The 121,896-nt window shown below is 39.5% G+C and overlaps 2 protein-coding genes across 2 annotated transcripts; both read left to right on the top strand.

Annotated features, from left to right (window-relative positions):
- The first annotated feature begins 323 nt into the window (after window positions 1–323).
- Window positions 324–28,112, top strand: LOC149286054 (A-kinase anchor protein 10, mitochondrial-like). The gene is made up of 15 exons (XM_089494399.1): window positions 324–345; window positions 3,795–3,839; window positions 4,815–5,003; window positions 5,189–5,731; window positions 10,094–10,192; window positions 12,854–12,938; window positions 14,057–14,180; window positions 16,945–17,081; window positions 17,430–17,574; window positions 19,904–20,080; window positions 21,146–21,255; window positions 21,867–21,949; window positions 22,153–22,205; window positions 24,332–24,427; window positions 28,011–28,112. Exons 1-15 carry the CDS (start codon window positions 324–326, stop codon window positions 28,110–28,112), a joined length of 2,010 nt encoding a protein of 669 aa, XP_089350525.1.
- Window positions 28,113–34,462: 6,350 nt separating this feature from the next.
- Window positions 34,463–77,395, top strand: LOC149286053 (CTP synthase 2). The gene is made up of 17 exons (XM_089494387.1): window positions 34,463–34,628; window positions 36,180–36,350; window positions 36,562–36,662; window positions 38,477–38,593; window positions 42,928–43,011; window positions 43,778–43,858; window positions 44,819–44,970; window positions 50,988–51,120; window positions 52,183–52,271; window positions 54,818–54,912; window positions 59,800–59,862; window positions 60,870–60,913; window positions 67,208–67,304; window positions 67,980–68,035; window positions 71,963–72,059; window positions 73,302–73,446; window positions 77,350–77,395. The coding sequence occupies exons 1-17, from the start codon at window positions 34,463–34,465 to the stop codon at window positions 77,393–77,395; spliced, it is 1,737 nt and encodes a 578-aa protein (XP_089350513.1).
- Window positions 77,396–121,896: the final 44,501 nt, after the last annotated feature.

Here is a 121,896-nt window from a genome sequence, read left to right as displayed (position 1 = left end):
CGCTGACATAGGAAGTATAACTTAGGGCACTATATGCAGAAATGACTACATTGCCCTTAAGAAAGATGGCGGCCACAGCCTCCCTGGTGCTGACGTCATGTCCCTGCTTCCTTTGCGGTCCCCGGAAGGCTGCGCTGTTGACAATACGGCAGGGGCTGTACTTGCGGATGGAGGAAGTCTCATTCATGAGAGAGCTGCCGGGTTTCTCTTTACTTCCAGAGCCCAGGACCAGGTGTCCCCGGCGTCCCGCGCCTCGGAGGAAGGGAGCCGGGGCGCCGAGTATGCACTAAGAATACCGGCTAATCCCGGCAGCAGCTGGCACCATGTCCTTCTTCCGCAGGAAAGGTAAATCAGCCGTGAAGTCTCGGTGACACGGGATGGGGAGGCCTCACAGCGGTCACGATGTGGAGGGGAGTGTCTCGGCATGCTTGGAGCTGAATGCATGAAAGAGATTCATTTTGTAACAATAAGGAAACAATAGCCGGGTCGGTGTGACACGTAATGACGGGTGGCTGACAGGCCAGGAAGTTAATAGATTCTGAAAAGAGCATCTATTGGGGATGGTGACAGCTAAGAAAGGAGGGAGTCAATAATAAAGAATATTACAATTGTGTGAGACATGGATGTGGGGGGTTGATAAAAAAAAGAAGGGAATGTGTGACAGCCAAGGCAAGCGGGCAAGCCCTGGATGTGACAGCCAAGGCAAGCGGGCAAGTACTGGATGTGACAGCCAGGGAAAACAGGCAAGCCCTGGATGTGACAGCCGGGGAAAGCGGGCAAGCCCTGGATGTGACAGCCAAGGCAAGCGGGCAAGTACTGGATGTGACAGCTGGGGAAAACAGGCAAGCCCTGGATGTGACAGCCGGGGAAAACAGGCAAGCCCTGGATGTGACAGCCAAGGCAAGCGGGCAAGTACTGGATGTGACGGCCAGGGCAAGCCCTGGATGTGATGACCGGGGAAAGCAGGCAAGCTGTGGATGTGACAGCCAAGGCAAGCGGGCAAGCCCTGGATGTGACAGCCGGGGACAGAGAGGGTACTTAGTGGACATAACAGCTAATACTATACAGCATAGTTAATTATGACATGCGGGGAAAGTGTGAGCACAATTGCATGTGACCTTCAGCAGCCCTATAGCGGGTTTTACTATTTTAATAAAAGTCGTGCATCTATTGGGATTTTGTGGTTCTACTGAAGCTTCCTTTTGCTTTTATTATTTTATTATTTTAGCGATGCAGTTCTCTATACGCAGAATTAAATCTCTTTTGTGTCAAAAGTTGCCAGAAAAGACCCTTCTTGCAGAAGCAGCTCCATTGGTTGGGCTGTTGTTTTGCAAAATAAAGTCAGGTTAAAAGATCTTTGTTTAAAACACATTATTAATTTTAGACATTCTTTAAAACCAGTTGTCAATCTGTTTCCAGACTACTTTAAAAGTCTTGCCTAAGCAATGCCGCCCTATCCATGCCGCCATCTACACCTCAGAAACAAAAGTGCCACTTGAAAATGCAGGCACCTATGTTTTAGTAACTACAAATTACTAATAGTCCTATTATATGAGTACAATACAGGTGTCTGTGAAGCAAATAGCAATTTCACTTTTAAAAACCAAGAAACAGGAAAATAGGACATGTTTTGCAGGAATGTTCGCTCTCTGCCGCTCTCGTTTCCTCTCCTGCTCAGGATGTGCTTGAGTGTAAAAGAAGTCCTTTGCTGTGACCTCCTAAGAAGCTTAACATTTTTCTGGTGTGCTGTGATCTCTTCCTCTGTGGAAATGTACAGAGCCGTGCAGAAGAGTAACATTTTATTTTTTAACAAAACCCCCTAAAACAAAAAAAGAGCTTGTCTTAAAGAACTTATGTGATGACGTTGGGAGAAAGTTAGTGGGCCATGCAAAGGTTTCATGGGCTGTATAATTTCAGCATAAAGACATGGTATATTCAATCAGTCATTGTGAGTAAACAATGAAACCCTGACGCTGCATACTGCATAGCAAATAATCAGCCCATCTATCTTTCCACTAAAACAAAATAAAATGCACCAAATAATCATAAAAGACGCAGCAGAATGATGGCCGTTTTTTCTTAAATGAAATGGTTGGGTCATCGGTTGTTGGAAGCATGGCTAGAGAGGCAGGGTTCTATGTGGATTTGTGGCCTGTTGATTTTTGTAACGGGAAGTAATTTAGATGAATATTACTTTTTATCTTATTTACACAACTTGATTGATATAGAGATAACAGAGGAGAGAAGCAGGATAAACAGATGGGAGTCCAAAAAGGGAAGTGTTGCCACATGGGAGGTATGGGTGGTATTTGTAAGATGAATGTTCCAAAAAGAGGGCATCGGCTTTCGTGGTTATATAGAATATTTTATTAATACTATAAAAAAACAAACACTTGCTTAAAAGGAAACAGAATGTTGCCGCCAAATCAAACTACAAGTGAATAATCCCACATTCACCTGATTGGAAAATCTTGTGTCTCAACTTTTATCAAAGCCTGGAGCACACATGTGATTGCGCTCTCCCTACATCAGATCATCCGCTTGGTATGGTCCAAGTCTATATTATTGATGCCTTTTAGATGAACTTATTTATGTGAAATGAGATTGGAATCTAGTTAATAACGTGTTTTTGCTTTTTCCTTTTTGGATTTATTTAAGGCCAATTCTGGGGAGAAATTCCCCATTATCTAAACTGTCAAACAACCGTGTGAGCCGAGATAGGGGCTTATAGGCTTAGGTCCTGGCCTGGGTGATACGGCTCATGTGTTTGCAAAAAAAAACTGTGTAGTGTTCTCTGGACGCATTCCCTCAGGCTACGCTGAGAATTATTATTTCTTAAGCTTCCACGAGATCTGCAGCCCTTTACAAAGCAACGAGGGTATAAACGAGATGCCTTCTCAAGATTACATCAACATATATAATAGCTAGGACAGTATATGATTGTGTGCTCTCACCATGTTCTTTGGCCACAAGAATGGCGTTGAAATGCTAGCATTAAGTATTTCCAAACCCTTTAATTATGTTGCATGCATGTATGTTGTCCTGGTAGAGCATTATATTAATATTTAGCTGCCACATTATGCACATATGTATTTATTGCTCTGTTGTTAAATCATTTTATACGAACAAAACCAGAGTTTATTGTTTTCCAGACAACTGCGACAAGTCCAGATTTATGTTTAGCATATTATGATTAACGGACAAAACTAATTAATTGCGTAGTTATGATGGCGTATAGGAGATGGAGAAGGAAGGGTGTGAAGGAGGTAATGTTGTGGAGAGGTAGGAGCCACACATGGAGTAGACGTGCATTGCCAAGGTTGACCTTTAAAATGTAAAAAAAATCTTGATCATAAAATACCGTCCCGTCTACAGTAATGTGTGTCTGCATTGACAAAAACCTGTCTCTTTTTGTTCCAATAAAACTTTGTTGTTAGTAGACCTGGAGGCTGCCATTGTCAGTTATGTGATATTTTGGATGACTTTCCCTGCTCAAACCTCACACGGAGCTGATTCTTTATGGCAATGCTAACGAAGTCTGTTTCTAAATAGTTCTTTATTTATTATACTGTCCGACTGGGTGATTAAAACTAAGTCGTTCTATTGTTTATCACTGGCAGTATGATAAGAAGTCAGAGTGTTAGTCTAGAACATTGAGCCTCTGCTGAAAAGCTTATACTAGTGATGTCATACATTAAGATCTCCTGGCACCTCAGTTAGGATAGGACCCATAAGAGCAGCACCCAGCCTGTTTACCTCATATTTATTAATATATGTGTATCTGTATATTGCAGGTAAAGGAAAAGACCAAGATAAATCAGATGGGAAACCATTTAAAGGTAACCAAGTTTTCCTAATCTCACAATAAACAGGGTGTTCTTCCTTGTAATTCTCTAATGTGAAAACCGTTGCTGTGGTTGAAGATTGCAAGAAGTTTTAAGACTACCAACATCTACCAATATGTTTCCGTCTCTTCCCATAATGTCTAAATTTTCTTTCCGGAGCCCAACAGACAGTTTCTGTGAATTTAGAACTGCTTTGTGGTCTCTGAAGTGGCCTCTGATTGCTTTGGGACCTATTATGTTGGAAATGTTTAATATTCATTTTATCACAACCCCTCTCCACTCAGTAGTTAGAAATATTTAAAAGCCAAAAAGAAACCAAAATAAAGAAATCAGCTGTATGCTAGTGAATATTAAGGAAGGGAGGGCGAGATAGTAAAACCACAAAGCTTCTTCCTATTCAAGTAAACAGAAATGTATCTTTAAATTAAAAAAAAATAATAAAAAAATAAATATATATATATATATATATATATATATCTATCCTGACACCTATGTATCTTATTTCTACTTGTATTCCTCTTGGTCACAGCCATGTTACCTAATTTTACTTGCCCCTTTTGTTAAGGGGATTGTTGCTAGAAATGTCTTGTGTTTCTTGATGTCTTTTGAGACTGAGAATGAAGGGCGCTACATGTTTTAATTTGTGACTTTCTAAAAAGTCATTAATAAGCTTAAAGTAAGCGGAGTCTCCCATTGCGTTATACATTTATTTTGAAGTTTAATGATCTGTTATTGCACTTTATTTAGGAAACGTAAAGCACAATCTTAGAGTACTGTTGAACTAATATTATTTACATGCAAAACACATCATATTGGCTTATGATATATAGTAAGTATTACCCAAAAGAGACTTAAAAAAAAAAAGAGATGGTTGGACAGGTAAAGTTAGCCTGTGTACGGTACGCCAGTCTTTGTTCTTCAAGTTTGTACAATGTACTTCTGCTAATTATTCTGCATTTCTATCTCCAGAACAAGCCCCAGTACCAGTACCTTCCCCATCAAGGAGTCCTAAAAACAATGCATTACTGGAGGCTGCTGGTCCAAGCCATGTGGCCATCAATGCCATTTCGGCCAACATGGATTCCTACTCTAGCAGTAGGACCGCTGCACTCAAAAAGCAGCCAACCCACATGGAAGCTACGCATTTTGGTGACCTGGGTAAGGGGATGTTTTAGTCTGTTATGAATTTGAATCCTAATGACCTGCAGTATTATTATTGATTTTATAAAGCACCATCATATTCTGCAGCGCTGTACAATGCATAATGTGTAACTGATTTTTAGGATATTATATTCCTACAGTTCTGAGCCCCGGTAATTATGTCATTATTTTCTTGGTCGTAGGCCGGTCTTGTTTGAATTATGAAGCCCAGGACACAAAGTCAAGTCTTTCAAAGACGCTGGAGCAGGTGCTACAAGACCATTTGGCTCTCCCATATTTTATCCAATTTATGGAGCTCAGAAGGATGGAACATTTGGTGAAATTCTGGCTAGAGGCTAAAAGTTTTAACACGACTGCTTGGTCACGTATAAGAGCGTATAGTTTAAATACGGTAAAGCAAAGCTCTTTGGCAGAACCAGTATTGTCATCTCCAAAGCAATCAGACTTGTTGACTACAACACTCACTGATCAACAGGCCCAGAATTTGTCTAAAATGCCACATCATACATCCAGATTAAAAGGATTTAATCCGGGTCCAAAGCAAAGCAGTGCTTCAAACCATTTGCCGACTCAACACAAGATAAGCAGTTCTCCTGGCATTCAGCTGGAACTGTGCTCAGAACAAACTTTGTCCTCCTCAGAGCAGTCTTCCGTGTATAATGCCCCAGACAGGCGCAGCCCTACACACGAAGGAGGTGCGGATATGTCTAAGAAGTTAATGAAGGGTAAGTTACCTGTTTAGTTTTTAAAAAGTGTAACTTGACCTATGGAGAGATTATGTAAGGGCGGCATACTGCTTGCGCGATGTTTACGTGCCGGTCATGTGGGCAGTGTTGGGTAACGTGATGTTCATCAGCATAGCTAGATGTTTAAAATCAAAGATAACTTGTTGGGATATATGCGTTAACTATACATAGGGATAACTATGTATGTAAGCAGTGCCATTGGCTGTACCTCACTTATGGCTAAATCCCACCTTAGTAAGCAGTATTATTATGCTCATAGTAATGGGATTCTTTAACGTGGAGTTAAGGGATCTCTTCACTAAAGGAGAGTTGACAAGAGAGTTGTAGTTTCAACTCTACACATTATGAAGGGCCAACCCTGCTGAGCTTCTGGTGCAGGAAGCGCTTGCTTGGCTCTGGGCAATGTACAGTTAAATCAGCGAGCTTTCTTCATTCTCCTCACAAATTTATACATTTTGCAGGACCAGTTTATCCCTTGACACCGGAGAACCTTGCCAGGGTAGGCCTTTCATAATGAATAATGAAGTGAGGGAATCGAATACGCATCTCTCCATTTAGCAAATAAACCCCAAATGGTCTATTCACTGTAGAAATAACCTTGAGATGCTTACTTTCATTATGTTGTGGAGTATATTTTTAGGATTTTATGGGACCCTTCTTGTAAGTTAGGGGTCGACATTTTTTTTCCCTTTTATTTAAAGCTTAACCGTTAACTGATATAAGGGGAAAACGTTAAAACAAATATAATATCCATCAGGACTCCCAAATTAACGGCAGTGTGTCTTATATTAATATCCTTAACTGCTTGTTCTGGTAAATATTGCATGTGTGATTGCATTTATTATAAATTAATAATGACAGGTATTGTCTCCTGAGCCAAACAGAATAGTTGGGGACAGTATTCACAGGGTTAAATATATTGACACATTCTAAAAAGTACTTTGGGGGAATTAACCCCTCCGGTGCCTGGCATTTTATTGGTGAATGAGCAGACATCAAAAATCAGGATTTCACAGAAAAAAACCTCAGATCACACGGAAATGAATTTTCTGTACTGCCACGGTGCCAATAAAATTAGGTTTTAATCTGCTTAGCACATAGTGGGGTAACAAACTGGCAGAATTAACTCCTTCAATGTCCCATCTGATATGCCCTCATGTAATCAGTAGGGCAGGAGTCTGGGATGGACTTTGCCCAAACTTTGCAGCTAATTGCCCTTTCCAGCCCCTGACAGCTTTGTCATGCTCTGCTGTCCTGTCCTGGCCGCGGCTCGCTGGCTGTTCACAGTGCGGTTCTTCTGCCGATCCCAGTCCGACTGAGAGATACAATAAAGAGGGGTTCAAATGCAATGTTGTACTTTAAAATTGTATAACTTTATTAGACCGTGAAGTAGAACATATTGGGGCGGCAACTAACGATTATTTTTTCGATTAATCGGATACAAAAATATCCAGTACTATACCCCCCCAGCGCTGCGTGCGGTACTATACCCCCCCCAGCGCTGCGTGCGGTACTATACCCCCCCCAGCGCTGCGTGCGGTACTATATCCCCCCCAGCGCTGCGTGCGGTACTATACCCCCCCCAGCGCTGCGTGCGGTACTATACCCCCCCAGCGCTGCGTGCGGTACTATACCCCCCCCAGCGCTGCGTGCGGTACTATAGCCCCCCCAGCGCTGCGTGCGGTACTATAGCCCCCCCAGCGCTGCGTGCGGTACTATAGCCCCCCAGCGCTGTGTGCGGTACGGTACTATAGCCCCCCCCCAGCGCTGCGTGCGGTACTATAGCCCCCCCCAGCGCTGCGTGCGGTACTATAGCCCCCCCCAGCGCTGCGTGCGGTACTATAGCCCCCCCCAGCGCTGCGTGCGGTACTATAGCCCCCCCAGCGCTGCGTGCGGTACTATAGCCCCCCCCAGCGCTGCGTGCGGTACTATAGCCCCCCCAGCGCTGCGTGCGGTACTATAGCCCCCCCCCAGCGCTGCGTGCGGTACTATAGCCCCCCCCCAGCGCTGCGTGCGGTACTATAGCCCCCCCAGCGCTGCGTGCGGTACTATAGCCCCCCCCAGCGCTGCGTGCGGTACTATAGCCCCCCCAGCGCTGCGTGCGGTACTATAGCCCCCCCAGCGCTGCGTGCGGTACTATAGCCCCCCCCCAGCGCTGCGTGCGGTACTATAGCCCCCCCCCAGCGCTGCGTGCGGTACTATACCCCCCCCAGCGCTGCGTGCGGTACTATACCCCCCCCAGCGCTGCGTGCGGTACTATAGCCCCCCCCAGCGCTGCGTGCGGTACTATAGCCCCCCCCAGCGCTGCGTGCGGTACTATACCCCCCCCAGCGCTGTATGCGGTACTGTAATATAAAAAACAAAAAACTGTGTGCGCTTCTTACCCTAATAAAGTTGGAAACAAATATATAAACATAATATAAATGAGAGGTTTTGGTTATATGAATTGGCCAAAGCGTAATTAAGCTCACCCGCCACCTCAAGGCACACTCTCAATAGGGTGAGAACCTACGCTCACCTCCTACGTAGTGGGCACACAAAGCAGTTTATACGGCTACCAAAACCTTATTAATGTGTTGGGGGAGGTGCAATTAAACCTCCTCCCCATTAACCCCTGGACAGCAAGCTGCAACCAGACTAATGAGGAGCCAACAACCTCAAATATGTGCAAACAGGGAAAAGAAAAAATGTCGGTGCGCTAAGCTAGTCTCAGGCTCAAATAATACAAATGTATAATACGAGGCCTACCAAACAGGTGTAAGCATGCTGCAAAAACAGTGTATTGGCTGTACAACACCCCAACACATTAATAAGGTTTTGGTAGCCGTATAAACTGCTTTGTGTGCCCACTATGTAGGAGGTGAGAGTAGGTTCTCACCCTATTGAGAGTGTGCTTTGACGTGGCGGGTGAGCTTAATTATGCTTTGGCCAATTCATATAACCAAAACCTCTCATTTATATTATGTAGTACTGTAATATGCTTATGTTAAAAACAAACAGCAGAATAAAAAAAACTTTGAGAAAAATGCATTTCCATTTTTTATTTCCCGACCTTACCCCCCCAGTTATGCACCGGTACATTTGAGCCCAGGCTTCCCACACTGCCACCCGGATATGCCACATACCCCCCCCGGATATGCCACATACCCCCCCCGGATATGCCACATACCCCCCCCGGATATGCCACATACCCCCCCCGGATATGCCACATACCCCCCCCGGATATGCCACATACCCCCCCCCCCCCCGGATATGCCACATACCCCCCCCCCCGGATATGCCACATACCCCCCCCCGGATATGCCACATACCCCCCCCCCCCCGGATATGCCACATACCCCCCCCCCCCCCGGATATGCCACATACCCCCCCCCCCCGGATATGCCACATACCCCCCCCGGATATGCCACATACCCCCCCCGGATATGCCACACTGCCCTCCCCACATATGCCTTATATACCCTATATGCCCCATGATATGCCACTGTGCCCCCTGATATGCTTTATACCCCAGTATGCCTTATACCCCCAGATATGCCACTCCTTCCTTCCCAGATATGCCTTATACCCCCAGATATCCCATAGTGCTCTCATAGATTTGCAGACAGCACACTGACACAATACATTTCTAAATAAATACATTAATAATCTTCACTGCCCCCAGGATTTAGATTCCCCTTTACCTCTAACTGCACCTTAAGTGAACCTTATCAAATAATTAAATTAACCCTCAGTCCTCAGCATTAAATTAACCCTAAAGGCCCCATTAACCTCCCAAGCGCCAGGTAGTGATTTTGAGTTGCCATGGCGATCTGGCGCCCGGGGTTTGTCCTAAGTCTAAATGAACCGGTCCTGGACGCTGCTCATAACGAAAGAGACTTAAGAAGTTACTTGGAGAATACCTACGCCAGGTCGACAACAGAATCGCCAGCAAGCCAGCTATATCGCTAGCGTTATATAAAACACTTTAATGTTTACAGGCTTTTAACCTCTTAAGAGCCAGGCATGAAATGGAATGTATAAAACATCTGTTTTGTATGGCTTTACCCAAACTTTATGGACTTTTATTGATTATTAGTATATGGTGTTTCATGTTCATGCTGTGTGAGGTGCGGGATCTTTACCCTTCATGAACTTAAATTTGTTTCCTCAGGCATATATTAAAATATCAATATATGAGTTTTACTCGTGTGTTTAGAACATCACACTTTGAGTCCAAATGTTCCTTTTTCAATTAGGAAAGGGTTAATTGGGCATCTATCACTTTTACTTTGGGGAAACCAAATCCATCTAGAACTACTTCTGGATTTCTATTCACTTCTGTCATCGTCGTGTTCTTAGGTATAGAAAGAGATGCCGTTAACACGTTCACCAAATACATTTCTCCGGATGCTGCTAAACCCATACCAATCAGTGAAGAAATCAGAAGTGAGATTGTTGGTAAGTGTATTCGCATTCTTGTTTCTTACTTCATTGCTCCCTTTAAAATGTTGGCAAAATGAGAGTAAAATCAGGACTGGGAGGAAGGACTTTTGAGTCACGCATCTTAAAAATCCTTTTTTCAACTTCCTAGGTGGGATGTAAAAAATTTTGGTCACTAATTTGGCGCATCAATTTCCCATAAGAATAGGATTAAAATCTGCAAACGTGTTACATTGAGTTCACGGATAAGTTTCAGCGTTTTGCCTTTCTGTGTGCTATCCCATCCTTTAAACAGGGATGGGCAAAATAATATGTAAACATGGCATCCACCCAGCGGTCCCAGTTTTTCAGCTTTAATTGGTCAAAGGAGGACATGTCCAATTTATATGCAAACATGAGAGTTTCCACACACCCCTAGCAGTTAGAGGCCTGCCTGAATGTTATAGGGGTTTTAGTAAGTGCTGCAAGTACCCTTCAGTTAGTGTCACTAAAAGTGAGTATTCAGCATTTCAGTCCCGTGATGTCACTGCGCATCATCAAAGAAAACTCCAGCGATGTTTAAGTGGGAGATTTTTAAAATCTTCTCACTGATTGAACTGTGCATTATGCAGGGCTAGCTCATCCCTCTCCTGTCGCAGAAGCACATTGGGTCTGCCCTTCATAATGCATAGTAATATCTAGGAGAAATGTTCAACTCAATTACAACCCCCAACTTCAGTGAATAAACCCCCCATGCATGTGTTCCATGTTGGCATAAATGTGGCTTATTGTGTTTGCTGAATGTTTTTTTTGTCTCCATTGACCCACCATTTGGATTTTTGTTCCTTTCCTGGATAAATTTGGAAACTTGGGAAAAATATTTTAAAGATGTTCTGTCTGGAAAATGCGAGATGTGACTTTGTGAAAGGCAGGCTGCTGGAAATAATCTGACCTAGTTTAGTTGTGTGCGTTGTCTACAATCTTACTGTGCAGTTGAAGGTTATTGGTATGTTTTAATGTAATGTAACATAACTGTTTAACCCTTTCTCTTGTGTGTTTTTTTTGTGGTTAATGCCATTCTGTAAAATCCCATCTTTATCTGGGAATCAGTATTATAGCCCTGAAGTATCTATACATGACTCTTCTGCTTAGAAAATACAGCATCAAAAATGTATACCGTATTTGCTCGATTATAAGACAAGGTTTTTTTCAGAGCAAATGCTCTGAAAAATACCCCTCGTCTTATAATCGGGGTCGTCTTATAATCAGACCTCAAATAGGTCTGACTATGAGACGACTAAGATCCAGATCACCCGCAGCTGCAGGGGACCTGGATCCTCCTGTCTCCCCCCGCCCCACTTACCAGTGCTTCTGAGTCCCCGGTGTGCAGCCGGGGCAGCGTGTAGATGTCTACGCGATTCGTGTAGACAATTTACGCCGCAGCCAGAAGGAGGTGTGGCTAGCAGCGGGGGTTGTCTGCGTCCATCTCGCAGACCTTCCCCGGCTGTCAGAGATCAGAGTGCGGCACCGGTGCAGGAAATTCTCTCTGACAGTCGGGGAAGGTCTGCGCGATGGACGCAGACAACCCCCGCTGGTAGCCACACCTCCTTCTGGCTGCGGCGTAAGTTGTCTACACGAATCGCGTAGACATCTACACGCTGCCCCGGCTGCATGACAGGGGAGTCAGAAGCACCGGTAAGTTTGGGGGGGCAGGGGAGTGTTAAAGGGGGGGCATAAGGCATTTCTGGAGGCAGAGAGTGTTCTATGAAATGCCTTTTAAACCCCTTAATGCCACTCTGCCTCTAGAAATGCCTTTTTAACGCTCTATACGCCACTCTGCCTCCTGAAATGCCTTAAACCTCCCTATATGCCACTCTGCCCCATAATATGCCTTTTAACCCCCTTAATGCCAGAGTGGCATATAGGGGTATAAGGCATTTCTGGAGGCAGAGTGGCACATAGGGGGTCAAAAGGCATATCATGGGGCACAGTGGTATATAGGGTTATAAGGCATATCATGGGGCACAGTGGCATATAGGGGGTATAAGGCATTTCTGGGGCAGATGTGCATAACTGGGGGGGCAGGTTTGAAAATAGAAGGAAATAAAACCAAAATATTTTTCTCAATCATAGCTTTTATTAAAAAAAATAGTTTACATGAATTAACATTTACTGGTAAAACTTTTTTCCTATAGGGTCGTCTTATATTAAGGCTTTTTCTTTTTTTCCTAAATTAATATTCGGATTTGGTGGGTCGTCTTATAATCGAGCAAATACAGTATTTAGATTTAATTGATGCAATCAAAACCACGCAAGTGTCTGCGCACCCAAATAATAAGTGAGTGAATTATATGTGCAACACAAAAATAATATGTACAAAGAAACCCTTCCAGTGAGAGTTTGTTCCTGTGTTTTTGCAGCACCACTTCACCAGAAGGTGTAATACTTTTTTTTAATACTATTTAATTAGAATATTGCGCTTCACTTTTTTGTATTTTGAGATTTAATTGATGGCTGATGTACTGGAGTAAAACGGCGAGTGAAGATCATCATTACCCTCCGCCACTGCGTAATGTGCACCTATCCAGTTAATAGTTACAGTAACCATCTCTTGAAGACCTTGATAGTAATGTAATGTGAACTATATATAGAAAAAAATAATTAACTAGATGGAATAAAAATACATGTAATCTTTTCCAGCTAAGATCTGTGGTGAAGATGGTCAAGTGGACCCAAATTGCTTCCTTACAGCGCAGTCCATTGTATTCAATGCCATGGAGCAAGAGTATGTATTTCCTCATTTGCAACACGCATTTGAGATATTAAGACTATCATCTTTAATTTGCAGTGATAATTGGGTTAAGACAGGGGTTGACAAATTTGGTTTTTATTTCATATGTCCTGTTAATATAAAATAAAAACACATTAACCAACATATACAAACACACACTAACGCTATACATCTACACAAACCAACTCTATACACACACAAATACCCACACTCTAACAAATATACACACGCTGACTCTAGCACTATACATATACACACATACACACTGACTCTGACCCTACAGCATACACACACTATTCCTCCTCCCTCTTTTACCTTGTCTCCACTGGCTCTGCCTCTCTACCACTCTACCACTGCTGGGTCATGTAATGCACCTCGTGTGACACTGCTAGGCACCTCGCGGCACCCACTTTACTGCAACGCTTTAGCCAAACGTGGGGGCCCGGGATTCCCTGATGGCGGCCCTGGCTAGTTCTCTCCCTTGTCCTATAAAAAAAACAAAAAAAAAATACTCCGTAGGCACCAGAAAGCTATTCCTTGTCACCTTGGTGACCTAGTGCCTGGGGTATGTCGAGCTCTGGGTTAAAATACACTACTGATTTTAGGTTATCTGTCAGGTTCAAACTTATTTAGAATTCTTTCATACAATTAGCACCACAAACCTTTTTAATAAACCAGATAAGAGTCAACATTGTTTGTGTATGTTAAGCAAATGAGCCTTAGCAGGTCTGTCATTTCATTCTTTACCCTGGAGGTCTAATCATATAAAACCAATACAGACACTTGTAAGAAGCATTTTTTTTGGTTTGCGTCATGTCATACAAAAGCAGGCACTGATTGGTCACCGGCATTTAGGTTTTCCCAGCAAAAATTATGATTGAGGCAAAATTGTGTATGATTAGTTTTAGATCTGACGGATTATATGGAACAACACCTTTTAAGGTACGCTGTCATCATTTTAATAATAGCGTAATTCTCTAGCAATCTACTTGAGACTTCTCACAGTTTAATAGATAACAGCTTTTTTAAATATATTTTTTGTTTATTTGGGCACAGTGTCCCTTTTTAATTTAATCTGTTCCGTTCTTTTTGCTGCGGTTCTTTCTGTGCAGGCACTTTTCTGAATTTTTGCGAAGTCATCATTTCTGTAAATACCAGATTGAAGTGCTGACCAGTGGAATAGTTTACCTGTCCGATATCCTTTTCTGTGAATCTGCATTGTTCTACTTTTCCGAGGTAAGATAGTCCCTTCTGAAAATGATTTTAATTAAATTTGCAGGTTCGGGTATGTTGATAAATAAAACGTGAGGAGAAATGTTAGAACAAGAGGCCTTCGTGTAAAACCAGAGGGTCAGATGTTTAGATGTAATGTACTTTACCTAGATTATGGTAGATAAATGGAAAAGCTTGTTATCACAAGTGGTAGAGGATAATACAGTGATGGAATTTAAACCAGGACTAATCAAGTTTGGAGTCCTTACATCAGGGGAAATTAGCAGACTAGATGGCCGAATCGTTCTTCTTTGCGGTCAAATTCTGTGTTTCTTGGTTCTTTACATGTTAACTGAGCATTAGTGCTATAGAAGTGTCATGAAAAACTATAAGGGAAACTATCGGAGAAAGTATAATGCAATTTCATGTGTGGGTCTGTAGAACTTAAGGGTTTTTGAAAACTGTTAGCTAGAAAATGTAAAATGTTCATATGGTGGCTCTCCATCTGTATGCTTTTGATACCTTAAAGGGCAACTGGCAAATTCCAGATGATTGATTCTTACACCTACACAGAACACGTTACTGAGTTGACTGTCCCGTTTTTCGTGGTGCATATGTTGGCGGATGCCGAGAATTAAAGGATAACCTTAATAGGCTGCTTAGTTATTAACCCCTTCGCGACCTTTGCCGGTTCAGGACCGTCATAACAAGAAGGTCACTAAATGACCTTTGACGGTCCTGAACCGTCAAAAAATTAAATAAGCTTAGAAAGTGATCAAGGATCACTTTCTTCGCTTAAACGGCCTTGCTGCAATGCCTCGATGTCGAGGCATTCAGCAAGGCCGAGATCGGCATCGGGGGCCATGTCTGGCCCCTCCCCGGGGCGTCAACAGCCGCCATACATTGTATGGCGGCGGACGCCCGTTTTAAAAGCGTTTAGGAGGTGATCAACGATCGCCTCCTAAACTTAAATGGTGTCGCTGGAATGCCTCGATCAGGAGGCATCCAGCGACACCAAACACTTACCTCTGGGTGGGCTGTGGCCGCTCCGGAGAGCGGTCACAGCCGCCGCTGCCGGTGATCTTCGCCATCAAGCAAGATGGCGGCGGCCCGGGAAATAAAACAATAAAGACGAAAAAGTTCGCTAGATGGTCTCCAGACCCTCTAGAGAACTGGCTCCACTTGCTGGTTGAATACAGGTACTGCATTCAACCATGCAAGTCAATGGAGCCCAGCTTTCTAATCACTATGTGATTAGTAAAATATTCAAAAAAAATAAAAATAAATAAAAAATGGAAAAATTTTTTTTTTTTAAATGTGCTAACATTTAAAAATAATTATGCAGTGATGTCACTAGATGAACCATCCAGTACCAGCAAAATGTGTAAAAAAAAATATAAAAAAGTATTAAAAAAATAAAATAAAATTAAAAAATAAAGTTTATTATTTTGAGCAAGTGCTAAAATTTCTCAAAAATCTCAACAAAGAGTTAAAATAAAAGCACTTCAAATACCCAAGGGGTGTCTAATATATAAAAAAAATGGCTGATGGGGTAAATTGGAGTGGCCGAGCTCAAAGATAGGGCATAGGTACAGACTGACCAAAATGGAGAAAAAAAGCGCACTTCCCAAATGTGGCATTTTAAATCTGAAACAACCCGACAAACCCATGCATGTCGGGTATCACTGCACTCAGGAGATGTTCCTGAACACACATTGGGGTGTTGTTTGACAGTGGCATATACCAGGACCTGTATATCTATAACTAAAGTACAATTTGTGTGGAAAAAAAATTACTATTACAAAGTTTGACAAAGTGTAGTTGTATAATTGGTGCATGGAAAGGGTTAAAATATCAGCATTTGGAATACCCTGGGGTGTCTAGTTTTCAAAAATATATGGTTTGAATGGGTTAAATTGAGTTAACCGGCTTCAAAGATGTTCCAAAGAGGAGATGGAGGCAGACTGACCAGATTTGTTAAAAAAGATTTGGAAATCATAAAACGCTGCTTGTACTTATTGCCCTATAACTTACAAAAAACAGCAAAAAAACATAAAAACATTGGGTATTTCTAAACTCAGGACAAGTAGTAGAATCTATTTAGCTAGTTTTTTTACTTGCTTTTTTAGGTGAGTAAAAGATTTTTCAAATAAAAGTCATAAAATGTTTTTTTTTTTTCAATTTTTCACCATGTTTTTTTAATTTTTTTTATAGTAAATAAGAGGATACGATCAAAATAAATATCTGAAGAAAGCCCATCTTGTCCTGAAAAAAACAATATATAACTTATGTGGGTACACTAAATGGGTGAGGAGAAAATTACAGCTGAACACAAGCACCACAAAAGTATTAAAACAGCCTCGGTCCCACAGGGTACAAAACGAAAAATGAGCCCGGTCCTTAAGGGGTTAATGATGTAATAGCTTGAGCTTCCTAGGTGAAATACGCAAATCTTTTGAGAGCCACATTTGAGCACCGGACCATCAGCCTGATAAGTGTATTAGCGTATGTAGCCCACCCAATAATGCTGAAAAGACGCAGCAGTTATATATATCAGAAGTGTAGGAACGGTATGTTTAGGAATCATGTCCAGAATCTTTGGGACCCTACTCACAATTCACACTTTTGATTTTACCAAAATGAAGTACTTTAATATGCATTCTGTTATTGTTATTAGACTGTATTTTTCATAGGCTGAGTAGTTTTACACATAGATATGAAATAAGTGTGTATAATCCCTCATGTTTCCCGAAGCTCCTTTTAATGGTTGACTTTACTTCCCTTGCAGTATATGGAGAAGGAAGATGCAGTAAATATATTGCAGTTCTGGTTGGCGGCTGACAACTTCCAGGCTCAGCTCGCAGCCAAAAATGGACAGTATGATGGACAGGAGGCGCAGAATGATGCAATGATTCTATATGACAAGTGAGCTGTTATTACAATCTTAAATTACTTCAAATGTGCAAAAGTTATAATGACCTTTGAAAAAAGAAAAAAACAATGGTCATTTAGTTTGGTAGAAAGAATCTGTGTAGGTATCCAAATATTAGCAGTAAAGCCAGGATCATTGAGTTGAGTTTTTACCTTTATTCTGGAAAATGTCTTTTCACATGAAGACATTTGTGCTTTAAAAACAAACAAAACAAACCTTAAGTTCTAATATGCGTGTGTGAAATGAGTAATGGGTTTTCTGTTACTTTAAAGGGTTCTCTTTACTTGACTTGTTTAAAAACAATATCTGCTGTATTCTTTTGTTCATTTTTCCATATTTAGGTATTTTTCTCTACAAGCAACACACCCTCTGGGGTTTGATGACGCTGTGAGGCTGGAAATAGAGTCAAATATCTGCAGGGAAGGCGGCCCCCTTCCAAACTGCTTCACCACCCCTTTACGTCAAGCCTGGACTACAATGGAGAAGGTGTGATTGTGACACGTTGGCAGGGATGATTTTGTAGACTTTTTATGACCTTTAGCCTGGTTAACGAGATGTATATTCAGCATGTAAATCCTGGGCTTTATATTTTTTCTCATTCAGCAAATCATTCCTCTTTCTCCTATATTGTGACTCCTTTTGGTGCTTCATACATCTGATGCACTCTGATCAACTACAAATGTGCTGCCTTGTGCGGCCACAGTAGTTACTAAACACAATTCAAATATCTGGGGGTTAGTTTCCATTTTTGCATGTTGAATAATCAACATATTTTCATTTCAATAACCATTCTTAAAGATTCATTGCTAAAAAATACTGCAAAATAGAGAGGAGACTTTAACTGGTGGAAAATATTAGTTCTGCATGTTCACTTTATGACAAATGGTTAAATGGATCAGATATGATTAATTGTATGACTTATGAACAAAAGAAAAATTAGCAGTTCTGAGCTCCCTCTCCTTTCTCTTATAAACCTTTTAAAAACACCACAGCTAATTGGAAAAGTGTTCGTTACAGCTAACCTATTGTGATTTCACCTTCTGCAAGTGCCTAATATCCACTTACGCAGAAATATGAAAAGTAAATATTCCAAAATCAGCTTTGCAAGCGTAAACAGATTACATTTCAGAAGCAAATGTTAAACATGCATCTAATTGCAAACCAAGCAATAACACTGTACGTCTCTGTGTGTACACACATGCACCTTTGTATTATATAGCACCTGGACTATATATACATACATGTAGACATATAGAGTGGAAAGAATAAATAAGTAAACATTTGGAATTATCAGCATTTATGTATAAATGTGTCTTCAATATATGATCTTCATCTAAGTTACAATAATGAACAAACTCAATCAGTTTTCACTAATAACACTCACAATATCGTATAGTTTTCCATATCAAATACATCATTCAAACATTCACAGTGTGGGTTAGAAAAAGTTTGTGAACCCCTAGGCTAATCACTTCAAAAAAAGGTCATTGGAGTCAGGAGTTAGCAAACCTGGAGTCCAATCAATGAGGCGGGATTGGTGTGTGTTTTAGAGCTACCTTGACATGACAAAAACACTCAAACTTGTTAAGTTTGCTGTTGTCAAGAAGCACCTCACTAAAAAGAAATCTCACAAGACCTACAATCAAGAATTATTTGCATAAAGTTGGAAAGGGTTGCAAAGTAATCTCAAAGAGTTTACATATTCATCAGTCCACGGTAAGACAAATTGTTTCTAAATGGAGAAAATTTAGTACTTTGGCTACTCTCCCTAGAAGTGGGCACCCAACCAGTGGGAATCCTAGAGTAAGAGCTAAAGGCTTAAAGATAACATTGGAACTGGCTAACATCTCTGTTCATAAGCCTACCTACCATGTCCAAAACATTGAACAGTCATAGAGTCCATGGCAGGACACCACAGAGGAAGCAGCTTCTCTCAAATTTAACATCGCTGTTTGCCAAGGGGCCTTGATACTCCACGACGCTACTGGGAAAATGTTTAGTAGACTGATAAAACTAAGGTTGAATTGCTCTGGAAGAACAAGCGACACTATGTATGGTGTAAAAAGAGCACCACATACCCATGTGAAAACATTATGAAGTACGGTGGCTGCTTTGCTGGATCAGGGACAGATTGCCACCAATGAGGGGACAACGAATTCCCAAGTTTATCAAGGTGTCATACAGGATAATGTCAAGGTGGCTGCAGCTGAAGCTCAGTAGAAGTTTTCTTGCAGCAAGACAATGACCTTAAACATCAAAGTTAATCCCCATTTTGGAGTGGCCCCAGTCAGAGCCCAAACCTTAACCATTAGAGATGCTGTGGAATAACCTCAAGCGCGCCATTCACACCAGCAGTTCTGTAAGGAAGGACAGCCTAAAATGCCTCGTGAATGTTGCGTGGGTCTGATCTGCAGCTACCGGAAGCGTTTGTTTGAATTTACCACAGGCAAAGGAGGTTCGACCGGTTATTCCAAGGGTTCACTGACTTTTTCCACCAGCACTTTAATGTGTGCGTTCAATAAAGACATGAAATATTATCATTGTATGCTGTTATTAGCTTAAGTGCATTGTGTTTCTTTATACTTCTGATGTAGATCGTATTTTATGGATAATTAATGCTGGAAACGAGGTAATTCCAATGGGTTCACTTGTTTTTTCTTGCCGCTCTAAAATTTAATTTTATTAGGAGATGGATGACCATAATCAAAACTGGAAGATAAGCAGAATAATACCTTAATTGCAGGCAACTGAGCATGGACTTTCTGTGTTGTTTTTTCCTTGATTGTTGTTACACTTTTTTATTGGTGTTTTACAGGTATACTTACCTGGATTCCTCTCTAGCAATCTATACTACAAGTACTTGAATGATCTCATTCACTCGGTGCGAGGGGATGACTATAGCTGGAGTGGCGCAGGGAACCCTGGTACTGGAAACCACAGCACTCCCAACCATGAGCTCTACGCAGGTGCTGCTGATCACTCCAGCTCTCAGGTACTGACCCACCATCACGCGCCTCATTTTGTGTACCGGGTTACCTCCTTCATGACAGAATGCGTTTTTGAACCCTTACCACCAGAACTCTTTTGCAATTTTTTCCATACATTTGAGACATTACTCCTATTATGTCTCTTGTTTTTTTATTAATTTTTATTAATTTTGAAACCATAATCGTATATACAGTGTAACACAATGGGATTTGTTGTTCTTCGGTTCGCTATACATTACAAAGGGCCAACCCCAGGGAGTTACTGCAGCAGAAACAGCTTGTCTGACCCTGTATAATGTTTAGTTAAGTCAATAACAAATCTTTAATTTTACATAATACAGGGCCAGCTCAGCCCTTCCTGCTGGACAATCATGCAAGTGTTGGGCCTTCATAATTCAATTGTGAAGAGATGAAATTGAAACCACAAGCCTCCTGCCAGTTCTCGCTTTAGTGAATAAACCCCAGTGTGTAATCCCTATCAAACATACAGCCACATTACTTAAGCTCCCCTTGGGGAGTGTCCTGTCCCTACAAGGACCTTTATTTCTGTTTTTAATTTTTTTTTAGATTCTTTTTGGAGAGGAGGAGACTTTATTTTCACCTCTTTTCTCTCCGATCTCTGTGTCTGCTGATAACCATGACAGCCCCCCAGTAGGGACTGTACAGGTCCTATATTGGGGTCTCTGTCACTTTCAGAGACCTTAACCTACCCCTCTCCTATTCCAGCACTGTAAGAAGGGCGCCTTGGCATGTTTGCCGTCACACTGACTGTCTATATGATTTGAATGAAATGTTGCAAGTATATAGTAACTAGATTTTAGAAAAGCAAACCTGACAAATGAGCATTTTTTGTATCCCTTACCCTCTATAAGCCATAGAACTGCATACATTGCGAGGTGTTTGTTACTGAGATGAGATGTCTAATTTCCATAACCTCTAGTGGAACCAACCTGGATATCTGGGTAATAGCAGGGACTCTTAGTATGCTTATAGTAGAGAAAATCAACTTACAGTGGTAGCTTTACCATTGTTATTTCAATTGCCAACATATTTTATCTTTGTCCATTCAGCCTAGTATCAAAAAAAGCAATGTAAAAATTCTGAAAAACTTCGATGAAGCAATAATTGTGGATGCTGCAAGTCTGGACCCCGAATCTCTTTATCAGAGAACATATGCTGGGTAAGTAGAGGTAGCGTCTTATAACAAAGCATCAACCCTGACATTCTTAGAGGTGGGTGAGCTGGGGCGATCTTGAGCCCAAGAACTGGCCTAGCCCAGCTCACCAGGAGAGGACCACTAGTTAAATAAAAGCCTCCTTTCCGTCAGTTTGTGGGTTCTTGCAGGTATTCAGAAATGCCTGTGAAAATGGCTGATTTAATGTAGCCCTTGTGGTACTGATTGTAATTTATTACTTCTATTCATTTCATAATGGGTTAAATGGCAACGATGGAGTAAAAAAATAACTGCTTTGTTTCATCTTCATTGTGTATTGTGGATACATTTTACATATTCATTTTTGGTAGTGATAAAATATAAACACTGGTTTGGGTTAAGTACAGACTCATTTATATATATATGTTTAAATATACTTCATCATTGTTTTAAAGTAGTACCCTTCTATACTGGAACATTAACAGTTCTATGTTTTCTTTTTTTTTTTTTTCTTGTGCCTCAATGACCATGCATACCAAAATTGATTATTTTATTTGATGTGTCAGATGAAAAGGTGTATTGAATTGTGTGTTGGCTGTTTCAAGCATTTCTTGTTTCTTGTTTGGATTCATTAATAGGAAAATGACGTTTGGGACGGTCAGTGATCTGGGTCAGTTCATGCGAGAGGCCGAGCCAGAACCGGATGTAAAAAAATCCAAAGGTGAATGGTTGTTTTTTCAAATGTGAACAATTTCTCTGTTCTATAATTTATAATCTGAGCATTGCTTCTTCTGCGATAAAACACATGGGTTAAAAACATAGACATCTCATGCACACAAATAATCTCCTGTGATTACTTGCACTTCCATTGATTGCTGCGGTCGGTTTTAGTAACTTTAAAAGCTCATTGTCCTTATTTTATAGGCTCCATGTTCTCACAAGCTATGAAAAAATGGGTCCAGGGAAACTCAGATGAGGTGAGTTTATTGTACAACAAACGCTTAACTGGTTAAAATTCAAATCTGATTTTTAATACCGTATTTGCTCGATTATAAGACGAGGTTTTTTTCAGAGCAAATGCTCTGAAAAATACCCCTCGTCTTCTAATCGGGGTCGTCTTCTAATCAGACCTCAAATAGAGTCTGATTAGGAGACTAAGATCCAGATCCCCCGCAACGCTGCAGGGGACCTGGATCCTCCTGTCTCACCCCCCCCCATCATACACACTTACCGGTGCTTCCTGCTGTATTGCCGGGGCAGCGGGTTGACGTCTACGCGATCCGCGTAGACAACGTCCGCTGCAGCCGGAAGGAGGTGTGGCTAGCAGCGGGGGTTGTCTGCGTCCGTCGCGTAGACCTTCCCCGACTGTCAGAGATCTCTGATCTCTGACAGCCGGGGAAAGTATACGCGACGGACGCATACAAACCCCCGCTGCCAACTCCACCTCCTTCCGGCTGCAGCAGAAGGCGACGTCAACCCGCTGCCCCGGCTGGAAGCACCGGTAAGAGAGGGCTGAGAGGGGAGAGGGGAGAGGGGAGGGGAGGGGAGGGAGAGAGTGTGTGTGTGTGTGTTAGTTAAATGGGGGCATAGGGCATTTCTGGAGTGGCGTTAAGGGGGCATTTAATAGAGCACTCTGCCTCCTGAAATGCCTTATACCTCCCTATATGCCACCCTGCCCCATAATATGCCTTTTAACCCCCTAAATGCCAGAGTGGCATATAGGGGTATAAGGCATTTCTGGAGGCAGAGTGCTCTATACAATGCCTTTTAACTCCCTTAATGCCACTCTGCCTCCTGGAATGCCTTATACCTCCCTATATGCCACTCTGCCCCACAATATGCATTTTAACCCCCTAAATGCCAGAATGGGATATAGGGGTATAAGGCATTTCTGGAGGCAGAGTGGCACATAGGGGGTCAAAAGGCATACCATGGGGCACAGTGGCATATAGAGAGTTAAAAGGCATATCATGAGCCACAGTGCCATATTGGTGTGGCAAGCCTGGGGGCAGATGTGCGTAACTGGGGGACAGGTTGGAAAATACAAGGAAATAAAAACAAAAAAAATATTTTTCTCAATCATAGCTTTTATTTAAAAAAAATAGTTTACATGAATTAACATTTACTGGTAAAACTTTTTTCCTTTGGGGTCGTCTTATATTCAGGCTTTTTCTTTTTTTCCTAAGTTAATATTCAGATTTTGGGGGGTCGTCTTATAATCAGGGTCGTCTTATAATCGAGCAAATACGGTAATTGACAGAGGTTTTTTTTCTTCTGGCAACCACAGCCATGTTGGTATGGCTACACGCTGATGTAGACCAAAACACATATAGCACTCTCAGCCAACCTAATGCACACGGTAATTTAAACCAAACGACATACCCTGAAATACTATTACACATTTACTCCCTTAATCAGCTGTACCTCCTTGTGTCCCTCTCCTGGGATGCAGCCGGCAGTGGCATTGTGTGCGTAGAATGCTTAAAGTCCGCTGTAGCCATCCTATCCAGCTTATTTTCACCTTCTTGCCTTTTGTTGGTTGCAAATGCATAAACCAATTTCTTCGGAAAACCTATATATATCCATATCTATACACATGTTCTTTCTTGTCCCCTAGCTGCTTGCCTTGCAGGCGATGCTTTCCATCAAACTCATGCGCAGATACTCACTCTCCCACACATTCAAAACCCCCCCACGCCTGTTAATTTCAGTGGGATTGCTTTCTTGCCAGTGACTGGCTGCTTGAAGCAGACAAAACTGACGTGAATCACAGAAAGCAAAGGGAGATCCTACATCAGGTTCTTTTTCTTTCGTAGGGGAGGCTTTTTACTGGGGTAGATTGTCCCTTTATCTTTATTCTGTGGGTTGACTAGAGTGAACGTCTGTGAAGGTGGTCACGCGTGTTTGTGCTCGTGGCTGTGTTTGTGATGTAGAGCTCGGTAGAGTATGACTGCATTTAGCAGCTGTGCCCAGCAAAGACCCCCATTTTTAATGCGTCTTTGCGATATACTTTGCTATTCTCACTGAAACATTCCAAGATTTAACATTGTTTGGGAACTCTTAAAGAAAGATCTTTTTATTAAGAGTTTTTTGTTTTGTTTAGGCTCAAGAAGAAATGGCGTGGAAGATAGCAAAGATGATTGTCAACGATGTGATGCAACAGGCACAATGGCAAACACCTCCACAGCAATCTAATAAGGTAGGCTTTCTATTATAGAGGTAATACATTTACCAAAAACCATTGCTTGCAGATCAGAGGAACAATTTGGGCAACAATTTGACAAGCCTTCAAGAGCCTTCCGCTAGAGTAATATTGCTTTGCTCTGTCCTTTAAAGGGATACTTCAGCCATCAAACTTTAATGCTGTGTGGTCGCTCTAAATTTCATGGTGTCCATCTTGCAAGTACATTGGGGGGATGGGGTTCTGCAGAACCCCCCCATATGTTTTTGCCCCTTGGGTTTTTGAAAAGTGCATATTAAAGAACCTACAGAATACTTAAACCCCTTGACGAGAAGTGACATGCCTGCCACGTCACAGAAAAACATCCTGCTGATGATTGACGAGCATGGCACATCATGAGGTTAAACAGGTTTAGAAAGTGATGTAGGATTGCTTTCTTCTCCCAAAAAGTGTTGCTTTAATGCCTCAAGTCCACCTGAAAAACATTTCCCGAATTTTGTCCATTCCTCACACAAGAAATGACCAAAATACTAATGCACTCCCTTGTGATATCCCGCCTGAATTATTACAACCTCCTACTAAATGGTCTCTCCCTCTCCCGCCTTTCACCGCTCCTATCTGTCCTCAACCCCGCAGCGAGATTAATCTTTCTCTGCCTCCGTCCCATAACAACTCCACAACCCCTTATTACCGTATTGGCTCAGATATAGGCCGCACCCTAATAGGTGCTTTTTTAAAGAAAAAAGTTTCTGCCCCCCCCCGAGATATGCTGCCACTCTATCTCCCCAGAGATATGCTGCCACTCTGTCCCCAAGATGTCCCCCCACCCACCAGACATACCGGTGCAGACTCCACGGGGTCTTGCGGGGCCACCGTGGGAAGTACCGGCAAGGAAGATTGTTCGCGCAGACGTTCACCGGCAGCGGCGATGCGAGCATAAACAACCTCCGCTGCCGGCACGTCTCCAAGATGTGCTTTAAAAATCTCCCTTGCCGGGACTCCCCCCGTGGGAATTCCCGGCAAGGGAGATTGTTAAAGCACATCGAGCAGACGTGCCGGCAGCGGAGATCGTTCACGCTCGCATCGCCGCTGCCGGTGAACGTCTGCGCGATGCGCTTAGACAATCTGTCAGAGCGCATCGGAGAGTAGGATACAGGTCCCCTGCACCGCTGCGGGGGATCTGTATCCTAACCGCGTTGCCTGTCGGGCGCTAGACCCCGAATATAGGCCGCACCCCCCCCACTTTAAGTCTTTAAAGTGGGGGGGGGGAGTGCGGCCTATATTCGGGCTAATACGGTATATCTCCCCTCCCTATACAAGTACACCCCTAACTGCCCTCTTTGTTCTTCTCGTGACCATCTCTTTTCTACCACCATTACCTCTTCCTCTTCTCTGGAATTCCCTTCCCCGTTCTGTCAGACTTTGTCCCTCTTATGCAAATTTCAAAAGGTTGCTGAAAACCCACCTCTTTCAAGAAGGGAACAACCTTTCCTCCTAACACTCTCAGCCAGCATGCTGTCTAAGCCATCTGAACAACCTTGACAGCCCAAGCTGACTCGACCAACTCATCCTCATCCAAGCCGTCCTTCACTCCCCCTCAACCCACTAGATTTTAAGCTCACAAGAGCAGGGCCTTCTTTTCCTTTTGTGCCAGTTTGTTATTGTTTGTGATTTTAAATGGATCTTTCCCCCCTGATTTTAAAGCGGTACAGAATCTGCTGGCGCTATATAAATAAATGTAATGTAAAGTCGGCATTTGTTAGGAAAACCTTTGTAGTGTCTTCAAGGGTTTTTTGGCTCTGCCATCTCTACAGTCGCTCCGAAAAATGAATTTCTTTTCATATTTACTTTTCTCTTTTTCAGATATGATATCAGGGATGCCGGGCTGAACATTAAAGGTTTACCTGCTTTGACATTGAACATTTTAACTTGCTTGTGGATGTGGCCTTAATGCCGCCGTGCAGTAAGGAGTAAACAAAGAACAGGTTCAATATTGCAGCCGAGTTACCGCTTTCTGGAGACTGGGAAAGAGATCATAAACAGCAATGAACTTGTTGTCCATGTCTGGTATACATCTTATACTGGACGGACGTGCACAAAGCAGCTGTCTTTATGAAGGTCCTGAATACATGAAGTATTTAAAGCCGCGCCAGGTCAGCAAATTCCAAAAGAAGCAAAAAAAAAAAAAAAATTTAATTGCAGAGATGCAAGTCTGGAAGATCAGGAGCTCTAGATATTTAGTGTAATAGCGCTTCTGTTTTACAATGAGTGTGTGTGGAGTAATCCTTAACCATTCGAGTGCCAGAGGCGAGTGCCCTATTAGAATGTTGCACACTCCTCAGACACTCAGAACGGAAAACGATTTCTCATTCTTAAACAGAAATGTATATTATCGCCTGTAGTTTTTTCTTTTCATCGAAACATTTCCGTCGAGCAGGTAGAATTTTAGAAAGGATTGAGATCATTGATTAAAAAAAATGTAATATTTCAAATTTATTTTGTAATAACTACCTAGAACACTCTTAGCCTCTTCTCCCCAAAGAATTGTCTGTATTCTAGAACTATAGATCAGGGAATTTTGTACCCTTACCCCTTGTGTATCCTCTTAATGCATGCATTCTCAGACCCTTTAAACATAGTATTCCACCAAAAAATGCTTTTTTACAGTCAGGAATTATCTTGCTTACCCAGTGTTCTCTATTCATTGATTTTGTTTTCTCGGCTACCATTGTACACGAGACTTACTGGCCGCATTCGTTTAGTTGCTTTTGATTAAGATATGGTAGATTTTAGACGGATCTGATATAATGAGTGTAACTGATGGAGTTAATCAGAAAAGGGATCAATAGCTTGATCTTCTAATTTCTTATGTTTTTTATGACATGTTTGTTCCTAAAGGCCTGGTTCAGGCAGTGCAGATTGGTTTAAATGCCTGATGGCTTGTGCTCTAAGTCTGTCCCCAGGACACCATAAAAGCGCAGAACTGACACCAGAAACCACCTGTCGGACGTTCGCTGTAACTGAAAATAAGTGACAAATGGGAGTGATTTCCGGTGCAAAGACATCAGGGAGCATATGGTGCCCACCCTCCCCTTTTTTGAGTTAAAATAACTGGATTTAATCTCAGGTCGCACGGCCATTTCTGATATGCAGACAAATACTTACTAAAATACTAACATATTGGCTGCCTATAACAAGAAACATGCAAACAGAGGGTAATAAAGTAGATTGTCTCTGTTATAGGGGTCTTGGTGTAGAAGAAGCACACAGCTTTACTGCTTTTGAACAGGTTTACATGCCAGTTAAGCATTCCCATTGAAGGCATTCTGAACTTGTATGAGAAATACTGTAAATATTCTGCCGTAAACGTACCGGAAGAGGTCTGCGTCCCTGGAAGGCATTTAAAGCTGCAGTTCGTACCAGCGATGATGTCATTCTGAAACATATCCATCGATCTTGGTGAATTACTGCAACACCACAATTCAACGCGTCTTTAAACAGTTCTGTTTCACATAATGGCTTCATCTTTGTTTTGCCACCGTGTTTGGACCCTGAATGTTTGGACCTGTGAACCTTTTTATATGTGCTTGGCTCTCAATAGCGCCCGGGACTCCCATCAGCGCATGATTTCGGATGGAAGATGACCGATACGACACTCCTTTATGCTGTTATCACTGCAGCAATCGACGAACTTTCTCGTTGAGACCACTTGGAGTTTGGTTCTTGTTTCTATGTTTTTATATACCATTTATTTTTTTCTCGTTTTCTTTTCCAAAAATCACTTTATGTAATGTTCCAAAATGGTTTCCCGCGTTTGGAACAAAGACTGATTCCGTATATAATGTAACCCAGCTGCAATTGTTAAACTACCCTATGTATTTTGTGGTTATATACAAAAGGAGGCTGTGTATAGCTGTTTTGGTACTATGTACCTCTTCCATGAAATTCTTCTGCCCAAGTATTCCTGTACTTAATCACTCACCTATTTAAATGTGTTAAATTGAGAATATATAAGAAAAATATTAAAAGTGTTGTCTATCCTTTTCATTGTGTATGCGCTCCAGTATTTGAAACCTTACCGTCAGTCGTAATACTGGCATATTCTGTTAAGAAATGCTGTTTTACTTGCAATTTTTATTTATTAAACTAAGGGGGTTATTTACTAAAGAGGAGCCCCGGCGATGTGCATCGATGTTGATCATTGACTGAAGCGTTCCTATGAAATCGGTACGTACCGGGTGGCATCTCCTGCAATGCCAAGAGCTGTTGGTGTGTGGGACGCGCGGAGAGCAGGGACGGAGAACAAATGCATTGGTAGTGGGATATGTTATCAAACATTAAAGTGCATATGGCAAGACTGCCCCATTATTACGCTACATAATAATTCACGCCTGTTCTTATATTGCGTCCTACTGTGATTTTTACTGTGAAGTTTAAAGGGTGTTTTTTTTGCGATGTGATCTGGGGGTCTTGGTGATAAGAAATTCTATACTATATGTTTCTTACAGTCCATTTTAGTGATAAATGAAGGAAAAGTATACAATGATTATATCTGATCATCACCAGTTGCTTCCGTTCCAGATGCGTAAAGCCATCATTTCAGTTTCTGTAAGATGTCGGCATTGAGGCGAATTTTTCACGTAATGCCCCGTAGGCAACAATGGCCTCAACAATGGCCCATTTATTTTGTGCATTGTTTTATATAAAAGCTCAGACCTTAATCGGTTTTCGGTCTTACTTTCAGGGTAGCTATAAACCTTTCCGACTAGAAAGGTTTATGAGAGGCTGCTTCATGTATTTACCACCCTGTCTAGTGCTGGCGTGCTCCTGTTCCATAAGCTGTGAGCTCCAGGTGCTGTCCTGCGGGAATCGGTTATAAATATAATACATAATATGTAGCTCATGCAGTAATAAGAGCACAGCACAGCTCTCGCATGACAAAGCCAATGTTTTGCATATATTGGCATGTTCCTATCTCTATTTATTATTACATTATGTATTCTAAATGAACAACAGAGGTGGGTGCAGTATGGGTGCGCTAAATAATAGATTAATACATAGAATTTTTCAGAAAATGTATCTTGGACATGTATGATTTAAAATACCATTATAAAAAAAACATACAGTTGTGGCCTCTAGTGTTATCGGTGTGCATTTCTGTTCTCCTGTCAATAAAGCACGTACAAAAAAAAAAGTTACTGTAAGCTTTAGTACGGTCGTACGCCCTCTGCTGGCTGGAGGCGGCTGTCACTTGCAGTTGGTGCTGGCGTGGGTTACCCAAAGCTGCCCTTGGCCCCGTAAGTCTGCACCCGTGGAACAGTGGGGAGGAATAAACCCACTCACCTCGCAGGTAACAACCAGTCTGAGGCTTGGTTAGGTACTGGAGAAAATGCCAGTCATGCTGATAATGAAAGAATACACCCCGGTGCAAACTTCGCTTAATATAATCAACGTCAGCAGTGAGCATATAGTATCCGGTAATAGTTACATGCATCTTACTCACGGGGGTATTAAAGTGTGTGCATTGGGAATACTGCCGCCGGTCCGGCAGCGATGAGGTTAATAATGTTGTTGACCGAGAGCCGGGGGTGTGTGCGACTGTCTTCTGTCTGCACACATAATGTAAGGAGCCCGGGAACCATGATAATAAATATCACACTCCGGGCAGGCAGGCACTCCAGGCAGGGAAACATTCCAGGTAGACAGGCACTCCAGGCAGGCAGATGTGTGAGTCTTCCAGTCACTCTCTAAAAGGAACCTTTAGAGACCTAGTGTGGGGGGGCGGTGTGTGTGTGTGTGTGTGTGTGTGCGCGTGTGTGTGTGTGTGATGCATGGCACACGCCTCTGGTGCCTAAAGGGTTACAACACATACATGGAGATTGATACGTATAAACACTCCTGATGTTTTATATCAGGACGTGGGTCTGTGAATGTTATGAAACTGCCTGCCTGTGAAAGCGCGGTGAACTCGCCTCTTTATGTCTTCTTTAATTATTTTATGGCCTCATTCCGTATCGCTGGTACACAAATTATATTGCACAGCGCTGTGGAATATGATGGCGCTATATAAAACAATAAATAACAACATGAAAAGGAATAAAAGCATTAATGAATGTATAAAATGGACAATAACATGGAAGGGACGCTCCAGCCGTCACGTGCACTTTAATGCAAATAATAGCTGAATGCCCCATTTCCATTTTCCTTTTGCGCTTTCCTAACACCGACTGGCTCTTCAAGCACCCAAAATTGGCGCGAAAACATGGATCTGGGGGGTGTACTGCAGCCCTGGGGCTGCTGCTTTTTCTCAAGGTAGTCACAGGCACGATACTCGCCTCTGGTGCCCAAAGATTTACACTTATATTCTCTTATACGATTTATTTAGTTATACAAACAGTTAAATGATGAAACCCCATTCATTTGGAATGTAATATTTCTGCCGTCAGAATGGTCTGTTATAATTAATAATTATAATAAATTAATAAACGTTACATTTACATTTTCAAAACATTCTATTTTGTATTGGTATTTCTGTAATAAATGCTGACTTGCAATATATGTAATACCGATTAAGTCCACGCTGCAGAGTGTTGCCACAATGTAACTAAATAGCAACAACAAAAACGGAGGAAAATAAAAAATAAATATATAAAGTGTCGCGCAAAAAGAAAAAAAAAAAAAAAAAAAACACCACAATTTAAAGATATAAAATTCACCAAAGTTGTGACACACACAGTGTATAATCCACCAGAAATATAATTGAAAACAATACTTATATCCTCAATTAAGTGGAATTGGCATCCAACCGTTTTCAAATGGAGGCTTGTTGACATATGAAAATCAAAAACAAATAATAATCATAGTGCTTTCTATATTATATCAGTGAAAGACTTCCCCCCCCAGGATAATATTGCACTACTGAAGAAGCCTGCTGATAGGGCGAAACGCGTTTAGGTGTTTGACGTTATACCCGGGAGCTGTTTCTCGCCGGTTGGAGCTACAAAGAGGACTCCGATACTTTGAGACTTTAATTCAAGAGCACATTGCACTTTATTGCTGCAAATAAATCTTTTTGCAATACATATCCTGTCTCCCCATCTGCATTTCGCTATTTGTATGGATCAGAAAACGGTTCAAACGTAAACAACGGAGGAGATACAACTTGGGAGAGAAATCCCACAACGCTTGTCTAGTTTGAGCAAGCTGTTTTGCTCAACCTTACGTGAGTGCAATATTATCCTGGGGGGGGAAGTCTTTCACTGATATAATATAGAAAGCACTATGATTATTATTTGTTTTTGATTTTCATATGTCAACAAGCCTCCATTTGAAAACGGTTGGATGCCAATTCCACTTAATTGAGGATATAAGTATTGTTTTCAATTATATTTCTGGTGGATTATACACTGTGTGTGTCACAACTTTGGTGAATTTTATATCTTTAAATTGTGGTGTTTTTTTTTTTTTTTTTCTTTTTGCGCGACACTTTATATATTTATTTATTTTTTGGGTATAGGGGGTATACCTCTAGTGCTCGCAGCATCCACTTATTCTTTTGAGTAGTATTTACATTTTTTTGGAGCTATATATTCTTGTATACTTTAGCGCTTGATCACTATATAAATTATCTGAAAATAAAAAATACCTACATTTAGACAAAAGGGGTTTATTCACTAAACGGGAGCCTTGCGGTTTAAAGCCGTTGCTTCACTATTCATTATGAAGGGCCATCCCTAGCATGAAGGGCTGAGCTGGCCCTGTATAATGTATAATTCCATGTGTAAGGAAACTTTCAAGAAATGTCACTGATTTACCTATACATAACGCAGGGCCAAGCAATCCCTTCTTGCTGCACTAGCTCACTGGGCTTTGACCTTCATAATGTAAAGTGAAGTCAAGGCGCTTACACTACTCGCTAGCGTACTCTTTGTTTAGTGAATAACCCCCAGTGGCTCTGGAACAGTGCAGACCGTCTACATATATTATTATTATTTATTAATATTATATAGTGTATGGTATACATTGGAAGAGAGCTAATGGCTCTTCATTGCTTTTCAGTAACAAGTTCATGATTGGAAGAAGTACTCTGAAGTATATTTCCTGGAGTAAAAGGTAATTATATAGTGTTTTCTATCCAGGTTTTATCACCATATTGGATGTAACAAAAAATAAATGCAATGTGATAAGAATTATCTGGGGACGGATGTGTAACGTACCTGCTGTTTGGAATACCGTATTTGCTCGGACATAAGACGTCCACCGGCTGCCCCCACTACATACAGAGAGTCTGAAGCAAGGGGGACAAGTCTGGGGGTGCATTGGTAAGTCTGAGGGGGGCAGAGAGGCATATAGAGGGGTTATAAGGCATGTCTGGGGGGCAGAGTAGCAAGCAGTGGGGCAGATGTGCATAACTGGGGGGCAGGATGGCAAATAAAAGGGAATAAAAACAAGAAATGCATTTTTCTCAATCATAGTTTTTATTACATATGAAAAAATAGTTTACATGTAAATTAATATTTACTGGTAAAACTTTTTTCTTATAGGGTAGTCTTATATTCAGGCTTTTTCTTTTTTGCCTAAATTAATATTCAGATTTTGGGGGGTCATCTTATAATCGAGCAGATGCTGTATCTTTCATCAGCAATCATGTGTCGGTGGTCCGATCCGCCTCTGTGGATATTGCTTGGAGTGTTTGTGTATGTACTAATGTTTGTACCAGTCACAGTATGATCGGTTCTTTTCTGGTGGAGCTCTGTCCATGGTGCTGCCTGGGAATGCTAGAAATCCCAAATGTCCCATGAAACAATCTTCCCATCCATATAAAGCGCTTTGCTTTAACAAAAGGGTTTTCTTTTAAATATTAGAATTCTGCTTGGCAGTTCTCTGTACGGCAAAAAGTTGAATTAATATAAAATACTATTTTGGCGTATATCCCTTTTCTATTGGTTTACTGTGAACAGAGCATGATTTACTTGCCATCTGTATATGTGCTTATAGTAGTTTTTCTAGTTAGGCATTTATTATACCAACATATTGGACCATCATCAAGTTGAGCCATATATTATGAAGCTCATTTGTGGATAACTTAGCTGAGAGACTATGCTACTGTGACTCTTGTCGTGTGTAAGAAATGCAGGGATCTGCCTTTGTGTACTGTGTAGAGCAGTGATGGCCAACATTTTTGGGGCTGAATGCTCAATTTTCTGCATGAAACCAAGTTGCAGACCTCAAAGGACCCACACTGCATGTTGGTGCCTACCCTGGTATAGTGCAGTGTTGTTTTCACCTGCTAGAAAAAAGAAACATAACATACACGCAAGCTTATACCTACACTCACTTACATGCATACATACACGTACATGTACACATACATACACCGCACATCTTGGCAGATATAGTTTATTTTGGTAAGCCATAGATGTCTTTATATATAATGTTTAATCCTTCTTTTCTCATATTTTAAAGAATAGGGCATGGGTTCAATTTGAGAAGCCACCAAACAGCTTGCAACCATCCTCTTAAATCTAAATATATATATATATATATATATATATATATATATACATGCACACAGCTTGCAACCATCCGGTTAAATCTAAATGTCTATATAAATATAATTAAAATTGAACAGGATGGGTTTAATTACACAGAAACTAGTGACTGTATCGCTAGATGCTTCAAAGGACCAGTGAGAACAAAATTATGACTTTTTATAATTTAATGATGTCTGTCATACACTCCCATCAGTCTCTGGGAAGTAGCCATCAATAATAAAAATAAACTCATTGAATCACAATAACTAATTTAGACATTTTTCATAATGCTGCATTATTATTATGTAAAAGTTTTCTACTTAAGATCAATTTATGCAGAAATGGTACATTTTACTCAACTGTACATTCATAGTAAATGATGTATGCTGGGCCTGGAAACGTATAAAATATACCAGTAATATATTTGTGTAGAATCTTAGAAGCAACTGACACTTTTTTTTTCTAAATGTTATTTCCTAGAAGCCTGTTTAATAGTTTCTGCTCTGCACCCAAAGCTCCAATGAAGTACATATTGGTGACCGGGGGTGTGATCTCCGGCATTGGCAAGGGAATTATTGCTAGTAGTATTGGCACCATCCTGAAATCCTGTGGGCTACGTGTAACGGCAATTAAAATTGATCCTTATATCAATATTGACGCTGGAACCTTTTCACCTTATGAACATGGTAATGGTATACATTTTACATGTTTTAATAACTTTAATTGTGCTATATATGGAACTTACGACATTTTAGTTGAGTATTCTATGAGAACCCCAAATAATACTGGGACACCTGAGCATTACACCAACGAGGACTTTTATGGACATCACATTCTAAATACATGGACATTTAATATGTGGTTGGTCCTCCTTTCCACTCTTATAGAAAGGCCTTTGGAGAGTTTCTGTGGGAATGTTTCCCCATTCATCCAGTAGAGCATTTGTGTGGTCAGGCACTGATGTAGAACAAGAAGGCTAGGCTCGCAGTCTCCGTTCCAGTTCCTCCCAAAGCATTGTCCAAAATGTATTGGTATGTTGAAGGGGACATACCAAGACATTTTGGACAAGTCTATGCTTCCAACTTTGTGGGAACAGTTGGGGAAGGCCCTTTTCTATTCCAGCATGACTCTGCCCCGGTGCATAAAGCAAGGTCCATAAAGACACGGTTGGATGAGTTTGGTGTGGAAAAACTTGACTGGCCTCACAAAGCCCTGACCCCAACCCAATCAAACACCTCTGGGATGAACTGGAATGGAGATTACGACCAAGACCTTCTCATCCAACATCAGTGCCTGACCTCACAAATGCTCTACCAGATGAATGGGCAACAATTCCCACAAAAATTCTCCAGAGTCTTGAGGAAAGCCTTCCCAGAAGAGTAGAAGCTGTTATAGCGGCAAAGGGGGCCAACTAAATATTAATGTCTATGTATTTAGAATGCAGCGTCATTAAAGTCTCTGTTGGTGTAATGGTCAGGTGTCCCAATACTTTAGTCCATATAGTGTATATATAGTATATGAAGGGCAGAGATAAGTTAATGCCAAGAGTAATCATGCAGAAAGTTTAGAGACAGTTGTGGTATACACAATAGGTGGACTTTTCTTTTATAGGTTTATTAATTGTATGAAACTCATAATGTAGCATTTTAAAAAAAAAGACAATTCTACTTTAAACCTTCACATAAATTGTGTCCAAAAAAGTGTCTCTGTAGGCGACTGATATAAAGAAGGCTCAGTTTGAAGCCAAATTACTAGATGTGCCCTTAAGCTTGGTCGCTGTAGAGCACAATTATACCATGGAGAGCGCTTTTAGTGTTGATCCATCTTCTTTAGTCGCTGTTGTTCTTTTTTGAAAACCATGGAAACGCTTACATAGTAAGGCTGAAAAAAGTCCACCAAGTTCAACCTTGTATAGATATTCTCTTTTTATTGATCCATAAGAAAGCATCAAATCCCCAATGGATGCCAATTAACTGCTAACAAAAATGTAAAAGATGAAATGCAAGCTGAGGTCTGATGCCTGCTTTTGGCTCTAATCTAGTTTACTGACCCAGGGGAAGGGCCTGAAATTGGGACCCCTTGCAATATTGACCCTGGGCAAATGTCCTCATACCCGGTTACAACAGTGTTAGTAGCAGAACACAAACCTACATATCTATGGCTCAAACATGAAAATGCTCGCACAGGTTTCACAAAAATCATGTTTCTTTAAAAACTGCTTCTTGGCTGATTTGCAGGAGAGGTTTTTGTGCTCGATGACGGTGGTGAAGTTGACCTGGACTTGGGAAATTATGAAAGATTTTTAGATATCAGCCTTTTCAAAGACAACAACATCACTACTGGGAAAATTTACCAACATGTCATTAACAAAGAACGACGGGGGGATTATCTGGGTAAAACTGTACAAGGTAAAGCCCAAGAAAATTGTTCTATTATTGTTTTGCAAAAAACCCCCACAAAAAACTGTATTTCTCTTTTGCTAAAAAACTACATCCAGTTACCTCTATACTGGTTGTCTTTTTTGTATAATAAAACGTTTAAACTTTCTTTAAGCCTAGTGTGATTCTGTAGGATTATCATTACATCTTGGGTTTCTTTAAGATGCTTGTTGTGTTTCAGTGGTCCCACACATTACAGATGCCATTCAGGAATGGGTCATGAGTCAAGCAAAGGTTCCCGTGGACAGCGACCAAAAAGAGCCACAAATATGCGTTATTGAGGCAAGTGCCTGAAATTATGTTTTCATTAATATGCAGGACACATTTTAAACATTGGACAAAGACGTGATTAAAATGCTTATCTCAAAACTACATAGAAGCCATCATTAGTTGAATTCCATTTTTTCCATGTAATTCCTCGTAACATTGGTGGGTGTGTATATGAAATAGTATGTGCTTGGGACACTAAACTACACCTGCCGACATTGCAAGTGATAAGTTCAAAGGGAGTAATTAGTGGGGGAGCTTTACAGAAGCGTATGTGACTTTGTGACCTATTTATGGAACTAGGTAAAGCACACAATGTCATTTCCTTCTGTTTGTATTCCCACGGTTGTGACTTTTCGGGGTGAAAAACAGAGGCATTTGAGTCCCAAAGAGGGACTGCCCCTCATAAACAAGGACACTTATGAGATATGGCACCGTAGTGGATTTTACAATTAGGTTTCATTGATTGATTCATATTTTTGGAGCATAAACAAGAAACTGCAAAAGAGACGGTTATAGAAAAATATAAAAGGCTGATTCACATAAAACCTTTACATAATAGTACTTTCTATTATTCAGTATCTTGTGTTATTATCTGGAAGCAATTCAGTAGATGTACGAGTAACCTTGCTTGGCAACAAGTGCTAATATCCACAAGATGACACTTGCGTAGATACAGAATTGTCTTGCAGTGTTTGTAATTCTGGTATTATTGTATTTCTGGCTGATTAGTATCAAGGACACAAAAGACTATTGGCGTATTGTGGGCTAAAACTGTAAATAGAACTGTCAGCATTGCTTCATTGAGGTTTTACACAAAGTTAATGTTATGGAAAGAATGACTTTTCCTGTATTCCTCCTTTCCAGTTATTGTATATAATTACAGAGCTAACGAGGAATCAGCCGTAAGAAGCGTTTCTATTGCTATACCACTTTGAACCTGTAGAGGGCAGGATTGCTTCACGCAATGTGAATATCTTTAAAGTATCGTTCAATGTGTCCTGCTTTGTTGATCTCTTTGTGCTAAACACATATATATTTTAATACTTCTCCATTGACTAATTTCCCACTTTGTATTCTAATACAGAAGACTGGGATATCCATGGTGTATACTGTAGCCTCTTTCTAGTCCATTGCCTTAAATTATGCACATCCAAGAGACATTACAATATCAGCTCCCCACAGGAAAGAAACCTATTTAAATTGGCATTTTAAATGATGTGTTGGGGAGATGGCACTGAGACAATTTAGCCCGACTTGTTTACGTGATTTCTGCATATAATCTGATCTAATCCTTGCAAGTAATGCACTGTCTGTGAGTTTGGCAAATACTGCAAATACCCACCACTATTATATACAAATCTGATGCCTGTCTGTCTAACTATCCTGGCCCGGAATGGTCATCTGGTATACCCGACAAATTGGCTACATGCTGTGTGAGCATAAAAATGTATGCATGGCTGCGCATATCCAGCACCATCAGGTGGCCGCTGGCCTTAAAGTGCCAGAACCGCCCTATCATCGCCAGTCTGATGAAATGTGGTTACGAGGCAAACCCAATTACCCATCTGAGAAATATAGTCTTTGTATTTCAATTTGAACAATAAACAGGCTATTTCAGATATTTCTAAGTAGCATTACATAGGAACTTTTATGTGTCAATGCTTCTCATCACTTCTAATAGTACTGCCCTGGTTCCTAGATGGGAATACAAAACATTCTTCTGATTTGGGAAATATATACTGTGGGGCTGCAGTAAATCATCACAACCCTGCAAAAAAAAAGGCCCCTGAACGTTTTGTAATCTGCGTACTTTTGCTTGTTTTTAGCTCGGTGGAACTATCGGAGACATCGAAGGAATGGCTTTCATTGAAGCTTTCCGGCAGTTCCAGTTCAAGGCTAAGAGAGAGAATTTCTGCAACATACACGTCAGCCTTGTACCTCAGGTGGGAAAAACTCATAAGTCTTAACTCTTTCCTCACTAGATTTGCGTCTCTGTGTGCTGCCGAGTGCAGAGTATGTACCGTATTGGCTCGGATATAGGCCGCGCCCTAAAAGTTTGGTGCTTTTTTAAAGAAAAAGTTTTGTAATAGATATGCTGCCACTGTGTCCCCCCCACCCCCGAAATATGCTGCCACTCTGTCCCCCCCCCGATATGCTGCCACTCCCCCCCCCCCCGAGATATGCTGCCAATCTGTCCTCCCCCCTCGAGATATGATGTCCCCCGCCGGCCCCGCAAGACACCCGGGAGTCTGCTCTGGTAAGTCTTGTGGGCAGAGGTAAAACGCATCGTGCGGACGGTCACTGGCTGCGGCGATGCGGGTAAACAACCTCCGCTGCCGGCACATCTGCACGATGTGCTTTAACCATCTCCCTTACCGGGACTCCCCTCGTGGGAATTCCTGGCAAGGTAGATTGTTAAAGCACATCGTGCAGACGTGCCGGCAGCGGAGGTTGTTTACGCGCTCATCGCCGCTGCCGGTGAACGTCTGCACGATGCGCTTAGACAATCTCCCATGCCGGCACTCCCCCCGTGGAAAGTGCTGGCAGGGGAGGCTGTCTCAGCGTATCAGAGAGTAGGATACGGGTCCCCTGCACCGCTGCGGGGGATCTGCATCCTAACCCTGCTGCCTGCCCGGCGCCCGGAACTGCATGTCCCGGGCGTCGGGCGCTAGACTCAAAGTGGGGGGAAAAAGTGCGGCCTATATTCAGGCCAATACGGTATGTAATGCCAGCCATAACTGAAAAGCATTGTTCCTTCCTGGATTACGTTTAGGTTTTGGTACATAATACCTAACATGTTCAGTATCATAATGAGAAACACCGTTCAACAATTCAATGCAACCTCATCGGGCACTTATAGTTGGGCAAGACAAGTAACAATGATTGCAATAGTCATACCTTCTTGGGGTGAGCAGCCTTTGAGAACCAGCTGATTTAAGTAGAAATCATCAAGCAAGGCAGAAAGATGCTATATAAGCATTTTCTTCCAAAATGTCAGTTTCCTTTGATAATAAAAACCAAAACATGCTCTGCTACCAAGAAAAAGTGCCTTGATTTTGACAGCCCTGAGCTTCAGAGCAGAACATTATGTCACAACATATGTTGTTGTTTTCACTTGATAGATGCTGATATCAAGTATTCTTGACTAATGTGGTCTTTTTCATGAAATTAACTAAATGTAAGAATGGAACGAGTTGTACTAGAGAATAAATCATATAGCAATAACCTGAAAATGTTCCTCACGCTGTAACAAGTGTTCAGCTACCACGGTTATGGACTCCACAGTCAGACATTTTCAATTATTGGGACCTTTGCAGCCCTGTCAGCCTGCATGGCCCATGTCTTGATGTTAATTTCCCCAAAAAGGACTCTAATGTTGGTAAGGGAGAATGTTCACAGAACTAAGCTACTAGGCAACATTCCTCCTCAAATCAGCCATAGTCATATATCACATCGATGCAAATACAACCAACTCTACCAACAATTCACTCTAAAGCAGCGGTTCTCAACCTGTGGGTCGTGACCCCTTTGGGGGTCGAATGACCCTTTTACAGGGGTCGCCTAAGACCATCGGAAAACACATATTTCACATGTGGTTGTATGGTGTATTACAAATGTAACCAAATAATAAATAAAACAGACACAATTTCTTTGGATGAACCAAGGCCGTGGTCTTTTATTTAGCTAATAACAAATTTACCATATAAACACTCAACCAATAACTTAGTATCAACTTCATAAATAACCACAACTCTTGGCCCAAACCACAGAGTTAATAAATTAAAACAAGGCCGACTGCCCCAAAGCCGGTCGGCCTACCACTGAAACAACCCCTTTGTTCACTCTCTTTACAGAAAGCAACTTAACCCCAATAAAAGCCACGACATGAAAATATATAACTTTTTTTATTTTTTTTTTATAAATAGAAAAATACATATACATAAAATAATAAGGGAGGGAGGGCGGGCGACAGGGTTTTTTCAATATATAATTACTTAATTTTATGGTTGGGGGTCACCTCAACATGATGAACTGTATTAAAGGGTCGCGGCATTAGGAAGGTTGAGAACCACTGCTCTAAAGGAAAACCATCTGGAATGCCATTGTCATTGCACACAACATTTTCATAATTATACCTGGTGATGTATGTTCTATAGTGATCAGCTGTCAATAAGTCCCAAAAAGGGCTTAAATATGAAGACTCAAGCCACACAGAGTAACACTTGTCATTATGGAGTAAATTAATGGACATAAAACGCCCTAGGGCATTGCTTTTGATAATTTGGTAAGAATCCAAATATAGGCCGCACCCTAAAAGTTAGGTGCTTTTGTAAAGAAAAAATGTTTTAAGTAAAAAAAAACACTCAGTGGAACAGATATGCTGCCACTCTGCCCCCCCAGATATGCTGCCACTCTTCCCCCCCAGATATGCTGCAACTCTGCCCCCAAGATGCGCCCCCCCCTAGACTTACCGGTGCAGACTCCCCGGGGTCTTGCGGGGCCGGCGGGGGACATCTACGCATGACGCGTATTCAACTCCCGGTGCCAGCACGTCTGCACGAAGTGCTTTAACAATCTCCCTTGCCGGGACCCCCCCCGTGGGAATCGGAGAGTAGGATGCAGGTCCCCTGCAGTGCTGTGGGGGATCTGTATCCTAACCCTGCTGCCTGCTCGGCGCCCGGGCGATATGAATTGCGCATTCCTGCGCTAGACCCCGAATATAGGCCGCACCCCCACTTTAAAGACTTAAAGTGGGGGGAAAAGTGCGGCCTATATTCGGGCAAATACGGTATTTCCTGATTTGATTGCTTGCATCTAGATCGTCATTTTGAGTGCACTTTTATTGACATGGTAGTTTGTAGGAGCATTGATTTTAATCCGCACGTGTTGGTATCTTTTGTTCGGATGCAGGTGATACTAATTACTGAGCTTCAAGAAAGAGGAGGTAATTACGGACGTTGTTGTTTAATGTGAACGTAATAAGATCGCTGTGGACTTTAACATTAGATATTGATTGGGTTGGCGTTGGAAGATACCATGCAGTCGTTTCAACATGGAATCTGCTTTAAAAACGCGCCTCTCAGACTCTTGGGTCTAATGCAGAGAAGCCCACATTAAAGGGAAAATGTTCTAGGCTTTTTGTGTGACGATACAGCAGGTCTTAGCTAAGAATAGCTTCAGGATATAGCTCATTATTACTCATTATTACACTCTTTATTATTCTTTGGAATATATAAAAGAAAATATTATTTAAAAAAAATATTTTGGCTTAATGATATTTGAATATTTGTATTTTGGTTTGATACTTTTTGATTTTGTAGCTTGGTTTTACTTGAAAGAAGCTTTTTTCCTCTCAGTTAAAAGTCTGCATTTCTGTGATATCAAAAGATGCCATTTGCTAATTGCACCTGCATTTTGTAAATTCAGGGCCTCATATCCATTGGCGTATCTAGGCCGACTAGCCCTGGGGTGGCAGTTCTAGGTGGTCAACAGCCCATCTGCTGCACAACTGGGCCTGATCTACCTACTGAGCGATCAGGTTTCCCAGCTGGCTGACTTGTAGCCCATAGGCATTATGGAATTCTGTGCCCAGCTGGCACGTCCTTAAATGCAGCGCTCGAGGATACGGTATCCTATCGAGTCACTCAGCTAGAGAATGGCAGTTACGGAGTTGAGTGGTGGAGGATGGGGCAGTTTTTCACAGTAAAATACGCCACTGCCCCGTCTTCTCTTTGTGACCCGGAATGGTTTTGGTTTACACAGTATTATAATGTTTAGTGAATGTTATTATAAGGTCATGTTTGAGGAGCATTTGTGTCAATAAAATTCTACGTTGTTGAATTACACAAATGGATACCAGGAAGACCAACCTGATGGGCGTTTTATTTTCTTAATGGTTTGTTTATGGCTGGATGATTATTAGTAAAGAAGAACATGCAGGGGTATAATGGTTAATAAGGACAGGATTGGTTATAGCTTGTTGATCCTGTGAGAAATAAAATTGCCCTTTTGAAGTCAGGAAATAAACTTTTCCCCCTTCAAGACAATTCAGAATCCCTTCAATGTGTTTTTTGTCTTCCAGAGCAAGATTAAACTTGGACTTTTTTCAGCCCAAATCACTATGTAACTATATTAAATATACACCACCCCAACAGCAAGGTCCTCCTGGCATTCCTGATCGTACTCGCTATTTGTAGTTAATCACTTTTTTTTTTTCTAGTTACTGAAGAATAATCCCACTTGTATAAACTGATTGTATTGTTATTTCTGTATTTAGCCAACTGCAACAGGAGAACAAAAAACAAAACCAACTCAAAACAGCGTTCGTGCTCTGAGAGGACTGGGATTATCTCCGGACTTGGTAAGTACAGCCACTTGCAGAAATCACAATACCTACTTCCGTCAGAATATTTTTTCTGATTTACTTTGCGAGACCAGAAGTGAATTGTTAAAGGATATAGAATGGGATGTGTCGTGTATACATACAGTGTTATCTAAGGAATGAGTGTTTGTTCAAGATAAGCATTTAACAAACAGATCCTGGATATTTAAAGTTCTCTTCGGCTTTGGTGGGGCAGAACCTGGTTCAAGAAGAGTCAAGCAGAGTCCCAATAACTAAGGAAATGGGGCAGCAATTTATGTAGAACACTATGGTGTCCAGTGTCGAGCGGCATTTAATGTGAGGGATAGAAATGTGTGATTTGTTTAACATAATATTTATATCAGTATTTCTTGGTAAAGTAGAAGGCGCAGTGAAACAGACAAGCTATGCAGGGAATAAGAAGCTTGCGTTACTATGTTCTGCTTACCATAGACCCTAGAAAATGCCCAATGTCTCCACCCTTACACTTAGTTGGCAGCTTTGAGGAAATACAGTGAGTATTATGACCTCAAATTGCCTGATTCGTGGCTAGACCAGTTTGTCAGGAGTCCTAGGTATTAGCTGACGCTGTGTTTGGTTAATACCCCCGAGTTACGTGGACTGTAAATGCCATGCTTTTAAGGAAACACTTTCATGTGACTGTGGGATGCCGATAAAAAAATTGTGATTAAAGCATATGTCACGGTGTCAAGAAAACACAGTATTTGTCCAAACCGCATATTGCTAGTAATCCGCTTATCCGCAGATTGTGTGCAGGAGCACCAAGCCGATTGAGATGGCAGTAAAACAGAAGATTTCTATGTTTTGCCATGTGGAACCCGAGCAGGTGAGCTCTTTATTGCTTAATCAAATGGCTTTGTGTGTGACAGCTGCTTGGATAATTATACTCATTTGGTAAGATCATGAAAAACCTGGAAATGATAATGTGTTTTTTTTACATCCATCGATGAATGATTTTTCAAATATTATCGATATTTGTAGATATTTGGCCCATTGATTGTTTCAGACTTCATGGTAGATGTGAGGGGTGGTTGGAAGGGAAAGGGCTATGTGGTTGAGAGGTTTTCTGGAGTGGATATCATTTCAAACAAATAAGAAGGTCTGTCATCTCTTTTGATGTATGTTGGAGTGGAGTATCTGTGCTCAGGGACATAAATGGCAAGTGTATATTAGTTAGTATAGTAAGGTGCATGGTTATGATGTTGGCCTTTAAGGAACAATAGGTTGTGTTTATTTGTTATTTCTAGTTTTTTGATGAAATATGGAGCTCGATTCCATGCTCGACTAAATTTGGTCGTAGTGGGAAAATATGCCTATGTATTTCTATGTATATTTATGTACATCCAATTCAATGCTCCTGGCTGAAAGATAACGAACAAGTGTTTTCAACTTTATCCCTTAATTACACCAAACTATGTGCTGTAAAACTACCAAAAATACAAAGAAAGAGTCAGAGAACGATGCCGGAGGTAACTATAGTGTAAAATTACTGACATGTATTTCAGTTGGCAGAGATCTCAGAATACTGCTGAGAGACCAATTATTGAGTTGGCTGAGAGCCCAAAATCGTCGCAGGGTTATGAGAATGGTGATTGGGTTGGATGGCCGCAATTTCCTTTCTAAGGGAAAGCTTATGGGTTCCTGTCCAAAATAAAAACAAAACTCCTAAAGTAATTTTTATATAACAGGACTAAATAAAAAATACATTCTATTTACATATTTGATTTTGGAATACTTACCTTTGTAAATACTTAATTTTTCATTAAATTACTTCTCCGTGAAACAGGTCATCTTCATTCATGATGTTTCATCAACTTATCGAGTGCCAGTTTTACTAGAAGAACAAGCAATTATCAAGTATTTCAAGCACAGGCTGGACCTTCCCATTGATGACCACCCAAGTACACAGCTTGTGAAATGGAAACGAATGGCTGACAGGTATCAGATTAGAACAGTGAATGTCTTTTAATGAAAGCATTTCTATATATCGTTAAATACACCTATTTTGTGCGGTTTGGGAGACCCCATCGCCAGAAGGATATTGACATTCTGGACAGAGTTCAGAAGAGGGCTACAAAATGGTTTGCAGGATAAAAATAATCAGAAAAGACTAAAGGACCTAAATATGTATATCTTTGAGGAAAGAAGAGAGAGGGGGGAGATGCGATATAAACATTGAAATACTTTTAAACAACGTACAATAGGGAAGATTGTTACAAAGGAGGAGAAATGTTGGAAGTCAGACGCTTACAGGTAATTTAAGGAAATATTACTTTGCTAAGAGGGTGATAAATGGAAGAGTCTCACAGATTACGTTGCAGAACCTAATACAGTGAGGGACTTTAAACCTGCTTGGGATAGACATAGATCTACGCCGACTCTAAGACAAGATCTAGAACTGATTACGGATAATTTTTAAGGATAATCACTGGTTTTAACGTTTGGAGAAATAGTGTCTCAAACATAGCTGCTGCATAATTGATTATTTACTAAAATCTGTATTATTGCCTGTTATCTATGGAACCTTTGGAGACCTGAAGGGTTTTGCCCCTCTTCTGTTGTGAGAATTTCCCTTTAAGTGGGTTCCTAATATTTGCAGCTGGTATAAGGAGAGACATTGTGGCCCCAGTTTAATAGGGGGGGCACTAATGTTTGCCATTGACCGGATGGTATTTCAGTTACTTATCACCCACTTTAAATACTTTATACAGCAACCATCTGTCCCCCCACTACCTGAAACACATACTTTGAGGTTGGTGTCCTTCCCTTGCAAGCATAAATAATTCTGTACATTTCTGCTTGATGAATCAGAAAGGCAGCTTAAACATTTTGTAATGAATAGGTTGATGTAGATATGTGTCTATAGGTATATATAGGTGTTATATGTTAACATTTATTTACCTTTGTCGTTACCTTCAGTCAAAGTATCCTATTTTCTCTCACAAGCGCTCTTCTCGACAAAGCATTTTAATTTTTATTTCAGTTGAGTGAAGCTATATAAAATGTGTCAGGTTACTCTTGGGTCAGAGACATCGATTGAGTTGTTTTTCAACCTGTCACTTTAGCAAAAGCCATGCCCCCAAACCATTAGCCCGAGCGAGGGTGACAGCTCCACTAAACAGTTATAAAACCACATCTTTAATGTATTTCATGGCCGCTAGAATCACCGCTAGAAATACGCAGGATCTGATAGAAGCAGGGAAACTGGAGCCCCCTAATTTAGCGCGCTTGTACTCCTTTAAATGTTAGCCCCCTGGACAAGCTTTGTAACATGAGAAAACCATACGTTGGTAAATTGTAATGCAAACCGTTGTATTTATCATAATGAAAAAAGAAATATATCTTTACAGAGAAAAGTATAACTAGAAAGGACTAGTGTAACCTGAAGTCTTAAACATAGAATTATTCTCATGCTGGTAGAGAGCTTTATAATTGCATGGATTATGACTGATTAAAATCAAAAGTAACTTTAGGAATATATATATATACTGGAACATCTCATGGCCATATCAGGGTGAAATTGGGTCACATAAGCTCTCAAGACCTCTGGGGTCCCTTCTTTAGATGCCTTCCAAGGCATGCATATAGTTTTGCGTGGGCATTAAAGATGGGGATATACAGTGGGGCAAAAAAGTATTTAGTCAGCCACCAATTGTGCAAGTTCTCCCACTTACAAAGATGAGAGAGGCCTGTAATTTTCACCATAGGTACATGTTGTGGTCGTGGCCTGTTTTATGCAAAATTATGCTAATATTTAAATACACAATTTAGACAAAACACATCTAACAATACAACAATAAATTTGATTCAGGAATACAGTTAAATTATGTAAAGACGAATACCAACAGATGTTATGATGTATAATGATATACTTTATTAATACCTCTAGCGGTAAAAACAATATATCGAAAAAAGGTTACCATAACAAAGTTACAGACAGTCAACAATTATATTCTAATAACATTGTAATAACATATGTACTTAACTTCAGAGAGTATCAGCATATCAAATGACTCCTTTGGTGTTCAGTTTCCAAAATGGCTCTAGATACCAGGATCATATAGAAGACTTTAAAGGATTCTTTCAGTAGTTGTTTTCTAATTCTTAGTTACAATACTAGGCACGTAACTAGTCCTAGCTTCTTGGTACTTAACTAGCCCAAGATGGAAGAGCAGCTTTCTATTTCATACTTTTCTCTGGCAAACTTTCACAGCTCCCTTAGCTTCTGCCATGCTGCTTCCTTCTTGTCCTTCCAGTCTCCTCTGCTCCTCCCCCTTCTTCCTGGAGTTCCTGATATCCCATTGTTCCTGGCATAGCCCACATGGCTTTTCATGTAGGTAGCCATTATCTATGGTCTTAGATAAACAATAGATGTACACATCACTCACTCTCTAGTGCTACCTGGTGGTAGAGGTAAGGCACTTCTTAAACAATAGAACTAATTGGTATTGTAATGTATGCCACAGTTAGGGGAGTGGTTTATCCAAAGGGAGATAGATATTGCGTCTGTGACGTGAATCACTAATAATGGACGATGCAATCCATGTCCACAACAGTACACTTCAACTATGAGAGACAGAATGAGACAACAAAGTCCATAAATCACATTGTCTGATTTTTAAAGAATTTATTTGCAAATTATGGTGGAAAATATGTATTTGGTCAATAACAAAAGTTCAGATCAATACTTTGTTATATACCCTTTGTTGGCAATGACAGAAGTCAAACGTTTTCTGTAAGTCTTCACAAGGTTTTCACACACTGTTGCTGGTATTTTGGAACATTCCTCCATGCAGATCTCCTCTAGATCAGTGATGTTTTGGGGCTGTCGCTGGGCAACACGGACTTTCAACTCCCTCCAAAGGTTTTCTATGGGGTTGAGATCTGGAGACTGGCTAGGCCACTCCAGGACCTTGAAATGCTTCTTACGAAGCCACTCCTTCGTTGCCCGGGCGGTCTGTTTGGGATCATTGTCATGCTGAAAGACCCAGCCACGTTTCATCTTCAATGCCCTTGCTGATGGAAGGAGGTTTTCACTCAAAATCTCATGATACATGACTCCATTCATTCTTTCCTTTACACGGATCAGGCGTCTTGGTCACTTTGCAGAAAAACAGCCCCAAAGCATGATGTTTCCACCCCCATGCTTCACCGTAGGTATGGTGTTCTTTGGATGCAACTCAGAGTTCTTTCTCCTCCAAACACGATGAGTTGAGTTTCTACCAAAAAGTTCTACCTTGGTTTCATCTGACCATATGACATTCGCCCAATCCTCTTCTGGCACTGCATGATTTGAGTCCCTGGCGGCGTAGTGTGTTACTGATGGTAGCCTTTGTTACTTTGGTCCCATCTCTCTGCAGGTCATTCACTAGGTCCCCCCGTGTGGTTCTGGGATTTTTGCTCACCGTTCTTGTGATCATTTTTACACCACGGGGTGAGATCTTGCGTGGAGCTCCAGATCGAGGGAGATTATCAGTGGTCCTGTATGTCTTCCATTTTCGAATAATTGCTCCCACAGTTGATTTCTTCACACCAAGCTGCTTGCCTATTGCAGATTCAGTCTTCCCAGCCTGGTGCAGGTCTACAATTTTGTTTCTGGTGTCCTTCGACAAGCTCTATGGTCTTGGCCATAGTGGGGTTTGGAGTGTGACTGTTTGAGGTTGTGGACAGGTGTCTTTTATACTGATAACAAGTTCAAACAGGTGCCATAAATACAGGTAACGAGTGGAGGACAGAGGAGACTCTTAAAGAAGATGTTACAGGTCTGTGAGAGCCAGATATCTTGCTTGTTTGTAGGTGACCAAATACTTATTTTACCGAGGAATTTACCAATGAATTCATTAGAAACCCTACAATGTGATTTCCTGTATTCTTTACCCCCATTTTGTCTCTCATAGTTGAAGTGTACCTATGGTGAAAATTACAGGCCTCTCTCATCTTTTTAAGTGGGAGAACTTGCACAATTGGTGGCTGACTAAATTCTTTTTTGCCCCACTGTAACTGATAGAGAGCAACGGCAAGCACTTTACTAAAAGATGCAAAACAAATACTTCTGAAAATCACCACATTCCGGGGCCCCTAAGCACACAGGGGTTTCAGGGGTGAAACGTTTCTGCTTTTATTGTCTGTCCGCCGGGGATGCTTTTCCCCGGTTTCTCCATTATTAGAGCAATTTGGGCAGCTAGGAATTTGCCTTTGTATGTCCTAAAATGAATAGTTTGCCACTGTATAGGCCCCACCATATAGGTGACCTGGCTTAACATGAATGTCTTGGCCACTGGGCCATCTCCTGTGTTAGTAGGTAATGATGGAGAGAGCAGCCAAATCTCTTTGCCTAGAACGCTAGAAGCCATTAAGCCACCACAGCCGTTATACTTTATTTCATTCAAATATTATTCATAGTCCCACTTCAGTGACACATTTAGCTTCCACTTGCCTATTTAAACTATATAACTTTGTCAAATTATTATTATTATTATTATTATCTTTTATTTATATAGCGCTAACAATTTACGCAGCGCTCAAATGGTGTTTAACAATTGTTTGGGGCGAGTATACCATGCACAATGTATTCTGTGGATGGGAAACCACTACTTTTTAGATGTTACCTAAAGATTTACGACTGGCTGAATATCCAAAGGTGCCCCTAAATTACTAATAATTTATCTTGACTGGAGCAAACTGGTGTAAATTGCTTTTTAATGGCACTAAGTGCAGAGTAAAGCACTCAGGAATTGATAATCCCAAATCAGAATAGAAATTTGATGTCAGCATACAGAGACATGGTTACTATTTACGCTAACTTTACAGTGCACTCATATATCAGGAAAATCGCAAAGTTTTACGTCATTTGCATATCTTACACTTTTTGTTCTTTAAGTCACAGTAAAGTCAGAGGATAAAAAATATAAACTTTTATTTAACTGAATCATGCCAGGGCCAGATTTGGGATTAAAATTGGCCAAGGCACTTTAACGTCACTGGTTGATAAATTGCGTGAGACGAAAATATATTTTCCTCTTTATAAACGTGTAATAACAAGATTACATGTTGTCACATATATATATATATATATATATATACCGTATATATATATATATATATATATATACCGTATATATATATATATATACCGTATATATATATATATATATATATATATATAGAGAGAGAGAGAGAGAGAGAGAGAGAGATACATCAAAAGCATAAAATACAGTAGAATCGTAAAAAGGAAGGTAATAAAATACATTTAATGCATAATATTAAATTAATGCATAATGAATGTGCTTTAAATAGTTAAAATCACCAACAATATCCACAGAAAAAAAAATATAAAAATGCAATAATTATAAAAGGGAAAAAAAAAGGCTACCAAACTAAAACCAGCCTCTTTCTCTGTTGTCCACCTGGCCAGGTTAAATGGGCACAATAAAAAAATGCCACACAGGACACGTTTCGTTACATTCTTCAGCTGTCACAACAGTTTGCTATTGAGTAATACATTGAGTCATTTTAGGGCTGTCTATTCCTTTTTTGTATGTTTGATGCCTTTCAGCGTGATATCACTGCAGCCCAGATACTGGCAGCTTAATTACCGTATTTGTTACATCTCGAGGATGTTCTCTGTTAATTATTTTAACCATTTGCAGTCTGTATTCTTTATTTGGTGGTGGTGTGTGCACTTTAGCGCTGTGTATGTATAAATTTTTCTATATTATAACGTTAGCACTTTTTCGTCTCTCATAGCGTGGTGTTATATTATGTAAATCTCCCACTGTGCTTTATTAATCTGCATGCTTTATACTATGCTTCAAGCATTATTGTATTGTAGCATAAACACACCACTTGTAGTAAATTAAAATCAATGAAAGTCTCTTGGATGTTTTAAAAGTACATGTTGATCATTTTAATTGTATGCTTGCGATAGTAATTTCCCTGCCTCTGTTCTCTTTCAGATATGAACGTTTGTTGCAGACATGCTCCATTGCTCTAGTTGGCAAGTACACCAAACTGAGTGACTCCTACACCTCCGTCTTTAAAGCTCTGGAGCACTCTGCTCTGGCCATCAATCACAAGCTTAACTTAATGGTAAGTCTAAAACTCTGCAGGGCTCGCTTGGCACCAAGCATTCAAGGGGTTGCCTGAGATTGGATCCAGACAAGTATCTCATAATTTGATCTGTATCGGAAACATGTTTGGATGGCTGTGTGTTCAGGTGGGAACCACACTGCGTTCTGGTCCAGGATCTGTTACATATTGAGTGTATATTTCATCAGACGGTTACCTGACATGAGTCGGTATAAAGCCTTGCCTCTGATGACAGGTTCAGTGATAAAATTATCACCGCAATTCAAACAAAGTTTCCCAATTGCAGATGATATATATTATTATTATTATTATCTTTTATTTATATAGTGCCAACTATTTACGCAGCACTTAATACAATACATAGATTCAACGGGTATGACAAGACCAGAATTAACAGACTAAGCAAACCGATACGTTAGGTGGAGAGAGCCCGGCTCGCAAGCTTACAATCTTGAGGGAATGGGGTGAGACGGGAAAACTAAGATGTGATAAGTGAGGAGGAGAGAGCCTTAGCCCATGGGAAGAACTTAAGGATTGAGTAGCGGAGTATTTGTTTATGAGGGCAGAAATGTATGGAGAGCCTTATATGTTAGTACCAGGATTTTAAATTTAATTCTAAAGGTAATATGGAGCTGGTGGAGGGTTTCACAGAGTGGGGAAGCAGAAGAGGAGCGACGTGCAAGGAAGATAAGCCTAGCAGCAGCATTTAGGACAGACTGCAGAGGAGAGAGTTGAAACAGTGGAATGCCAACCAGAAGAGTGTTGCAGTAGTCAAGTCGGGAAATGAATGAACCAGAGTTTTTGTGGAATCTATCTGCTGGTAGTACTGGGGCTCTCTTGTGTGTACACTTGCTGTGGCCCTATTTGCTTGGCTTAGTTGAGATTTAATCGTCTCTGCTACTGTCACTATAGACTGCTGAACAGAATAATGTAAAGGGATGTAGTTTAGATGTTTTGCATAGGAACGGCAATAAAAAAAAAATATTTTATAACTGTTCCCTTAAAAATGAAGTACAGTACAAGTCTTAATATTATCTACTAAATGTACACTTTTTATTTCAGTACATAGATTCAGCAGATTTGGAGCTATCCACTAAATCTGAAGATCCAGTGAAATATCATAAAGCCTGGGAACGCTTATGCAAAGCAGAGTAAGTGGTTCACATTGTCCAAGCTGCATGAGATCAGTATTCTATTGAGTCCTGGATTCTTGATTGTTTGCTTGTTTCGTATGTCTCTGATTACATTTTGATGACAAGGAACATTGTGAAATGTTTTACTAAATCACGATATTCTAAGGGTTTCACAAATATAACCATTAAAAAGTGGCTTTTCTGAAAGATTTGCCGTTTCCATTCATTTCAAAAACTTGTTGAGAGGAGTTCTGTTCTCTGTCAAACAGAACATGATGGATTAATATGCTAGCTGTAGGCAGCTGTATGGCTGGATCAAGGTACCAATTCATTAATTCTGGTCATTATTTTGACAATATTTTAAGGATTCTGAGAGAAGGCTGTTGTATTACAGTGCATGTTGTGTAGTTATGCACATTATATGAACATTAAAATATATATATTTATTTAATTTTTTATTGAAAGAGTGATGACCACATTGTAGGCAAAACAGAGAAAAAGTAAAAAAAATAAAATAAAAAAATAAAACCAACCATGAGTGGCTTATGTGGGGAAGGGTAGCCTTTAGGTATACAGTGAATACCAGTGGATATACATTTAGTATGTATAACTTAATTGCGCAAGACAAGAAGCTTATTTACCAAAGGGTAATGGAAAAAGAAACCACAGGCAGAAGGTAAAGGCTGTAAAGGATGGCACATTAGCTTGCTTGGACACATTACCGAACTAGTGCAACCCGAGGCGTCTACATGCGCGTACCGCATTACATGTTTCAGCCTTACAAATTAGTACCGCATGACAGCTCATGAAGGCAAATAAACGAGTGCTGTTTCTTGTGAAACAGCTCATGTTTAGCAGTAACAGCTATCAGTTTGTCTCAATTGGTCTTTGGAAAGAATTAAATTCATTTCTACAAGTTCTAGGAGAATGAGAGATCAGGTAAGATGGAACACACGTCCCCTATGCGCGTATCTCCTCATTAATGTTGGACCGGCTAAGTAAAGTGACAGAGAACATCTCTTATCGGTCCCACATGGAATATTTAAAATGAGTGAAACCTATGACTAGCTCAAAGTAGATGTGTTTCCAACTTCTCCTATCCCATCGTTTTAAGATACGTTTATGGGCAAATCCCTTTGTATCACGTTGACATATGGCAACCCGCTGGCGCGATTCTGTCATATGGAAAGCAGCAGCCGTTAAAGGTTACCTGAAAAGTAATCTCTCTCCCAGTGGGGGGCATCCCATTCTCAGTCACTTCAACATATTTTACTTTGATGTTTAAAATTCACTTCATTTTCCTCTCGCAGCACACATTAGTAGGTACAGACCGGGAGCCAGTATCTCAAAGGAGACTTAGCAGGATTATTAGACTTTAACTTTTAATTAAGATTCGCTCTAAAACAAGTCGAGGGGAGTATATGAGTTTATTAAATCGGAGGTATTATTGTAATTGTATGCTGTAAGATAATGCAGGCAATCAGTAGATGTGTTGGTGTTTAGCATGATTGTATATGAGGACGTGAATCACTGGTAAAAAGCACATCATCCTATAAACCAAGGTAAGCAGTTTTATCTTCCCCGCTGTGAAAATGAATTATTTTTCTAGGTTAACATATTGTCACAAGAATCACCTCCATCCGCAGAACATGCTGGCCTTAATGGGCTTCGTTCTGTTATGTGCATTAGATATAAAAATGGGTCTGGATTACTTTAACAAAAATAAAGTATTTTCCAAGCATTTTTAGTGATGGGTGTTAATTTTAAAATAGTGACTTTATTTTGATATTTAGCAATGTGTTATATCTGTGTTTAATCTTAACATTGTTTAAAATAATAAGGAAGAATTTTATGTCCTCAGATAATGTGAAATATTAAAATAAAAAGTCCAAAAATGCTTAGCGCCCGTCTTATATCTGCAGCAGTAAAGATCTAAAGTGTGCTTCCCTTCGTTACACACAAAATTCAATTCTATAGAAACAAGAACATGTGATCTGTGCACCAGTATAAATCTATAAATAAACCAGCTATCTTGAATCTTAAACCTCGTTATCTGGGGATATCAGATTGTTGAAATTTATAGATTCATACTAGTGCACAGATCACTTTTTCTTGAATGTTTAATATTAGTTAGTGAAAGAGAAACTGCTGCAATGACCAATATCTCTGTAAAACAAACAAAAAAACACAAACAAATCTGATGTCTTTGGTCATGCCCTGGGAACCCTCCTATCCTAAATGCACCACTGCCTACAGCTAGACCATTCATATTGTTCAGTAGCTGTAATGTATTTAATATTCAATGTAAAGCAATGTTACCTGCAATGCAATCATCATATACAAACATGAACTAAGTCTGAATAACAATGCAAAATATTCACGCTGAGTCTAGTTATTACAAGCTGTTGGTATTATAAAATGGTTCATCTCCTGAAATCTCAACGTTCAATTCCATATAATAAGGAAATAAAATCTTTTTTATTCTGAGGATGTCTGCTGACATTTTCCCTGTGTCTGTTATTTGCTGCGTGTGATCATCCTTCATTTTCTTTTCCTATTTTTAGGGGTATCTTGGTCCCTGGTGGATTTGGATTGCGAGGAACAGAAGGCAAAATCAATGCAATAACCTGGGCTCGTGATAGGAAGATACCTTTCCTTGGTAGGTCATTTAGCTCGTTTTAATCAGAAACATTTAGCTGCTGTGGAATATATTGAAATGTTTTAGGAGTTTTCATTACACACCAGTCCTGTTCGTTGATCACTGATGCTTAGGTGGTTATGGAAAGTGGTTCAATCACAAATTGAATCTCCATGCTGCTCCATTTTTATCACCATGCAAAAAGATTCCTCAATATCAAAAGCGATACTATCATATATGCAGAAATAGCAACCGCTCGAGACTGTGACGGGACCGACCTGTACCCCGACTGGGTACTCCCGCCAAACGTTGCTTCCTCCTGCCGGTACACCAACAAGTAACCCCTTCAGCACCAGGCAGAACCAGCGTTGTAGATAGAAGGAGGGACGTCGCTGCACAGAAGCCGCATTGGCACTGTGGCTATCCGAAGCTTAGCTACACAGTGTGGCTACAGCCCACCCCAAACATCAGGCAACACTCATGTTGAGGTGAAAACAGGACTCTTTTATTAAAGCCAAATACAGAACTATATATACACAAGTAGAAAAGGGGCAAGACAAATATCACATAATCTAATTACCATGGCAGGAAGGAAGTAATTAGATCAAATCCTGCAACACAATATCTGGGGGAAGGACAGGATGACACGAGACATAAATAATGACATTAACTGGGGACATAGACGTGGAATGACGATAGACATATAATCGGCTTGAGACAGACAATGGCCAGGACACAGGGATAACAGGAGCTCACAGGATTAACAGCTACCTGTTATGTAATGGATAATTAGGTATGCAGCAGTGACACCAAGTCATACCTACAGGGGGTCTTAAGACAAGGGCTAACTCACACAATAACAGGGGAAACACTTCACACTTATACAATTAACAATGTACAGATAATCAGCCTTCTTCCTACCACAGGATGTCCAGCTGACGTTACAGTTCTGAGACTCTGAGTGCTAAAACATGGGGAACATCAGCAGACTGAACCCCTGTATCCACACACAGAAGTCTCTACAAGGCCTGGGCCCATAGTCGATAGGGAGGAGGCTGGCTCTCCAGGGACCCCAGTGATGGAGGGTTCTGTCACAGAGACCACCAGTCATTTCTGAGTATATTAAACCACTAAGCCAATGTCTACACTTTCAGCAGAACGAATACAGAATTAAATCCCAAACTGAAACTTACAAAAACCTAAAGAAATTAGTAAAACTTAACATTTATTCAAAATCAACTATAAACACTAGGGGGAGAATGATGTTTTAAGGTTCATCTCGAATAAATGTTTTAATAATTACTTTTGCAGAGTGTATTATGATGTTGCATCACTATAATACAATAGGATTTTACAATTTTTGTGCTTTTTTAATCGTTTTTATAAAACTGCTATAAAACTGAACTTTAGAGCTAAACTGCTTGTGATATAACACACACAGTAGTGGGCATTACTGTCTTGATTGGGACTAAACATGCATTTCACATACAAAGCATGCTGCGACACATTGCGGAACGGAAACATCAGCAGCGTCACTGTGTATATACAGGCATTGTATGTGTACAATCAACATCTTTCACATCATCCACGCTCACACATTTGTAAGTACTTTTACTTTACTATAAATCGTTAAAGCCCTTGGAACATCCCCAGCTTGCTTTAAGATTAATACTTGTGCCAAAGTACTATTAAAACAGTGTCAATATTCTGTTTGCTGCTACATTACATGTTTTACATTGCAGCTCTTCCTTTAGACAGTTATTAAGGTACATTTACAAAATAACTCAGAGTGAGAAAATGCTTCCCAAATTATACCCATTTGCAACAGATTCTTACCGTTTGAAGGTTAAAAACAGAGGAGCTTCCAGACAAGAACCATTATGGTCTCTCCTATTTACTTACCAGCACTTCAGAGTAGTCTTGTATCGGGTACATCAAGTTGCAGACATAGTTTTGATATATACAGTAAAAACAAAGGGATCGATCCAGCATTTGAAAAAAAACAAAACTTCCAGCTTTATTTTACTTAATGATTAAAAAGCATAGTTCACACCTGTGCATCCAGTACACAGGAAACCCCAAATCTGACGCGTTTCAAGCGGTACCCCGCTCTTTATCACAGATAACTCACCACTGAATTTGTTTCCCTTAAGTAAGGCAACAAAAAGGGGGGAGTGGTGAGATTACTCGTCATCAACACATGTGCAATTAAAATCCAATTACAAAACAATTAGATGCAACAAGATGAAAAAGACTAATGTAAGACTAATGTATGATATATACAGTGCCTGGATTTGTTGGGAGTTTGTATTATGCCTACCACTTTGAAGGTGCAATATTTTTTTTATTGTTAAACAAACAAGAAACAAGCCAAAAAAACCAGAAAACTTGAGCGTGCATAACTATTAACCCTTCAAAGTCAATACGTTCTAGAGCCACCTTTTGCAACAATTACAGCTGCAAGTCTCTTGGGTACGGGTCTATAAGCTTGGTACATCTAGCCACTGGGATTTTTGCCCATTCTTCAAGGCAAAACTCCAGCTTTCAGCGTCTTCAAGTTGGACGGGTTCTGCTGGTGTACAGCAATCTTTAAGTCATACCACAGATTCTCAGTTACAGTTTGACTTGGTCATTCCAAGACATTTTAATGTTTCCCTGTAAACCACTCAAGTTTTAGCAGTATGCTTAGGGCCATTGTCCTGCTGAAAGGTGAACATCCACCCCAGTCTCTAATCTCTGGAAGACTGACACAGGTTTCTCTGTATTTACCACCATCCATCATTACTTCAATCCTGAGCAGTTTCCCAGTCCCCGCAGATGAAAAACATCCCCGCAGCATGATGCTGCCACCACCATGCTTCACTGGGGATGGTGTTCTTGGGATGATGAGAAATGTTGGGTTTTGCCAGACATCGCGTTTTCCTTGGTGGCCAAAAAGTTGAATTTTACTCTCATCTGACCAGAATACCTTCTTCCATATGTTTGGGGAGTCTCCCACATGCAATGGCTTTTTTTTTCTTGCCATAAATCCCAGCTCTGTGGAGTGTATATATACTGAGATCATGTGACACTTAGATTGCGCACAGGTGGACTTTATTTAACTATGTGACTTGCTAAGGTAATTGGTTGCACCAGATCTTATTTAGGGGCTTCATAGCAAAAGGGGTGGGGGTACATAAGCATGTACCGCTTTTCCGTTATTTTCTTAATTTCACTTCACAACTTTGGACTATTTTGTGTATGTCAATTACATGAAATCAAAATAAAAATCCATTTTAATTCCAGGTTGTAATGCAACAAAATAGGAAAAATGCCAAGGGGGTCATACTGAAGAGCTCAGTGACTTTAAACATGGCAGTGTCATAGGATGCCATCTTTGCCACAAGTCAGTGTAATTTCTGCCGTGGTAGATTTGCTCCAGTCCACTGTAAGTGCTATTATAGTAGAAGCAACAGCTCTGCGACAAAGCAGTAAACCACACACACTCGCAGAGCAGGGCTGCTGAGTGCTGAAGAGCGTAGTGTGTGAAAATGATCTGTCCGCTGTATCATCACTCTCTACAGAGTTTCAAACAGCCTCTGGGAGCAACATCAGCACAAGAGCTGTGTGTCAGGAGCTTCTTAAAAGGGGGATTCCATGGCTGAGCAGCTACACACACGACGAAGATCATTATGCACAATACTAATACGTCCAGCAGTGGAAATTTGTTCTCTGGGGTGATCAATCAAGCTTCCTAGTTCCAGGCCCCTTAGCTCAAGTAAAGGGTAAATCTTACACAATTGTATGCATCCAACTTTGTGGGAACAGTTTGGGGAAGGCCCTTTTCTATTCCAGCATGACTCTGCCCCAGGGCACAAAGCAAGGTCCATAAAGACACGGTTGGATGAGTTTAGTGTGGAAGAGCTTGACTGGCTGCACAGAACCCTGACCTCAACCCCATCGAACAACTCTGGGATGAACTGGAAAGGAAATTGCCAGCCAGTCCAACATCAGTGCCTGACCTCAAAAATGCTCTACTGGATAAATGGGCAAAAATTCCCATTTATCAGAAACTCTCCAAAATCTTGTGGAAGGCCTTCCCAGAAGAGTGGAGGCTGTTATAGCTGCAAAGGGGGGACCAACAACATGTTATTGTCTATGAATTTAGATTGTGATGCCATAAAAGTCCCTGGTGGTGTAGATATATATATATATATATATATATATATATATATACATACATACAGAAGCAGCACAGGCTTCTACCTAGTCTGTTACAGAAGGAACAATCCAATGCAATCTTCAGTGAGGGATCATATGAAATGAGGGGAAATCTGCATGATGTGCCTAAAGTGCTTTGATAGAAGTTGATGTTATGGCAGTGCTAAAAAAACATTAATAACATATAAACAATGAAATAAAAATGAATACACAATACTTAAAAATGGTTTCAAAGGATGAATTTGCCCTGTCATTTCCTCTTTTAACGTTGATCTGACCCTCGAAAAATCATTGTATAACTCATCATAACATTTAACATTATTGAAACAAATCAGTAGCTTTGTATAAAGAAACCTATCTTCCTGTTTGTACCTGTATCTTAATTACTTTTTTTTCATCGAGAAACTCTGTGAAAACACTACCAAAAATCCCCACCATATTGAGTGTGAAATAGAGAAAGCGACATCTCTGTACCTCCGTATGGTTTCATAGCTTCTCTTCTCTCGTCACAGTCAAGAAGGTACATTATGATCTCTACAGGAATGAGATGGATCCTGTGGCTAAAACTGGGAGAACAATTATACATATTTTTTAAATAAACCTGATTGTACAGTTATTGAACTCTCGTAAGTGTGTAATTGAAAGGCTCATTCTGTCTCGTATTTAATGTTTCAAGGAGATGGACTAATGGACGTTTCTTTATTTCAGGAGTCTGCTTGGGAATGCAGTTGGCAGTGGTGGAGTTTGCGAGAAGTGCTTTGAACTGGAAAGGTGATATATTTTATAGCACACAGAGTGAAAAGCTAAATACACGGTGTTACAGTGAGAAATCCTTTAGAGGATATGTATCAATTTTACAAAGTGTGCTGGCACATAAATTACAGAGGGAACACAGCTCTTCCTTTTCAAATATCTCCAAAACATTTGATGTTCATTCACTAAAGAGTATGATGAGCAATTTAATCTAGTCACCAATTATTTTGCTTTATGAGAGGTTGACTCCTGTGAGGGAAGGGAGGGCTTGACAGTTTTTACCCTGTAGGGCCAGATACATCTTTACACACACACACATCCTCATGCGACACTTTGTATGACGTTTCATGTCTTGAATTTGTTGGCCCGGTGCACAGTGCCTTTTAATGTAGTCTACAGAGGCCTCCCAGCTTCGGCACAGCGGGGGACTGAAAACCAAGAGGGAGATCTGCCCCCTGCTTTTGCCCAATCCAGGATATGTCACAGAACATTATGTAGGACCAACCAATGTAGGAACCACTTACATGTGTAATCCTTTTCTAATACTCAATTAAGTTGATGACACAAACTAGTCACCTATGACTAGTTTATGGCCAGCTAACATTAGTAATAAGAGGTCCCAGTTATATAGCAATGATATACACAGCACAAGGTGGATCATCATCATAGTAATAAATATATTTACTGTAGTTTTAAACATTGGTATGTATCATGTGGGGCAGAGAAGTATCATAACTTGCTGTCCTTGGATATTAATAGGCTTAATGGGAGTTATGTATAAATCAAATCATTCTGGTGCAGAGTTGGTGGGTTTTCAAGCCCATCTTATTTCCATAAAATAACTAAGAGGATACCTGAACAAATTGTGCCTCTTTGGTGGCTAGAAATGTAGTGCCAGGCTTGCATTTTCAATATATGTCAAGCCTTAATTGCCCCTTTAAAATTCACCTGTGTGTTCACAAAAACGTCTTCAATGTTTAAGTATTTAACTTTTGTTTACCTATGTTTTGTTTCTTCCCCAAAAGATGCAAACTCTACAGAATTTGATCCAAATACAAAGAATCCAGTGGTGAGTATGTCTGGTTCTGGATTGCTTCTCTATGAAGTGTATTTAAAGTTCTTATGCAGCCTCACCAACAACGAATGCACCTTAATTACTTTTTTAAGTGTTTTAATATGCATTCTTTACCTGTTAAAATGTAAAAAAAGAAAATACCTTTAGAAAAAGCTTGCAGCTCCAGAGCATCTTCTTGTCACTGTGTCCCAGACCCCAAGCCATTTCAATTCATTCCCTTTTTCTCCTAAAATGTGTTTTTAAGAAAACAAAAACACTTTTTGTTTAGTGGACAGCCAGTATGAGTGAAGCAAACATCATTAGGTTCTCTGATCCGTGACAAAAATGGCCTGGCAGCCTCTTTAATTTCATGTCTATTTGATTTCAGACCGCCCCAGAGGCCGCTTCCATTGGGCTTCATAAAGACTTTCAGGGGTATTGCTGCTATGAGCAAAATTCTGCAGCGGGAGCAAGAAACCTCTCCTCCCCGTCTGTAGAGATCTGCTGTTGTTCTATTGTACAGTAGAGATTTAACTGTAAAAAGGCAATCATACAAACAGAATTTGACTGCAAATAAGAACCATCTGGCCCTTGTAGTCTGCATGTTTTTCCTGATGTAACGACTCAATCTTTAATCAATCCTTAAGTCTAAGTAAACTAAGCATCTCCCCCTCTGGTTTTAGATTATGGCCTCTTGTTCTAAAATTTCTTCTCCTTTGAAATAAACTTTCCGCCTGTACTTTGTTAAATGCCTTTATGTATTTACGTGATTCAATCATATCCCATCATCTTGCAAACCATTCACCACTTTAGTATTATTATCTATTGTTTTATATAGCGCCATCATATTCCACAGCGCTGTACACTAGCTAGACAGGACGTAACAAGTAGTATATAACTTACAGAGATGACAGTTGAGGAGGGTCCTGCTCAAATGAGCTTACGATCTAGAGGAGTTCGAGAGGTAAATGTGCCGCTGTTAGGGATAGACCAGACACGCTGGTATTGCAGGCGAGCTAAAGCAATATGAGAGGAAGGGCATTGATGTGTAATGTTGTAGGCATCCTAAAGAAGCTGGACTTCTGGGCCGGGAAATCGACTTTTCAGATGAATGGGGCAGCCCTTGATAAACCTTGCAAGCATGCATGAGAGCTAGAAATCCTCCTCTAGAACTCTCTGAAGAATATCAGTATCTGTCTGACGATGGGGTCTCCAGAACTTACACAATAATGATGTCTAAGCAGATATCTGTAAAGGGGCAGAACCACCTCCCTCTCTCTGCTGCGATATAACCCAGCACTCTGCTGGCTTTTTCTTGTATTGCCTTTAATCAGTGGAAATGATCGAGGGAACACCAATAATGTTATGCTGATTATGCCTGCGTGTTCCAACAATTATGCTGGGGAGACATTCAGAGAAGACTTTGTATCGTAAATTATTCTTATTCACCGCTGAATGACAATGAGCCAAAGGTTGTTCTATACCATATTCCCTCAACAATGTGCAGCGAATTCAGTATGAATTATAGCCATGCCACTGCTCATTATTCTGCAGGTTTGTGGGATAGGAACATTTATTTTTATGTTACTTATTGACACTTGGCCGTCAGCTGCTGAAACATATCCAATTTTATGCCTCTGCTCGCAGGATATTGAGAATTTCACATGGCATTAATCTGTCACAGTCAGTCTTGATTCCCATAGACCAGTTAAGAACTTACGTTAAAAGGATACGTGCAGTTAGCGAGTGAAAATCTGTCCATGCATGTTTATAGAAAATAGCTAGAGTTCCTAGAAATTGACTTATTGTACAGTTTGATTTTTTTTGGCATAGGAAGCATTATTAAAACGACAATTAGTTACAGTTCTTGTAGGATTTTATGAATCACTTGTATCACAGTGCTGTTTTCTAAACTGATTTGGTTTTTAGATGGGCTTACAAATAACATGGACAAAAGTTGTTTGGCTCAAATTATCCAATGGGAGTTTGGGGTAGAGCCATAGGAATTTTGACAAGGATAAGCAAGGATTTTGATTATTTTGATAATTGCATTGCAGTAGCTGCTGATCGGGTTTTGTAACTATGCATGGACGTGCTGAGGCACCATAAATGGACCTCATGTGCAACAAGAATAAGATTTCTTCTTCGTTATAAAGTACCAAAGCTACCTGCACATTTCTTGGATACTAATCTGTCCAAGTTTCTCAGTTCTGTGCCTGTTGCTTATACAGTACCACCGTGTCTCCTTGCATTACAGAGGGTCTAATATTCATAGAGTCCTCTAATATCTTAAAAAACACATATAGTCCATGATACTCATCAGCGGCTGTATAGGACATAGGAGATGTTCAGATATTTATAATATTGTACTATGTATAGGAATATAATCTGTACACAAGGGCAGAGTTAATGTATTACGAGGATAGGCATCCTGGTAACCCTCAACTATTGTTTAACTATAGCTTTCATTATGGTGAGGCTTATGGGCGTTGTAGTCATTCTGTGACTGGCTCGATGTAGCTTCCCAGTTCAGCTTTTGATATGTGTATATAATTAAATGCGCTTCAGAATGTCAATCCCAGTGTTAGAAAGTAAAGCAAATTTGTTATGTACCTTCTTAAAATAATTTTACAAAACACTGTAAAAAACAGGTAATGTATTTGGTTTACTTCAGTGGCCAATTGGCGGAGAGCTAGTTTTTCCAGTGTCTCCGATCTGTTCGGGTGTTTAAAAAAGGTCCTTTTCAATTACCTTTCATGTATCTAACTGCGCAGTCTCCATTCTTTTTTTATTTTGCTTGCAGTTGCCAGAAATTTATTTTTTTAACCTTTGGCTATCAGATACTCTAGCCTATTTTTACGTGAGAACATTCTGTTTCAGCCTTTGTTCAGCTGTCGTGGCAATATGCTGGCATCTTTCTTCTAAAATCATAACTCTGTAGGTAGCAATTTTAAAATGTTCTTGTCCATACACCGCCTTGCTCTTTTAAATTCAGAACTCAAACTAAGCACAAACCCAAAGCTTTGTCCGCCATGTCTGCAATTCTTCATGAAGTAGCAGTTTCTGCTGCTGCTGCTATAGAAAATTAAAATACCATATTTATTTGATTAGAAGACACATTTTTCCCCAGAAGGAATCTAAAAAATGACCTTGTCCTATAATTGAGGTCATCTTTATTGCGTTTTCGCCACAATCGGTGGCAGTGTGGCTTTGCTGAAAGCCTCATGAGTGACGCTATCCACTACTTCCCAGCAATTAAATAAAGAAGTTGACAAGCCTAAGGGCATGTCACAATCCACAGCCATGCGCCGCCACATTTGTAGGGATGGATGGGGTGGGTTTTTTAAATGTATTCATGTGATGACTATGGAAATCAATCACATGATCAATCACAATTTAGTGTTCTGTGAGTAAGGAGTTATCAAAATCCTCCCTCTTCCTTACTGACACACTTTGATCTTGTATCAGACAGAGTGAGGAGAGAGAGAGATACTGTCTGCCTAAAAAAATAAAGTAATAACATCAATAAAGCCACATCCTTTATTACATTTTAAACAGTAAACAAAGGGTTAAGTCTGTAAAAAATGGTCTCAAAAGAAAGCTCTATCTGTCCTTAAAAGCCCCCCCACAACTTTATTACCCCCACTCCTGCACACCCGTTACATAAATGTGTGTAAAACTGTAAGTGTACATACAGTATGGGTGTGTGGCAGAGTGTAAGTGTGGGTACCCTGATCACCCTATAGCAATCTGGCCCCCTGTTATGCAGCCCCCTTGACCTGCCGCTCCAAGTAGGCTGAAGGCAGAATACACCAGTGTGTCCTCCGCAAGGAACAAGGATGCCGGGGTGGCTTCATATATCACAGTTAAAGAAACAATTCTGTCCAAGAGAAAAACCTATTTCTCATGCTCTGTGTGCGTTTTTAGTGCCAAGAAACATTGTATCGCCTCTGTTAATCGATTACTATAAGTATTTTAGAGAGAAACCTCAACTTAAAATGCAATGGCAGCAATTACATAGGGCACCAAAAGTGACATAAGTATTTCATTTTTTTAATTAATGATTGCATGTAAAATAAATAATACATTATGATAATTATGTTGTGAAAATAGATGTGAGAGATATGGTCAAGGAGCATCCAGAATGTCACAGTTCTTTAAGGGATTTAGATACAGTTTGTTTGACATATGTTTAAGTCCCAAGCCCAGCAAAGTGTGGTCTGTTATTGGCCAACTGTAGAGTTGGAGCCGACATTTCATGGCTGTAATAAGTCATTTGACCTTTTCTGGATATAGGGAATACGAGCAATGAGTCTTCCTAACCTATTAGTATGTAGGGTACAGGGAATAAAGCAGCGAGTGCTGCTCTAGAGCAACAGCTAAATCTATGAATACATAGTCTAAATCTAAAATGGCATCAAAGCACATAAATACAGCAAATAATTGTCAGAACGGAGCAAAATTTATTTACAAAATGAAGAAATAAAAAGTTATTTGCATTCTTACCAAAGCAGATGATAAGGACAGAAATCCAAGGGGGAATGAAAAATATAATTTCCATTTTTTTTTAACTATGTCTACAGTGATTTAGCGAAGAGACCCTAGTGATGTATGTTACAGTGTTCTTTTTTTTATCACAAGCAATAAATCCCATCTGACGTCGCTGCTTCCTCATTACTGAGAACACCACAGGATGAAAGCTGTCAAGGGATTTATAACTGACAATTGATCTATAGCAACAGAACACTTGGCGAAACACTGTTCATCCAAACTAAAGTGCGGCTATGATCTGAGACCTTGACACTTTCTGAGGGTTGACCTATGGGTAATGCTGGCAGCGCAAGAGACAGAAGAGGGAGTGCCAACGGCTTTTACATCTCCATAGGGGCTACATAACAAACTATAGACTTTACACTTACAACAGCATGAGCCAAATGTAACGATGTAAACGTTACAAGGTACAAATACTACAGGGGGCTACTATGCCCTAAAAAGTAAATTAATTTATTGTTTAAATAGATCGTAATCTTACAAACAGGACCTTCTAGACATTTAGAAGAAGAGTGCTGTATTTTATTTACACGGTTTAATATATACAAGCATGTTCTGCGGTTTCTATACGCACCGTTGTAACATTTAGGGCTGGAGAACATTGGGATAGGCTTATACCCACCAAGCATTCTGATATAATATAAAAGAGGGACATCAGAAGAGGAAAGCGGGATGGGGGATTTAAGGCCCAAAGAGGGACTGCCCATCCTAAAGTGGAACACTTGGGAGGTATGCTGCATACCAACATTACCAGCCAAGGCTTCTTGCTTGCATTGGCAGGCAGACAGGACACCTATGACTTAAGTGGCGACCCCAACTGCAGAGGGGTAGCGCACTGAGAGAAAATATATAGCGCTCTGGGCTTTATTCACTGAAAGCATGATGTTAAAATCCTACTAAGTCTACCCAAGGAGCGTTTAACAGCCATGCACCTACAGGATGCCTCGGGTGGACAGCAACAGGTGTTTACATTTTAAGTCAATACAGGCATAACAATATAATTATGATGCAGATTAAGTCATTATGTTGTCACATCTTAATTATATGCAAGAAAATGAAAACTGTAAACCTAAGCTGGCAATCCTCAGACTTTGAAAGAAAGGCCTCAGTCCCACAATAACGTAAGCCAGAGATAACATAAAAGAAACTAAGCCACTGTCTCAGAAAAGCGTTACGAACATGAGGCATAATGTGGAAGGCTCGGACCTTGGCTCATAAAAACATAGAATTTAATCGCATATAAGAACCATTTGGCCCATCTAGTCTGTTAGTGTTCTCCTTCATGTCATTAGTCCTTGGTCTTGTCTTATATTAAGCCATATGTCTATCTCATGTGTGTTTAAATTTCTTTACTGTGTTAAACTCTACCACCTTTGCTGGGAGGCTGGTCCATTTATCTGCCATCAATGACAATACTTTATGTGTGAATGATGCTTTTGCGTTCCTTATCTTGGGTGTACCGGAGGCATCTTTAAACCATTTTTAAGAGTAAATGCTTCAGACCGTATTTGCTGTGGACACCTAGCTGCTTTTGCTTCACTTTCTATTGACTACATGCAAGTTCAGATCTATGGTATTTTACTCGTAGACTGCACATCATTTGATAAAAGGTGACATTGAAATTGTTAGCTGTCAATTAAAGTTCTATGTAGACATCTTTAAAACGGTGCACTTTATAGCATTGGCCTCTTGTGTGAGTAACACTGTTACTGAACTATCGCTGTACATTAAACATTATAATGTGCTTGTGCCTTGCAGGTTATTGATATGCCAGAACATCACCCTGGGGATATGGGTGGCACGATGAGGCTGGGAAAAAGAAAGACTGTCTTTAACAATAATTCTTCCATTATAAGTAAGTACCGACAGACTGGTAACCTGTTCCTCCATACAGAAGTGTACTGTAGGGGAGAGCAAGTAGTATTGGAGTTAAGGTTTTAGTGTAACTGTTTAAATATGCAGCCACGTTCCGCTTTATAAAACACGGGATTCTGTGCAGGACCTCAAATATGTAATGTGTTGTTGTCTTGAAAAGTGCTGCTCCTATCCATTGAGTTTGCAGTCAAGGTGACATTACATTGACGTGTATACTGGCAGCGAACTCGACTGCACCACAACAGCAGATGTGGGGGTAATTAGCAATAATCAGCAATAACTTAATGATGATGATGAGTAATCATGTAAAAGCAGGGAACGGGAGGTTTAGATGGCTGCTTCTGTAGTATTTCAAATAAGGTGGATTCCACGTAGGTCCTTATTGCTGATTCTACCCTGTACATACGTTTACTGTGACGAACTGTAACTTGTAGGAATTGGGAAAGACGATAGATCCACTTTAAAGAAGGTAGCTGTCATGTCCAGCTGTTACTGACATGTAGTTCTTTTGCACAGCCCCTTCTGGTGCAGAGACTGGTGCGTTTTCTTTGTAGACTGACGAACATTGGGCGACCCATCCCTTTGATCATCAGCCTCTCATTAGTTCCAGTTAGGTTATGTTAAACTACACCTATATTTTGAACTCCCTTTTTAGGAAAGCTGTACAGCAACTCTGATTTTGTAGAGGAACGTCATAGACACCGATATGAGGTATGTCTTCATTTGATACGCCGCAAATACAACGCATGTCTAATCTACCCAGTCTTCATTATATTCTATGTATTATTTGACCTTACCTGTTCTAGATTTTCCTACCAAACACATCAAGTGTTAATAAAACTGTTTTTTTGTTGTTTTTTTACTAAGTGCCCTCAGCTCCTTTAGTACATAACCCTAGGGAGATGCTCTATTTTTAGAGAGCTTTAAATAGCTTTGTTATTGGTACGTTTCTATTTGCGTACCTTGTTTTTTTATACCATGTACTAGGTAAAGAATGGTCTGTTATTCTCAAAGCGTATCTCTTCATATACTTTTTTTTATATACAAGTTTTTTCTTTGTAGAGGTTACCTATATATTTGCTTTTGGGGCCATGTGTGTGTTATGCGCCGCATAAAGATTTTTATATTTTTTAAAATTTTGAGGTTTTAGAATTTATTGACAACAAAAAAAGAGATTTGCTTTAAATATTTGGGAGCAAAAATTATATTCTGTCCTGGTAATGGTATGTATTGTTGAAAATATTTTTGAAGTAATTTAGGTGATTTATAAAGGCATACAAATTGGGAAACAAACAAAACTGCTTTTGCACCAATGTATAAACAACAACAATCATGCAATAGAAAGTCGATCATCTCAAGTACACATATTTGCTATTTTTCTCCATCTGTGTTGGTACCACATCTGCATCACAAATAAGTATAAAGACTGGTAATTTAATTTACACATATCATTAAGAGTGCGTATGGACACGACAGATGGGGTAACTTTATAAATCACACTTTGCGTAAAATTTTTAATCAGGGCTAAAGATCTGATGATCAGAGCACAAGTCCTTTCGACAGTGTTTGTATCCTGACCATCACCTTATCTCATCTGATCACCCAATTATTACTTCCCCAATCACGCACACATTCTATATCTATAGAAGAAATTTCAACAGCAAGTCACCGGTCCCTCTCCACTTTGATTTGCTAAACAGTAAAAAGATTAGGCTTTATCTTCTAAGAGCTTTGCCTCAGGTGTGCCATCACATACTGTTTATAGTACAGTACGCATTAGCAGCTGTGTCTAATAAGGATTACACCACTTTTGAACAATAACTTTGCCTTTTTCAGCTTCTGGATTGTACTTCCAATATATTTTATTTTTTATCAGGGTAGCAAATACAATCTTAATTGTATTTAATAAAGTGACTGAAAACTCATGGGATATACACTCACTGGCCACTTTATTAGGTACACATTGCTAGTACCGGGTTTGACCCCCTTTTGCCTTCAGAACTGCCTTCATTCTTCGTAGCATACTTTCTACAAGGTGCTGGAAACATTCGTCAGGGATTGACATGGTCAGCAACAATACTCAGCTAGGCTGTCACGTTTAAACGATGCTCAATTGGTACTAAGGGGCCCAAAGTGTGCCAAGAAAATGTCCCCCACACCATTACACCACCACCAGCCTGAACCGTTGATACAAGGCAGGATCCATGCTTTAATGTCTGACCCTGCCATCTGAATGTCACAGCTGGAATTGAGACACATCAGACCAGGCAACGTTCTTCCAGTCTTCCATTGTCCAATTTTGGCAGACTTGTGCAGATTGTAGCCTCAGTTTCCTATTCTTAGCCAACAGGAGTGGCACCCGGTGTGGTCTTCTGCTGCTGTAGCCCATCTGCTTCGGTTCGATGTGTTGTGTTTTCAGAGATGGTATTCTGCATACCTTGCTTGTAACGAGTGGTTATTTGAGTTACTGTTGCCTTTCTGACATCTCTGTCAATCTGCTCATTCTCCTCTGACATCAACAAGGCATTTTTGTCCACACAACTGCCGCTCGCTGGATATTTTCCCCTTTTCTGACTATTCTCTTTGAAACATGAGTGGTTGTGCAGGAATAATCCCAGTAGATCAGCAGTTTCTGAAATACTCAGACCAGCCCGTCTGGCACCAACAACCATGCCAAGTTCAAAGTCATTTAAATCCCTTTTTTCCCCAATTCTGATTCTTGGTGGGAACTTTAGCAACTTGTACTGACTATGTCTGCATGCCTAAATGCATTGAGTTGCTGCCATGTGATTGGCTGATTAGCTATTTGTGTTAACAAGCAATTGAACAGGTGTACCTAATAAAGTGGCCAGTGAGTCTTTATATATACACACGTGTATGTGTATAAGCCCCATGGGGGAGCTGGTGTTGTGAGAGGGACTCCAGTATGTATAGGAGTTGCATTCAGTCTGCAAGATTTGTATTCAGGCTTGGTCTGAGGGCACAGTTATCTAGGCAGATCCAGATGGCAAGTACAGGGACACAGGCTAGCATAATGCAAAAACAAAAATAGAAAAGAAATACACAGCCTAGCTCTAGGACCTAACACTATTGTAAAACACGTGATAGTTTAGTTCATCATGTGGCAATAAGCTGTAAGCTTGCCACCTCTTTTTTCACGGTACTTCACATTAGACAAGTCCTAACAGTAGCCCTAAACCAAAAAGCAAACTTCCAAAAACAAAAAAAACCAAGGTGCTTACCTGTGGCAGGTAGGAACCAAACAGAGGTACATGGTGGGAAAGGATAAATACAAAGAACAGAGAAAGATAAACAAAGGCACAAGCATACAGGGAACCAAATTCATATTGCTCCGACAGCACATAAAACATGGAGCCTGGTAATATCTTTCTTTATATCACTATATATGTCAAAAGAGCATTTAGAGTAATCTGTTCATTCTGTCCAGTGCAAGAACCACCCTTTTAAATACCTTAGGGTGTCTAGTTTTCAAACATATATGGTTTGATGACATGTCCCAAATAGGACACATGCACAAGATGGACCAGATTTGAAAACAAAAATAGTTTTGTAATATAAATGTGCTACTTGTACTTATTGCCCTATAACGCAGGACAAATTTTAGAATCAATTTAGAAGTATTTTTTAGAACAGAGAAAGGTTTTTCAAATAAAATACCATATTTTGTTTATTTTTATCATTTGTTTTATAGTAAATTAGATGATATGATCAAAATAATGGTATCTAAAGAATGCCCTTCTTGTCCTGAAAAGAAACAATATATACTTTGTACCCATAGATGAGAGATGAAAATTACAGCTAAACACAAACACAGAAATGCTAAAATGGCCATGGTCACAAAAAGTACAAAAACAATATTAATAATAAAAATGGCCGGTCCTTAAGGGGTTAAAGATTCAGAAGAAAAAAACATAATGGAAAAAAAGTACATTACTTCGCTTTGACCTTTGTCAAAATTGCTGAGCTCAACTAATCACATGTGATGTAGGATCAGAGAGAATATAATAGTACACGAACCTGCACTGAATGTATTGAGTAGAAGACTATTGATACTCTCTTTTTTTATAGTTAACAGCACTTTTTAAAATAGGCTCACTATTTGCACTTGGACCTTGAAACTCCACCAAATTGTCCAAACATATACTGTGTTTTTCCTCTGTGGATGAACTTGCTGGATATAAGAGATATTATATGCTTTGAGAGGCAGTAATATGAATGAAATTGTATCTCCCAGTTCTGTATTATTCCAGGATGGCTGCTGTAATAACGGTCGGATGTTCCCGTGTATCACAATGCTTTAACTTATCGTGTAACATATTGTGTGGTTCCAGCCTCCAAAATGTATTCACTAAATACTACATTTAGCAATTAGAAATGAATCAAATTTGATAATACCATGAAGAATGGAATTTATTGTTTTGACACCCACACGGTTAATCCTAAAAGTTTTTTAATCCTCTTAGGTTTTTACTAAAGTCATATGCAGCAAGTGTTCTAACGGTGTCTGTCTGGCTTAAAAATAGTTTTATATCCTCCAGTTCGTATCAAAAACATTACTTGTGTTGTATCAATGGCTTAACTATTTTTGTAGCATATTTTTCTCTCTTATCTTCCTAGGTAAATCCAGAGCTTACTCAGCAGTTTGAGGAGAAGGGTTTAAAGTTTGTTGGACATGACACTGAAGGACAAAGGATGGAAATTATTGAACTTCAAGGTGATTTTTATTGATTCGTTCATTCATTTGCAATATGCCAAATATTTTCTCTCAATTAGATGAAATAAAGTCAAGATATTTCTTGTATGCATCATTTTTAAGGACCGGGATGGCAGTGACTTGTCATTAGTAATTTAGCTGGAAAACCACAAATTATGAAGTGGATAAGGCACATTTTAGAAGATATGTGGATATTGATAGTGCCGTGTTATTGATTGACTTCTAAATGCTGATGATGTGCTACTTATTGTACAGAAATTAACTCTTGTTGCAAAATGAGATTTGAATTGAGAGATTCATGAAAGTGAGAGAGTAATGGAAGGTTAGACAGTTAAACATCTGATGTTTGTAGAGTTGATGAATTTTCCATATAAAAATAGATGTTGAGGGAAATCTCTACAGATTGAGGAACCTCAATCATAGTTTATGTGCTATTCTATAGAGGATCTTTTGGAAGTTACTGGTGGCTGCTCTCACTCTGACGCATTTAGATAATAATACCCAAGTGTATAGTAGAGATTTACTGAACAATGAAATACACCTCACTCTGAGAAATATATTTTCCTGGAAGTGTAGATGACCCAAATTGTTGCTTTTATCTATTTTTTTTAGTGGATCTGGCGCTTTTTCCAAGTATTCTATTTTACAGTACAGTGCGGCAAACAAATTTACAGAATTATTTACAAAGTAGCATATATGTATGTACTTAAATCCCATACTTTTAGCAGAACTCTATTTTTCCTCTTCATTCATGTGATGCGTGAAGACCATTAATCTATGCATTGATGTGTTAGATTTTGTTGTATTTTATGCTTTACCACTTTCAACATTATTTCGAGTAGTACCATTGTGTTTATTTGGCATTACAACCCTTGAAAGTTTTTGTGCCCTTGATTGAAGTGTTTCCTGCTACTTAAAATTAAAGATCATTGTTATAAAAGCTCCTTGGGTAACCTGGGTGTTTTCATTCTTGTCTTTCCTATTGCGATAATACTTTCATAAACATCTCAATGTATGAGAAATGTGTTTCTGCCTCCTGTCGGACAATGACATGATCCCTCCCTGAGATGTTAGAACTCCCATTGTTAATCTGCTGTACCACTAAAAACACTGCTCCCATTTCTTTGATGATTTGTGTAAAATCTAGACTTTGCTTCCCATTCCTTTTTAAAGATAAATAACTGTCAGGTCTTGTTGGATCACTGCAATGTTTTCAGTGTGTACCTGTGGTTTGTTGTGCAGATCATCCATATTTTGTCGGTGTGCAGTTCCATCCAGAGTTTTCCTCCCGACCCATGAAGCCTTCTCCTCCTTATCTTGGTTTGATGTTGGCTGCATCTGGGAAACTGGCTTCATACTTCCAGAGTGGCTGTAAATTATCTCCAAGGTACCAATGAGTTTCTACAAGTACATTGCTATACAGTATTTCAGTGGCATCTCTGCTCGTATCGTAACTGTAAATTGCTGTTATAAGTTAGAATAGTAGTCTCTACTCACATTAGACCTTATGAGGATTCAATTCTGTGGATATAGTAGACTAAAGTCAAATCTTCTTATCATGCCAATCTGAAGATCAGTTGCTTTGGGACATAAATGTTGTAAAATGATTCAAATATATTTTATCTCAGTTTTAAGAGTACGTTTGTTCGTAATTAACATTCAGAAAGTTACTTTTACTAAAATACTAGCACTTTGGAAGGAATTCTTCCTTATTACACAATTTTGTTTTTAACTATTTTAACATCACATTTTATTTACAGGCAGCATCAGAGCCAATAGCACGATTAAATTACATTAGATTTATTTACATAGCACCAGTCGAAAGGGTAAAGTTAAAACCACAAACAATAATAAAGTGGTACAAAAGGGGAAGAGGGCCCTGCTTTACAATAAGAGAGAGCAAAAAATAACAATAACATTGTTACAAAACTGACAATAACATTAACACACGTTAAGACATACTGCTACAAACTGAGAAAATGGCCTTTCTCTTGCAAGCTGTCACCAACTTTTTCCAAGCAGCATTTCAAGAATATAAGATGTCACTTTGATATTTTTCTTCTAAATATACCACATCATTTTTCTTAACGCATTCTATCAGGTGTTGTTGGAGTTCGAATTTACAACACACAATGCCCAGGTCCATTATGGTCAGCCTGCATCCTTAAAGGGAGAATGCTTTGGCGACTAGAGGACACATTCGGTAAATTTTGGTAAACACAGCCTAAGAACAACGGGCTGCGAACCTTAACTGTAATATGGCTGGTGTGAACGGGGAGAGAATAAATAAGTCTAGGCTTTTTCATGTGCATGGGAAGCAGACAAATTCACAATTCATAGTGTATGAATGTAAACTTTTGAGAAACTCCCTTTAGCTGCCATAAACCACTTCAAATATAAATAAATCATCTTAAAACGTCAAATAGCGTGACACTGGAGAGAGATGGTTTCATGGATTGATCGACTGAACTCTGAAAAAGCCTACTTTACAAAATGAAAAAGTCCAATAGACGTCATTAACAAAATTATCAAAAGTGCAGCTGCATATCTTTTATCCATTAAGGCTGGTAAATAAATAAAGAAAGTAGTGTATCCTGTCCATGGCAGTTGTTTAGTTGCATCCTCTGTTGTAATAGTAATCCTTTCTTTCTGGCTTTTATTGATTAATTTAATAGCCTTAGTGCTAAGAATCAGTGAAAAAATCAATAGCTAATTGCTTGTGTTATTAAAATTGATTTATGATTTTCAGATGGTATAATAAATAGGCATTTCAGGTTAAATTGTGTTGAGATTCATATATATTGAGCTGCTCCAATTTAGTTAGTGGGTTAACCCTTTGGAATGCTAGGGGTATGAGACCCAAAATGTTACTGAAACGTGAGTATATTTACAAATATTAAGACCTCTAATGCTATGTTATCTGTATTTTCATGCTTTCGTTTCTCCAGAAGAAAGTAAGTATATCACTACACAAGTGTGTTCATGTTGCACGCTTCTGTTTGCACACCGTCGGCTTCAAGCTGTGTATGTTTGTTGCAGAAATATCAAACTCTGTTAAGGGATTGTCTAGCTAGCACATCGTTGCATGGCCTGAAATTATGTTAGTTAAAATATTTTTGGAGAACAGAAGTGAAGCAGATTTCATAATAAAGAAAAAAATCAGTCCTGTGTTAAACTATATATATATATATATATATATATATATATATATATATATTTATTCTTTTTAAATAGGATTAAAAAATTTTACCCTCTGATAGCAGTCTGATACATGGCATACATTTTCTGTGAATGCTTTATGTGAGTTCCAGCCTCATCATCTGGGTCTATATGTCAATCATTTATTTATTTTTGTCTGTCTACCCTCCTAAAAGAAAGCTATTCTACCAATGGATGTGTCAGAATTCTAAATGTCTGTATATTACAAATGAAAATCTCTTGTGTCATAAAGTAGATGAATTCCTGGTTTCATTATGGATTTTTTTCAACTAAAGCAAGAGTTTGCAGGTCAGTTGCAGTTTCAACTCCCCGACTTCACTAAGCCTTATAAAGTCCCACCTAGATTGTAACAAAGTACAGGAGGGAAGTTTTTTCTAGAGGGTTCTAATCTAAAACAAGACTGGGTCATTTTATCTCTTTCTGCTGCTGCCCACAGAGGTAGGTAAATGGTGATACACCAATATGTGTTACAGATGGGCAGGTGAATTTTAGGAGTTTCATTTTAGATGAAAAAAAACATATTGGCATAAAATACACATTTTTACATGTAAATGGAAACTGCCATTATGGTCATTGGATAATGATAGATGCATTTAATCCTATGAGGATCCTTTTATTACAAAAGCCAAATTATGATCATTCCTGATCAATCAGAATACCAAGTAAAATAATTGGTCAAAGTTTATAAGGCATTGACGGTTCTCCTTTTAGCTCATCGCATGCAGAACTCACTGCCAACTTTGGTTTAGCAGTCCTCGATGAGCTCCAAAACAAAGGCCAGTCAAGATGCTTTCAGTTAATGTGGAGATGCATTTGTCTCCCCCAGAGTTGTCTCCAGAGCTTAGGATACACTTAATGCACCGTACTTAATGTACGAAGCATACAGCCGCACGCAATTCCTTTCCAAGCATCCGGACAGTACCTGAATCCCGGACAATGCTGAGCCAGCGCCAGCCTGAATGTTAAGCAATATTATGTGGCGAAAAAAAAGCTATGATGAATATCTCCTGGAGGTCTTGTTTTGTATAAGCTTGCTTCGTCTTTCTTCCATAATCAGTGGTGTTGAAAGAAGCCCCAATCTGGCTGTTCTGTGTTCTTTTCAGTTGCAGCTGAAATATAACATTTGTATTGTGCCTTTAAGAAATGCTGGAATTACACCTTCCTCATATAAGAAATAAGGTTGAAGATGGTTTACAAAACATTTCGTTTCATGCATTTGTTTCAATTTATGCAATACCAAAAGCTATCCACAATTACTATCCTGCACCGAATATAACGCGACACATTAAATTCTAATCGGATATAGATTGGTCGTATACTGCTGGGTTTACAACATTCATTTGTATTTATTCATTTTTTGTTCAATCCAGCCGAATGCTGATAAACATAACTTAATACATGTTCTATGTGATGTTTGCTTCTCTACCTCTTCCTTGTACTGCAACTCACATCGCCATCCACATCACCCAGTTTCTCCAGTCTTATACGTTGTAGTGCAGAATGGCTGGTTCTTCCAGCCGAAGATCTGTGGTTCAGATAACCATGATGTGTTTTTATGTCTGCCTGCAGGGTCCCTGTGTCCCTAAAGCTTTTACTTATCTCACCGTATGATCGTCTTGCTACGTGTGGTTTTCTTTGAATATAATCAGCTATAGTTGTTGCATCTCCATGACCATTCTTTGTTCTTAATTTCACTGCTACCCTCTCCTTGTGAATTGCTCTCTTAACTCTCCTGTTGCCCGTTTGCCATCTGTATATTACCTTGGATCCCAAACCCCAGAAATTATGTTAATAAGGAATAAGAAAAAACATGCCCCCTCGGCTGGTTCCTCTATACGGGAATTAACTTATTATTATATATATTTTTTAATGGCTATATTGTTCCAGCCTTAGCTTCCAGATGGGTTTGGGGTGCATATATACTGAAACTAATTTCATGTAACACAGTTAATAAGTAGTGGGCTCATGTTCACTCATCATAGAGGTAAAAATTGGAAAAGACTAATATGAAATACTTCCGGTACAAGGAGATCATATATTTCATTTTACTACTCTTGCTTTTTTTTCGCAGTGACAGCTATAGTGACCTCAGTGAAGAAAGCGCACCGGACAATTAGCACATTGAATAAGCACCAGGTAACGAAGATGACATCATTCTGACAAAATTTACTAATGAAATTTGGAAATAAATGCAAAAATGCTTGCTGTGTTACTCCTTATCTGCTTGATGTATAATAGAAACCTCACTGGGTAGACTTTCACTCCTTCGTGATCACGAACATATACGCACACATGAATAGGTGGCTGAAAATGGCATGATCTGGTACCTTTTGTTTTATTATATCACTCTTGATAGGTTTAGTTGATAGATACAAGAAATGTACCTAATGCACTGGACTGTGTGTACATAAAGTTCATAGATGTTTATAGTGATTTTTGTTATTCCTTTTTTTTTGTAGCTTAACTGGTTTCATAGGAGCATATTATTGTAAGTACAGTTGGAGAAAAAGCATTAGTGCTGCATGAAACTAAGCAATTTTGTTGGTACATTTTTCCGGAGACCAGACAGTTGGTTGACTATTTTCGCAATCCACTTAAGTGAAATGAAGGGAAACAGATTTTAAGGTAAAAGCTACCGTCCAGAAAAGCAAAGTAATTTCTTAAAATTGGAACAATGATTGGTTTCAGTTGTACAGCCCAGATTTTATATAGAATGTAATTCAGTTCAAACAGTTACGCCTTTTAATGAGATCTGATTGTTACACTTTACACGTGACAATTTACCATCAAGTCTTCGGATTTTTAAAGGAGCCGACCCTAAGAATGTTCAAAGGCTAACCATTCCATAGTCCATCACTGTAGTGACTCGCTAATGATAGCAACAAATTTCCCAGCTTTTCAGTAAAGTATTAACTTTGTTACATTTCATCCAACCTTCCAAACTATTGCAGATAGTAGAATCAAAAAAAAAAACCTGAACATGCTTGCCCTGAATATTGGATTGTTTCGTTGTTTTTGTTGTACGTGCTTAGTGGTTTAGACATTCTTCCAGCCAAATCAAAGCTTTGAAGCTGCAGTGTGAATTAACAAAGGAACTTTCAAAAGAGCTCAGAGATAAAAATGTATAGAAGAAAAGGCAGGAAGAGCCTTTTTTCATGGGGATTTCTCTGTATGTGCATTCTGGCGCAACACATCTAGTGGCCACGTTTGTAGTCCCTTTAGATCCTGTCGGATGAATAGTTTCTAGCAAGCAAAGCCCCCTGTACCCTGTATCTGCTTTAGTCTAGTCGTAATTATATGCAGTCCCCCAGTCTGCAGAACTCTTCCTCTATCACATGCACATATGTATATATATATGTGGTAGTAGAAGCATTATTAAACACTCGTCCACAGACACCAGACAAAGCTTCTACTACCCCCTTAATCTTAAGTGGAAGGGTTTCAATCACCTTTACCCACCATAACTTATGTAATGGTATATATATATATATATATATATATATATATATATACACAAGTATGTGTAACCCAGCGTAAAGTACCGTATTGGCTCGGATATAGGCCGCACCCGCATATAGGCCATACCCTAAAAGTTAGGTGCTTTTTTAATGAAAGAGGTTTCTGCCCCCACCACGAGATATACTGCCACTCTGTCTCGAAGATGTACCCCCCCAAGATATGCTGCCACTCTACACCCCCCCCAGATATGCTGCCACTCTGTCCGCAAGATGTACCCCCCCCCCACCAGACTTACCGGTGCAGACTCCATGGGGCCGGCGTGGGACATCTACACATAACACTTCAACTTCCGGTGCCTGCACTTCCGCCGTGGAAAGTACCGGCAAGGAAGATTATTCACGCAGACGTTCACTGGCAGCGGCGATGCGAGCAGAAACAACCTCCGCTGCCGGCACGTCTGCAAGATGTGCTTTAAAAATCCCCCTTGCCGGGACTCCCCCCGTGGGAATTCCCGGCAAGGGAGATTGTTAAAGCACATCGAGCAGACGTGCTGGCAGCGGAGGTCGTTCACGCTCATCGCCGCTGCCGGTGAACGTCTGCGTGATGCGCTTGGACGATCTCCCGTGCCGGCACCCCCCCCCCGTGGAAAGTGCTGGCAGGGGAGGCTGTCTGAGCGTATCGGAGAGTAGGATGCAGGTCCCCTTCACCGCTGCGGGGGATCTGTATCCTAACCCCGCTGCCTGCCCGGCGCCCGGGACTGCATGTCCCGGGTGTCGGGCGCTAGACCCCGAATATAGGCCGCACCCACACTTTAAAGACTTAAATTGGGGGAAAAAAGTGTGGCCTATATTCGAGCCAATACGGTATAACGTTATCTCAATAGGTCCATCTTTCTTATCTCATTGAGTTTATTTCTTAATGAATGTGAATTCCCTGCATTGTGTAGGCTGTAGACCACACTCCCAAGTTGATCATTTCATTTCCCCTTCACTAAAGAGTTTAACTTAATACAAGGCGATTGAGGCAGAGAAAATACATGAACTTGTTCAAATCCAGGAAGATTTTCAACCATGTCTGGCTTGTTGTAAATCCCAGCGTCTCGCTCTTGCAACTGTTCATGTCCTCTGACTATAGAACGTATTATTGCGCAGATCCCACTACAATTAAGTATTTCTTTCTGGAAATCTATGGTAACATTTTTTAAAAAATGTGTGATAGATCAGCAGGAGAGTCCTCAAACTCTGGATGTACAAGAGCCCATGGCAGTATTAGAAACCAAACAAAGCCCGTTCCCGTCAGGGGCAATTAAAGTTCATCCCTCAATACATTCAGTATTGTTCTGTACACATTTTTTTTCCTATTTTGTTGGTGAAAGTTTTTAAGAAAAAAATGTTTAATAAAACAGCAAGAATGTTTTTGAACGTGTCTTTAGAAGACTTAAAAAAAAAAACTCCAAACCTAAAAAACTTACTATAAAACTGTGAGGATTACCCTTCCAGCAATATACAGGAGGCACAGGTGGAGCATTCTGAATGATTTGTAAGTTTTGACTTTCTCATAAATAAAAACATAGCATTTGCGACAGATAAGAACCTTTAGGACCATCTATTCTGCCCATTTCTTACAACAAAATGAAAATGTTTTTCTAATGAAATTCTCATAAATAAAAACAAATATTTAAATGTTTTCTATCACACTACTACTTTCTAATTTGCTGCTAATCATGTCAGCTACATGAGCTTCATTTGTGCTAAAAGGTGCAGATCCATTCGACCTTATGGTTTTGGAGCTGAATGAGGCCTCTACTAGCATTGAAATCAGATGCATATGACTTTTTCAAGAACACAGTGAAAAACAATAGAAAATTATATTTTCCGTTATTAAAGTGGGTTTATAACATTTGTCCAAATATATAATATTAAAATACTTTGATGTTTTTTCTCCAGACTCTCACAGGAGATACTTTGTTCTCCTCTCCCTCCTGCCTCTTCTAGTAGTTAGAATAGGAACACCTTAAACAGAACGAATCCTCCTTCCAGTGGGGTTTTAATAAAAAAAAAAATAGCATAGTGCTTTTGTTTTTACAAAACTCCACACTTTATGGAATAGCTTTTTTAGTTTGTTAAAAATTTAGTTTGTTTTAAATTGTTACAAATGTATTTTTCTGTTTTAATAGAAAGCTTCACCCCAAATAATGTAATGATCTTTTAACAAATGATCATTCTTTTATCCATTTTTCTGTATGCAAACATAAATTTAGATTTTTTGGTTTCTCATTTCTAGCTATGGTAAGTAGTCATTTTTTTATTAAATTAATTCTAATGAGAGATATCAACATGGATGTTATTCTTAGATAAAACAAAATTCTTATGTAATACCAATAATATCCATACCATATATTACAGTCCAAGTTTTTTCTGCAGTGGGCCACTTCATCAGAATTGTATACGTGCGCGGGCCGCACTCATTTTTCACTGAGAGAAAATATGGCCTTTAATAAAATATGCAGATTAAAATAAAGTAAATGACACAAAATCTTTACCTTTCCTCTCACTGATTTCTGGGATTTCTGGGCCTACAAATTCAGGATTCTGGATAAGTAAAAATAAAATAGTTCTATTTATTTTAGGGATGCACTAAAATGACCAAAACCGAAAATTCCGGGTTCACTTAGCCGAAACTGAAAGTGACCCCCCCACACACTTTTAATAAAAGTAAGTTACACACCAAAATTGTACAATAAAATTATATATTATGATTGTTAACAGCAATCTCAGGCATTCCCAGATTCCAGCATGTACTGGTTGGCTGGGCATTGTATTTTTTGTCCAATTTTAGTGTGTAACCAAACTTTTATTAAAAGTAACACACCACAATTGGACAAAAAAAAATCAACAATATGACTTGGCATTATAGGAGTGTGATTGCTAACAGCAAACACACTCTTTTTATACCCAGGCAACCAGTGAATGCTGGAACCTAGGCATGATTGGACTGTGATTGCTGTTAGCAGATTGCTGTTAGCAATCACACTCCTATCATCCCAAATCAGCCAATACGTGCTGGTACAGGGTGGCTGTAAGTACAGACCCCATACTGCTGGCAGCATCAATACACAAGGGGGCAGCTAGCCAGGTTTCAGCATGTACTGGCTGACTTGGCATGATAGCCCTTACGAAAAATTACTGCAGTTTTTTCTGAAGTAATACTGCAGTTTTTTGGACATGAAAAAACTGCAATACTGCACTTTTACTGCACATTTACTGCACTTTTTTTTTATACTGCAAACCTACAGTTGTACTTCAAAGTACTGTAGCTTTATTGCATTTGTACTTCCGTACAAAAATAACTGCAGTACAACTGCAGTACAGTGAAGTACAAATGCAGTAAAACTGCAGTAAATGTGAAGTAATACTGCAGTAAAAGTGCAGTATTGCAGTTTTTTTCATGTCCAAAAAACTGCAGTATTACTTCAGAAAAACTGCAGTATTTTTTTTGTAAGGGAGGAGTGTGATTGCTAACAGCAATCACAGTCCCATCATGCCTAGGTTCCAGCACTTACACATCCATGCTATCAAACACATACAATTTCAATCATTCACAGAATCATTCCCTCAATCAGACATACTCATTCACACAACCTCCCCCACCCCCTTACCTGCTCTACAGCTCTCGATGCCGCTCACAGACTTCAGCAGGGGGCGCGGCCTCCCTCGTTCTCCCCACAGAGGAGGCAGGACTGGAGCAGAGAATGGACCCTCCCACAAGTAAGCAGCAGGGCTCTTGTGATCCTGGCTGCCGATTTCACACCTCGAGGTTCCGCGGGCCGCATTTGGCCCGCGGGCCGCATGTTGGACGCCCCTGATATATTACCATACAATTTATCTAATTAACCACCTACTGATCTTAGATTAGATAATCACTATTTAAAGCATTGTTTGGGAGCTGCATTTTTTTAATCTTTGTACTTTATTTTTAATAAATGTATATACTTTTGGATATTCCTAACTTTAAAGTATTTTGTAAATCAGCCTTTCTACAGGTAACATAATTTCTGTTTTGAGACGAAAGATACATTTACATTTTTATTACAAACCCAGCTTGTCTACACACTCATTTTTACTGTGTACCCATGGGCAATACGACAAGTGTCTTGTTTCATAAGACAGCTATTCATTTATACATATAGGTATTACCGAAAAATGTATCTGGAGGGGAAAACATGTATCAAGTGTTTGGAGTGCTGAAGGATTTTGTGTAGTATCTTGGACCGTTCCAAGCTGTTTGCGAGCGGAGTGCTGAAAATGATGCTGTGATTATTGCTACTTAAAGCCGAGAATATTGTTTACAGATTTCCATTCATAGAGGAAGGTTTTAATGCGGGGACGCAACAAAACAGAGGCAACTCGGTCATAAAGGGCTGCAGAAAGAATTTATTTTTGTAGGATTAAAGGAACACTCCATGTGGTATTTTTTTCAGTTAGCATAGTGTCCCTCTCACAATCACATGCATTGGCACCTTTTCTTACACCCCCACACACTTATACACCATGCAGGAGATAGGGCATAAAAAAATCTTACCTCCAGTCAGCTTCAGTGCTGGCTTGGCAATAACTGCTGGGGGAGAGGGTCTTCTGTTCTAACTCACATGTGTATGCCTGGAAAGTGCTTGCATTGATTTCAATTGCTTTCTTGCCACTGATTGGCTGCTTCAGGCAGCCAGTAAATAGCAAGAATTGTCAGACCACAGAAGAGGAGGAGGGAAGCTGCAGAGCTGCAGCTACTACCTCAGGTTAGAAAAAAATTTAAACAATGCAAGTACTCACAGCACTGCCTTTATGAACGTATTATGGCACATTGGCACACAGAGCTCTCCCAGCACCAAAGATATATCTGGAGATCAAGGATTTGAAAAAAAAATGGTGTTTAGATTATAAAGCAGACCAAGCACATTGCACATGTTTTTTCTTACATGGAAAACATTCATTATGAAGGGGGGTTATTATGGAAACTAGCTCATTCACATGTGAACCGCTTATCTTGAGTAAGCTTGTATTTCTTTTTCTTCCCAAACTAGATGAAGTAAAACTGACTGGATGACACAAAAAGATGCCTATAGTTCTGTTGATTTGCAAACAACTAAAATCACAGCTGAGCACAAATCTGTCCTCAGACATGAAGTCACAGAAAAACCTAAAATGGGAGCATATCCAGTGACCGAGGACACTTCTTACTCTCCATGCTCTGAGTCTCTTCCACAATGATTGTCAGACCTTTTTTAAACTTGTTTGATTTTTTGTTAATAGAGTTTTTTAATCGTAAAAGACATTGACACGTTCGTACCATTTGCTTGATGGAGCTTTTCTGCTCACTGATTTACTGATCCTAAAAACAAAGGTGGTTCGTGCTCCTCTCCATCCACTACTGTGAAATTTTCAAACTTTTATTTATAACTGCATTGTAGAGATTATCAGTGCCTTTACATCACACAATTTACAAGGGCAACTGCAGGCAGGGGCAAGAGGAGCACTTGGCTTGCCCCTGTATCTATGCCCAACGTAGGCAGTGTGAGCATGGGGAAGCAACTGGGGCAAATGTCAGGTGGGAAAATTAAGACATGTTTTTTCCATTTTAATTAAAGACAAAATGATTGTAGATAAAATTATACGAATACGTATTAATGCCATGTGAATGGTTCATTTTTTATTTACCGTTTTGTTTGAATTGTGAATGTTTCTAATCCATTTCATTTCAAAGGCAAGTTCCGTCCTTTAGCAAGTAAATGTTGGTTTTCTAATTAGCAAAAACAAAAACAAAACATACAGTCAAAGAAAGCGTATCAATTTTTAGTTATTTTTCCAAAATAGTTTTCTGACTTACTGGAATATACCAATTATTGGAAATATGTGAATTGCTTGTATAGTGCTCACTACACGCCTGTAAGAAAAACAGACATGTTCAACATGCAAGACCATGCTTCCTGCTTATTTATGTCCTTTTCATATATTTTTTTGTTCTCTGCGTGAATTTTATCATGCGTTTTGTCATGTGGAGGGGACTAAATTTACTTTTTTTCTTGTTTTTGTTCCCCAGAAATCTTTATTTGTTAATAAGTGTCTCATTATCTTTGGTACACGTGTGCTACTTTCAAAATCTCTAGTCACAATAAATTTACAATTGTTACAAACTGCAGGTGTCCCAAAGAAGTCAATGATTCAATGTATTTTACATGTTTTTACATTATTTTGTAACAACCATATCCTGAAAAATGTTTGGCTTTTGTGGATTTATTATAACCAAAAGTTTCTTTCATAAGCACATATTTAAAAAATATCTCATGTGAATCAAAATTCAGCTTTTACTTGTACCGTGTCGGTTCCTTTCATGTGTTCTCTCATTACACGCTTTCGCTACAATGTACATCATCTTGCAGAAATAAAACCATACCTGGGCAAACCAAACCAGACTCAATCATGGAATACTTGTCTTTATTTTTCCCAAGAGTAGCTCTATGATCCCCAAGCTTAACATTTTGTAGAGAGGGCACTTCGAAAGCAAGCAGCGGACCTAATAAAGCATTAAGGGATTTTACACACATGCATTTCCTAAAAGTGGTTAGAGTGTGTTGAAACAAAAGGTAAAACAAGGCTAAAAAAAGAGAATAAAAATACAGAACTCTCCAAAATAAAGAAAATGACCACAGATTAAAGACACTTCAGAAAAACTCCCAATACACCTGCGGAAATGTGCCTAGAAGGAAGCACTTATCTGTACTTGGTCTTGTGCACATTCCCACATAAATGGGACGTTTTGCCCATTGTCACTGTTTCGCTGGACTATTAAGGAAGGTCGTCCCCGCAGAAGTTCTTCCGCCCAAACTACCACTACTGAGAGGGGAGTTCCCGGCAGCAGCAGTCCAGGACTTAGACGATCCCAACAGTGGACAACCTCCCACCAGCTGGAGATAGATTCTGAGCGGCAGCAGCCGCGGCAAGGCACAGCACAAGACAGGAACACAAAGCAGGATAGTCAGACGAGCCAGGGGTCTGATACACGGAGCGGGTAGTCGGACGAGCCAGGGGTCTGATACACGGAGCAGGATAGTCGGACGAGCCAGGGATCTGATACACGGAGCGGGTAGTCGGACGAGCCAGGGGTCTGATACACGGAGCAGGATAGTCAGACGAGCCAGGGGTCAAAACCAGAGATAACAAGCAAAGGTACCGAATCGTGGAGCAAGGGAGAGTCAGGCAAGTCGAAGGTCAAAAACAGGAAACAAGATGCACGAGCTAGATACACGAACTGAAGACCACAACAGGGTGCTTGTGAAAGGCACAGCCAGCTTTTAAAACTGGCGCCATTCCACAAGCCCCTCCCGGACCAGAACCAAAACCACGCCCCCCCAGCCGTCCATCAATCCTCCTGCAACGTGCAGCGTGCCCGGGAGGCGGACCGACGACCGGAGGACGGGTAAGTATAATGGCTCCGGGAACTACTGTTCCTGGGACCGAAACCTCCCCGTGTCCCACTACCTCGGGCGGAGGGTCGTCCGCTGTCCGGGAAGATGTTTTCCCGGGACCCGCGGACAACCCTTCGCCCGCTACTAGTGCCGCGAGCGGAGGACCGCCCGCCGTCCCGAACGGCCGGCGTACGGGAACAGCGGCCAGACCTCCTCCCTGCGGCGTCCGGAGCCGGGACGGAGACACTCCCGGCTGCGTCCGGAGCCGGGACGGAGACACTCCCGGCTGCGTCCGGAGCCGGGACTGTGACACCCATTTATCCAATAGAGCATTTGTGAGGTCAGGGACTGAAGTTGGATGAGACATCCCAAAGGTGTCTGATAAGGTTGAGGTCAGGGCTCTGTGCAGTCGGTCAAGTTCTTACACACCAAACTCATCCAACCGTGTCTGTATGGACCTTGCTTTGTGCACTGGGGCCCAGTCATGCTGGAATAGGAAAGGGCCTTCCCCAAACTGTTCCCACAAAGTCGGAGGCATACAATTGTCCAAAATGTCTTGGTATGCTGAAGGGGACATACCAAGAACTTACTGAGTTAATATATGACGCTGCTGCCATTATGGCAACTGAAAACTAATATATGTATATTATATTATGTATGTAAATAAAAGCTGTTTCTGCATTGTTTTTTGCAAGATAGATTTTCTTGCGTTACCTTTAACACACTTCCGCTCTGGTTTTATAATGCTTGTTCAGCCATTTCTATGTCCTGTCCTTTGTTTAGTTCAACACATTATGATCATTGCTTTATGAATTAGACATTATTGTGTTTCATTACACATCATCACACTGAATTCACTTAGAAGGTTAACTGATGATCTAATTTGCGATGCTATCTACAATTTACGTTACTTTCCCATCAATTTAATATCAAAAGTGACCTCATTGCTGTTCTTTTGTTAATTGTGTATCCGTATTACTGTTACATACAAAAGACCAAAACAAAAACAAAAAACCAAGCATGTAGGCGTGTAATAAGATTAAAAAATACCACAATATGATACTTATTTTATACTGATTTTATATAAAGCCAATGAAAGCGGTATACGAAGGAAGACCTCTACAACTGTAGACCGTAGTAATGATAAAAAGAAAGCAGGGAGGTAGATGACAAAAAAAAAAGATGGGCAAACATTTTAAAAAGCATGTAAAATAACAAATGCTTTAAAGGACCTCAGTGGTCCCTTAAACAGATTGGGTTGTCCTAAACTCAATTTTGCATTGTCAAAATAAATAAATTAAACTGCAGACAAAGTTGCCACTTAATTATCAAAATGACATCTTAACCATACTGGAAATTTGTTTGAAAAGAGCAAGAAGATAATTAATATCAATTATGAATGATGAAACATCCAAACACTTCAGGAATAAAGAATTCTAGAAAAACATTTGCAATCAAGTTTTTAGCACGAGAAATGATCTAGCGCTTGTTAAACAAAATATCAGTATTACTGAGAATCAATTTTAAAGAGAAACAGAATAAAAGGATTCGGCTCTAAAGCAAAGCAGTAAAAGTAAAAAGGAAAGAGCCCTTTATTAGAAAAACAATCAGACAAATTCATGGAGCTAGTACATCAAGGATTAAAGGAATCGTAAGTAACTGTTTTCAGAAACTCCTCCACAATGTGGAATCAATAAGTATTTAATGCTTAAAAGAAACTCTATGGATTTTTTTTTTACTTTTAAAGAAAATACAAGCAATTTGTTTTAGAAGTCTGAAATATTCATCATTTTATTCCCTGAAGGTTTTATGATTCTTTGTGTTTGCAATTTTTGTAGCGAGCATGGTAAACAGGATAGGGGACTCTCCGGTACTGATGCTGAAAATTAAAAATACAGCTACTATCATTCTTACTTTAAAGCAAGACATGTTTTTTATATATATTTTTAAAGTTGAATAGAAGCTGTACCCACATTGCATCACCAAACCACAACATTTATCGGTGGAATGCGTGGGCTGACTTTATGTTAACACAGCAAACTTTAGCTGAGGGGCTCTGCACCAATTGCTCCAAGGCCCTGAGGTTCTGACGGCCTTGAGGTTCTGACGGCCTGACGGTCCCATGAAGCTGCGATCCGATCAGGTGCTCCCTCACTGACACTGCGTGCTAGGATATGACATCACTTCTTGGCACGCAGGTTGAGGGAGGATAAACTCCCAGAACTCCACTCAGTGAGGGCGCTGCAGGCCTCTAGGAACATGAAGGATGTGATATGTACTATCTGTATATACACTATAAGGACAAAAGTATTGGGACACACCTCTAAATTATTGAATTCAGTTGTTTCAATCTGACCCTTCGGTGTATAAAATTAAACACCTAGCCTTGCAATCTCCATTTACAAACATTTGTGAAAAAATGGGTCGTGAATACAAGTGTGGTACTGTGATAGGATGCCACCTTTGCAAGAAGTCAGTTCTTGAAATTTCAGCCCTGCTAAATATTCCACGGTCAACTGTAAGTGGTGTTATTGGAAAGTGGAAGCGTTTAGGAACAGGAGCAACAGGAACAGCGTACCATCATCCCTTCTCCACCAAACTTAACAGTTGCCACAATGCAGTCAGGCAGGTAACGTTCTCCTGGCATCCGCCAAACCCAGACTCGCGCATCAGACTGCCGGAGAAGCGTGATCCATATCTCCACACAACACTTTCCCACTGCTCCAGAGGCCAGTGGTGGCGTGCTTTACACCACTATATCTGATGCTTGGCATTATACTTGGTGATGTGAGGTTTGCATGCAGCTGCTCAGCCATGGAAACCCATTCCACAAAGCTCCCGACGCACGGTTTTTGTGCTGACATTAATGCCACTGGAACTTTGGAATTCTTCAGCTATGGAATCACCAAAGCGTTGCCATGCCTCATGACTAGGTGACCCTGCTTTGTGACTTCTCATGGTCTTCCGCTTTGCTGCTGTTCGAGTTAACCCGTCAAACCGTCAGGATATGAAGTCCTATCCCAGTTCTTATCATTAATGATGGCGGTGCCGACTAAGAAGCTGGTAGGGCTGCCCGGGGTTATGCCTAGGACAGCTCTAAAGTTAAAAATGGGACTGAACACAACCTAAAAACAATTCGAATGCTTCTTATCATCAAACATAAACATAACAGCTTTGTACTTTATGCATAATAGTTACAAAAAATATGTTTAATTTTGCATGTTCAAATCAGTTTGAACGCAATTGGGACTAATAGTTTTCTATATTAACCCCGATGTAAAATAAATCGTAAGGACTTCAGTTTGTCATGCTGGTTACATGAAAATTTCTATATTTTCTGAGATATTTCTTGAGTGTATATTTTCATTGTCCTGGTTGGAAAGTGATTTGTGTTATTGTTGCATGGTATTTCGTGGAGAGAGAATAGTGCAGAATGTATGGTGCTATATCTGAATAGAAAACGGAATCACTCCGTTTAATTAAACATAATTATAGACAAATCAAAATATGAGCGACATAATAAAAAAGAATAATAAAATCATTGTGTGTCAGTCACTCTTTTGTAAGTTCAGGAAACTGAGGTAGCTGTGATGTGTTCTGAATATGTAAAATATTATAGAAAGGTCCCAACTCTATAGATCTTTACTGGAAGGTGCGAAGGGAGACTACACGGCGCTGAGGACATTTAATCAGCAAGCATTTAGTATTCAATCTGAGTTTTACAGTTTATGTAAAGAAAACGATAAGCTCAATTCTTTACCGTTCTTAATGTACCAGAAACAGAGCTTGAAATTGAAAGGTTTTTTTTAACAAATAAATGCAGATAACCGGAGACAATCTGTGTCCTGGAAATATTCGGCTGGCTGATTCCATCCTATTTTGCTCCATCCTGGTTCCATCAGGAGCTGAATGGACAACATTCGCTCGTCTTTAATCAATAGGCCTGGTCTTATCGCATTAAATGTGCAAAGTGTAGAACCAACTCTGATATGTTTCTCCTGAGAAAAGGGCTGAGATGACCCTTGATACTACATAGTGATTTCATTATTTTTTTCTCTAACACCTTTTTTCACATATATACTGCTCTCCTGCTTGGTTGCTCAGACTGTATGTGGACCTCTGTAGCCTTGATAAGAGTAATAGAAACAAAGCTATACATATCGAGGACTGGCCCAACCATATAGGCAAACAAGGCAGCTGCCGATGACAGAATGGTCAGGTCTAGGGTAACACTCAAGGTAAATACATCACTAGGTCTAACAGGGCAAAATGTGGCCACAAATACATAAGTAATTTGACCGTTTGACAGTTGTCCACTGTGCTTAAGTATGAAATTTATATCCTTTCAATGCCACTGATTTAGTAAGGCACTGATTCAATAAAATAAAAATTGTAGTGCAGAGTTTTTAAATAATTGGTTGTTTCTGGAAAGAGATGAATTTGTTATAATTGTAAAATTAAGTTCTTGTTTAGGCTTTAAGAGATTCAGAGAAAACTTATGGGCACAATCACCTGAAATGTTTTCAACGTGTCCTTCACATTGTAGCATTCTGCAACACTGGTTAACAAAGAGACGGCACAGTATAGCTGGTTATTCTGCTTACGGAGAAACTGGGGGGCCTTCAGGGAGACCAAAAACCAAATATTTGGCTGTTAAACCTTTAACTATTTTAATGGCATTGCAAGTCTACATACAATCTAGTGCAGAAGCAGAACGGCATTGATTCTCAAGAACATCTTCAATAATGGCAACATCAGAATAAGAGATAAAAAATTGCAGGGGCGGCATATTTGTATCACAGCTGCAAATAATTCAGCCTTAGAGTGGCGAAGTGTAAAGAAGACTTATACATAAAATTCTATGTACATGATGTTTTTATGGACTTGACTTTCCAAATTCATTTACATGAGGATCACTATAAATCCATGACCTTTTAAAACATCTCTTATTTCAAGTTTAATGCAAAACAAAAAACAAAAAAAAAATACAAAAGCAGTCACAAGGTTAGGCAATCAGAATGTTAAGTAGCAGAAAATAAATACATAAATAATGCTAATTTAAATCACATAGTGTTTGGGGGGCTCTATAGTCAAATATTTTAAAAAATAATAATTTTGGTTTTAAATAATAGTAATAATAATAATAATTTTTACAATTAAATAAAATATTCATAAATATTTGATTAGACAGTAAGTCCTTGTGTCATTACATTATATATAAATCAGAATTGCTGATATCATGCTATCATGGTTGTGATCTCTACCCGGCATCCCTTCATACTGTTTTTAATAAATGATAAGTAAATGCCAAATTGGCTGATACCTACTCTGTAGAAGTTTGTAAGGAAAGCTTACCAAAGTGTGTAGCACCCCAACACGGTGTTTCTCAATCCAAAACATTTTATGAAATAAACCCGAGTAGAATTTTCGCCTTCTCTTAACAACCAGTCGTTATTTTGGTACAAAACAATGGAATCAAAATCTAACCTTTACTTCATTGTTAACTCATTTAAAAAAAGCAAATTTAGCATTTTAGAGCAAAACAATGACAAGTCTATTGTGATTCCTGCTTGTAGACATTGCTGTGGCCAAAGGATTCACCCCAAAAAACCACCAAGCAATAAAGTGTTCAGCTGTCACAGCAACGTATATGGATGCTAATCCATTTCACAAATACACCCTTTATATTGTATTAAACCCAATTTTTTTACTTAAAAAATATGACACGATCATTGATCTTTAAATTAAGCATTTGATACATCTTTCTTAATAATGTTTTCTTTTAATAATGTTTTTTTGCCAATTCTCTCTCAGTTTTTTGGAACTTATAATAAAGAGACATCTGGGAATTTTGAAACACCTTTGCAACTTGACCCTTAACACGAATTTTGTTCTGACTCACTTAGGAAAACTTTTTTGCAGTTTAAATATTTTATATGATCTGGTGTCTGAGCTGAACTCATTTCAGTTTCCTGTCACAAACCAACACTGTGATAAATAAGACATAGAGGCCAAAAAGGGCTGCGTGGGAGAGATTTAAGGCCATCACAAAAAAAGATATGTATACTAGTGTTAAAAAAAAAAAAATCAGAGAGAGAAACGCTCCTGAAATATCACATGATTGGATCTTTTGGCTGACATTTTAACATTCACACTTTGATGAAAATGCTCCCAAAAAAAGCTTACAGGATATATATATATATATAAATGACTCCACATTGCAGTCACAACAGGACATATATTATTGTGAGCATCTTGGCTGAAGCAAGGTGGCTCGAATCCATCATCATATACTGTTGTGGTGATAAGCAGGTTATCTGGAGCTTTAATTGTCCTCTTTTCTGTGTATTAGGTCATGTATGTCCTGTATGTATAATAATTATATTCATAGGAAGCCGCACTTTATGTACACATGACGGCCATCACACACCTGTGAGTATGTATAGATCTGATTTTTATTATTTATTTTATTGCTTGCAAAATAATCATAGGGTGAAAGAAGTAATTGCAACATATATCTTCCAACATTCCATATAACCAAAGTGGGGGGTTAGACATGTGACTAGTTTGGGGGATTTTAATGGGAATTTTTGACATACTGATATATTTTTTACATACTGTCTATCTATATACCTAAAACATTTAGAAGGATAATTCTTTATTTTATTTACTTTATTTTACTTTCTTCTATAGACCCGATGATGTCTGTGGGTGGTCCTGCTGACGTCAGGGGTGTTCTCGCTGCCATCAGTGGGCATTCTTGCTGCAGTCAGTGGACATTCCTGCTTACATCCTTGGGAAACACCCCCATTTAAAGGGGAAATGGGCGGGGGGTGTTATGTGTCCAGACCCCGCTCCCGCAACTTGGCACTTCTCCTGGAGGCTAAACCCGGAGAGTTCTCAGGTATGTTAATGGACCTCTATCCTACTCATCCAATTTTGCCGAAGACACGTAATTTGTTATTTTGCTGCTAAGATACTTTTTACTTGTCATTTCTAATGAACGATTATTTTTCTATCACGTTGCTGATATATTCTAGCCAGGGCAGGCCTGACAATTGAGCCGAGTGGGGCAACTGCTCCAGGCAGAGGAGAGAGAGGGGCGCCGAGTGGTTTTTGCTTACCAAGTTGTCAGTGTAACGATTGCATGAGGAGGACCCCGGATGGTGGAGTGAGCCAGGAAAACAGGAACCAGGAGTAGCCAGGAGAGCTGGAACCGAGAATCAGGTCTGGTAACCAGTAAAGCAGGAAGCCGAATCAAATCCAGAAAAGTAGTCAAACAAGCCGAGTCAATACCAACGATCAGAGAGCAGGAGCCAAATCAGAAAACAGGAGCAAAGTCAGCAAGCCGGGTCAAACGAAGAAATAGTCACAGCAACTCGCACAGGAAAACAGCAGAATACACCAACCAAGGGTGACCCAGAAGAGGAAGTCCAGGTATAAATAGGGAAAGGTGGTGGTGTGTCCTGCATTAAGGAGGTCACCCGAGGTTATAAGAACACGTTACGTTACGTTTTGACAACACGGTGGCGCTGTGCTACCTGTTTGCCGCGTGGTCGGCCACGTGGTGAAGACGCCGACCGGGTAGCAGTGGTACTCGCTGCCCGGGAAGCCGTCTGAGGAGGAAGCGTCGCGGGACCAGCCACGGCGCGGGACCGGAGAGGCAGGTAAGTCCTTACAGTCAGTACCCGCTCGGCGCCCCTCTCTCTCTCCTCTGCGGCGAGTCTCCCTGTTCGGTCTCGGTGCCAGCTTGAAATGCTGAGCGCCGGAAGATGACGTAATTTCCGGCACTCAGCATTACAAGCCGGCACCGAGACCGAACAGGGAGACTTGCCGCAGGACTGCTGAAAGGTAAGTACAAGGGGGGGGTAGGGTAGATAATAGGGAGGGAGGGAGACGAAGGGTAGATAATGGGGGGGGGCGACAGGGACGGAGGGAGAGGAAGGGTAGATAATGGGGGGGGCGGCATTTTAAACTTCGCCCCAGGCGGCATTTTGTCTTGGGCCGGCCCTGATTCTAGCATGTGCTCTCTCACTAACCTCTCAAATTTCGCCCTCTCTGACCACCCTTTGTGTTCGTTTTCATGTTCACCCCAAATACGAATGCACAAGTCTACTTATTACCATTTCCAATGGGTAGTTATTCCTTCTACATTTTTAGTATGTATAATGTTATAGAAAATACTTTTTCCTCAATTATTGCCATGTTCTATACATTATAGGTACTGTTCCTTTAATTAATCACTACCTAATAAGATCGCTCCCTATTTAAACCTCATTAGGGAGTGATTCTGGGCACTTCAATATTGTTTTAACAAAAGTGCTGCACGCGTACTTTGTCTTTGGGATCCATGGAAGGGCCCCACCGCTCAGACCGGAGCTGTATTCCTTGAAGACTTTTCTGCTTAACCTTGTCCTGAACGAAGTTCCCTGCATCATCCTCTCCGTTACTGACCTGGACTGTTGTAAGCATACCGCTTATTGTTCTGTGCTGACTGATTCCCTCTGGATTTCACCCCTTCTCATTAAAGAGACTGTTTAAAACTTGATAATTACCTGCTCCTGTTTGTTCGGCCTCCTAGCTACTTTCCGGCTCACCTACAATACTGCACTACAGCCCTTCCGAGACACAGCTACCCCCTATCGTTGTATACAGGTACTACAACTCTACCCTGGGCTCACAAACTGGACTTACCTATATTGCTCTACAGCTCTTCTGAGTCACAGCTACCAGGGCTCCCCCTGTCGTTGTCCAAAGGTACTACAACTCTACTCTGGGCTCACTACCTGGACTTTTCTTCTATATTATAAGCCCTATTAACTCTGTATTTAACAAAGTCTGTGACTGAACCTGCTTGCTGATCAAGTATCATTATATTGCATAACTGTTACAATAAACATCATCGAATACTCACTCCTCCTTGATTCTGTTGCTACCAGTGTGGAATACTAAAAGAATATTACAATTATGTTTTAATGTTTATTGATACATTCCAGATCATAGCACGTACCTATTAAACAGTTGAGCTCCCAGTGTGTTTGGAACATGTGTTTATTTGGAAATTTTTGGAGCTACTTTTTACAAAAAAAAATTTCACCTAAATACACTAAAAGCATACAATGTTTTCTGCAGAATATAGATTCTGGGAACTGCAGTGTTTGGTGTTCACACTTAATTATCTGTCCTGATAAAGAACACAGGGGAGTAATCCTCATCAAATGCAATAGTTAGATGCCCATTATTGTACAAAGGCTTGTGTCCTTGATGAGAATGTTCAGGGAAGGATCAATCCCTCTTCTAAATGAAATGGGTAGCAGACAGCTGTGTTATCATGCACGGTGTTTTGAAATTACCTTGGAAAGGATCATGAGACCCTCAGCTAGAATGAAACCTTTCATCCATAGTATACAAGGAAACAATTAGAATTATAGCGTTTAAAATTCATTTCAAAGAGTATAAATTGTCAGGATTGCACACTGTCCAAAGCTTGGTTAGTGCTACAGATCCTAGGGCTATTTAGCCGAGCCAAATTCAGCCAAGTCCGATGCTAGGAAAACCATTACTGTCACCGGCAAAGTCTTAAATGCTTGTCTATTATTATCGCCACAGATGGAACAGCCATGTAGGTCCACGCTGGTTTCTGGGGACTATCAGAAAATGGTAGGAAAGATCTACAAAAATAAAACACACATTTATCTTTCCAGGAATCCTTAGTAAATCTATTACTTGCATCACGTCACATAAATTGAAAAACAAGATGCACAGCATGGGGTTAGATGAAGCAATTAAAACACATAATATGTTCCTTAATTTGTATGTTGCCACAATTTATAGGCTTAGAATCCCAAGCATTGTTATTGCTTTCATCTAAAATCAACAAATCAAAATTTTGCTGGATAAATAAACTGACTGCTTTAATAGCAGTCACTTAACATTCTAGACCATGGATTTCAGTTATTGTCATTGACCCTTTCCTTCTAAAATGTCAGCTTTCTTAAGGCTGGGGTTCAGCAAGGAGCAGCCAAATGACTGCATTCTGACATATCTTGTATCTATGTATAAACTTAAAGCTGCCTTGAATAATAGAACCCAGCAAAACGTTTCATCAGTTCATTTCAGAATTCATGGCATTTGCTGATAAGGGTTAGAAGAGAACTGATGGAGGATCACACTACATGGTTTCCTTGGTACACACACACACACACATATATATAATATATATATAACTGGCATTAAAAACTGCCATGCCATTGAAGCACATAAATAATTCATTGTACAAAACACTGGAGCCAGCTTTAATGAAAATAGCTTAGTACCCTTGATTATGAGAGTAGGAGAAAAAAAAGTTTAGAATATGTATATATAGGCAGAAAAAAGATATCACATAATATGCTTGCTTAAAATCCTGGAATACACAAGCTTGTAAAAGGGTTTCCTGGGAGTTATAATTTCGGTTATACCCCGAATTGTCAAGAGTCAAAGTGTATTGAGTGCCTTGAGCTGTCCACTAGACGCACCCAAAGCCTGTTCAGACACCATCTCCACCAGTAAGATCCCCATTACATGCCGGATAAGGGAAGTCACCGCCGCTGTGACTATAAGAAAACAAATGCACAACACAAAAAGAAACAATGCCATGCTCATAGAACATTAACCTTGAAAAAGGTGCAGACGTGCAGGGAGACATCCTGCCCTAAGGGATTTAGGAGTTACAAGGGGTAAGTTCCTCCTGGCACCTAACATACACCACGCTGGCATGCCTTTAACTGCCCACCTAGGCCATCTTTCATACTCCTTCCTTAACAGTCCAGGAGCCCCATTTCTCACCGCGATCATTTGTTTTGCATAACTCCTTGTGTTTTGTTTCTATACCAAATACAAAATAATGCTACAATAAAACATATGTGGTAAAATTTTAGCGCACCTGATATAACAATTGCTTTCCCTTAAATCCACTTGTAAAACCAGAAGCTGCAAGTGCATGCGAGGTGGGAAAAACATAAGTTTGCAGCAAGGGAGGGTGTGGGGTGTCCCCTACTACACGCATCTGTGGTGGGGCGATTAAAACATCAATCAGGGGTTTAGGACCCAGGTATCTGTCCTCTGCGTTGTTCCGGTGATTGATAATTAGCACACGTCCTGCACTTCCAACCGCCGCCGGGCTTTTTTTCATGTGCTTCTGCAATCAATGACCATTGCCAGGTTCCTTCTCAATGGTTCTCTGCTTTTGTACACAGTAAATGACTTCATAATTGGGCTTGTCTATCCCATTTCTAACCCTCAAATATTTCCAAGAGTAAATCCATGACAATCCCCTAGTGATTTAGTATTATGTAATTCCCCTGTCTCCGTGAGCACACAGTAAACTAATCAGGCCTAATTGTACACATTTAATATTTTCCTTCTCTTTACAACATTTTTTCCACAAAGGTGTTTTCCTAGACTAAAACGAAAGAGTGCTTATGGACATGTGCCAATTTCCAGGACAAGCTAGGAACCTTTAGAAAAGATTGGTATCTGATTTTTCCTTTGGACACTAGATTTAATATATGTTTCTATGGCAATAAGACACTATCCTGAGTACCTGGAAGCCTGACCTCTGCTAACATTTCCATTTATTCATTTTTACAAAATTGATTTCACCTCATTTTTGTCTTTGGTGTAATTATTCATTTTTGTTGTTTTCAGTAGCGTTATATGAACTAAACTCGAAAGAAGCAAACCAAGAGATCAAATTAACAATGGAAATTTCTCAGAAGTGGTCTGAGAAACAGCTTAGCATCCTGCATCACTGAGGGGTACTCGGAATAATAGCATAACTTTTCATGCTTTAAATGCTATTATTGGTAGCTCTTAAAAAAAGAGTTGTGACTCACATACCTAACCCACCAAGCTACATTCTCACAGTTATGCCTATATTATGAATACATTGCATGGAAAGAAAGATTTTAGGTGGGTGCCCTGATTAGGGTCCTATGGATTCTTTAACTGGGTTTGAGAAAAGACACACAAAAGATCTCATATTTATATCATATTTATGATGACTACATAGTGTGTATAAGCTTACTGGGTCATCAATAAATGCGTGGGGGACAAGGTCCACTTATAAAGGGAGTTATGTTTTATCTATTTAATTCTGTTTGCAAAATCACTAGCAAATGTATGGATAAACTAGTATCCAGGTCAATGAGTTGTTTATATATATAAGCTCAGAAACAAATTAAAGCATCATCATTATTAATATACTTTATAATTTTCTCTACCTTCAAAAATAAAACAAAAAGGTTTGAACATTGATGCAATAATTTGACAGGTGGACTAAAACTGAAAGCATAAAATGTATGGTTACAACCTTTACATTGATTGCCCTAATAATTCCCCAATTACAAAAAAAAAATATATACCATGCAATGACTTTAATGTACAGCTAAAGTATATGCTCTTTTTAAACTGCCTAAGAAAATATAAGACATGGTTACTGGTATAGTAAGTTCCAAAGCTGTACCGTACCATTTTGTTATTGCCCATGGAATATTTATTAGACACAAAATCCTTGTTTCCTCAAGGATCATTGTAGCAAATAATGATCAGACTCACCATCGCAATACTAGTTTTAAGAAGTTAATTTAGAACATCTTGCATTCTCACTGAATTAACTGTGTTAATGCACATACATTCTAGATTGTACTTGTTGAAAATTAATGGGTACAAAAGGTCAAGATGCTAGTTTCTACACTAGATAAGGGCCTTGGTTTCAAAAAAGGTCTAGAGAATTACTGTCGGAAACAACATATAATACCAAGTGTCAGTATGTAAAAATTTATATTATTTTCATTTTACATTTTAATATGGTTCTGTTTTCTTGCATAGGAACTTTTGGTTAAAAAGCTGCTTTTTTCTTTCTGCTACACCCATTCACTCACCTTTTTTTATTCCAGTAGAAACCATCATTACTGATCAAAAACCAGGAATTAAAACAGAATATGGTTGTTTCTGTTCTCAGACTGCATAGATTGCCAGTAATCAGGATAGACACTGAAGTATCTATAAGGAGCCCCGTTGTCAAGCTGGAGTACGCTAGCTACAAGTTCAGCATTATCTTTATATAGTTTAGTTAGAAGTTGTATGTTTTCTCCCACAGTTTTAGGACCTTGTCCTGATTTCAGGCCAGACTGAAGGCTCTAGGGCAGAGAACTGGAACATTGTGTAAACCATTATGCAAAAACAAAAGTAACACACTTTTCTAGCACCTGGTTTAAAACAAACTACGTGGTTTAAAACAAAAGAATAAAGACAGTCACATAATGTTTTTTCAGTTATGTGGCAAATATTATACTGGTCTTTTATAATACACAAAAACCTGCAAACTAACTTTTGTATTGACTAGCATTAAGGGTCTCCATACTAGTACTGGCATTTTGTAACCATAATTATTAGTAATAAATACTACAGCTAATGATGATGATGATGATAATTATGAGAAAACAACAGTCATTCATTTGAATGACTGTCTTTAGTCAGAACCATAAATATCCCAGCTATAGACTTAGTTTCTTCAAATGGGCCAAAACACAACATTACTCATCTTGTCAAGTTATGACCAAGGCACCCAAGGCTGTAATCCATTTTTTGCAATCCAAAAAAAGAAAAAAAAAAAAAAAAAAAAAAAAAAAAAAAAAAAAACTTACCTCTTGTCAAGTACTAATAAAAATATCAGCTCTCTTTTTTGGGTGGAATTGTATTGATTCAACAAGTTTGTTTCTTTATCTTAGTACAATGCTTTCTAGTAAGGGCTCCATCCTCATGCAGCGGGACAACAGCATTGGCGGTGATTAGAGCTTTCTGCAATTAAATTCCAGGTGTGCAACAGGCGTGGGTACCTCCTCATGAAAGCCAAACCAAATATTAAGATGGTGCATGGGTTGAGACAGAAATATGTTGTACTGTTTGAGGCAACTAGTTAGCAATGCTCCCTAACCAGCAGCATGCCTAAAATAAAGAGGCGCCAAGCACCTTTCTTGTTCCCTATATTGGAAATCAGACCTTTAAAAAGGCACTCAAAACCAGTGAATTCAACATCAGCTAGTCACACAGAGTCAGTGTCAGGACTCGGGTGATCAGGTCGGGTAGGAGCCCATGCGCAGGGGATACTTGGGGTTCAGTATGTAACCCACGGTGCATGATTATGCAAACAAAGACACCACAAGCAGAATTCCAGGTAATGCAGTGTATTTTATGTATAACAGGACCAGCAAATAAGGGTAATACAGTCAAAGCAAGAAACCGGACATATGGCAAAATAAATACCAGTAATAAAAGTCTTTGGACAGGGAGCCCGCTTGGAAGGGCAAGGAAAGGCACACAGACCACTTGGAAGGACACAAAGCAGGGAGTCCACAATAGCAGGGAGTCCACTTGGAAGGACACAATAGCAGGGAGTCCACTTGGAAGGACACAATAGCAGGGAGTCCACTTGGAAGGACACAATGGTAGGGAGTCCACTTGGAAGGACACAATAGCAGGGAGTCCATTCGGAAGGACACAAAAGCAGGGAACCAGGAACAGTACAGGTGCAGAGCCACCGCAGGAAGGTCCATAGACTTCAATACAAAGGCCCTCACTGAAGGGCAGGGCAGGTTCATAAAGGCAGGGTAATCCAGGTAACAAGGCCCAGCTGGATGTAGACTAGGGCTCAACCCAGGTAACAAGGCACACCTGAGTTCTGAGTGCTCCAGAGGGCGGAGGGTGGCCACTAGTGGTCGCAGATGTAAACGCCACAGGTATAAAAAAGCCATGGTTCAGGCAGCGAAAAATTGGTTCCTGACAGTCAGTTTAATTTACTGGAACATTGCCACAAGATATCACTTTTCTCCTCCTGAAATAAGCTTAACTCCAGTATTCTGATCTCCAGATGGGGAACGTTCTGCCCATTCCATGTTATGACCCTTTCTACTTCAAATCCTCTGCACCAGCTAATGGGCTCTTCCATTTTCCATATGAACGACCTTTCAAATAGATTCACTATATTATTATAATGTATTTATTTGTAAAACACCATCATATTACACAATTCCCTAAACCTTATGTTGTAAAGTTAATGTCATGTTGGAATTGTCTTCAATATGGTTGAAGTAAGCTTTTCTCTTTCATACTCATAGTATCTAAAGACCTTATGGTAGACATTGGAATAAGGATTACATGTAAGGTGTTTCACCTTTGATTGAGACAACATAAGGTACTGCGTGGCAAGAAAACCAATGTAGTTTTGAAGCCGTTGAGTGTTGAGTTAAATTTGTGTCTTAGATATGGTTAGTCTGTGCTTGGGAGAGCATTTATTTTGTGTTACAGGTTAATTATAAAGGGGCTTTCTGATCCATAAGCTGTGTGTTATATATCCTTTTAATTACCTTTGTGGTCGTTTTGCTATTTTTCTCAGTTAATAGTTTTAAGATAAATGTGGCAGTCAGGGTTTTTTGCCCGTTGTAGTTTACAGATTAGCAATGACCATCAATCATTTCTTATGGTGGTGAAGGTGGCATTAAGCATGACCCTTTTGAAGAAGGCTAATAGTGGGTGTTAGTGATGTCACTGGAATGAGATACTTAAAATGTTAATTGCACTATAATACAATATTTCTTGGCAATGAAATCTGAATAAGAGATTATCCAATATTAAAAGCTGTATTTTTCATGATACATTACCTTTATCAGTTTTATTCAGTTATCCCTGTAAGTGAGCCCTGCAGTACTGTGAATTGAGTTACTTTAAATTAGTTATAAAAGCTTTAATTACAGAGTATCTGCTTAATAGCATATCAGAAGAATCCCCTCTTCAACAATGCTAGCCAAGTATAATGTAATTAAACAGTACAGTTATACTAAATTAATTCATCAAATATATAATATGTACACATGGCGGGTAGGCTTCATTATCTCATGGCCAAAACCTTGACAACAGACATAAGTCAAATGTCAAACAGTTGTCCATAATGTTTAAAGTGTGTGACAACCCCTATCCCTTTTGTAATGTTTAATTGCGCATGATCTGGGTGTCTAGATCCCTAATATATATATATATATATATATATATATATATATATATATATATATAACAGTGTTTATTGTCGGTTCAGGTTTTATGCCCTGTGGTGCCAATAGGCACATGGGTTTTGTTGGCCTCTTCATAGTTTCATTATGGCATAATGATGACCAATGAGTCTCGGTAGAGCTGATCTAGCATATTGCCTTCACATATTACATAAATATTTGTTTCCCTTTTTATTCTTCAGGTACAGGTAAATTCCAGATACATTAGAAAATGTATGATACATATATTTTATGTCAAACATTAGTTAAAATAGTAAAGACTTTTTTGTTATACCAAAGTCTTCATAATCTCCCTTGTTAGAAACACTATTCATGCCAAAAGGATTTACTTTACATTAATGAGCAAGTGATAAGTGTCATAGAAATCCACGAGCCATAGGTATTGATTTGTTCTGTATGTTTTATAAAAATAGGTCGGCTCCACAGAAAATCCATCATTCTGATGATACACATGCATAATATCTCACCTTTCTGGAGCCTGATGTTTATTAAAAAACAAACAAACAAAAAAAACATAATGTCAAAAACACAAATGTACACAAAAATCTACTTTTCGATTTGGAACAACATTTGAGGACGTACCCAAAGGGCGAAGCCCCTGACACCTTCTAAACTCTCCTTTCATTTATACATTTTAAAGAAAGGTTCCCCCAGAGTAAGAACAGCCAAAGAGGTGAAGCAGCAGCAGCTGCATTGGGCCTGGGCAGACACTGGCAGATGATAAGAACATGCAATCCCGTGGAGCAGGACTGATTTTCCCCAATATTATATATTTTATATTTATATTATCATAACATGTAAATTCCAGAGCCAGAAGTATTTGGTGTGTATATATATATATATATATATATATATATATATATATATATATACCGTATTTGCTCGATTATAAGACGAGGTTTTTTCAGAGCAAATGCTCTGAAAAATACCCCTCGTCTTCTAATCGGGGTTGTCTTATAATCAGACCTCAAATAGAGGTCTGACTATGAGACTAAGATCCAGATCCCCCGCACTGCTGCAGGGGACCTGGATCCTTCTCTCTCTCCCCCCCCCACCCCACACACTGCTTCCAATTTCCTGCTGTATACACCGGTGCAGGGAACTCTGATCTCTGACAGCCGGGGAAGGTCTGTGCGATGGACGCAGACAACCCCCGCTGCAGCCGGAAGGAGACAGAAGGAAGACTGCTGCCCCGGTATACAGCAGGAAATTGGAAGCCCCGGTAAGTGTGTGGGGGGAGTGTTAAATGGGGGCATAGGGCATTTCTGGAGGCAGAGTGCTCTATGAAATGCCTTTTAACCCCCTGAACGCCACTCTGCCTCCTGAAATGCCTTATACCTCCCTATATGCCAGTCTGCCCCATAATATGCCTTTTAACCCCCTAAATGCCAGAGGGGTGAGGCAGAGTGGCACATAGGGGGTTAAAAAGCATATCATGGGGCACAGTGGCATATAGAGGGTTAAAAGGCATATCATGGGCCACAGTGCCATATTGGAGTGGCAAGCCTGGGGGCAGATTGGAAAATACAAAGAAATAAAAACAATTTTTTTTTTTTCTCAATCATAGCTTTTATTAAAAAATGTAACAGTTTACATGAATTAACATTTACTGGTAAAACTTTTTTCCTATAGGGTTGTCTTATATTCAGGCTTTTTCTTTTTTTCCTAAATTAATATTCAGATTTTGGGGAGTCGTCTTATAATCGAGCAAATACGGTATATACACACATGCTTTGTGACTTAATTACAACACAATCTTGAAAATAACAGTCAGTGAGAACATTTGGTTCTTCGACTTCCAAAAATAGACATGATTTGGAGAAGTAAACACAAAACGAAGCCAGCTTATCAATGAAAGCAATGGAGACAATTTTTCACCGATGTTGAGTGGGCACTGCTGCCATATCATCCCTTGTTAAGGATTTTCTTTCATTTAATATAACATAGCACATAGTATTTACTGTATATAGCACCTTTTAGCCAGTGGGACTCAAAGTGCTTTTAGTGCATGCTCTCGGAATTAACGGAATTGGCAGCTGAATAATATTTGTCCTTATTACCCAATGAATAGTACTCATTTTTTTAAATCCATTACAGCCAATAAATGTGAGTCCTACTCTATCTCTCGGTTTCTCGTATTAATAGTGTCCCAATGATCTCTTAGACTAGAATCCCTACAAAAAGAAATCAGTTGAAATTCTTATATGAACTCATAATTTTAGTTAAGATTAAATGTAATTATTATGTTGCGTGTAGGTACGATGGTTACATTAAATATTGTTTTAAAAATAAATTTTGTAGAAAAGTTAGGTATTTTGTAAACTTTTGCAAATATTCTAAATCCCTAAACATGTCTTTTAGTATCTTCCTGGGCAGAATGTACTTTCTAAAAGGTGGTTTTGGTATAAAGAAGATGAAAAGAATCACGCCGAGAGAAAATCTATGCTGCACTTTTTTGTTACATTGTGTCTGTCTGCTAACAGAGGGGAGGCTGCCTGCTCCCTGCATTCCCTTTAAATGTAACAGCGGAGGGGAGCCGGCTATACCGCTTCCCCCGTCAGAGAGCAGACCAGACTGTCAGATCACAGCATTCTCCCTGCAAACACATTCACTCTGTAGAGCCGATCAAGGTATAAAACCATTTGACCTTTGAAAAAAGTCAAGCCAGACAAATACTAGCTCCTTGGTAACCCTATTCTTGGTAACCCAATTCTCAACAAATGAACAAGGTCAGCATGAGTTCATGTTTCTGTTCAGTTTAAAAGTCTGAGAAAATCTTTTTATTTTATTTTTATAAAATTAATGTATTTTCAGTTTAGAAAGGACTGCTGTGTAAATCCATTTTTTGCAGTAAAAGTCTTCTTGTAATATCCTACTGTTTGCACAAGTACCTGGATGAGATGGATAATTTCTGTCCAGAACACTGCAGACTTGTATCTCATGGGAGCCACCATGGCAAGAAAACAAAAATCATAGTCCACATTTAACCTTTTCCAAAGTTTTTCTTTTAGTCTAGAGCAGATGTTTTTTGTTTCTTATTATATCACAAATAAACGCCGCAATTCAGAGTATACTATTTTCTATTCTATAAGCATTGCAAAGTCAGTGATATTTCATGAAATCCCCACAGCAGTATTTCTGTTGATCATCAGTAAGAATTACGCACAGCCTTAAGCTCCTGTGTCTTGGTGCTTTCTGTATTTCTTATAGAAACATAGAAGATAAGAACCTACTGGCTCTATTCCTCATGCCTATCACTTCTGTTCCATTTATCTCTAACCTATCAGTAAAATAAAACTTCCTTACATTACATCTAAACTTCTGACCCTCTTTCCTCCAAGCCATACATATTATCCGTAATCATTAAAGTGGACCTGCTACATTTCGCACATTTTACAGTTCCATATACTGAATACATATGCTCACTACAGAGGCGTATCTACTGAAAATAGCGCCTATGGCAAGCACTGAAATTGTGCCCCTGTCCAAATATCTAAAACCCATTTACTAGCCCCTGCTGCCCATATATATATAAATATTAGTCCCTGCTGCCGATAGCAGGTATAGATCAACACACAAACCCAGATCAATTGAAATTCACTTGTGATCTCAGCACTGAAGGTATATATCAAATAAACAGAATCAGACATAAAAGTCCTGTATTTGCAGGTATACAATAATAATATGAAACGTAGCATCGCAGGTGTAGATCAACTGAATAAGACATATTAACCCTGTATTTGCAGGTACACATAAATAATGTATGGAAACATAGCATAGCAGATATGGATCTACAGAAGAACACACAAACCAAGCTTTGCAGGTAAAAATCAATTGGAATTCACATAAAAACACGGCATTAAAGGTATATTTAAAACCCCCTAAATTACAGGCATAGATCACAGGTTGCACACCCCAAAGCAAGCCCTGGCATCCACACTGCCCACATAGAACCTGGCCAGCACCCGGATTACACACATAAGATTTGCAATCTTTGTCCCCAAATAGCCCAGCACAAGTCAACTTTGTCCCCAAACAGTCCGGCCAGTGCCATCTTGGTCCCCAAGGCTCAAACCTCCTGCTAGTGCCATCTTTGCCCTTCCACAATTATACATCTATGGTACACAAACACTTTTACAATCACTCACTAATTCACACTTTAATTCTGACAACTCATCCACACATTAACTCATGCTCTCCCTCATTCACTCAATGCATCCACACATTAACTCATGCTCTCAATGCATCCACACATTAACTCATGCTCTCCCTCATTCAGACAATTCATCCACACATTAACTCATGCTCTCCCTCATTCAGACAATACATTCACATATTAAGTCATGCTCTCTCTCATTCACTCAATGCATCCACACATTAATGCACACTCTTATATCTACCCCCCTCTCCCTCCCTTATCACTTTCTACCCCCCTCTCCCTCCCTTATGACTTTTTATCCCTCCCTCCCTCTCTCTCTCTCCCTCCCTCCCTCCCTCTCCCTCCCTCCCTCCCTCCCTCCCTCTCCCTCCCTCCCTCTCCCTCCCTCCCTCTCTCTCCCTCCCTCCCTCCCTCTCTCTCCCTCCCTCTCCCTCCCTCCCTCTCTCTCCCTCCCTCTCCCTCCCTCCCTCTCTCTCCCTCCCTCTCCCTCCCTCCCTCCCTCTCTCTCTCCCTCCCTCCCTCTCTCCCTCCCTCCCTCTCTCTCTCTCTCTCTCTCTCTCTCTCTCTCACCTTGAAGTCCAGCGACGGGAGCACGATGCTGCTGTCTTCCTGCACCGCTCGCTGGTGCACGCTGCTTCACTGCTGAGCGCCGTAATATGACGTCATATTTCGGCGCCCAGCAGTGAAGCAGCGGGCACCAGTGAGCGGCTTTTAAACGCTGTCTTCTTTTTTTTGATGCGGGGGAGAACGAGGGACGCCGAGCGGTTGCTAGGCGCCCCTCTCTCTCCTCCGCATCAGTGTTTAAAAGCCGCTCGCTGGTGCCGGCATGCTCTGCATGAAATGCCGGCACCGGGATGGGGGTAGAGGGCTCGTGGAGGAGAATGAGGGGCGCCGAGCGGTTGCTAGGCGCCCCTCTCTCTCCTCCGCATCAAAAAAAAAAAACGGCATTTAAAAGCCGCTCACCGGCGCCCCCCTTGAGATGGCGCCCATGGCACGTGCCATGGCTGCCATACCCTATATACGCCTCTGGCTCACTATATTAAATAAGCATTATAGCTGTAATAAAAACACACCTTATATGTATACCATGGGGAAAGGTTTTCCCTTTCTAAAAATCTCCATGATTATTCCTGTCTTATTCTCCAGGCAGCCTTGGAGTGATGGGGACTTTAGGTCAGATAATTAATCGCGTTGGTTCTGCCGCTTCAACATACAGAACTCAATTGAACTTTTCAGGGATCTCAGTTACCAAACAAAAAGCGCAGGCTATGGCTAGCCGAGTTTAGTTACGTTTAAGTGGTGTGCTGGATCTGCTTAAAGTAATCAACCATGGTTCAATTGATCAGATGTTACAGCCAACTGCCATATTGTTAATATGTAAAGCGGAACTACCTCTTGCATTGATGTAATTTGTGTAAATCTCATGAATTAGGGAAATCTGCCAAAAATGTTGCAGCTATGGCATTTGAGGGCTGGATTTTCTATGCGCAGGATAGCTTACTGGTGAGTAACAATTTAGCATTTTTCCCAAAGCTTTTAGATTTGCTTCACTGTCCCTATTCTGAGCAAAAATCAGGCATAATTTCCATACCAGGGAACTTCTCAAGTGTGGTCCTCTGGAGAGCTCCCCACTCTCTCCTATATTTGTGGAGAAGGATGTATATGGGTTAGAAATATGAAGACAGGATTAGCCCTAGGTATGAGGAATAGGGTGCAGAATGTTGGCATTACAATGTAGGTTGTGTGGCATAGCTAAATTATTTTTACTACCTTTCAGAGAGAGAGAGCAAGCCCTGGAGGCCAAGTTGTCTGGTGAGCATCCAGGGCAGATCCGTAAGGAGTCACTTATCTGGTGGGATAAAATGGAGAAAACTGAGATGGAACATACCAAAACTTAACACTGACCAGAAAGAGAGAGCGACCGCCTGTTAAAATGTTAAAATTAAATTTTTAGGTATAAAAAACTAAATGTTTTTGACAGAAACTATGACATCACTATGGATAAATGGTCATTATCAATGCATAGATTCTACTTGAATGAAATGCATTTCTACTTCTAAAACATATATTAGTCTTTTATTACAGAAGGAAAAGTAGGAACAATGGTCTTGCTGTGAAAGTTGATAATTAATTTACACCTAAATTCATTTTGCAAATCTTTAATATAGTTCTGTTGTTTTCAGTATTGCTTGAATAATAGGATCTAAAGGAAAGGTCGCACTTAATGAGCTCAGATTGAATTAAAACTATCACTGTCACTAACAGGGTGACCAATTATTTTCATGATGCCTAACTTAGTGTGCAAATTTCCTAAAACATGGCCTACCGAAAAAAAATGTTTTCTAGTTAAATAATACAGAGTTTAATTATTGATCAGCTTACTGTCAAAAAGTGAAAAGTAGGGCAACATAGTCTCGGAGTGACTAATTACTCTCATAGTTTAGAGTTATCCTTATCTCTTGAGAAGTGCCTAAAATTTAAAAGGATCAGGAAACACTTTAAATGATTAGTTTTATAGTGAAACTAAGCATTTATGTAACGTTTTGGTTTACATTGTAACATTTACATTTTTTTTTGCAGCAAAAAAAGCCATTGAGCTATCAACCTTTTTATATAAACGTATTATTGTTTTCATGAAACGCAACGTTCTTTTGATATAAGTAGAAACATAATAAAACATTTAAGGCTTATTCAGAAGGAGTAGGTACCAAAATGTTTTAAATTGTTAATATTAAAGACAATTTAAACCTATCCTAAAAATTGTTGTTTGTTTTGCACAATTTTTGTTATGAAAGCCTTTGTTGTTAAACACAAGAATAAGAAAAGTTAGCAACCTATTTTACCCATTACCTGTTCATTGCAGACGATTTCCTTTAGTAATTGCTTTTTTTGTTGTTGTTGTTTTACAGATTTTATTTTTTTACCAATGGTTATGTTTTACCTTTTGTTGGTGCAGCCAGCAAGGACTATATAATCAACTAACTTTAAGGGACAAGTTAATGTCCCTGACTGCCCGACTATAGAAGAACACATTTTAAAATACTCTGTGAGTATATGCATTATTCCAAAAGAAACAAAAAAAAATTCAAGCACTTACCTGACACAGAAGATGCAGCCTTGCTGCTGCAGCTGCCCCTTTTATGTTCAAGCAGCCAATCAGTGGCACGGAAATGCACCATTTGAGATCAATGGACTCACTCTCCACATATGCTCTGTTAGATATTTTAGGTTGGAAAATATGTATATCATATGTTAGCATACGATATATCACACAAAACAAAACAGAGTCAGAGCCATCTTGTTTTCTTTAAAAATCTCATAAATAGTTATATTCTTTCTTAAACTGAGAACAATGGTGTTCTTGGTAAATCTAGATGCCTTTTCATGTTTGTCCTAATTAAATTTATGGCCCAGCCTGGAGAAATGTAGTGAGAACAAATTGTTTATCTCAGTGAAGGTTGTAGAATAAGGAATGTGTATTTTAAAGACTGGTTATCCACTGAATATCTGAAATTTTAATTGGTACTTAAATAACTATTATAATTTAGGGCAAGTTATAATCTTTGCTCTTCGTATTATATTTTCTTATATGTATATATATATTCGTCTGGGGTGTTTATACCCAATTATAAAAGTATGTTAGAAATTTGAGAAAAGATATCACTAATTATTTTCAAGGTTAGTCAGTTCATTTTAATGGTCATACCTGTCCGAAATGATAATTGAATGGTATTTTGGAGACAGAATGTCTGGGCCAATTCCACAAAAAGCATTTGATGGTTGACACTATCTTTGATAGATGGGTAAATAACTTTTATTACCTTTGATATCATTTTCGTCATGTTTGTGAGTTAACGTTTGCTTTACTGGTCAATAATTAAAATGTACTTATTAGACGAGAGCTCCTCTTGGTGGTTAGTTTTGGAAAATATGTAGGGATCTATTAAATCACTTAAGTAAGATTATAATTCTAATAAGTTAATCATGATTTGTATTGGTGAGCCACTGACATGACCACTGACAGTTGTAGTGAATAACACGTCATTGGTAATGATGTTATGGTTGATTATCTCTGATAATCTTGTTATCATGGAGCCTTTAGGGTGGGATATATTGGGCAGCAAGTGAACATTTTGTTGTCAAAGTTGATGTGTTAGAAGTGTGACCTTCTTTGACAAGGGCAAATTGTGATGGCTAGACAACTGGATCAGAGTAGCTCTTTTGGGGTGTTCTCGGTCTGCAGTGGTCAGTGCCTATCAAAAGTGGCCCAAGGAAGGAATAGCCATGAACCGGCGACAGGATCATGGGCTGGCAAGGCTTATTGATGCACATGGGAGGGGGGGGGGCAAAGGCTGGCGATCTAATATAGCTCAAATTGCTGAAAAAGTGAATGCAGGTTCTGATAGAAAGGTGTCAGAGCACACAGTGCATCACAATTTGTTGCGTACAGGACCGTGTAGCTGCAGACCAGTCAGGGTGCCCTGTCCACTGCTGAAGGCGCCTATAATGGGCACATAAGAACTGGACCACAGAGCAATAAAGAAGGTTGCATCCATTGAGGCTCCACCTCACAACGTACAGGACTTAAGAGATCTGCTGCCAACATCTTGGTGCCAGATACCACACCACAACTTCAGAGGTCTAGTGAAGTCCATGCCTCGACGGGTCAGGGCAAAAGGAGGACCTACAATATTAGGCAGGTGGTCATAATGTTATGACTGATGGGGTTATGGGTGTGTTCCTATGATAATTAATAAAAATAATAATAATCTTGATAAATATTAGTTTTGCATATATTATCCCTACAGCGCCTGAACCCCCACCCATGGCTTCCATCAAGCCAGCGCTGGAGACAGAAAGTGGATGTATCACGTGCAGGGGATGTGGTTGACCAAACACATCTCCTCCAGGGCATTTAGCTGGGGTTCTGGGAAAGGGCAAATGCATTTGAAAAAGGGGCAACAAACAACACAACTTTCATCTGTGTTAATACAACTTTCATCTGAAAGCAGGATTTATAAAAGGCCATTATTTGGACACTGGAAGTTATTTACTTGGACAGTCAATTATGCTCAATCAGGAAGGAGTGTTATATTTGGATTCCTCCACTTTAATGTGTTTATGGATAGAGCTGTACCATGAATGACCCACAGGGGTTCTTGACTGCAAGGGTACTCTTAGTTAAGGAAAGACACTGAGAATGACTTGAGGAATTATGCGACGATATGAAACCCAGAAAAATCTTTTATGCAAACTCATATAACTGCTTGAGCAGTTTAACCCAGAAGAATACGAGCTTGTGTTTAGCTGTCCAAATGCCTCAAAATTGCTTATTAAAATCAAGCAGATATTGATTAAAGCTATTTTATGAACTGTGATGCTTTGTATTATTATTATTTTTTAAACTGAATTTCAGAAATTATTTGTGATCAAAGTTTTTCATCAATACAACATTTAAACTTTTACTGATTTATATTATACAAGTTAATACTTTTGTGCATCACAATACATTCACTTTTACTTACTGGCAACAGAAAATGAATGGAATTGATCTGAATGCCAGAATTCCATGTCAGTAATCTACATACAAATAGCTCAAAGTAATGTCATTGTGAGCTAATAGAAACCTTTTAATTCAAATTGTCAGCAAAGTAAAGACCTCAGGGACCTGTAATATTTAATGTGAAGTTAAGTTTTTTGACATTTAAATAACTCTGCTTTGGAAATTATTGAAAAAGTGCCCCTAGGCTTGAATATTGTATTCATTGTATATTCATCTATATAAAATGTAAAGGGTATAAATCATGAGGAACTATACCAGAGTCTTCAGCTAGGATTTGATCATTCAGGGTTGGGCAGTGCAGATATTTAATAGTAACTATCTCATATTGTTTTGACCTATTTAAACCCTCCTTAGCTTCTACTACGTGTCACATAATGAGCGTTGGAAACTATACTCTCTAGGAGACAATAGAGCAATTCAGACCAACTAATACATGGGACTATATATATATATATATATATATATATATATATATATATATATATATATATATATATATAGTAGCAGAAGCATTATTAAACACTCATCTACAGACGCCAGACAAGCTAGAAGGCTTGTTTTTCCCTCAAAAATCTCATGGTGCTGCCACAACCATTCTGGGTAGGTGCATGCAAATAAGGTCAACAATGATCACCTTTTGCCTCTATATCCACTTTATACATGGATCCCTTGAAAGTAATTGCCCGCTGTACAAGACAGCCTTTAGACAAAACTTTATATAAAGAATGCCATTGGTCATATATAAAAAGTGGAGTTGTGCATTTGTATTGGTTTGAGCTTCATGTGTGCCTAATTTGTGCATTCATATGAAACTCTGAGACTGAGGAGGGACCCTTAATGAATATGAATGAAAAACCTCTGAATATTTCTTACCCATTTGTTCATTTGTTTGTTTGTTTTGGGGCTATTTCAACTAGTGGGGACTGTATAGGAGGGTATATTGTGGCATGAAGTAGACAAGCATAGTCACATAAGCTGAGATGGACACAGTGTGAAGTGAGAGTTGTGTCATAAGCAAGTGAGCTGTGGTAAAGCATACCTCCCAACATTTCAAAATGTGAAAGAGGGACACTTTTTTTTTTAAAATCTCACGCGATTGATATATTTTTTGTCACTTATGCAGAAATAAATTTTTATCTATCTATATATTTCAAGAAGGGTCATCTCCCTTCCCAGGGTTCTTTTACTAACATATAATAATAAATCATTCCAAATTTCATTTTCCCTGTATTTTCATACAACCATGTTCAAAAGATGCAAATAAAAAACTATCAGGACCACATAATAAATGTATCATATTTCACTGTCTAGGTTATGTCTGCAGAAATGCAGAAGAAAAAATAAGAGAGAAGAAAGAAGAGAGAAAAGAGAAGGGAGGAGAACAGGAAGAGACACGGAAGCAGAAAAGGTAGTGAGACATTTAGAGAGCATGAGAGTGAGAACGCAAAAATGAGAATGCGAGAGACTGAATGAGAGTAAATGTTGGTGTCGGACAATGAATTCCATTTCTGAATTTCAAATGCCACCCTCTCGATTTTCATCCAAAACAGAAAACAGAATTTGTTGTCCTAAAATGAATGGGCCAAAAACTACCCCAAAAATTAGTAATCAGTAATTGGGCCAACTTGCGCATGTCTACTCTTCTGTATATGTTTTCTTCAGTCTGCTTTGAAAACTATTACTGTTTCTACATTATCTTTTGAATGAAAAATATAAGCACATTGAAAACATTTATCAAAATGGTTTCAGTTCCGTAAATCCTTTGAGGAAATATTTAAAGCAAGGTCTGTGCATGCAAACAGCATTCATATAAAGCGTTTCTTAACTGAAGCAGAAACAATGCCTAAGGTACATTAATGCACTGCCCTTAGTTTACAGATGTCTAAAACAAAGAAAGATTTTTTTATTTTTTTTTAAAGGTAAGCATTAGCCCTAGTATGTATAGCACATGGTAGAAAAAAAAACACCAAAAAAATAGTAATAAAGAAGTAATAAGAAAATAGACCATGCATTGAGAATGCAGTGTTCATTGTCCCATGGATTTTCCAAATTGGTAGGAAATAGCCAAGTTGTAATGAATTGTCTCATAAACCTTATTGAGGTTTTTTTTTTTATAGTTGATGACCTACAGCTATTATGATGCTTTATAGTTTAATTAACCAAGATCAAGATTTCAACCACACCGTATTTGATGCTTAAGAATTGTAGCACTTCTTCCATGCTATATTGTGATTAGCACATTATATTTCTAGGTCTGCCTTACCTTTACCCTCTATTACCAAAGTAATAGTTATACCAAGAGGGAATAGAACAGGCAACACAGTAAAAAAATCTAAATTCTTTGGCATATGCAAAAGTCCTAAAGAATTAGGATAGTCTCTTTTTTTTCCATTTTTATCAGCAGCACTTTAAGTGGAGAGCTAGTCCTCTTATTAGTGTCTTTGGAGCAAACTAAAGATTTCTTTCAAGTAAGATGATTAATGATTTTTCATAATAAAAACCCAAACTATTCTCATTTTTTGAATAAAATAGAAGGAAATTTGGTTATTCAAACCATAATAATACAAGTACAATTTAGTACATGTAAGTAAAATTAATTCAAAATGAAATACTGTTCAGAACAGGAAAAACTATGATTTCTTTTTAATAATGTATTTTCAATGTCTTTTATCTTTTTACAAAGCAGGACAAGTATTTTTTTTATTAAGTACATTATATTTTAGAAACAGTATTTCTTTAAGCTCTATGTAAGCTGCTTTTTTCATTGTTGTGTTTTATTTCCAGGTGTTTAACCTGCCACCTATAGGAAAGTATCAGTGTTTGCAACAGTCATCCTTCTAATATATATAATAGCCTTATCACATGGGAATAGCCTTATTCACGCTGAATGGGACTTCAAGTAAGGTCCAATCAGAATGAATGTTTCTCCTCTTCTTTGCCTTCCATGTAAGTTTACTGCCTGTCGCTTCCCACCACTGTCCATTGCTCCTCTCTGTTGCCCTCCACCCCCTCCATTTCCCTCTGCTCATTGTTTCCATCTGCACCTGCCCACATCCTCCCCACTGCTGACTGCTGCTCCCTTCTGTTGCCTTCCTCTCCCACCGATTTCTTTCCCTTTCCTCTGCCTTGTTCCACCTTAGCACCTGCACGCCTCTGCTGCACTACTCCTTCTGTTGCCATCTGATCCCCTCCATTTCCTTCTACTCCTCTCTAATTTATCACGCTCCATCTTTTTTACTCCACTCTTATCTTCCCCTCCTCACTCCACCCTATTAACTCATCCAAGCCCCTTCCCACTTCCCTCTACTCCTCCCAATTACCCAATTACCATCAGGAGAGGAGATGGTAGGTGATGAGTGTAAATAGGAGAGTGAAGGGTAGGTAAGTTGAACAGTAAAGAGGACAGAGAAATGAATTCAAATGAGTGGTGTAAACTGAAGTCAAATGATGTCAGTGGTGTAAATAAAACTGGACTGAGAATGAAAAGCTGCCCTGGATATATTTGAACACCAGCCTCGTATATTTTATTGTGTGGGCGGGCTCATGTGCCCACATGCCACACAAGGGGCATAACTAGAAACCCCAGCTTCACAAGCAACATGTCCTACAGTGCCACCTTAGCACCCAAACAGCTTGTTTTTGTCATCTGTCCCCCTAAATGGCATGCATGTGCCATATTTGTCCCCAAACAGCTTGTATGTGCCCCTAAACAGCCTGCCTGTGCCACCTCTGCCCCATAAACAGCATGTGCCATCTCTGCCTCCTTAACATCTTGCCTGTGCCATTTCTGCCCCCAAACACTAATACATTCATTCACTAATGTACTTACTAACTCATTCATTCTGAATAACACATCTCTATAGTGCTGCTGATGAACAAGTTGTTTAATGATAGTATTGAAGATTCCACACATGTCATCCAGGGACTGGATATGGTAAATTCATATGGTTTCAAGCTATCTCTTCTAGTTGTTTAAGACAAAGACCTAATATAAACAGAGAGGTAACCTATTAACTTATAAAATTGCAGTAGCTAAAGAAAAAAGTTTTTTGGAGGATGATTTTTAATTGCTAAACAGGGTGGTGAAACACATGGACATGAATGCTCCTAGCTTACACCAACCTATTGTGCTTGAATGTGAATTAAAAAGAGAGCACTAAATCTTAAATGAATCAGGGAGCCAATGTTGGTTTCAAAATGTATATGTAAAAGAGACTACATACAACAAATAACTAAAGAATACAATGGAGTCAGGTCAAATTAAACAGGGCACGATTTGCATCAATAATGAACAAATTACATTATTGTTAGATATACAGAGTATTCAAAATATTTTTTTTGTACCACAAACTAATAAAAAAACCCCGGTGATTTAATGATATATAGAAAGCTTGAAAAAACCCTCTGGGGTGAAATACTGTAATAAACACCCAACAAACATTCTGAGCTCATAGAAACAATGGGAGGAAATATAGACTAAGGGTTTACCTGCTGGAGAAAGTGTAAAAATTTTTTATTTCTTGCTATTTACATTTAACACATTTATACCTGATAATTACTTGAATATATAAACCAATGTATTAAGGGATGAAATAATTCAACATGCATTGTATTAATTTATAATAATAATAATACAAAAATAAATCATTCCAAGTACTCTGATTTGACGTCTAATTAGTGGCATTGATAATGCAATGGCAACACCATTAATCACAAGTTTTCCTTCTAATGGGTACACCCCTTGCACACATTATTATGCCTTATAATTTCCATATTTATTTAAGATTTGGACATATTTAGCCTTGCATGAGTATAATTAAGTAAGACTTGCTTCACAAGTTTAATAGGAGCTGTGACCATAGTTTTACAGTAATTAAATTATATATTTATGCTTTTATACAATCTGCATTATCTATTTATTTTTAGCAATGATCATGGGTGGAATATTCACTTCCGTCAGTGAGAGACCCTCATGCGCAGAAAGCACTCCTATTTATTTCAGTGGAAGCTCTTTGGCTGCTTCAAGAAAACAACCCTAGCATGGAGCAGACGAAATGCTGCAGCTCTGGAGCTGCATTGTCTTCAGCAGGCGTTTGTTTTTTACTTTTAAATATAAAGTTGGCTTGATGAGTATGCCGCCTATACACATTCCTTAGTAGGAGATAGTTTTAATGGAATTCAAGACCTATGCGTTTCGGATTCATACAAATTGCAAATTATAAAGAAAAGTTTGTAAATTCAGCGATTCGTATGAAGCCACAAAAATAAGGTCAGACCCCCACAAATTGGACCAATACAAAGCAAAAAGCTCACAATTGTCTCCAGAAATACGTAGACCCAAATTCACTCACACTCTCTCTCTCACACTCTCTCTCGTCCACTCTCTCTCTCACGCTCTCCTATCTTCTAACTTCCTCTGCATTTTTGTGGACATAACCCCAATGGGGTTTCACAAATTATTTATTTTCAGCTACTAAAAATTGTAGGATTCCACTGCTTTTGCTGTTTTTTTTAAGTCTGGAAAAAATACATTTGTTTTCCTACAGCCTTCTGTACATTCTAATTTAAAATGCTCAGGTTAAGATACCTTTTCTATATAAATCTTATAGCATTTCTAGATTAAACTTTCTCTGCGCATTTAACAATCTAGATATATGCATGGTACATGCCCTTGTGCAATGTGTGCATTTAAGGATACAATATTGTTTTATGATCCAGAGGTATTGGACCAAAAGATAACACAGCCTACATTACACTGATTTTATTAAAGGACTGTTTATGGTCCCAGAATGTTTATGCTCGGAATTCTGAACTGTCTTGCACCATCAGGAATGCATCGTCACTTGTTATATGATAGGATATAACTGTATGTTCTCCTGCAGAAAAGATGGATAACAAACATGTAAATGTGATATTTTGATATCTTAAAAACCATGCTCTGTTGATCGATTTACAGTTTTTTTTTATCAGGCATTCTTTGCAGTTTGTCCTTTGATCTTTATATCTAAGGTATATTAATGAACAGGGTTTTTACTAGACTTGTGCATTCGTATTCGGTCGAACATGAAAACGAACACGAAGGGTGCTTTTTCGTTGTTCAGCCCGAATACCGAAAATACGAACATGGCGGCTGCAAAACGTAGACTTTGTCTACTAATCTCCCTGGTCCCTTCCCCATCTAGCCTGCCTTATCTTAAAGGGCTGTACCAACGACTCTATTGTTCGCCTGCAGGGGCCTCCTCTGGTATCAATCAATTAATGCACTTAATTGGTTGATGGCAGAGGTGGCCCCTGCTGGCGACCAATAGAGTCGCTCATATAGACTTTTAAAATCCTGGTGTCGCAACTTGACTGGCAGAGCCCACTGGTCTCCCTGCTCCAAGAGTTAAAAGTCAATACGAACAACCAATAAAGTCGCTTGAACGGACCTTTGACTGTTGGAGCAGGGAGACCAGCGGTCTCTGCCGGCCAAGTTTCTGCACCAGGATTTGAAAAGTCTGTACGAGCAACTCTATTGGTCGCCAGCACGGGGCTCGTCTGCCATCAACCAATGATGTACAGGTGGAGGCCCCTGCAGGTGACCAATAGAGTTGCTCGTACGGACATTTAAAATCCTGACGCCAAAGCTGCTGTGTAGTCCATACCGCGTTAACCCCATATTAACCCCCCAAAAAAGCAAAAAACGAAGAAAAAAAAATGAACACAAAGAATGTACATAAATATTTGCCCAAACCGAACACAGGAACGGGCAAATATTTGCGGAATACGAAGATTCTTTCCCCCACGATGACTAACACGAAAAGTTGGCTGGCGCCCAAGTCTAGTTTTTACTCCATGGAGGTGTATAGTTAACTGAAACAGGAAGAAGGGATGATGTGAATTAATGCAAAATCAAATAAACATAAATGGAGAAGACTTGTATTTTGTCTAGGTTTAGAGTTGTATGCCTTTTTTTTACAAATCCAGTTGAAATCCGGGACATTTGGAATTTTCTGGATAAATCTATGAAGTGGAACATTATATGGACATCATTTCACTTAAACCATTTTTTTTCTAGATAAATGTAAATGTATTCATGTTTCACTTAAATGCATAATTGTTTAAATTCATATTTGATGACTCTGACTTGACATATCTTCTGAAAGTTAATGTAATCGTAATTATAACCTCCAATCAGGAAAAGGGCCGATAAAATATTATATGGAATGTTAATAAAACATTCCGGAATGCTACTTGCTAAACCACTAGAGACCTCTATAACAAGGTTGTTTCTTGAAGAAAAAAGAGAAAGTCCAGCAATGACAGCAGAAGAATAATTATTGTATATAACTGAATCTAGCATTTTATTTTATTGTACAGTTTTTAAGAGCTGCAGTCTGATCTCAGGGAATTGATTACATTCCGAAGGGCAAGCCCCAATGAGCATCTCTTCCAAGAATAGCTTGGATGGCTATAAAGTATATTGAAATCAGTGCTATGTCTAAAAAGGCACCCCACTGACTGAGCCATGCATTGTGCAGGAACAGTAACCATGTATCCTAGTCTCTTAATTTAGTAGGAAAAAGTGATAAGAAACATAGCCCTCACATAACAAGGAAATTCCTTTAAACGCCCCCAAAAAAGATTTGATAATAATATAAACGATATCATTATTTAGTTTACTGGCTCATTCACTTACAAACCTAGTACCCTATGAGACTTAAGTAGTCTTGGTGCATGTTATAATACATATTAATAACACACCAAACAGAAAATGGGAAGCTAAAAAAACACCTTGGATCTCCCTGAATTGATCAAATGCTGAATTAAACAAACATTTTTGTCAAAACAACATTAACGCATATTATAAATCCCCAATTTTCTGAAAAACTATCATGTGCTTAAAAAGATATGACCCTGTATTGCCAATTTTTTTACTTATGTCTTAAATTAACACATAATGTAAATGCATATCTTTCTCATAATAATAGTGTGCTAGGAAACAACTGACCCTATTTCTCCAATTTATTGAGGTTTATTTAGGTTTTATTCAATGGCAGCCCTGAGCATTATGCTTATGGGCTTGTGGGAGCTCAAAGGTAGGGTTTAAGGCAGATCCATCCTATCACTCTATATATCTACTCTCTGTTTATACTACTGTCTATACTTATTTGAAACAGACTACAATAGACTATAATGAAAGTACCTGGTGAAATGTCCATGCAACCTTGACTTCTGCCATGTCTCACATTGGCAATACAACCATGACAATTATGGACTCCAACATTTTTTACATTTGACAGTTTATGCCAAATTCTTGGCATTTGACCAATGTACTATTATTTCAAATGTTATAATCTGCAACAAGACCATGAACTAAACATCTGTACAATATCATCAGATTTCTGTACAGATATCTCAAATGTACAGTATTTTCTAACATTGTGTTACAATCCCTTAGTAAATTGCCGACTAGATCCTATGACATGCAACAACAATAATTGTATTAGTATTTTTATAAAATTAGGGAAACAGTTCCAGTTTATTTACTTGAAAATCTATAATCAAGTTTTTTCTTTTGATTTGTTACATATGTACTTTGACATTTTCTATATTTTGATTAAATAACAGTTTAAAAAAGATAATTTAGCCCATCTACTATTTACGGGAGAGTGGTGAGTAACAATATAGTGTATCATTTTTAATGTGTCTTGATAAAGGGTGACCATCATACTTGGAAATGTACCGTGTTTGACCATAGATTCTGGGTTAGGTTGTTCTTCCATTGGAACATAGAAAGTGATGGCAGATAAGATCCAGTAGGCCCATTCAGTCTGCCCAACCTCTGAGTACTTTCCTTAGTACCTGGCCTTATCCTATATCTTGCTTGGCCTTATGCCTATCCCATGCTTGCTTAAATGTCTTTACTGTATTAACCTCTACCACTTCTGCTGGAAGGCTATTCCATGCATCCACTACCCTTTCTGTAAAGTAAGATTTCCTGATGTTACCTTTAAACCTTTGCCCCTAGCTTATGACTATGTGCTCTTGTTGTGGTAGTATTTATTCTTTTAAATAAACTCTCTTCCTTTATCCTGTTGATTCCCTTTAAGTATTTAAATGTTTCTATCCTATCCCCCCTGTCACGTCTTTCTGCCAGGATAAGAATGTATAAAGATCCTTTAACCTGTCCTGGTAAGTTTTATCCTGTAATCCATGAACCATTTTTGTAGCTGTTCTCTGAACTGTCTCCAAAGTGTCTATATCCTTCTGGAGATACGGTCTCCAGTACTGTACACAATACTCCAAGTGAGGTCTCACCAGTGATCTGTACAACGGCATGAGCTCTTCCCTCTTCCTACTGCTAATACCTCTCGCCGCTATCCAACCAAGCATTCTGCTAGCATTACCTGCTGCTCTACTGCATTGTCTGCCTACCTTTAAATCCTTAGATGCCCTAGATGCATTGCTTTGCATTTATCCTCATTTTAAAATCTCCAGGCAGTGGAGCAGCATTTTGATTTTGACTCATTCCTTGCCCAGATTCCATGCATGTCCCACCTACTCTATGCCCATAACTGCCGGCTTTCCACACACCAAAGGCTACCTGTTGTTCTTCTCTACCCTATGTCCCCCCTGGAATCCAGACCCTCAAAAGAGAGGGACCGCCTGGGAAGCCAACTTTGGACAACACCCAAGCATAGAGACCAAATTTTTCTATTTTAAGAGACAATTCTCTAATTTCATCTTCATTAAATCACCATGCTTCATTAAAGGCAAACTCCACTGAGCTACTGCCTATATAATGTAATAAGCAAGATTTCTTAAAACTCTCCTTTTATATTTAATTATGCATTATAAAGAATCAGCTTAGTTTTTCTTGCCGGTAAAGC

Source organism: Sceloporus occidentalis, unplaced genomic scaffold, assembly GCF_023333645.1.
Source record: "Sceloporus occidentalis isolate IW3139 unplaced genomic scaffold, rSceOcc1.0.p SCAF_72, whole genome shotgun sequence".
Taxonomy (NCBI): domain Eukaryota; kingdom Metazoa; phylum Chordata; class Lepidosauria; order Squamata; family Phrynosomatidae; genus Sceloporus; species Sceloporus occidentalis.
This window is presented reverse-complemented; position numbering and strand designations above follow the sequence as displayed.

What these genes read in the sequence shown, in the direction of transcription:
- LOC149286053 (XM_089494387.1), top strand. Translation starts at nt 34,463, where the DNA reads ATGAAGTACATATTGGTGACCGGGGGTGTGATCTCCGGCATTGGCAAG. An exon ending in CACAAATATGCGTTATTGAG is followed by an intron (nt 36,663 to 38,476) that starts GCAAGTGCCTGA and finishes GCTTGTTTTTAG; the next exon opens with CTCGGTGGAACTATCGGAGA. An exon ending in ACGTCAGCCTTGTACCTCAG is followed by an intron (nt 38,594 to 42,927) that starts GTGGGAAAAACT and finishes TTCTGTATTTAG; the next exon opens with CCAACTGCAACAGGAGAACA.
- LOC149286054 (XM_089494399.1), top strand. Translation starts at nt 324, where the DNA reads ATGTCCTTCTTCCGCAGGAAAG. An exon ending in TTCAATGCCATGGAGCAAGA is followed by an intron (nt 12,939 to 14,056) that starts GTATGTATTTCC and finishes CTTTCTGTGCAG; the next exon opens with GCACTTTTCTGAATTTTTGC. An exon ending in CTGATCACTCCAGCTCTCAG is followed by an intron (nt 20,081 to 21,145) that starts GTACTGACCCAC and finishes TTGTCCATTCAG; the next exon opens with CCTAGTATCAAAAAAAGCAA.